This window comes from Arvicola amphibius, chromosome 14 (genome assembly GCF_903992535.2).
Source record: "Arvicola amphibius chromosome 14, mArvAmp1.2, whole genome shotgun sequence".
Classification (NCBI taxonomy): Eukaryota; Metazoa; Chordata; class Mammalia; order Rodentia; family Cricetidae; genus Arvicola; species Arvicola amphibius.
The window spans coordinates 30266517-30407932 of NC_052060.1; the positions used below are offsets into that span (position 1 = coordinate 30266517).

The following is a 141416-nucleotide window of genomic DNA, read 5'->3' on the forward strand; positions in this document are numbered from 1 at the left end:
CACTCAGAGTGGTCTACTTGACCCATGTTAGCTCTTGCAGCAATTCCCGAGCCCTTGGGCTTTTTTTTTTTTTTTTTTTTTTTTTTTTTTTTTTTTTTTTTTTTTTTTTTTGGTTTTTTTCGAGACAGGGTTTCTCTGTGGCTTTGGAGCCTGTCCTGGAACTAGCTCTTGTAGACCAGGCTGGTCTCGAACTCACAGAGATCCGCCTGCTTCTGCCTCCCGAGTGCTGGGATTAAAGGCGTGCGCCACCATCGCCCGGCTCCTTGGGCTTTTTCTATCAAAGTATGGCTGGCTCCTAGAAACCAAGACTATCTATACTTTCTTACTTTGATATTTACCTCAGGATTTTGCAATTACCCTTTAACTCAGTTCATTTCCTCCTAATCCAGGCGATGACCTAACTCACTGTGTCTTTCCTGTCTCCGCATGCTCCCAAAATGTATCTGATATCAACGCCACTGTACAATAGCCATTAAGAACTCTGCTGAGCTTCGGGCCTACATTTCTAGTATGCTGCTGTGTTTTCCCAGATCCACCACAGTAAAATATAAAATGCATTGCCTCTCTTCTCCATATTCTTCATTCCTCCACCCACATGCTACTCAGGTCCAACGCTGGTTAACTTCCAGGACCAGGTGAGATGGGACGCATTCAGGGAGGCATGGTGGACCAGATGAGATGGGGTGCATTCAGGGTGGCATGGTGGACCAGATGAGATGGGGTGCATTCAGGGTGGCATGGTGGACCAGATGAGATGGGGTGCATTCAGGGTGGCATGGTGGACCAGATGAGATGGGGTGCATTCAGGGTGGCATGGTGGACCAGATGAGATGGGGTGCATTCAGGGTGGCATGGTGGACCAGATGAGATGGGGTGCATTCAGGGTGACATGATAGTACACCATACTATTCATTCTCTAGCTTTCTCTGCTATGGAAGTCTCTGGTCATCCAACTAACTCAGGAACTTCAGTTGTTGGGGGTCCAGGGAGAGAGAGATGGCTGAGTGAGCCATGGCACCTGCTGTCAAGCCTGACAACCTCAGTTCGATCCCTGGGACACACGTGGTAAAAGGAGAGAAGTGAGTCCTGCAATTATCCTCTCACTAGTGTGTGCTAGTCTCAAGTTCACTACATAGTTGAGGATGACCTTGAAATTCTGATCTACCTGGCTCCACTACCGAGTGCTGGGATTACAGGCAGGTGCAACTACACCTGGTTTATGCGGTGCTGGGGATTGAACTCAGGGCTGGCTTGCATGAAATGCCTCATTCTTGCTCGGACCTCCCTCAACGCCACACCCTCCTATTCTTCTCACTTCTCAACTCAGCCTATCCAAATCCAGCTACCAGTCACTCCAATAAACCTCTTGTCTCCAAGGCTTCCCTCATGCTCTCTCCTTTAAAAAGGTCAGTAAGTTTACAAGTTGTTTTGCATGCACACATTTTATTTTTATGAGGAAACTGCTATCAGAGAGATACATGCTCAAAACCATATTTTTCAAACCATCTGTGACAAAATAGCTGAAATCTTATGAAAATAAATAAATACATACATAAACTCATACATACACAGCCCATTAGGACTGACAAGATAGGTCAGCAGGTAAGGGTGCTTACTGCTAAGACTGATAACCCGAGTTCAGTTCCTGGAACCCATAAGGTAGAAGGAAAAACTGACTCCTGAAAATTGGCCTCTGACCTTTACTGGTCAGACAATGCCAGTTTCTACACTTCTTACCAGCAGGGCAACTTTGAGTATGCTATGTTGACATCAGTTACTTTATCTGAAAAATAGTGATAATAGCTTGAATAATTATTAAACTAGATTCCATGAGGCTGAGACCTAACTTGAGTTTACTGTGAGTCAAATCATTGAACACCAATAGTTTCAGAAAGGAAGCCAGGTCTGGTAGTGCAGCCTCCCACCTGCTTGGGAGACAAAAACAGATGAATCACAAGGTCCAGGCTGTGCTACAGAATGAGTTCAAGACCACTCGGGCCACATTTGGAGATCCACTCTGAAAATAAAAAGCAAGTTGGGGCTGTAGCCCAGCTAGAGGGCATTTGCCCAGCGTGTGTGAGGTCTTAGGTTCAAGTTCATTTACCATGAAAGAGAAAGTGTAGAAGCAAGCTGTACTCCGTAAACATTGCCAAATCAAACTAATACAACTGTGTATGCAATCACTCAGTCCTGTGAGACTCATTGTTTTGTCTGTTCATTAGTTATCCAGTCAGCCAATCAGCCAACATGTTTTAAATACCAATTTATACTAGGTTGGGGTAGTTGAGCAATAGTGTCTGTACCCACAGAGTTCCAGGCTAACAGAGAAGAAGAGAACTTAGACAAAATGGCCAACTATGGATTAAATGCACAGAATGTTTATAGAAAAAGAGCTTGGAGAGATGGCTCATTGGTTACAAGGCTTGCTGAGCAAGCATAAGGACCCGAGTTTGGATCCCCAGCGCCCTCGGAAACACAAAGATGGGTGTGGCTCTGAAGGCCGAGCGAGAGAAGGGATTCCCAGAGCAAGTTAGGTTAGTTAGAAGTAATCTTATCAATAAACTGAGTGTAATTCCTAAACTTGCCTCAATGATTAAGATGTGCAATGACTGGGGAACACTCTGAACACCAACTTCAGGACGACAAACCAGTGCCCAAAGGAACCTACCACACACATGAAAAAAAAATAAGGAAAAACGTCACAAAGGAGTTTGTGTTGAACCTGAAAGGGTAACCAGAGCATCACTAAGGGAGAACAGTGTGCTCAAAATATGATACTAGAATAACGCATGTGGCTCTTATCTAATCGCACAGGAACTGAATAATGACTGTTTATCCTGATAATATACCAGGCAACACTAAAGCTTCAGAGTACCCTATTTTATAAATAAAAAGGCTTTAAAAAAATCACATGATTTACAGAAACCAAGCGTTTCCAGAGACTAAGTAGTGGGTGGGAAAGGCCCTGGTCTTTCTGTGTAACCTTTTCTAGGAAACAGATAGCCAGTTCCAATAGGAGAACCAAAACACGGAGAGGTTAGATCTCATGGGAGAGACTGGTTGGAACTTGGAATTTTAGTCCAAAGTCCAGGCCAATGTGAAGGAAGGAGTCTCCAGAAAGAGAAAGAACATGTCAATCCAAAGAAACAGGGAGGGAGTTGGAATGTCCCCCCAGAACCCCAAGAACCAGGAATATACAATATACACTTACAGAAACAGCCGCAGAAACTGAAGCCACTAAGGTCATGAAAGATTATGAAAAATAAATTATGCCACGCTAAATTATGTAGACTCTGCTCAGGAGATGAGGAGACAGGCGGAGGATTTCAAGCAGCAGAATGATCAAAGACTGAGAAAAAGGAGGCAATGCAACCTGCTATGAGGCAGAGCTTGCGTGACTGAGACGAAGACTGTCAGTCAGACACATTGACGTGGGCATGACATTAGGAAAGAGAACCCTTTGGGCTAAAGTCTCCTTATCAACATGTGACTACAATGATCAGATCTGTGATAGGGACTGAAGAACTTAGGTCAGCATCTGTGTTGTATTTCAGATCTAGTAGGCACTCAAAAAAAAATGGAGGTTATACTAATTTGTTATTGCCATTACTGCTGTGCTATAAATATATTGAAACCCAACTTTGGTCTTCTTGAAGGAAGGACATATTCAATAGACTTACTGGTGTTGTTTTACTGAGGCTGTTTAAAAAGTAAAAAATAAAATAAAAGGGGCTCTTTGATTTGTCCAGCCACTGTAGATCAATCTGTATCAAACAACAGAGTTTCAGGACTACAAAGTAGGTACCAGCAATGTCGTGATGTTACGAGTTCAGTTCACCAAATACATCTATCCTATCATATGTCTCACATTGCATTAAAGGCATGAACCACCATGCTTGGCCTTTCATTTACAACACACACTTATCCCTTAGTTGTTTACATTACAACTGTAATCTTGGTTCCTTTACCCTCATCTTATAGGAGTGGAGTCTCCATGATAAAGCTAAAATCGATGTCTGAATGATTGACAGAATGTTTTAAGAATCTTATAAGACCCCCTTTACAGAATTCCTCCTGTGCCTTCCCCAAAGCTAGCTAGCTACCATTATTTTCCTCCAAGTTATATTAAAAGTTCCTAAGCTCAACAAATATTCTTGTTTTTTTAAGGGGGTATCAAGGATTTACTAGGATACACTCATGGATACAGAACAAGGTAGATAGCTGCATGGCCCCCATTCTGCCTGGGGGAGAATGGAACCAGCAGTCCCATCTCCAACCACCACATGAGGGAGAGTGAGCAACTGTGCCCCACCCCTTTCCTTTTAAGACGTCAGGTAGGTAGACAAGAAGCACCACCTCTATTAGGCCATATAGCCCAAGGTTATGGGTGGAGTGAATACCCACTACATTTGCCCCTTTTGTCTAAATAAGAAGGTTCTAAACCTAATACAAAACTATATACAATATGAACAATTATCAAGTATTGTCAAGGAGAAAGAAAGGGTAATGACATACACAAAAATAGAACTACAACCAACAAGAGCAACATTAAGTAAGAAACACATAATAAATGTTCAGATAACAAGTGAATGGCAAATTACAGAGATTACTCTGAGAGCTGTCCTACCCTGCAGAATCTGAGTCTCATACCTGATATGCTCTTAGTTAAGATATGAGAGAATTGTAACTGTGACCATCTAGTCTTCAACCCCATCAAAGACCTGAGAAGGAAAATAATATTACCTGAGTAAGCAGGAAGTGCAAGCAAGGGACCTCCAAAAGGCACAAGAAACGACAGAAGCAAATCACTCAAAGACTCTGCAACATTTGGGGTACCAAACTTTGGCTATAGGTCTAGATATCTGAGAGACCATTTTCAGAAGCAGGACACATTAAAAGACTTGTTCTACCCTGTTGTGGCAAGGTTCAGCAGGCGCTTTTCCCTGTACCCTGCTTGTCCAGATTGAACAGCCTGCTTACTGTCCAATCCGTCCATCTGTCAGCAGTTGCGCCAAGGACAGTTCTTTGCCCATTATGCCAGTTTTGCCAAGAAGAAAACAAGCTCCATACAGAGTGTCTTCAGTGCCCATCATTCTCTTGGGAGTAGACTGGTGCTGCCAGGAGCAGTCATGTCTCACATCAAACAGAACTCTAATTTATTGAAACATTTAAATGCCATATTCTGTAGGTCTTTGAAGTGTTTGAAGATTACCTATCTATGTGGAGTACCTCTTTGTGCATCTAGAGAACCTAACTAACACTATGACAAACGTGGGTGACTATTAATATGTAATTCTTTTTTGTTTGCTTGTTTGTTTTGTTTTGGGTTTTTTGTTTCTCTTTATTTCTTATTGATTTTATTGAGCTATATTTTTTCTGTCCCCCTCCCTTCCTCTCCCCTGCCCTTCAACCCTCTCCCATGGTCCCCATGCTCCCAATTTTACTCAAGAGATCTTCAACAAATATTCTTAAAAGGACCAGATAGTATATAGTTCAGGGTTTGTGAGCCAGATGGTCAGTTACGAAGTTGGACACCTAAGACCTAAAAGACAATACAAATTAATGTGCACAGTTGCGAATAAAACTTTATTTACAATAACAGGTGGCAAGCCTTCTGACCTGCCCTCTGTTCTTCATATTGTAGTCAGGGAAAGCGATTTCTAAATGTCACTCCTCTGTTTAAATACTAAATGATTTCCCATTGAATGCCCTCAGGATAAAGATCAAATTTCTTAACTGGATTAAGAAATTACCTCCATTAGCCTCCTTTCTAACCACTTCCACGTTCTAACTCATTTTTCATCTATCTACTTTAAAACCCAACAGTTCCGAGTTTTCTCTTCCTTCTACACAACTGTAAAACGATGCTTTGGGAGCCTGTTTTGGGAGATTCTGTTCTCAGCAGCCACACTCCCCACCGCTCACCCTCAGCCCGCAGCTCAGTTGATGCCGCTCACCTATGTTACAGGTCCCACGTTACACACGGCTTCTCCCAGGAAGCCTTCAGTGACTCCCCTCAAGCTCTCAAAGTGCTGAGGTTTCTGGTTCGTGGGATGAATCTGCTATTAATCAGAATCTCTGGGAGACGACTGTGAACTCCCAAGCACTCAGAAAATAACTGGTGAACACAGAGGTGTGAGTGTGTTTGTTTAACTTAAGAGTAAGGGAGCAGTGTGCCAAAGGTGACAGTAGCAGGGGTTCGGGGAGGGGGCGGCTAAGTGGTAGACAATAAACTGGGATTGCTAGGTCTTTCTTTTGAAGTCGCTGGTAGAGCAGGTTCCGCTTGCTGTCATGGTTCCCACAGAGGCTTAGGAAGCATACATCCCAGGGTTTCCCAACACGGCCACCAACACAAAGCAAATTGGGTCATTTTCCTCTGAGTGACGTTGGCTTGCATTGCTAACCAACACTCACATTTCAATATGAGGTGGTAGGCATATTCTATGCTCCAAGGCTTCCTTTAGTCTTCATTCAACTCTCCCGCGAACACCACAGAGACTCTTTTTGTTACTCGCCCTTCGTAGTGTGACAAAGCTAATGCAGGAAGAAGCAACACGCAGAGGAACAGAACAAGCGTGGAGCTGGGATGTGAAGGAAGAGAAGCCCGACCGTCTCCAGGGCTCACTGCTACCGGTAGCTCAGCCCTTTGCAGGAAGCAGGACCATGTCCATTGTCACCTCTCTGGGTATAGGTCTTCTATGCCTCTGCTGCAAGTCTCATCCTGAATTTTATGGACAATGAGGTTGCATCCAGCCTAGTTATCCCATTTGTTCCACAAAGCATTGGCTAAGTATTGTTCAGGTGTCATAACAAGCAAGTTTCACAGACCTACATTTACAAAAAAAAAAAAAAAAAAAAAAAAAAAAAAAAAAAAAACCAAAAAACAAAAAAGGTTATCTCTGCTTTGCAGATGAGGAAATGCGGGCACAAAGAGACAAAGAGGCACAGGGATAGTCTCCAATGATACCCACCTGGAATTGCAGCACTCGAGAAGCTGAGGCGGGAGGATCGCAAGCTCGAGGCCTATATATCAAGGCCCTATCTCAGAATCAAAGAAAAGCTCATTTAAATGTGACCCAGTCCATACACAAAGGTACAAAGAATACAGGTGACAGGGAGAAGCAGCCCACCGTCCTCCTCAGATGGGTGGGAGTGTGTTGAAGCTGAACAACTCAGGCTTCAAGAATCTTTGACAGGAGATAAGGGAATATAGACTTATTGCTGCCAAATAAACTATCATAAACCTAATGATTTCAACATCCATTTATCAGCTAGCAATTCGGTGAGTCAGTATTGGCCTGGACTTGGAGATTTCTCCTGTTTTCAAATGGACTTAACTCTGTATTGACAGCTGGGAGCTCACTGGGGACTTGACGATCCAAGATGATCTTTCAGGTGATTGGAACCAGTTCACATTGATGTTCGGAGCCCTTCTCTGGAGAGTCAATGCTTGCTTTGCCTTTTCCTCTCAATAGATTTGGAACAAAGAATCCACTGGCCTGGGCAACTTACGCTGCCAGTTCATCTGGCTGCTGCTGCTGGTGTCGGCTGGACATCTTTCTCCATGTCCCCTCTCATTCCAGAAAGGTTCACCCAGGTTTCTTTCCATGATAACAGAAGAAGGAGAATAACGTCTCTGAAGGCCTAGCCCAGAATTACTATATTATTTTTGCTGCATTGCCCAGCCTCCCGGCAACTTAGATGCAAGGAGGCAGAAACCTGAATTCCACTTTTTGATAGGAAGAAAAACCAGATGAACAACAATGTCCCAAGCAAAGTCTGTTTCTCTGGCCTTCTTCATTTGTAAATAAAAGTAAATTACTAACCCTCTAAAACTGTCCACTGCCCTTTTCCCAGGAATAGAATATTTAAAGTGTCACGTTTCTTTTGGGGAGCCCCGAGATCACATTCTCACCCAACTGCCACAGCTGGCCCAAGATAAATGGTTTATTTCCTGGAGAATCAAGAGGATCCACACAGAGTGTAGAAACCAACAAAGACCAGGCCAAAAATACCTTAATGACAGGTATGAAGAAAAGCCCTACCCAAGTAGGGATGGTTAGCAAGTGGGTGAGTCTGAATGGAGAGAAAGCTAAGGTCAGCAACAGTCAATCTTGTGAAGGTCAGGCGGGCTTACCTGGACTCAGGGCTACCTGCTATCCAAAATTCCTAACAGAAGACACATTGACTCTAATTCTGAAACTTCATGCAAGGTTTTTTTTTTTTTTTTTTTTTTTTTCTCAAAGGGCAAAGAAAGGGCTGAAAGCAAATTAAGGACAATGGGTGACTCTGGGAAGAGTGGGAGAGGGGAGGTGTAATCAAAACACGGTGTGTGAAAATCTCAAAGAACAACGAAAAGGGTTAAGGTGGAGCTTCCCCGCCCCCCCCCTTGGATTCTTTGTTCTTACTTTTGGTTTTTGTTGTTGTTGTTGTGTTGTTTTGTTTCTGTTTTTGTTGCAAAGAAAGCAAGATCTCTTTTTAGTCTATGAAAAGCCCCAAACATCTTTTAAGGAGGGAGAAAAGCTCTCCTCCAGCAGAGCAAAAATGCCCAAAGACAAGAAGGCCAAGGGAAGGAAGTGGCCCTGGCCTTCAGCGTGGTAGAGAAGCAGGAAGCCAAAAGGTGGTGAGTCCTCTGTGAAGAAGAGACTAAGAACTTCTGCATTGGACGGGACGTCCAGTTCAAAAGAGACCTACCTCACTTGCTCTATCAGATGGCTGCGTCACCAAGAGCCACCTCTATAAGTGCCTCAAAGTACCTCCTACCATTAATCAGTTCACCTAGGCCCTGGACGGGCAATCAGCTACCTAGCTGTTTAACCTTGCCCACAAGGACAGGCCAGAGACAAAGCAGGAGAAGCAGAGGCGGCTGGCAATGGGGACATCCCAACCAAAAGACCACCTGCCCTTCGAGCAGGACAGTCATCACCTTGGTGAAGATCAAGAAGGCTCACCTCTTGGTGTTTGTCCATGACATAGACCCCACTGAGCTGTTGATCTTCCTGCTCGCTCTATGTCTTAAGATGGCAGTACTCCGCTGCTTCATTAAGAGAAAGACCAGGCTGGGGTGGCTGGTGCATAGGAAGACAAGCACCACCATGGCCTTCACACAGGTTAACTCAGTAGACAAGGGTTCTCTGGCTAAGCAGATGGAAGCTATCTGGACCAGTAACAATGACAGATACCAGGAGATCTGCTACCACTGGTGTGGGGTGGGGGGAAATATCCTGAGTCCTAAATCTATGGTTCAAATTGCCAAGCAGGAAAAAATCGGAGGCCAAAGAACACACTTCTGAACTGGGTTAAGTGTCCACTGTTAAGTTTTCTGTTCATAAAGATAAATAAAAAATTACCTTTAGAAAAGGAAAATATTTTTTAAAAACAGGAAAATATATTTTGTAGAGAAATAAGTAGATTTTGTTTTTACAGAAGCAAATGCTTCTTACTGCAATGTCTACCTCTGTTATAAGTAGAGCAGGACTGAGCCACTGTTTGAAGACTGGTCTTTTAACCTTATTTATAGGGTTTGACTGAATGTTCACTCAGTCTGAGTGATGACGTCTGAGGCATGATGATATGAAATGTGTAAAAGATGAAACCTTTGGTGGAAAATGGCTGTAGAAAAAAGATGAGTTCCCTACACTGAAAAGTTTAGAAAGAAGAAATAAAAGCCTGGAGAGAAAGCTTACAGGGAAGGACAGGGGATGCCTGTGAGCCCTTCCTCTGGAAGGTTTTTCTCTTGAGTGGAGTTATTAGCTCCTTTAGAAAGAACCCTGAGGGCTGAGGAGGGAAGGGCTGCCTGTCTATACTCTCATTCCTTATGGGGTTGAGGCAGAAGGATGGTGATGTCACCAGACTAGGACACACAGTGAGACACTGTATCAATCAATCAACCAATCCCTGGAGAACTGGATGACTCCATCTGATACACAACTCTGTGTTCAGCTTCCATCCCATGACATGACTGCATAAAAATAGACTTGGGAGTAGAAAAACACTCTATCCCAGGGAGAAAAGCTGGGAGTAAAGACTGTGGTGCCATTTTTAAGTGGTTGGGCTGGTGGAGGTTACAGAAGTCAATGAGCCAGGCTAACTGAGGGATGGCATTATTGATTTTGTCTTTATTTTTTAATGAGAGAGATTTGAGAGTGTTCTACTGGCTAAGAGTAAGAGCACAGTTGACAGTCACTGGGTCAAGATGAGGGAGAGGAAGGGAGGACCGCATTGGTGGAGGAAAGAGAATGGCTTCTTCCAAGCTTTTAGTTAAAATATAGGATCCATTAGCAGACATATGCCAAATAATACAAACTGTTAAACTGCTTTCTGAGGCTCATTTCTCTCGTGTTCAGCTTTCTCAAGGTAAACAAAGAGTAAAGAGTCCATCTGAGTCCTGGGGTAGAGGGAGAGACAATCTTCGTGGCAGGAAAATGCTAAGTCGTCTAAGTTTTATATATTTTTAAAATGTTAGTAAAGCCCGTTTTTATTAAAAATGAGAAGGAATTCAAAATGAACAGGGCACCTAATGTTGATAAATGATGAACAGCGTATTTAATATGTCATGGTTACACTGACAAGAATAACTCTAGAGGATAAGGGGCTGAGAAGTCAAAGACTGGAGTTCAGATCCCAGCACCCAAATGTTACATGTCTCACATGTCTATAACTCCAGTAAGAGGCAGAGCAGCCCCACAGGGACTTGTTTGCTCTCAGCCTGGCCAAAAACTGTGAGCTCCAGGTTCAGGAATAAGGCTAAGCAAGATGAAGAGGGTGTCCAACACCTTCTTCCTTCCTGTACATATGTACACACATATGTGCACACCATGCACATACAGACACCACACACACAATAAAAAAGTAATAAAACCTATTTAGTCATGTTGCTCAGTACATGCATTGATTACTTATACAAAAGTTCCAAGAGAAAATAACACTGAAAATTTCAGCACCTCTGAAAATTCTGGTTTTCTGATCCCTTTTGCTTTTCTGTATTAAGTACTGTCTTAGTCAGGATTCTCTAGAGTCATGGAACTTATGGAATGAATATCTCTCTCTCTTTCCCTCTCTCTCTCTCTCTATATATATATGTGTGTGTGTGTGTGTGTGTGTGTACACACACATATATATATATATATTAGATGGATAGATATAGAAATTAGATAGATAGATAGATAGATAGATAGATAGATAGATAGATAGATAGATAGCCTGCTGTCCAGCTAATCCATCAATTAGTCCAAGAATCTGGTAGATACTCAGTCCCACAAGGCTAAGAATAGAAAGCCCAAGAACCCAGTAGTTGCTCAGCCCCGTGAGACTGGGTGTCTCAGTTGGTCTATGTATCCTGAAATCCCTAGAAGTAGGCTCCAATGCCAGTGAAGAAAGGGATGTGCTAGCTAGGTAAGGGCAAGCTGGCAAAGACGGAAGCTCCCTTCTTCTACATCCTTCTATAGATTTCCAGCAGAAGGTATGACCCAGATTAAAGATCTGTCTTCCTGACTCAAGATTTGGATTAAAGGCGGATGTCTTCCCACCTCAAGATTCGAATCAGAAGTGTGTGTCTTCCTACAAAAAGGTCTGGACTAGAGGTGGATTCGCCCACCTGAAACCAAACAAAAATAATCTCTCCCATGTGTGCCCTCCATTTCTGTATTGTAGCTCATTCCAGACATAGTTAAATTGACCATTAAGAAGAACCAGCACAAGTACCTTCCCCAGCTATCACTGTACTCTGAAGCCGCTAGACTGCTATAACACAAACACAGGAAATCGAGATGCCATCTGTATTCATTACCATGGTAAGGCCTCCATTTCCTCACTTAGAAAATGGAGTAACAATATGGTTCACATTCATTAGATGGCGGCAGGAGGTCATTGAGGTGCCATGCACACAAATTTAACGGGAAGTTTACTGTGCTTTTTCTTTGCATTAAAGTTAAGGGTTAATAATTAGTCAAATAAACGGGAAGTTTACTGTGCTTTTTCTTTGCATTAAAGTTAAGGGTTAATAATTAGTCAAATAAAATTAAACACAGAATTTGTATTCCTATCAATGACAAAAAGCTCTGAGGCTTTAGAAGAAAAGAAAAGGGGATGTCAGCCAGGCGGTGGTGGCACACACCTTAAACCCCAACACTCGGAGGCAGAGGCAAGTGGATCTCTATGAGTTTGAGGCCAGCATGATCTACAGAGTGAGTTCCAGGACAATCAGGGCTACACAGAGAAACCCTGTCTCACAAAACCAAATAAGAAAAAAGGGGGAGTTCGAGGCCAGCCTGGTCTACAAGAGCTAGCTCCAGGACAGGCTCTAGAAACTACAGGGAAACCCTGTCTCGAAAAACAAAAAAAAAACAAAAAAAACCAAAAAAAAAAACCAAAAAAAAAAGGGGGGGGATGTTGGGGGCGGTATATATAAAAGGAGGGAGAGGACTCAGGGGTGATGCCAGGAGAAGTTTTGAGGAGAATGGAGGATTGGGAAGGTAAGAAAATTAACAAAGATAAGGGGTGGTTAATGAAGAAAACCTTTTTTAACCTTACTGATCAAAACCTATAAAGCCAACGACCTTGAAACTTAAAGTCATTGTGATTGTCACAACTAAAAAAAAAATGTCATGGTTTATTTCCCAGGATAGCCTAGGAATGTACTTGTGTGTTGTGTATTTGTTTTTCTGACTGATGTTGGTGGTGGCGTTTTAAAGTAGGCTCTTCTGTAGTCCAGGGTAGTCTTGAACCCCGATCTTTCTGATTCCACCTGTGTTGAGATTATAGGTTTGTGCCACCACACCTCTGTGGTATGCTTTTGTTGTTTTAAGACAGTCTCACTCTATAGTACTATACATTCTCCAACTCAGGATGGTCCTCTTCCATTAGCCTCCCGAGGGCCAGGATGTATATGCTACTATATGCTTGGCTTGAGAAAGCAATTCTTTGTTGGAATGTTAAAAGTATGCCTTTTTTTTGTATTTAAAACCTTTTATTAGGATGAGGATATAGCTCAGTTAATCAAATGGTTACCTAGCATGCACAAGGCCCTAGCCTGATCCCACCATTCAGCTGCAATCCCAACACTTGGTAGGCGGAAGCAAGAAGATAAGAAATTCAAGGCCAAGCTGGGCGGTGGTGGCGCACGCCTTTAATCCCAGCACTCGGGAGGCAGAGGAGGCAGGCGGATCTCTGTGAGTTCGAGGCCAGCCTGGTCTACAAGAGCTAGTTCCAGGACAGGCTTTTAAAAAGCTGCAGAGAAACCCTGTCTCGGAAAAAAAAAAAAAAAAAAAAAAAAAAGAAATTCAAGGCCATTCTCAGTTATGTAGTAAGAGTGAGGCCAGCCTGGGCTATGCGAGACCCTGCCTCAAAAAACAACCTATTCTTTTTCAATTCTATAAGTGAAAAGTCAGGTATTGTTTTTTTTTTTTTTAAGAAAAAAAGCATATTTCTATCTTGCTTTGTTTATAGCACAGTAGCTCATGTAAGTGACAATAGTTTTTCAATTATTTTATGTGTACATTTGTCTGTGTGAGGGTGGTGGATCCCCTGGAACTGGAGTTAGAGACAGTTTTAAGCTGCCATGTGGGTGCTGGGAATTGAACCTGGGTCCTCTGGAAGAACAACCAGGGCTATTAACTGTTGAGCCATCTCTCCAGAACCCAAGTTACAAAAGTTTTAATGATACTATATAGGTGACTTTAAAAATAAAGAATAAAGAATGAGACTGATGAGGAGTGAATCCAGATTTTACAGACTTTGTAACCCAGAGAAAATGACATGACCTTTTCTGTAACCCCATGTCCTCATTAGTAAAAGGGGGGTCCTAGTAGTATCTATCTCATAGTATTTTTATGGGAATTAAATTAGATAATTTATGTTCTAACTGCTTGGCATACAAGAAGCACGCACAAACAATGATTATGGTACTCATAATAAAGTATTATATAGTTGCTTCGTCTTCAAGGGTTAGCCCTCGAAGAGTCTTAGAGTAGTGGCTTCATGCAGGTAAATAGTAACGATTCAGGCAGATGTTAGCGTGGATAACTAGAAAAAGTTTCGTCTACAGGAGTCCCTGGATTGCCCTGGGATAGTATTTATCACCGACCTTCTGAAGACCTTTAGTGTAGGATGTACTACCACCGGTCACATGGCCCAGTTCTGTCTCCAACCCAGACAGAGGGCATCTTTCTTTATCCTACTGTTGGGAATTAACAGAGTTTCCCCATCATCTTACCTTGTCATAGAAGGCAAAATGCTGACCAAGGTGGTCTCCGTGGTTCTTACAGGAAATCTTCAGCCTTCTTGCCCATACTTGTCAGTCTTTCCGAGAACCGATAGATTCTCCGGTGGCAAGGGATCTAGGTGCCTGGGTTTCTACAAGTCTCCACACGCTGGCAGCCCATGGATTGGTGGCTCTTCTTTAGGAGACTCTGCCAAGAGGTTGGTGCTCCACATAATCAGGCTTATTGTTAAGTCACCCCTTGGGTGTCAACTGCTACTGCATTATCCCTATATCCCTAGCGTGTTGCCTTGGGGACACCACATAATAGGGGCTGGGAGATTGGGACTAAAAAAGGGAGCCTGGCCTTTCGCCGCCTGATGCCACCGTGGTCGCACGCGTGAGGCAGTCCGCAACAGCCGACATGCGCTACGTCGCCTCTTATTTGCTTGCCGCCCTTGGGAGCAACTCCTCTCCTAGCGCCAAAGACATTAAGAAGATACTAGACAGCGTGGGCATCGAGGCGGACGATGACCGGCTCAACAAGGTCATCAGTGAGCTGAATGGGAAAAACATTGAGGATGTCATCGCCCAGGGTGTTGGGAAACTTGCCAGTGTGCCTGCTGGTGGAGCTGTGGCTGTTTCTGCTGCCCCTGGCTCTGCAGCTCCTGCTGCTGGTTCTGCCCCGGCTATAGCAGAGGAGAAGAAAGAAGAGAAGAAGGAGGAGTCCGAAGAGTCGGATGATGACATGGGATTTGGCTTGTTTGATTAAATCTGTGCTCCCCTGCAAATAAAACCTTTTTATGTATCTTGAAAAAAATAAAATAAAAAGGGAGCCTGCTTATATTCCCAACTACTTCGAGTCCAGAAGCCTGCCATATCATCCATACCATTGAGTCTTGCCTTTCAAATTAAATTGAATATATTTTAAATCCCCCAGTCTGATTCAGCCGATTCCTCACCCTCTGAATCCTTCCCATCCCCTGCCTTTCTTAATATATGACTTGTGAATTTCTTGTCTTGGAACATCTTTCCTCCCTCACTGCTTAAGCCAAGGCCTCGCTCTCCCACATTTTCCTGGTATGTCTCTCAAATAGAGACCATGTTTCTCACACCCACCTAGGATGTGCGGAAGACACTTCTCTTGCTCCCTTTTCTGCTCCCTTCTAAAACTCTGGTTCCTCTGAAGTTCTTACCACACTGTAGTATGTGCTGACAATACATGCCTATTAGATTGATTTAAGCAGACTTTAAGATAAGACCAAAGCCAGGCAATGGTGGTAAATGCCTTCGATCCTAGTGCTCAGGAGGCAGAATCAGGCAGATCTCTGAGTTCGAGTCCAGCCTGGTCTGCAGAGTGAGTTCCAGGACAGCCAGAGCTACACAGAGAGCCCCTGTCCTGAAACAACAAAGAAAGAAAGGGAGGGAGGGAGGGAGGGAGGGAGGGGAGGGGAGGGGAGGGGAGGAAGAGGGGGAGGCAGGGAGGGAGGGAGGAAGGGAGGAAGGAAGGAAGGAAGGAAGGAAGGAAGGAAGGAAGGAAGGAAGGAAGGAAAGCATGAACAGGGTAGGGAAAACCCAAGGAGGAGGGGGTGCAGTAATCAAGGAGGATTGACATTGGACCTGGGCCAAATGGAATAACAGCAGAGAGCTAGGACTTCGAAGAGCTACACACAGGAAAAATCATGAAAAAGAGGAGCCATCTTAAGTTCAAGGACATAGTCTTCCCCTCCAGGGGCTAGACTCTAGCAGCTAGGTCCATATTGGCCACATCCAACCAGTACCAGAGCAAGGAAGTCTGCTGATTCTAGCCCCTATGTTTCGGATAACAAGACACAAGAGTTCTTGTGGGGCAGGAAGAAATCCAGCTTATACCTAAAGCTCTTCTGGGGCCTTCAACTCTCTTTTTAGATTTGAGCTCCTGGCTGAGTATTTTCCTCTTCTTCACTCAGTGACTTCAGTATGGGGGATGCTACTGACTGTTTTCATTCATGCTCACTACCATACCCTAACCCCCCCCCAAGTAAATACACACTGTTGCCTCTGCTTTCCACTGTGACAACTACTTGGATACTTCGTGGCAAGACTTACATCATTCAGTCTTAATCCCTTCCTTTTTACTTCTGAGACAGGATCTAATACATCCTGAGCAGGCCTAGTACTTGCTATGTAGTGATTACAGGCATGCACCAAACCCAGTGTTATGTGGCACTGGGGATTCAACCCAGGGCTTCATGAGATCATACCTCTTGTACAGCAGGTATGTTGTAAGAACACAGCCCCAGCCCAACCCTCCAACCTTCTAATCCACTCTTCCCACCCCTTCACTATGCATCCCCTCCTGCACCTCTGCCCCTTCTGTCTTCACTCCCCGCTCTGTCCGAAGAAAACTCCCCAGTCTCTGTGTGTTGTACCCACCTGTCAAAGCTGACTGCTTAGAGGCAATTAGCCGCCTTCTCCTGTGGGAAGGAAAATATGAAAGATATGTTGACTGTTCTCTCTCATGTTTGTTAGCACAGCTTTAACAGGCGTTTTGTTTGTGAGACACGGTCTCTGAGCCCTGAGCTGAGTCTCCTGCTTCCTCCTCTCCGGTGCTGTAATCACAGGCTTACCCCACTAACCCTGGCTTCCACAGCAATTTTAATTGCTTTGGTCCTGGTGAGGGTGCCAGTTACTCAAGATTGCTACCCTGTACCTTCTCTCACTCGGTAACACATACACGCAGCACACACATTTGCATGCACACATGTGCACACACACATTTGCATGTACACACGTACACACACATGCACACACACATTTGCATGCACTCACACATATACACACGTGCACCAGCGCACATACGCATGCGCGCATGCACACACACAGCACACACATTTGCACGCACACATGTGCACACACGCACACACACACACACACACGTCTTCATGCTCTCATCCACTCATCACCAGGTCTACAAACTTCCACGTACCTGCATCTCCACCCCAGCGCTCCAACGGGTTAATGGAGTAAGGCTCGCTCCTCTAAATGCCCACCTTCTTGACTTAGGTTCTAAATTCAAACCCATTTCATCTTCTGCAGAACTTCCCTCATATTGCCATACTCCTTTCTCTCCTCCACTGGAGCTCCTTAACAGCAAATATCCTGATTTCTCATTTTAAAACAAATTTCCTCGGGACTAAGGGCGCAGCTCTGGGCTAAGGGCTTACCTAACATTCTCAAGCCCTGTCTTTGATCCTCACAGAGTGTCAACCACAGAGGAAAATTACATTTCCTCAGCTCCAAATTCTCTGTCGTCTTTTATCCAAGCTGACCATTTTCCATTAAGGAAAAACTGGAAACGCCTAATGAGAAATCTGATTTCAGCCAGCAGAGGTGGTAGCACATACCTTTAATTCCAGCACTCGGGAGGCAGAGAGAGGTGGATCTCCGTGAGTCCGAGGTCAGCCTGGTCTATAGAGTGAGTTCCAGGACAGCCAAGGCTATTACCCAGTGAAAACCTGTCTTGAAAAACCAAGCAAATAAATAAATAAATAAATAAATAAATAAATAAATAAATAAATAAATGTGTGTGTGTGTGAGAGAGAGAGAGAGGGGGGAGAGAGGGGAAAAGGGAGAGAGAGAGAAATCTGATTTTCTTCATTTTTTAGTCTCTTTCCTGCTCATTCTCAACTGCTTTCCAGCATGTACTATGCTATAGATTCCCAGTGACTGACCTGTTCCAAGTACTTGACATACTTACCCATCAGCAACATGCATAGGGCTGATTGCACTCTGATCCTTAAATCATTTTCCTCTCTTGGTTCCTGTAGCCAACTGCATTTGTTACTTTTTTTTAAAAAAATATTTATTTATTGTGTACACAGTGTTCATCTGTTCAGTCTCCTTGTATGCCTACAGGCCAGAAGAGGGCACCAGATCTCATTATAGATGGTTGTGAGCCACCATGTGGTTGCTGGGAATTGAACTCAGGACCTCCGGAAGATCAGCCAGTGCTCTTAACCTCAGAGCCATCTCTCCAGCCCACACTTGTTACTTCCTACTTCTGTTACAGAACACCATGACCAAGTTGACTTACAGAGAGAAGGGTTTATTTGGCTTCCAGTTCTAAGTGGTAAGAGTTCCTCATGGCAGAAAGGAACGGCAACATTCAACAAGCATGGCTGCAGGAACAGGAGGAAGCCACGCGCTCACCCCTAGAACAGCAAGAGCAAAGCTGAGACAGCAAACTATAAGTAGAAGAGGCTTTCTTTTTTTTTTTTTTACCATTTTGTTTTGTTTTGTTTTGTTTTGTTTTTTGAGACAGGGTTTCTCTGTAGCTTTGGAGCCTCTGTCCTGGAACTCACTCTGCTGGCCTCGAGCTCATAGAGATTTGTCTGCCTCTTCCTCCCAAGTTCTGGGATTATCCTGTGCTATCCGATGCAGTATCCACTCGTGTTGTGATGAATATGGACTGTCAGCTTGACAACAGCACCTAGAATCCCCCAGGAGATGAGCTTCTAGGTGTGACTGTGATGCTAGTTAGGTTAGTTGAGATGGAAGGACTCACCCGAACTGGGGGTGCCACCATTTCATGGACTTACGCCCAGACTGGATGGACAAGAGAAAGCAGGATGAGGATGAGCAATCGTCTGTCTCTGGTTCTTGACTGCAAGTGCCACGTGCCTGGCAAGAGATCACCTGCCTCGCATGTCTGTTGCCACGCTTTCTTTTCCTACCATGACGGACTGTACCCTCAGACTGGGAGCCAGAATAAAATTTCTTCCTTCCTTAAATCGCATTTACCAGGTATTTTGTCACAGCCGTGGGGAGAATTAACACAACTAGGCATAGGTGTCTATTTAAGTTTAAAATACTAGAACACAATGAGACAAAATTAAAATCCAGTTCAGTTGCACTAGCCAGATTTCAAGTGCTCATTTTGGGTGCATGTAAACAGTGTACAAACACAGACACCGACACTTCCATCATCACAGACGGCAGTACTGGACAGGACTGTCTGAACTCGCTAGTGATCTCACCCAGCTCCATGGCTCATAACTCATCTGTATGCCAGCGAGCTCTAAATTTATACCTCCAATCTGACCCGAGCTTCAGATGCGAACATAAAACAGCCTGTTTCAATAGAACACTCTGTTTTCACTCTCTTTCACCTCCCTCCACCTACAAAAGCTTTCTTTTCCTCTGCTAGATGATACTAACTCACCAGGGGTTTAAAGATGCCGGTTTTGAAATGTCTTTGTGTGTTATTTGTTAGCATGCACACTTGTGTGCGGGTACTTGTGGCGGCCGGGAGAAGGCACCAGATCCCCCGAAGCCACAGCTACACAGACAGTTGTGAGCCGCCTGATGTAGGTGCTAGGAATAAAACTCCAGTCATCTGTGAGAGCAGCTAGTGCTCTTAACCACGGGGCCATCTCTGAAGCCTCCATTTCACCAATTTTGAAACCAAAAATCTGGTGTTATCCCGATTCCTCTTTCATCTTCAACATCCCATTAGTTTTACTGACTTCATACATAAAATATATTTATAATCTATCCTTAGCTACGCCCTCTGTTATCTTCTCTAGTCCAAGGTTCTTGCCTGGGTCACTGTCCTGCTCATATGACATATGACATGCCCTGCCCAACACGTGGGCAGCCCTTCTCAGATGCACAATAAATTTGCTGACTGAACTGACACGCGGAATCCTATGGAATACAAAAAAAAAAAAAACAAAAAAACAAAAAAAAAAACCCAACTTGGTAAAACTTCAAAAATATGTCTGAATATTAGATATTTACCATATAAACTTTAGGAAATAATTTCTTTCCATAGTTTTGAGAAACAGTTTCATGTAAACCACGTGGAACTTCCATATACTGCGTGGCAGAGAATGACTTTTAATTTATTATCCTCTTTTCCCACCTACCTCCCAAGTGCTGACGTTAAGAGTGTGAACTACTGCCGGGCGGTGGTGGCACACACCTTTAATCCCAGCACTCGGGAGGCAGAGATAGGCAGATCTCTGTGAGTTCGAGGCCAGCCTGGTCTACAAGAGTTAGTTCCAGGACAGGCTTCAAAACTACTGCAAAACCCTGTTTCAACTCCCCGCCCCCCATGAACTACCAAGTCTATCTCAAGAAATTCCAGTGAACAGATTTAAGAATAATCACTTCCCAGACAAACTTAATGATCGGTGTGAATCACGTCTTATTAATTTTGTCAACCATTCATATTTTCTTGTGTTTTACTGAAGGACCATGCATCTGTTATCAATGTGCCAGTCTGACTCACCTCCGAAAACTGTTTTGGTGGTACTTCTTCCAGCTCAGTCTAAACTTCTAATTACCCACTATAGTCTCCTGACCTCTCGATTATAGCCTATACATTCTGTCACAGCCAGGACTGCTTATTCAGTAGACATTTCTTTCTGTTCAGGAATCCTCCACTTGTTCTTGCCTCTTCCTATTTATCTCATCCTGGCAGGCTTTGACAGTTCAACAGTTCCTCTCCATAACTCGGAATATCTCAATCAATAACTCTGTATTTGATGTGGGATTCCTGTCTGTATGCTATGAATATGTTTTATTACCCTTGGTTAATAAAGAAGCTGCTTTGGCCTATGACAGGGCAGAATATAGGTAGGCAGCAAAACTAAACTGAATGCAAGGGGAAAGAAGGCAGGGTCCGGCAGATGCCATGTAGCTGCCCAAGAAGCAAGAGGTGACAAACCACAAGCCTCGTGATAAAATATAAAATAATAGAAATGGGTTCATTTAAGATGTAAGAGCTAGCCAGAAATACGCCTGAGTCATCAGCCAAACAGTGTTGTAATTAATATAGCTCCTGTGTGATTATTCAGGTCTGGACAGCTGGGAAACAAACGAGCAGTCTTCTGTTTACAAATGGCATCCAAACGTTTGGCAAGAATATCCACATAAAGTCTAAGAAAGCTTTTTTTTTTTAAAAGGACTTCTAGACCCACAAAAATGAGAGTCAATTTCAGCTTCTTGATAGCTGCAATTTTTTTCAGATAGGTTCTGTTTGCTGGTGGCAAGCAGAGGCATGGCTTCTTTAAGAGACAGCTTCCTGATTTGTGCTGAAGATTCAGGTGTATTCAGGAGTAATCTGTCCTGCCATAGGCCAAGAGAGCTTCTTTATTAACCAATGGTAATAAAACCTATCCCACCATCATAAATCCCACATCATTAGTTCCTTGTCCTGTTGCTGAGATAAGACAAAACAACGGCAGAAAGCATTAACTTTGGCTCACAGTCTCAGGGACTCTTCCAGCCCACGTCAGGGAAGCCACAGTTGCAGAAACATGAGGCAGCCGAGTGATGGACGCTGGCACCCAGATCCTTCTCTCCTTCTTATTCAGTCCAGGATCCCAGCCCACGCAATGCTGTGGCTCACAGTTATGGTGGGTCTTCCTGGTCTAGATTAGAATAGGCATGCCCAAGGGCTTGTCTCCTGGTCATTCTAGACAAGTAACATAAGCCATCTCGCACATCAAACATCGTCTCTATTGATTATCGGCATAACTGGTAGCCCCCAAATGCTCCCCTGTCCGTGTCTCCCAGTTACAGCCAAATTGAATTGTTTTCTACAGTTGGGGATGATGGGAATGAGGGGACAAGAGGGTAAGGTGATGGGAAGTATAATTGTATCCTTTCCATTACAAGTCTTCCTTAACACGGAGCGTGGGGCCTGAAGCCATGTAACGAGTACATGTCTGACCACAGCAGTGCATCTGTCCGTTCACCAACACGCATCTTCACAGCAACCCAGACACCACAACTGCCTATGACAACCACCCCCTCTCCTTCAGCTTCCGGGTCACACCCACCCTCCATACAACGGACATAAACCATAGCAGGATTTTACATCCCCCTCCATTCCTAGCTCCAGCAGCTGTGGGAGCTACTTCATTTTATGGATGGGTGATATAAATATAGCTCACCTTAGTGAAAGAAAGCCTCCCATGAGGGATTCTGGAAAGATATATTTCTCTTAACACAGACCAGATGACAACAGAAGTACTCTTAAGACTGTGGAAAGTGTCCTTTGTGGAGCGATTCCTGGATCACTAATAGCCCCTTTTTTTGTTTGCTTGTCTGTAGCTCTGCTTGGCCTGGACACCATCATGCTGATGGGACTGGCCTCACAGAGATCCTCCCTCCTCTGCCTCCTGAGCGCTGAGGTTTCAGGTATGCCCCACCATGCCTGGCCACTGATACCTTCTTTTCAATGTGAAGCCAGTCTTAGGTTGAAGCCACTTTGTAGAACAGCAGAGAAGGCGGTAGAAGAACTCGACCCTGTAACATTCTTGAGCCACTCTTTCTGCGGTGTGTGTTCCTGAGTGTACATATTTGCGAGTGCCCCTGTGTGTACAAGAGGAGGTCAGAGATAAACAGGGTCTTCCTCAATTGCTTCTCTGCCTTAGTTTGATGTTTAAGGATCTGTTTTTTATGAGTATGAGTGTTTCGCCTGAATTATTTCTGGGCACCATGTGTGTGCCTGCAGAGATTGGAAGAGGGAGTCAGGTCCCCTAAAACCAGAGTGGCAGATGATGGTGAGTCACCAATTGGGTGCTGGATGTTGAACCTGGGTCCTCTGACAGAGCAGCCAGTGCTCCTAACCACTAAGCTATCCCTTCAGTCTTTTTTTTTTCTTTTCTTTCTTTTTCTTTTTTTTTTTTTGAGACAGGTTCTTCCATTGACCCTGGAGTTCACTGATTGGTTCAAGTCCACAGAGCCTCCACCATGCCTGGCTTTTCTGCGTCGGGAATCGAAACTTGGGCCCTCATGATTACCCAGCTGGCACTTTACTACCGAACCATCTCCCAGCACCGGAGTGGTGTTGCCATGCTCACCCGAGGCCCTGCCTCTGGCTCCTCATGATGTCTAAATCTGCAGCCTTCTTATTGCATCCAAATTTGACAGACACCGACTTCTAAGTCAACAGCTATGGATTTTCATCACATAAGCAACTTCAGGCAAATTAATTTTTGTGTAATCTATTTCTCCATCTGTAATGCAAAGAATAACATCAACTCAGGACCTGGTTGTAAAGAATGAGGTCGAGAGGGATTGACGAAAGATTCCATAGGCAGAGTGCTGTGAGCTCTCCAGTCAGATAAAGCTACACAGTTCAGGAACTCTCCCGAGCCTGACTGCTGCTCAGGAACCAACACACCTAATTTTATGAGAGGATCTCAGGAGCTGTCCTGGAACTTATGAACCAGTATCACTTCCAAAAGCATTCGAGGCGCCAGGCAAATGTGATCACCAACCAAAACTGAGTTTACCAAAGAAGTATATGATGTAACATTCTTAAGCTGAGGGTTTGTGTTATGCCATTATTTCACAAAATATAGATAACAATTACAGGTAAAGTCTATTTCTTATAGAATTGCACATAGTATTCTATATGTCAAGATTACAATGTTACCATTCTAGGAGACAGAAGCAGAAACAATCCAACAAAACATTTATATTAAACTCAACACATTTGGTTCCAAAATTCACATTTTATTACAAAAGCAACTTTATTATTTAGAAAATAGGATATCATATATATTCCTTTGTAACACTGTATCTAATTTTATTTAAAGCATTAACCTTATACATTAAAAAAGACTCAGTAATTTAAGTAAGAACTTGTTTGATTTTTCTTGTAATTTGCAGAGTCAGAATTCTTATTTTTTTTATTTTTTTGAGACAGCTTTGACTGTCCTGGAACTTGCTCTGTAGACCAGGCTGGCCTCCAACTCACAAGAGATCCACCTGCCTCTGCCTCCCGAATGTTATGATAAAACGTGTGCATCACTACCACCAGGCCAGAGCCAGAATTCTAATACATATTGAGTCTAAATGCTATTAGCAAATGACAACAATAGAGATTCTGCATTTAACTTTTGATTTTTTTTTTCTTTACAGAGGGGCTCATGCAACCCAGGCTAGCCTCAAACTCATTTATGTAGCTGGGGATGACTTTGAACACTTGATCCTCCTGTCTCTATCTCCCAACTGTAGGATTATGCCTTCCTTCCTCCTCTTGCTCTCTGAAGTCGAGAAAGTTTCCACTCCTCTCAGGAATATGACATAGCTTGAAGTGATCACGACTCTGGTCATAGTTTGAGCTCTGTGAAATTGTCTAGAAAAAGTAAAAACATGAACATTGGGAAAGGGTGGATTTGAACGTTCTTCCCCTAAGGGTATGTCTCTGACTGGCACACATCTTCAGTTCTGCCTGTATGTGGGAACCCAAGCGTCTTGTAAGAAGGGAAGAAGGAAAGAAGTAAGGATGTATGCTGTGGCAAAAACTGGCAGAGCCAGTTACTAACCCGAGCCTTCGTGGTCCTGGCCCTTCTAGTGTACACGTAGCCTGACCTGGTCACTGGAGGAAATTAAACTTGTCCAGCAATTAACTTCCCATTTTCACATAGACCCGCACAACTGCAGCACAGTCTTTTTTTTTTTCTTCGAAACAGAGTTCTTTTGTGTTGCTTTGGAGCCTGTCCTGGAACTCAATCAGATTGGCCTCGAACTCACAGAGATCCGTCTTCTTGTGTATCTGCGTCATTACTACTCGGCTTTGTTGCAAAGTCTTAACCATTCTAAGAAGGAAGATTCCTGCTCTTGCGTTTAGCCCCGCCCATCACAGACAAGCCCCGCCCACCGAGACGCCAGCGACACGTCGCTCTGCGTTTTCCAATCAGAACTGCACTTCTGAACTTTGACCGCCCCAGTCATCAAGCTCTGCCCAGCGCCGACAAGCCCCGCCCACAAGGGGGACGCGCTTCGTTCCCGGCGTTTTTCATTTTCCGGACTTACTGGCAAACTTTGACCGCAGGCGCCGGAACTACTACGCATGCGTCGTCCCTTTGCATGGTGGGCTTTCTGATTCTCGCTGCCGCCGCGGGAGCAGTGGCGCTCTTGCTGGTCGTGAGACTATGTGTCGTGCTTCAGCTCCGTCACGTCACTCCCCGAGAGTCTGTCGGACTCCTGATAGTTGCTGGATCCGGTAAGTATTCGGGCGGTGGCGGACGTGCTTGTGTCCGGAACTACAAACCCCAGAGTGCATCGCGAGTCTCTTCACCCTTCTTAGCGTCTTCACGAGCGCTGCATCCTGAGATTTGTAGTTTTTCTGCATTTCCGGAACCGGTCAGCCCAGACAGGGAAAAAGGCTGGGTAACTCAACCGCCTTGTCATTAAGACAAGTAATTTACACTTGTCTGTAATTAAGTCTCTGCCGTGTACAACTTTCTAACAAATAATTAGCGACAGAGTACGCTGAAGCCTCTTGATGCTGATATACGTTGCCGTCTTTGTTGCCGTGCGTTATTAGTCTAGGTCTTTTGTATTTAGTTTAAGAAACGTGAACTTTACGTGTTACGAGTTGTCACACATAAATGTGCTAAGCCCTTGAGGATAAAAAGGTGGATATTCCATACTACAATACCTTCAGAGTGAATTTTTTTCATTTTCAAAGATTGAAATTAAATTTAAATTAATCTGAAATTAAAAAAAATAAACTTAGAAACTTAGAATTTTAGATGAACAGTTTTAACGGGTTTGTAGTTAAACATATTTTATACAGTCAAAGTGATACCCAGTCCTATACAACAGTGCTATCTGGACTACATATGAAATAGTCTATTGCTCCAGGGTCAGGAAAACAAAATTAAATCAAGCCTAATATAAAATGATGCAGTCAAAGAGACCCAGTAAATTTGAGGTGTTTAAGCCTGTCTCTGCAGCTGGACTTACAGTTTTACTGTAAACTTTTAAAAATAGAACCCCCTAATAAAAAGTTACATAAACTAGCAATGAAGTTGTATATTATCATTATAAAGTGTTATGTACTGTATATTAATAGTATATGTTGTGCTTTTTTATATGATAGGCAGCACAGTAAATTTGTTTATATAGCACTACAAACATACATTACCTTGGGCTAGTATGCTATGATGGTTCTCACAGGCAATAAGGATTGTTAAGTTCTCTTTTAATCTCATGTGACCACTGCCAAGTATACTATTATCAACTGAAACATTATGTGATGCATAACTACATACAAAAATAATATTTAAGATAGAAGCAAATGTACCAAACTTACATGCAATTATAATTTTTACTTATTTACTTAACACATTTTTGATCATGGGAAAGACCAGACACTCAACTGAGTTCTGAAATAAATAAAATAAAACAAATAATAGAATAAACCAAAACAAGTATCACTTGCCACAGAGTCACGTCTGTGTGCCAGGCACTAGGAGAAGGACAGAGATACAACAGTGAATGCACTAGAAAAGCGAACAGAAGATGAAGCAGAATCAGTAGCTTTCACACAGAGGACAAAAGTGTCTGTTAGTTGTAGAAATACAAGTTATTTCAAGTGAGATGCAAAGCCACTGGGGGGGCATTTGAGCAGAAGTAAAATATTTATTTTTTGTAGGAACACATTGAATGTAGTGTTGAAAATAGGCTCGAGAAGTAAAGGGAGAGGAAGTGGGGATATGATCTATGTAAAGCTGTATTTGTGATCTATGTGAGAGTGGCTTTGAGCGAGAGGGAAGCGAAGGAGGTGGTAAGAAGGGATTGGAGGGGCAGGAGAGTGGCTCAGCATTTAAGAGGACTTGTTCTTGCCGAGGACCAGAATTTGAGTCTCAGCCCCCACTGTGGTGGCTCACAACCATCTGTGGCTCCAGTTCCAAGGATCTCGTAGGGATATGGTGAAGTCCTGAGTGAATGTGTGTGGTGATGTAGCCCTGCCATACTGTGGTAGTTTGAATGAAAATGGCTCCATAGGCCCCTAAAGATTGGCACTATTGGGAGATGTGGCCTTGATGGAGCAGGTGGGGGTTACTGGAGGAAGTGTATCTATCCCTGGCAGTGACTTTGAGGTCTCAAGCTCAAGGTCGAGTGGCTCTTGCTGCCTGCAGATCCAGATACAAAACGCTCAGCTACCTCTCCAGCACCATGTCTGCCTGCATGCCACCATGCTTCCTACCATGACAATAGTGGACTAAACCTCTGAACTGTAAACCAGCCCCAATGAAATGTTTTCCTTTATGAGTCGATGTGGTCATGGTGTCTCTTCACAGCAATAAAACCGTAACTAACCCCTGTATCAAGGACCTCAGTGTCTCAGCCCCATGGTAGTGGCTAAGCCTAGGTGAGGTTCAGAGCCATTACATAGCCTTTCTCTGGTCCTAGTGGGAATGTTGATAGAGTATGCAGAAAATATCCACTGTAGTGCTCCCCACCACTAATGTGTGCAACCTGGAAACTGCTTGGCTTATAGAGACTGCTCCTTCAGAGCTAATCTTGCCTCCTTGTCTAGCTGTCTATGATAGACCTGTCTCCATCAGTATCACTATGTAATAAACCTTCCTTTCTGTTCAATGTATACAGTAAACACTGTGAGCTTCGGGGTCCTGCAGCTTCTTCTTCAGAGAGCCCGACCACCCCATTCCAGCTTTACTGTCTGTGGAGCTGCATGCCTGTTCTTTCCTCATTCCCTCACTACCCGGCTAGGTCAGTTGCAGGAGCTGTGCAGAGCATGGCAGGATCCTGTACTCTCTTCTAACTGCCATGGTCATCAGGTAGTTAGTGATGCAGACATATACATGTGAACAAACCTTCATACATATTAAATAGATTTCTAAAAGTTAGAAAATAAAGAAATGATTGGATGCTTGGTACGTATTAAAGTTATCAGTTCATATTTGTGAAGTATTTTTCCTTCAGACTGGTAAGCCTCTCCACCGACGCCATAATCCAAATTAAACCAAATCAGATCGAATTAGGAAAAGCCTAGGATTAATGGATGCCAACGCTCCCGGGTTGCCACCCCCCCTCGGGAAAACACGGAGAAGGGGGAAAGAAGAACTAGAATGACCATGTGTTCCTTCTCTGGGGGCAGTTTAAGTAGCCAATGAGAGTGGTCTTAACCCTCCCTGGGGAGGGGGTCACTGGCGGGCTTTCTTGGAGGTGGAGTTTGGACTGAGGCAACTCCCAAGGGAGGAAGCTTGAAATGGGGCTTTCCACCCAACATTCCAAAGTGGGTGCCAGGAGCTGGGATGTAGCCCCCCAGCTAAACATTCCAGGTTCTTTGGACAAAGGGGTGCCAGGGAGCTGAGGTGACACTTCCAACCAAACAATATTGGTTTTCAATAAGTCTCTTTTTTTAGATTTATTTTTATTTATGTGTATGTATTTGCATGTTTGTGTGGATGCCCATGTACTAAAGGGATTTTATCCCCCCCATTTTAAAACAGTACTTATTTTTTTTTATGTGCATGTATGAATTTGTGTGTGTGTGTGTGCGCGCACGTGTGCGTGCATATGCCTGCAGAAACCAGAAAAGGTTGTTGGATACCCTGGAGCTGGAGTTATGTATGGTTTTGGGTTGCCTAATGTGAGTACTGGAAATTAAACTGGGGTCCTCTGGAAGAGCATCAAGTGCTCTTAACCACTGAACCATCTTTTTGGCCCCCTCTCCTAATATAATAAGAGAGTAAAATACACCCCCAGTAACAAAGTCAGTCAGTCATTTTAATGACTTTATTTAGTAACAGAGCCAATGATGTTAAGTGACTTCACTTGGTAACCAGGTTAAAATTTCCCTGAGCGTTGCCTTTAAGTAACAGAAGGGAGGCTACTCCAGGAAGTCTTCCAAAGCTCCCATTTCATTGTGGATTTTAAGGTTTTACCATTAACTGTTCTGTCTGTGGAAAAAAACCAAAAAACTACTTGGCAAGCCGCAACACTTCTTCAAGGCCCATGATGGAAATACTAAAATGAGTATAAAGCAGGCATGTCAGTCACATGTCCCAGGGCAGAAACCATACAACAGGTCATAAAGTTAACATGTGATCCTAATTCCTGACATGCACACACGACAGCTACACCACACTCCTTTCTAATTCATTCTACAACCGGGAAAACTCAAATACCCGATGAGGGAAAACACATACCTTGTGTGCTTATCTTTCTGTGTTTTCGTCTTATTAAAAACTCATTCTTCGAACAACGAAGGGGATGGGGACGAAGGAGCTTTCTAAGTAAGAGGGGCAGCGTAACCAAAGGCAGGGAGGGTGTAACAGGATGAGTGTGGCGAATCCTAAAGAGGTTGATTGACTTGGCTCAACCGCAGAGCTTGTGAAATAAAAAGCCGGGACAGTTACATCTGATAGGGAATTTGATTGCACAGCTTAAATGGTTTGTGGCAGATGCTCTTCTACTGTAATCTTGATAGTTCTTGTTAAAGAAGCTACAGGGGACACGCCGTTGGCTCTCTTTCCCTGAGGTTTTGTATCCTCAGATCTAAAAAGACTTGAAAAAGAATGCGTTTATAATGAACATGTGCAAACTTTCCACTATTCCTTAAAAAACACAATGTACTCTTTAGGTAGCGTTTGCATTATATTAAGTAAGTAATCAAGGAATGCTTTTAAATATATAGGAGAAAATGTATAGGCTAAGTGTGTAGGTAAAAACAACAGACTTTATTTGTAAAGAACTTGAGCATATGAAGATTTGGGGTTCTGTGGGGGACCCAGAACCCTGTGCCCATAGTTACTGAGGGGATGACAGTAATTGATTTTCTAATAAAAGACTTTTTTTTCCCAATTAATGTGTATGTGTGTGTGGACTGTGGCCTGGGAGGTTAGAAGAGGGTGTCATATCTCCTGGAGCTGGAATTATAGGCAGTTGTGAGTCACTCCATGCGGTTCCGGGGAGCTGAATTCCAATCCGCTGCAAAAACAGGGAGAACCCTTCACTGCAAACCTTTTCTCCAGCCCACACTGTAATTAATTTTTAAAGTCATGATTTTTGTAAATAAAGTGTCAGTATTTTTTTAGATAGCAGAATTTAAGAAACTGAGTATAGACTCCGTTGGTGGAAGTAGTCACGCGCTGAAGACCTCAGTGTTCAGAGGCCTCTGCTGGAACCTGAGGTTAGAGAGGCCAGCAGTGCTCCTCGGGGAACCTTACACCCTGATGTCAGAGCATGGAGTCAGCTCTCCACACAGAAGCCTCTTTGTCTTGTTTTGGTCTTGCTTGCCTGACCTGACTCCACCTTTACCATTCTTCCCAGTGTTCCTGTTGCCCCATGAAAACAGCTCAGCTCTTACTCTCTCATGCTCTAACAATTCTGCTCCTGCCTGCCTGTTGTTTCTAGTTTCAAGTCTTCTTAGCTTTTTTTTCAGGGTCGTTCTTGTTTTGAGGAAATTGATTTGTTTTGTTATTCATAGCCCTTTGTGGCTTTCTTCTTGCCTTGTGTTCTCTTTATGTGTATGTGTGTGTCTTGCCTTTTCCCTGCCAGCTTTCTTGATTTCCTGAAAATTCAGGAAATTAAGAAAGTGTCTTATATGTGTAAGCACCATCCTTTTTTTTAATGCTAGTATTAATTTTTTTGTTTGTTTGTTTTTGTTTTTTGAGACAGCTTTGGAGCCTGTCCTGGAACTAGCTCTTGTAGATCAGGCTGGCCTCAAACTCACAGAGATCCACCTGCCTCTGCCTCTGCCTCCCGAGTGCTGGGATTAAAAGTGTGTGCTGCCACCACCTGGCTTGTAACATGAGGGCCTGCTAGTTGGGCTTTCTGTCCTGCTCATTTCCCACAGCCGATAAATCCCAAAGAAAATCACACAGAGAGTCTATTTTAATGATAAACTGATTGGCCCATTAGCTCAGTCATCGTATTAGCTCTGATAACTTATATTAACCCATTATTTTTATCTATGTTAGCCACATGGCTCAGTACCTTTTTCAGCGGGGCAGGCCACATCTTGCTTCTGCAGTGTCTGGAGAGGACTGCGGGAAGAGCTGCCTTCTTTCCAGAATACTGTTCTCATTGCCCCACCTCTACTTCTTTGTCTGGTTGCCCCGCCTATACTCCCTGCCTGGCTACTGGCCAGCCAACATTTATTTAAAACATAATTGACAGAATATAGACAATTCTCCCGCACCACTGGCTAGATAGTATCAATTTTTAAAATGCATTTATTGTCTTTTGTATAAAAGTAGTATTTATTCAAGGGCATAGATCGTATTTCTATGTTCATGTTCACATGTCTTTTGGGAAAAATGCAGTTACATTAGTTCCCCACCCCTGAAAAGCATGACACTGATATAATGTGGTGAAACGTTTCCATGTATCCGTGGTAGGTTCCTTTCTTAAATTAAGATTTTATTTTGAATTATGTGAATGTGTGTGTCTATGTAAGGAGTGTGTGTGTGTGTGTGAGTGTACAGGTGACCATGGAAGCATCAGGTGTCCTGAAGCTGGAATTGCCCAAAGTGGGGGCTCAGGACTTAACTTGGATCCTCTACAAGAGAAGAAAACTCACGCATTGAGCCATCTCAATGGAATCTCAATGTTCCCTGGAAATGGAGTGAAGGATGGGCACGAGACACAAGAGCATCAAGTGCTCTTGACCACTTAGCTACCTCTCCAATAATCCCTCTCATGGGGCATGGGTGTTTTCTGTTTTTTGTTTTGTTTTGTTTTTGTTTTTGAAGACAGGGTTTCTCTGTGTAGCTTTGCAGCCTGTCCTGGAACTCACTACATAGACCATAGTGACTATATCTCTGTGAACTCACAGAGATCTGCCTACCTCTGCCTCCCAAGTGCTGGGATAAAGGCATGGGCCACCACCGCCTGGCCCTACGGTGTTTCTTAATCTTAGACCATATTCCATTTGTTTCTAGGTGGACATACCACTGAGATCCTGAGGCTGGTTGGAAGCTTGTCCAGTGCTTACTCCCCCAGGGATTACGTCATTGCCGACTCTGATAAGATGAGTGCCAAGAAAATTATTTCTTTTGAAGATGCTCGAAAGAGAGACTCTGCTACTGAGGTGCGTGATCATTTCTATAAGTTGCAAGTTGTCCATCAAGATCAGTTGTCTCTGAAAAGAATTCCCTGGTATTTCAATGCCCTGCCCACAATAGGCAATAAAATGTGACTGGTGGAGAAATATGTATCCTTTACTACCAAGAGATGAAAATTTCTTTAAAATAAATCTTCAAATTAAAAGTAGTCTTAATCTTCAAATTAAAAGTAGTCTTATTGAATTTCAATTGTGAAAATTGTTTTGTTCTATAGCTATATATATATATATATATATATATATAGTATTCAGGATTATACTTAATGGGTCTTCATTAAAGTTCTTTATTGATGCGTTATATTTATTTTATATCTGTGATCACTTTGTTTTTAAATCACATTGGTATTCACCTTTAGAATTATTTACCTATCCCCTATTCGATTATTTTTATTTTAGCATTTTAATCAGTGATGCTGAAAAAAAAGGTGAAGCAAAATGAAAAATAAAGGTGAAATCACATCTTTATTGATGCAGAGTTGCTCCTTGTGTGGCCCTCGCCCCATCTTTCTCTGTAGAAAGGGCGTAGCAAAGGGCTGTTATCAGATGGCTCAGGCGAGGGCAGAGAATGAAACTTGGGCTGTCAGAGTCTGGGATTTTCATGCTTGCAGACCCAGAGAACGGAGTTCATCTCTCTGAGGCAAGCTCTGTACAAGATAAAACTGGGGAGCTCTTGGTTCATGTTCTCAACAGTAGAGAAAGCTTGTGTCTGCACAGAAGATTGAAGATGGCTTACGAGAGTCCAATGAGAAAGCAGGTGTGAGTCTTGTCTTCTGTGGCTCCGGGCTCTGCTGTGTCGTGTTGAGTTGGTTGGTTCTTGGTTGGAAATCAAGGTCCACTAAAGAGAGCTGCCCCCGCCGCTTTAGTCTCTGCCCCACCATGTACTCTCATACACATCAATTTTTTTTAAATAAATTGTTGTGACTTTTTACTCTTGTCCCAAGATAGCATGCTGTTAAAATGTAGTCTTGCAAACAATACATCAAGCAAGATCAGAATATGAACTTAGATACTTTCATTCAGCCCTATGAAAATGTGGGACACTTATCTTGTGTGCGGGACCAGCTGATGCTTCCAGTCCTGTTTTAGCGAGTGAGCCTGCACTAACTCCCAGGGCCTCTGTCACAGTAGTAAGATACCACAAACCAGGCAGCTCAAACACATGGGTTCTCGCATAGTTCTGCAGGCTGGAAGTCTTAAGTCAAGGGGTCACAGGGTCATGCCTCCTCAGAAGTCTTTCAGAAAGACACCCTCCTTGCCTTTTCTTGGCTGCCAGTGTTTTCTGGAAGCCCTCACCGTGCCTTAGCTTGTAGCTGCATCTTTCCAGTTTCTACTGCCGTAACCACTTGGCCTTTCTGTCTCCATCTGCCTGGCTTATGAGGACACCGGTTGATTTGAGCTGTTTTTAAACGGTGATATTTCTTATTGTCAAAGTTGGTACCACAGTAAGGAGCAATTCTATTGGACTCCTTTTGTCTGTCACTTCATTTCTTGCTAGAGCAACCCAACCCGTTAGGAACAGTGTTGTCCTGTTCTGAAGGAATCTCTTTTCTCAAATCCAGTACCGGAAAAAAGATGTACAAAAGAGTTGTCCTCTGTGCCGGATAGTGCCGAGTACCATTCTCCTGCACATTCTCTCTCCCTCCGCCCACCTTTCTGTCTGTCTGTGGGTTGGGCAGTAGAGGGGGTGGGAGAGGCCTGCAGACACAGTTGCCTTCCCATCAAGGCCTGCTGGCCTTATCCTGCAGTACACTAGGAGCTGTTGTCCCTGACAGCCATCTTTTCTCTCCTCAGAGCTTAGTAGGTCTAGGAGAAGGGAGGGTCAGGTGGAAGAACGCAGCAGCGACCACAAATTGGCTAGAAGAGCCCATCTGAGTCATGAATACAGAAGAAACTAGAACTAGACTATACAGTATAGTAACCATCTGCCACATGTGGCTTTTCACATCTCAATTTAAATTAACTAAAATAAATGAAATTGGAAAGTTTACTAGCCACATTTCTAATAATTGCTAGCCACCCGAGGCTGACACCCTGGGGAGAATAGAGCGTTTTCATTATTGCGGGAAGTCACATGATGCTGATCTAGACTTACGTTTATAATTATAAACGGAAAATGAAACACGATCAGACACTGTGACGAGAATCAGGAGGTTCAAATCTAAGTCTTCTGCCAAAATTTAATATAAAAGGATAGACTGTACTTTTTACTTCATGCTATCATTGAAATTCAGGGGAAAGTTCATTAATTAAACAGATAGAGCTTGCTTTGCAAAGAAACAATCTCAAAACAGGAAAGAGTCCACGGAAGGATTAACAAAAAGATTATCACAGTTAGATTTTCCAAGTTATTACTTACTAGGTTCATATCGCTGAAGATATTCATGGATCAGTAGTTGAACTTAAAGGAGTTCTCTGGGGGAAAGGCAAACCATGACGGGGGTGGAAGTCATGAAATGTTAAAAGTGGAGGAAAGGAAAAAGAGTCCAGAGTAGATTTTGCAAGGCAGGCACTCCTATCTGACTGTCTTTGTTTTCTGTAATCACATCTTGTGATGAGCTAGGAACATGGGTCAGTGATAAAGCGCTTGCCTGGCGCACTCAAGTCCCTGTGCTCAGTCCTCAGTGCTGGAGGCAGAAAAACTGACACAGGGGGACATCAGCAAAGTGTGAGCTCAGCCCATCCCTGTTTCTTGTATACTGAGCCCTTCTCCTTGGTTCTGGTACTTCCTTGAGTGTGTGTTTTAGGCAGGGTTATGTATCTTCTCTCATTTATTATGTTATACATATATTATGTTACACATATATAGCTGGTCTATGTAAATGAAAAGTTTCTATGTCTATAGCTCTATATGTTTCTTTCTGCTTGTTCTTTCACGGTTTCATGATGAGCAGAAGGTTTAGATTTTAGTGCTTATATTTTCCTTTCCTCTGAAATGATATTTACCTGTAGAACTTCAAAGTCAGAGGTGTAATCAGATGGTGTTCTCTAAAAGTTCCATGTTTTCTTTTCACTCCGTCTTTTATGGTTTGGATGAGAATGGCCCCCATAAGCTCATATGTTTGAATGCTTGGTCCCCGGCTGGTGGAACTGTTTGAAAAGGATTAGGAGGTGTGGCCTTATTGGAGGAGGTATGTCCCTGGGGGTGGGCTTTGAGACTTTCAAAAGCCCAGGTCAGGTCAGTCAGTCTTACGCTCGTGCTCTCTCTCTCTCTCTCCCTCTCTCCCTCTCTCCCTCTCTCCCTCTCTCCCTCTCTCCCTCTCTCCCTCTCTCCCTCTCCCTCTCTCCCTCCCCTCTCTCTCTCTCTCTCTCTCTCTCTCTCTCTCTCTCTCTCTCTTTGCATGCTGCTGGAGGATCAGGATGTAAAGCTACCAGCTTCCGTTCCAGTGCTATCCATGCCCGTCTGCTTCCCACCATAATTATGAACTTGTCCTCTGAAGCTGTAAGGAAGTCACCAATTAAATGCCTTTCTTTATAAGTTGCCTTGGTCATAGTGTTTCCTCACAGCAATAGAATAATAACTAAGATGCTATCTGCAATAGATTTTTCTGTGTAGTATTTGAAATGGATCTAATTTCTGTGTGATAAGACAGCAGCCCCAACCCAGTGGCATTCATTAAACAGTTCTTTCCCTCTGCTTCCATATATGCAGAAGATCACTGGCCTTTAATCCTAGCACTCGGTAGGCAGGACTAGACAGGTCTCTGTGAGTTTGCGGTCAGCCCGGTCTATATGGTGAGTTCCAGGACAGCCATGGCTACCTAGAGAGACCATGTCTCAAACAAAACAAATCAAGACCATGACGTCTGGCCCTTGGCTCTCTCTCTACTTACTGGCTAATCTGTCCATACGAAGCCAGTACTAAATCCCACTAGCTGTTTTATTTAGATGTTTAGTTTTTCTTCTTTTTTTCCATAGTTCTTTTTAAGATTGTTATTTTGTGTATTTATGTAGATTACTGTATTATCAGTAAAAACTCAGGAGTCAGAAATTGGGACAAAAGCTGATGAATCAAAGAGCAGATGAGAAAACAGTAACTGGCCCCACTCTCCATGTTTCCCAGATGGAAAACATCCAAGGATCTTTAAATCCCTCTCTGCTGCTTCCTGTGCATCTCTCTGTCCTGCTCACTGGGTCCTCCTCCATCATCTCTGTGGCTAATTCTGGCCAGCTTGATGTTGACTCTGTCCTCTAATTTAACTTCATTGGCTCTCTCAGACAGTCAATGTGAATGAATCTCCCGCAACAATTATTATCTCTGACATGATTATCAAGCCTGTGTTGGTAATTTTATTTGAATTAAATTGCACACGTCATTTGGGAAGTATTGAACATAGTTGGATTGATGGGTCAGAAGTTCAAGAGAGAGGTCTGGTCTGGTGATGTGTTTATCAATTATTCTATATCAATAATATACATCGGGAGTCAGATATCTGGGGTAAGAACTTGAATGATCAGAGAGGTGGTGGAGAAGGGACCAGTGATCTCATCTCTTCCGTTCCTCCATCCAATTTTATGTAGAAATGTATTGGACATAATCTATTGCAGTGAAAGTAATTTAAATTTGTCTTGCTTTGGCAGTTTTAATTTCCCTTAATTCTCCAAATGCTTCTCAACTCATTTACCTTGATTAATCACTTTAAAAACAGTACAATAGAACTGAAACTGTAAAAGCCGAGTGCCAAGGCCCTGACTCCGCTTTTCAAGCGTCTCCTTACACACATGGAAAATGCTTACTCGGTGCGTATTTCTTGTCTCCATTTAGACAGATGACACGCATTCTTGGTAATGCTGTCACTGGCTTCTTGCTGGCCCTGGCCATCACTTTCCCTGTGTCTTTGCTGTATTCAGAAGCCTAGCACCTTCGGGGTGTGAATCGTCTCCATGGGTAGGAGTAATGTTAGCAGGCGAAGTGAAGGAGAAGAGGCAGGGCGGAAGTGCAGCAGATCACAGCGTGCCTGTGGTGTAGACGGATGAGGAAACCAGCGCCGGAAAGCAGAGCAGCAGGCAGAGTCCTTCTGACTCCTTCCAGGATGCTTCCTGTGCCACCTCATGGCCTTCTGCGGCAGTGCCAGGCGTTGGAGTTCTTTATCTTTTACCGCCTCCTCCCCTCTTTAGAACTCTAATTGGTGGTCTATTCTATCCTATTCTATTCTATGACATTTGAAACCATCTAGACTTACCATTCAGATTGTCTTTATTTAAAGCTACATAACAGTGTAGGTATTTGCACATTAATTTTCACCAAAATTTCTGGAGTTAAAGTTTCCTGCCTGCAAATGTTGGAATGTCCAAATTTTCTGTGATAAATCAGATTGACTCCTAGGATAACTGGAAGGGATGGAAAGAGATGAAGGAGCCATCAAAGAGGATGAAGATGAGTTGGTGGCTCTTTCTTCCCATCCTAGGATTCTTTTTTTTTTTTTAAATATTTATTTATTTATTATGTATACAATATTCTGTCTGTGTGTATGTCTGCGGCCAGAAGAGGGCACCAGAACTCATTACAGATGGTTGTGAGCCACCATGTGGTTGCTGGGAATTGAACTCAGGACCTTTGGAAGAGCAGACAATGCTCTTAACCTCTGAGCCATCTCTCCAGCCCCCTCATCCTAGGATTCTTAATTGAACTCCTGTTAGTTTGAGGGTGTAGAGTAGGGAGCCAGGGTCCCAGCAGGTAGGCCAGTTGTCAGCCTTTTCATCTGTTTATAGAAGGGAGAGTTTTATTTTGCATTACCGTTCTGTCTGAAGCAAATTTAGAGTCAGGTTCTGTAGCATGAATAATAAAAAACCCAGAGACAGATATTGGGGTTCAACCTGAAGATCAGAGAAACAAAGCAGCCAAGCCACTAGCGAGCTCTTACCTCCATGTAATCTTCTGACTGAGAAAAAAGGGAGTGTCTGTCTCATCCCGCCTTACATTCCTCTCTGGTGCTGGGGTTAAAGGTGTGCACCACCACCATCTGACCTCTGTGGCTAACCGGTGTGGCTTGGGATTAAAGGTGTGTGCCACCACTGCCTGGCCTGTATGGCTGACTAATGTGGATGTTCTCTGTTCTTCAGGCAAGCTTTATTTATTAAAACACAAATGAAATGCCACTTCAAGGTTCTAACTGGAATCCTGATTTTGATGTGTGGTCTGTGCCTCCCCGCCCTGCCCCAGACCAGTTCATATAAACAGCGCGCCCTCCCTGGAGGAATTTTCCTCACCCCTTTTCCTGATAGAACTTTACCAAGTGCAGTCTCCTTGTTCTCACCAATGCTCCTGTGGCTGGAGGCCTTGAACTCTCTCTTTATAGTTGCATTTTTCAGTCTTAAGTGAGTTGGAAAATGTGTTCCATTTTGAAACACCCACAGTAATTACACTGTGTGCATGGTTGTACAGCCTTACCCATAACGCCACAAGCCCTTCAGTAATCAGAGGGCATCGAGTCACAGTTGGTGCTGGTGAGAAGCCCAAACCTACCTCCCTAATACAGGCTTGCTCTTGCACAAGGAAAGAACCTCCCAGAAACCCAAAGACACACCACTCGTTTCCGATCCTTAGAATTAGCTAAGTTATATTGGAATATTCTCTTTGGTTTATAACTTATTCTTATGTAGAATTTTTATGGTGCTGGACATAGAGAGTCACACCTATAATCCTATCACTTGGAAACTGAGGCAGGTGAATTGCTGTGAGTACAAGGCTAGCCTGGTATCTAGGGAGTTCAAGCCAACCTGGACTACAAAGTGAAACCCCGATTCAAAAGAAAAAAAATGAAGAAACTAAGTAAATAAAAATTTAAATAATAAAGTTCAGTGAATTTTTAAATGTTTTTTTTCAGTTTGTAGAAAAGTGCCATTACCAAGCTAGTTATGATAAATATGCAGCATACTTTGAGTTTTAACATTTTAAAATATAACTTTATTAATTGATAGAGGAAACTCTTTCAGGTTTCTCTTTATTCATATTATTTAGAGTGTAAGAAATAATTATTTTTGTGTTGTTGTGTGTATGCCTGTGTGTATGGGCATGTGTGTGTGCCTTAGGAGTTCAGTGCTGGGGATTGAGCCCACTTAGCCACCGAGCCATCTCTCCAATGATATTAAATTTTTAATGATATTAAATTTTAGATGCTTAGTCTACTGTGTTTATACCGCGGAAGTCAAGAACAGTAGCTCTTCCCGGTTTATCGTAAGGCTGGACTAGTCAACTTCAGTTTGGGGCACTTCGTTACCGTTTTGAGAAATGCTTTCCTTGACTAACAGCAGCCTCGACTCGAGAACTAACTAAAGCAATGAGCTAAGACCCCCTCACCACTCAGAAAGGAATATTTGCTTGTAGAATCATGTGCGTGAAAAAAAAATGTCCCGCCAGGGGGCGGTGGTGCACACCTTATCCCTTATCCCACAGTTCAAGGCCAGTTTGGTCTACAAAGCAAGTTCCAGGACAGCCAGGGCTACACACAGAAGAACCAAAGAAAAAAAAAATATGTCCCCAGACTTCTAAAGAACTGGGTTTAGTTCTGAAGAGTAACTAAAGAGACATCACTAAGGACAGTGAGTAGGAAAAGCAGTTCCTGGGACTGCAGGGAGTGATTCCCACTGGAGCCGGTGTCAGCTGGACTGCTCGTGCGCTCACATGCGCGCATGTATACACACACACACACACACACACACACACACACACACACACACACACACACAGCCAAGCCTGGAAGGAAAGAAGGAGGAGGCCCTGGAAGGAAAGGAGGCTCTGGTCCTACCACCGGCTTCAGTCCATCCTGTTATTTCCTCTGAACGGGAACCTTTGTTTTCCTAAGGGCCCCCCTTGACAAGCAGCCTTTCTCCTGGTAACTTGTGTCAGGTCCCGAGTTGGCCCCTTCAGATCATATGACTAAAGGGAAAAGCTCTGTGACACTGAAACAAAATACTTTTTAAACTACATTTGTAACCGCCGAAGGAAAAATTCACCCACGAAATAGGCAAAGTCCTTGAAAACGGATTTGACATGTTTAAAAAATGGAGCCAACCTTCATTACTTTGAGTTTTCCCTCTGGTCCTTAATTAGCCTTTGGGTGTTTGCCCAGGAAAGGGTGTTTTTTTTGTTCATTCATTTTGAAAATGGTGAGTGCTGATTCTAGACACAATGCTGCAATAAAGGGTGAAGCAGTACTTCATTGACTAGATCCTAGAATCAGCTCTGTTCTTCTTTGCTCTCCCAGTCTTTGCATACCTTATTCCTTTTTGTTTGTTCCTTCCTTTGAAATGTTTAGACAGCAAGGGTTGAACGTAAATCTGGGCATTCGTCAGCACTGTGGCAGCCTGCTCTAAAGGTAGCAGTGGGTGCTGGCTGGAGCAGGGTCCTACCAGTGCTGATTTCTTCCTATACGTGTGTGCAAATGACCAAGGATTAACACATATTCGTGGGATCACATAGACCATGTTGAGAGATTTTAGGAGTGGGTAGAGGGCTAGTTTATAAATCAGAAACTGCATATTATATTGCTTTTCCCCACTTAACTCTACATCTTGCTGGTTTTCCCTGTTGGCACACATATACTTGTACTTTGTACTGATTGCCTAGTAATCTGTAGTATTGGTGTACCATTCCCTCAGCTGTGCATGCACGTGCACACACACACACACACACACACACACACACACACACACTGTGTAGCCCTAACTGTCCTGGAACTCTCTCTGTAGACTAGGCTGGCCTCAAACTTGGAGATCCACCTGCCCCTACCTCCCGAGTGCCACCACTGTCTGACTGTAGTAAGCGTTTTATTGATACATATTCTGCCAGCATTCTTAAGCCTGTCCAAATATTCCGTGCTAATTACGGTGATTAGAGAAATGCTAAGTCGAACAACGTGGTGGCAAGAAATGGCCTGTCGACCCCTCCCTCCCGCTGCCTTCTGTCAGATTGTGGAAACCCCGTAGGGATTACGAAAGAGTACATGAGGGGCGGAGAGCAAGGTAGAGGATATCCCAAGTCATGTTGTTCTGTTCTCCGTGAAAACTGTGTCTCTGTTCATGACTTTGGGTAATCTACTTAAGCCAAGATGCAGAGAAAGCTCTGAGGCGCAAATCTCGCCCTTGCTGCAGTTACTTTGGGCTCCAGTCAGCTGTGTGTCAAGTTCATGTCTGTGGCTGTCCATCTTTAGCTTCCCAAAGCACTTCGTTGCCCCAGTCATTCACTAGCCTAACGTTCTCAGTGGTTTTCTTAGTATAGAAAAGTATAATTGGAACCAAAAGCCGATGTCCATTAGAGGCTCTGTTTAAAAGCAAAAGCAGGGTAAAAATATCTGCTGTTAGTCATACCACTGTTTGGTTTTTTGCCTTTCACCTAAAGTGAAATAATAAGTACTGAGAAGCAAAACAAAACCTTGTATTATATAAATAATTGTGTCTAGCAACAACAAATAGCTACAAAGCTTATCAAGTAGTTCAGGTTTTAAAAGGCTTTAGGCGGAAGCTGGACAACACAAGAACTCCAGCTGTTTCACATGCCGGCTTTAACTGGAGAGAAAGCAGTGAAAGAGGCCCTGGGAAGGGGCTTTAGTAAAAGGAAATAACACACGCACCATAGTGAACTCTTATCAGGATATATCAAATATGATAGAAACAAATGTAGGGTGTATTCTTGATGTTTAAAATGATATGTTTAGCTAGCCCCTTTCCAATTTAATACAAAAGCAGTCAATTTCTTTTTTGAGGCGGGGGTAGGGGATTTGAGAAAGGGCTTCTCTGTGTAACAGTTCTTGCTGACCTGGAACTCACTTTGTAGACCAGGCTGGCCTTGGACTTACTGACATCCGCCTGCCTCTGCCTCTCAAGTGCTAGGATTAAAGGTGTATGCCATCACTTCCAGCTGTTCTCAAAATTCTTGTGGGGTGTGTGTGTGTGTGTGTGTGTGTTGAGACAAGTTCTCTTTATTATGTAGCTCTGGCTGTCTTAGAACTCCTGTGACCAGGCTGACCTTGAACTCACAGAGATCTCCCGAGTCTGCCACCTCACCTGGAAAACCTCTTATTTTTGTTTTTTGAGGTTTTTTTTATGCTTTATTCAACTATAAATATTTGTCCCTCTTGATAGGTATTGTTAAGGTTGGTTCGGATCCATCAGTTAACAGAATCAGGCCAAGACCACTCTTGCTGTCATGGAACAGACACAACTGCTGTTGAGAGGATTCATACCAGACACAGTGGCTAGGCTAACTGTAAAACCCATCAGAAAGTGAGCAGCACAGTGGAGGTTACACCGGGATGGGCAGAAAAATGAGATCAGTTGCTTATTGGGCCTTGAAGACGAGGGGTCTGAGGAGAGGAGTGTTTCAGACACAGGGCACATAAAAAAAAAAAAGCCACAGGGTGTGGGATTCCTAGAAGCTGGTCCAGTGCAGATGGACAGAATATGTTGGGTAGGGGACAGACGACATGGCAAGAACTTCCTCTGTCAGGAAGATGGGAAGTCACTGGAAGCTTCTGCTCAGATGTGTGGTAGGGTGTGATGCGTGCATTACAGATTCTCAGTGTTGTCCTGCACAGCACAGGCAAAGCCAGGGGCTGGGGGCCCTTGCAGCCTCCCAGAGAGAACTGAACCGCACTGGCTCCCACTAGTCAGGGTATGAGGGGGGAAGGAAGCAGTTGGACTCCGTATAAGTTCTTGTAGGTTTATTTAGTTTTTTGTGTGTCTGAATGTTTTATATATGTATGTGCATATATGTATGTACGCCACATGCATGCCTGGTGCCCATGGAGGTAAAAAACAGAACCAGATCCCCTGGAACCGGAGTTACCAATGCCTGTGAACCACATGTGGGTGCTGAGCAGTGAATTCAGGTCCTCTGCAAGAGCAATCTCTCCAGTTCCTGTATCATTTTTCTGGAAGTCAAGTTAAGATAATTTCCTGGCAGCTTTGATAGGAATGTGAGGAGGAAAAAGTCAAGCATGACTTGGGAGCTATTAATCTAGGCAGTTTTAAGAACACTGTTGTTGGCCTGGAGAGAGGATGGCTCAGTGGGTGAGAGAACTCACTGCTCTTGCAGAGGGCCCAGATTCAGTTCCCAGCATCCACACGGTGTCTTAAAACTATCTGTTAACTCCCAAGTCCAGAGGATACTACCCCCACTCTGACCCTCATGGAATTAGGCATGAACATAGCCCATATACAGAGATGCAGGCAAAACATTGATACACATAAAACAAAATGAATAAGTCTTTAAAAAGACCCACATACAGAGATGCAGGCAAGACATTGATATACATAAAACAAAGTGAATAAATCTTTAAAAAAATAAACAACCATATATGCTTCTCTGTGTGTGATGTATGTGTGCATACATGTGTGTGGGGTGTGTGTGGGTTGTATGTGCTTGCATGTATATGGTATGTGCATGAGGTGTGTGTGCGGGTGCAGGTATGTGTGGTGCATGTGCACGTGTAGTGTGTGTGCGCACATGTAGTATGTGCATGTGTGTGTGCGGGTGCAGGTGTGTGGTGTGTGTACGCACACGTGCGCGCGTGTGCATAGTGCTGCCTTGTCACCACAGTCTGGGAAGTCTAAGAGGAGCTTTCCTGGCTCCCAGTGTCTTTATAGTGTCACCCAGACTTAGCCAGCAGCCGCCACTGAGGCTGGAAGACTGGGGAATGCCCTGGACTTCAGAGGTGTTTGCAGGTACTTCTTGCATTCAGGCAGAGCTTTCCCAAACCCTACACATTTGCTTGCTCTCTCCTTCTTACTCCCCTGGCCTCTGCTCACCTCTTTAATCCCTGTTCTCGTCCATCAACCCATTCGTTCCTTCTGTTTTCCTCTCCAAAAGGTCCTACCCTCTTGGAAACTGTTCCTGGCAAGTCTCCGGCTGTGGGTTGGTGAATTTTTATTATACTTTTCCTCTGCAGGTGAGCCTGCTGTGTTTGTTGTCATTCCCTGAACAGGCCACCAGGTGGCAGCACACTACAGAACATTGAGCTGTTGACCCTGCACTACCAGGAGACTTTCAGAATAGACTGGAGATAGAGACAAATTAGACAGATGAGAACATTGTGCACCTCTGTTAGATAGTATTGTCTTTCCTTCTTTTCAAAATTGACCTTTCTTGAGTTAGAAAACACGTCACGTAGCTCCGGAGTCACATTTCCACTTGCGGATGTTTGTATTCCAGACTGTTCATGGAACCAGGAGCATACGTGTTCAGGGGTAGCATTGCTTGTAGAGGATGCACAAGGGCTTGCATGTGGTCCGGAGTATCGTGGAACCCAAACACATTGCTTTAGTACTATTATGTTTATTTCAGTTTGTTTCAGGTGTTCTTTGTGTGTTTGGGGAATGCATGTGTGTGTGTGTGTGTGTGTGTGTGTGTGTGTGTGTGTGTGTGTAAACTTGTGAGTGAGAGGAGGACAGGTGTCCAACACTATCACTCTCTGCCTTATTCTTCTGAGGGCGGTTTTCTCCTCGAACTTGGAGTTCATTTTTTTTTTCCAGTTAAGCTTGCAGCCAGCAAGTTTCAGCAGTCCTCTGTCCCCACCCCCCACCATTGGGTACAGGTGCATGTGAGATCACAACCAGTATTTACACAGGTTGTAGGCAGCACTGCACTCTCTTCTCCTCTCCTCTCCTCTCCTCTCCTCTCCTCTCCTCTCCTCTCCTCTCCTCTCCTCTCCTCTTCTTCCCTCCCCTCCCCTCCTCTCCTCTTTTCTGTTCCCTCCCCTCCTCTCCTCTCTCATTTATTTATTTATTGTTTGTTTGTTTGTTTGTTGTTTGTTTCTCAAGGCAAGGATTTCTCTGTGTAACTTTGGAGCCTGTCCTGGAACTTGCTCTGTAGACCAGGCTGACCTTACAGAGATCCGCCTGCCTCTGCCTCCTGAGTACTGGGATTAAAGGCGGGCCACCATTACCTGGCTTTTTTTGCGGGGGAGGGCTCAGCAAGCTGCCTTAATCACCTCTAACCCCAAAATATGTCTTGAAAACTATGAAGTGGCTGCTGATGGAGCAGGTTTGTGAGGACTGTAAGGAAAGCAGGTGCCTCTGCCGGGGAAACCCTCAGTGCAGTGGGAGAGAGAAGTGTCCCAGTGGAAGCCCTAAGCATCAGCTGCTAATGGGGGTGGGGTTGACACTGTCTGTAGAGCGCCCACTGTGTAAGGCTTAGGACCTGCGTTTGGATCCCCAGCACATGCATGAAAAGCCGTGCAGCACACACCCGTAATCCTGGCTGGCTGTGGAGCTTGCTGGTCAGCCGCCTGGTCAAATTGGTGAGCTTCGGGTTCAGCGTGCGCACGTGTACACACACACACACACACACACACACACACACACACACACACACGCACGCAGCGGCTGTGCATGAAAGACGATGTCCGTCAGTGGCCCCTGAGGCCTGCACTGCCACACAACCTGGGCAAGGCCTTCATAGCAAGCAGCTGTGCTCACAGATGCCCCGAGTTAGCAGGCAGAGGACCAAGCCTCCGTCCTGAGCTGTGAAGGTGTTAGCCTTCATGCTACCCTGACAAACGGAGGGTGGGGTGAAATACTACTTTGGGAACAGGCTGCATAAGAACGAATACCTTCCCTGTCCCCTAATACCACTCAGGTCTCCTTTCTGCACCCATTCCCAGAGAACCCCGTTTATATCCTCCAGGTGAGGAATTAAAGATTAATTTTGAAGAAACGGATTTGCTCCACAGAACAAAACTACAAGCTCTAACACATGGTTCCTGTTTGTCTTTCACCCTTCAGTGCTCAAAGCAGCCCAGGCAGTGGCTACTGCCACCTCATTCGTTGGCATGAGCTAGGCATTCCCTCTGCCTCAGCTGTTGACAACGGGGCCATATAAATCTTTGTTATGGGAGGAGGATCTGTGTATTACAGGATGCTCACCAGCAACCCTGGCCTTTCCACCAGACGCGCTAGCCGGTACAGCTCTAACGTCTCCAGTCCTGTTCAGTGGCCTGGGGAGGGGTCTTTCCTCCTTTCTACCCGGAAGCCACTGATTTGAGCCGGTATCCACCGACTATCAGACGTACAAGGAGTGCCCATCACGGAAGAACCCAAACCAGCCATCAGCAGAAGGGATTTGGAGGAAAGGAGGATCTGGAAAGCTCAAGTGGTGTGGTTAAGTGTAACTGTAGCTATTGTTAGAGAGGTGATAGGCTACCATGCTGCTGAGAACAAAGGCTAATGTTTTGAAAACTCAGAAACGCCCTGATCAATTAACATTTTTATTGCAAGCATGGATATCAAATCTTCAAAACACGAGACAGTCATGTTGAAGATTCTGCCATAAACTCTAGGAAAAACGGGAAACCAAGGAGTAAGCGCTAGGTGACTAAAATAGAATATGGAAGGATATTTCCAGAAAAGGCAAGGAAACAGGAGGAAAGTTCCAAACAAAAGGATAGCCTAGGAGAGGTTCCCAGACCTAGAAGGACAGGACCTTCAAAGTAAAAGGACTGTAATGAGTCCAGGCAGACTGGAGCCACAGCAGGGTAAGTCATCTAAGGCTCCAGAACCAGTGACAAAGAGAGGATTCCAGAGGACAAAACAAGACCAAACGGGAAAGGAGTCAGCACAGATCCGTGTGCGCGCGCACGTGTGTGCTTGGGTATTTTATTAATGACTATGTTCTTTCTGTTGGATTCTTTTTTTTCTTTGCATTGTTTGGTCTGGATGTAACTCTGTCGAAGCTTGGTGGTTGCAAGATTCGCAGTGGGCGCCTCTAAAATGGACTTGGCACGCTTCCGCATACACCACCTCCCCATTCCACAAGGTGGGGTGCTGTCTTCATAGATGACTGGGACTGCCCGTCTCCTTGAGCCTTTGACTTTCAGGCATTTGGTGTTTGCTCCCAGCAGTATCCAAGCAGTTCTAAAAAAGAAAATCGTAAACAACGGGAGTGTAATTATGGGTTTCCCTTCAGGTGTAAGCTTTCCGTCGTCGCTGCTGATTCGGTGCAGTTCTGTTGCTGCTGCCGTCCTCCTCCTCATCTTCCTTCTTCGGTTTTAGTTTTTTGAGTCAGGGTTTCTCTGTGTAACAACCCTGGCTGTCCTGGAACTCTCTCTGTAGACCAAGCTGGCCTCGAACTCAGAGATTTAACTGCTTCTACCTCTCGACTGTTGAGATTAAAGGTGTGCACCACCATTGCCCGGCTGCTGTTCTTTTCTTATAGTGTAACTAATGTGTGTATGCACTTCTCCTCATCCTAATGAGTATTAACTATATCCAGTTCTATGTAAAAGTAAACTCCCTCAACCCAGAAACAGTCAAATGCCTCCACTCAGAGGAAAGTAAGATGAAATGAACAAAATATCTGAGTAAGAAACTATGTGTTTATTATCAAATGTTATTTACCACCACGCCCGGCCTTATAATTTCTTTTTTGTTGCAATAAATCAATATGTAGGTTACTGGGGGATTCCGTCTCCTTCCTTTGAACACTTGGATGCTCTTCCCATGGATATAGGCCCAGGAAATCCTTCTGAATCCTGGTAGTCACCGCTGCATGCTGGATTGCGTAATTCTCACAGCTCCAAGAGCAAGGCTGGCTGGTTATTCACACACAGTGCCTTTACCTTCTGAGCCATCTTGGCGGCCCAAAACTACCTATTTTCTAGCACTGGTAGAGACTGTGTTTGGAGAATTTCACTGGTTCACAAGATTATGCTCAAAACCAGACTACAGCTGGCCCTTGTGGCAAGGGCCTTGAATCTCAGCTACTTGGAAAGCTGAGGTAGATAGGTCAAGCTGTCTGTACAACAGAGAAAGTTCAAGGCCAGCCTGAGCTGTCTATGAGATTACGTCTCCAAAGAAGTAAAAAGGGAACAGGGGCTGGGGAAATCGCCTGGTGGGCAAAGCTTCCTGCTCTGCAGGCACTGGGATCCGAATTTGAATCCTCAGCACCTACAGGAATTGCTGAGCAGATTCTGCAGGGTTTGTAACTCCAGCCCTGGGGGCAGGGGTGGGGCAGGTGGATCCTGAAAGCTTGCTGGCCGGCCACCCTAGCCAAAACTGTGAGTGTCTGGTTAGGTTAGAGACTTTCTTAAGGCTATAAAAGCAGAGAGTGATCCGTGAAGGCACTGTCTGCTCTGGCGTCAGAGTGGGCATGTACACCCCCCCCCCCCACACACACACACGGCTCAGGAAACTGCTGAGGATAAAACTCAATAGTGTGGTCCTTGCCTGGTGTGCATGAAATTTTCCGTAATAAGTAAACAAGCGGACTGGGGGAGTACAGGTATGCCCGCAGCTGGTTTTCCCTGCCTGCATTCCCTCCTTGGGGGTGTGACAATACCATTGCTCCAGCTAGAAGCCCAAGAGTAGCCCCAAGCTGCCCATGGCCACGCCCCTCCTCACCGTTTGCCCTCTTCATCCCTCCCCCTTGACTGACAGCATCATTGCCCTGGTACGTGTGGACTGGCTCCTGGCTGTCCCTCCTCTGGTCCTTCTCAGGGCTGTTTTTCCTCCTGGTTGTCAGAGTGGTATTTCTTGAATGCAGATCTGATCAGAGACCCTTTGAACAACAGCCAGTGTCTCAAGTCTGCACTCACTAGCCTGGCTTCAAAAGCCTCATCTCCCTCTAACCCTGTGCCTCCTGCCTTTTATCTTGTTCCTTCTATGTCAAAATAGAGCTCCCCACATACTCCACGTTCTCACAGACCTCCTAGGTGAACGTGCCCAACCCTGCCTCAAGACCCTTTCCACTTTTCCTACATGCCCTAGATCTGTATCCATAGTGATTCAAATCGTGTATCTCCTGCAGGAAACCTGAGTTCTGAAATGTAGTTAATTGTTCCTTCCTTTCCTAATGAAAATTATCTCTCACATGTACTTGTCTTTTGGTTTGCATTTATTTCCGTGCCTTTCCCTTTGGGACTGTAGTGAGTTCCCTCTCAACATCTTATCCATCCTGGTTCTTTGTCACCTGGTAAGTGCTTATTGGGTATTCAATGAATGAGGGAATAAACCTACTCTTGTAATAAGTACAGTTCCCAAGTCCAGGTCAGAAACAGTTGCTTCTATAACAAAGACAATAAGAGGAACTTGTCAACTTACAAAACAGAAAACAAAGCAAAACTGATCTTGCCTCTGGCAGGACTCTGTGCCCAAGGATATCACTAATGATGGACAGTAAAATCTCTATGGGCCCTGTGTTTGGCAGTTGCTCGTGCTGCCTGAAGCCTGTTGTTAATGGAGCCAATACCTGGCTTCATAGTCTGTACCAGTTGTCTGAGGAGAGGGTAGGTCTCTCACAGCCTGTGGACTGTGAAACCTCTGTTTCCCAGAAGCCAGGGCTAACATCTGCCCCATGGTCTCCCGCTGGGTCATGTTCGTAACCATAGGAGCCAGGAGTGGCCACTCTTTTGTGCGGGAAATTATGGTCATTTTGATTTGGGGAGGATGGGTTAAACCATCTGACATACATTAGAAATACTACTCCGTGATGCTTAAACTATTCCAAGTCTATTGGGGGTTTTGGTTGGAGATAAATGCGATGGGGTGAATACCACCGAAACCAGCTGGAAGAGCGAGTTATCCAAAGGAAGACTGGATATCGTCCAAAGAACGAGCCCAAAAGGCAACTGTTCAGCGTAGAAGGCTTCAGAGTCTCTGAGTCATAATCCAAGTTGTTTCTGAAAAAATAAATTTTCCCCTAGACAGGAAGGGGCTTCTCGAGGGAAGGTGGAGCCCTTGCTTCATTTGTCTCTTACTACTCAGCCTGGATAAGCTGGGTGTGTTGGTGCCTGAAATCCCAGTGCTTGGGATGTATAGGCAGCCCAGTCGCTTCAAGTTCAAGGCTCGCCTTGTCTGCCCAGCACGTGCCAGGCCAGCCAGGACTGCATATGCGAACCAATAGTCAGCCCACCTGAGAAGCGAGGTCGTGGAGGTTAGCCGAAGAACCCCATTGAGAGTCGTGCACTCTTGAGTCATGGGGAGAGATTTAGGTCTCCACGGACTGGTTTGCTAGACTGGGTGGCAGCGGGCTCACGCCACCACAGCTCTCTCATTTACGTCTCTGTGACACATCGTCAGTTCCCACAGGTAGATCTCGTCAAGCATTTGAAGGACAAGACCCTCAAAGGTGTTCTGTGGTGAACCATGCTTATCTTCATTTTAAAATGATGGGTTTAGCCATCATGGGATGTGTGTGTGTGTGTGTGTGTGTGTGTGTGTGTGTGTGTGAGAGAGAGAGAGAGAGAGAGAGAGAGAGAGAGAGAGAGAGATTTATATATAGAGAGAGATGAATAAAATTTGGCCATTTTAGTGTTCATCTTGTTTCCAAGATTTTGCAAAAGTGTGGCATCCATTAAATAATAAGTGTGTTATACATTTCAATGTGTGGTAACAAGAAGAAATGACCTCATAGCCATTCGGTCTGCTCTGTTGTGGTTTATGATGCCTTCTGGATTCTTTGGTGGAATTATCTTCCATCTAAATCACTGTAAACTTCTGTTGGGTTTTCACGAATCCGAAGCCAGATCTGTTTGTGGTTTTTGGCAGTGACGTAATCCTGGGACACACTGTGACTCCTAAAAGTTGCCATATACCCTCAGGATTTAACTCAGCGTTTCACACAATTTCAGACAGGCTAGAAGCCTGAAACAAAAATCCACTTCTCCATTGGAGATTTTATACCTCAGTGTTTCCTGGCCACCTTGCCACTCACTTTTCCTCGTGTGTCAGGAGAAGCTCTGGAGAGCTCTGCCCCAAGAAAAGGAAACTGAACAGGACAGGTGTTTGCAGTACATTGGAACAACAGGAGGCTGAGAGTAACTCCACATGAAGGTGGTATAGTTTCTAAGGTACGAGGAAGGTGTTAAGGCACAGAGATCACACCCATCAAAGGACTGCTCCGCACCTATCAGCACACGTGGAAAGCCTGGGTCCAGGTCCTCACACCGTTCTCTGGGGAAATGTAGATCCCTGTAGTGTGAAGTGAGGCCTTTGGGTTTGTCGCTCTTTAGCCCTAAGATATGAGGAGCCCAAGTCTTTGCCTCACCGTCTTGAGCATAGACCACAGACTGAACATCTGGCAACCGTAATGCTAGCCTTCTGTATGTGTTGTCGAATGCTGTCCTCTGGGTACAGCGTGGCCACTGTCCTGAACTGTCAGCGTTGTGATTATCCACGGGAGGTCTGCACAGGATTGGGTCTGTTATCATCAGGTCCCGGAGGGGAGGAGAGCTTTCAAGGCCGCACACACTCAGTATGAGGCTCCCCTTCCCCCAGGTCATGGAGGAAGGTGGGGAGATGGTTTCATCAGTAGATAGATGTAGATCAGTAGTAGGTAGAGAGAGCCTCTCGCCTGGGCTACTGCTGTAAGTAGCTCAGTTAAACTCATCCGTTCACCAAACTAAACGTGGGTGGAATAGTTTCTTCAGTCTATCTGGCACTCTATCTGGGGCTGAAAACGTCTCCCCAGGAAAAGCTCATGCAATAATGTGACAAACGTTTGCCAAGTACTTAAAATATGGGAGATACCAGACTTGGCCCTTGTGTTACCACAGTGGAAAAAAGAAAATCCTCTCAAGTTGCATTCTGGTGAGAGAGGCAGAAAACCAAATGCATAAATCACCAGGTTAAGTTGGGGTACTAATAATTCGTGTGAAGACAATAAACCAGAGTCTTGGCGGGGGTGGGGGGGTTATTGTCTGTCCTCTGAACAACTGAGGACAGAGCTAACTGAGACTGTCTGGGGTCAGGGCTGGCAGGGTGACATGGAGCAGAAAGGGGCTTCCAGAAGGAAGTTTGATACTGAGAGAACAGACATTGAGCTAGCAAGGAGGAGTTAGAGAGAAACCAGTACCAGATTATATAGGAGCCTGGGAGCAACCGCAAGGAGCTCAGACTTTTTCTCACGTGCAGGAAACCTGTGGATGGTTACAAACAGGAAAAGGAAAGGATCTGCTTTACATTATCAAAGGATGAGTCGTGGTGAGTCTATAGAGAATAAATTATAGCAAGATAAAAGCAGGAAGGAGAGCAGCTCAAAGGCAGCTGGCAGTAGCAGCCAAGGTGAACGATGGCGATGACTGGAGCCGTGGAGTAGCAGAGACATTTGGAATCCGCAGATGGCTGTGGGAATACATACGGGGCTACCCCCTCCCTCCGTGCATCCCTGCCAATCCCAACATAAATCTTCATTTCTCTGCAGGCAACTCACGATAGGCTCCACTGTCCATGCTTTTTATTTCAGTCCAGAGAAGGGATCTGGGCGCCGGGTTATTACTTGATTTATTATTTGTTTTTCAATTAATAATTCTACCAGTGAGGCAAGTGCACGAGTTTCCTTCTTGGCTCATTGGCTACTGTCCCCTGCGCATGGATTCTGCCTTCTAAGAGTGAGGGCCTTATATAAGAACCGTGTGCACTATGGGCTCCACACCACTGACCCGCACTGTTGGTGAACTACATTCACGGTTTAGTACTACGGCCTCACACCCCAGGCCAAAGACAGCTGAAGACTTTAAATCTGCTCATGATTTCGAGGTGTGCTCATATGTACGCCTGTGCTTGTGGGCGCCAGAGGGCAACTTCGCAGTCTTTTCTCTCCTGCACTTTACATGGGTTCTGGGAATGGACTTAGAGTACCAAGGCTTGCATTAGCCACCGTCCAACGCCCAAAAGTTGGATCAAGGCATTCATACATTCATACAGGGGATGTCTATCTGCCTCTCTACCCCTCAACAACACTTGGTGTCTATAATTGCTGTTCACTAGTACTTGAGGAATTACTCTCTTTCCTTGTTAACTGCCTCTTCATGTCTGCTGGATTTGCAGTTCTTCCATGTGAAATTATCTGGCCATCTTCTTTGACTATCTTGATATGAGATTGCTTCGCCCATTGATTTATCAGGTCTCTTTGTATATATCAGCGTGTTATACTCTGTAATACATTTTATGGAAAATCTCTCCCAACACAGTGCCAAAACTGACTTTGCTTTTTAATTGCATTTAGGAACCTCTTTGTCATAATCCAGTAGTGTAAGGTCAGATGAAGCATAAAATAGACTTTGCAACTCTTACTTTTAAAGCAGTTAAGATGGAAATTAAAAATGAGTAAGAACACAGATGCTCGCTCTGTCTACCCAAGTATTACCAATTTGTTCATCTTGGTCTCTGCTGTTTCTTCTAGTGCACCCCGTACTGCCTTCACCGCATTCCAAGAAGCCGGGAGGTTCGGCAGGCCTGGCTCTCCTCGGTGTTCACCACCTTATACTCCACGTGGTTTTCCTTTCTCCTGGTTTGCCGAATAAAGCCAGATTTGGTATGTCAGCCTGTCCCACGGGACAGAGAAAGTTTAACTCTCTTATAGCTTGTCCACTGATAGTGAGATCGATTGTTTTATTCAACAGCTACCATTTCTAAGTGAGTCAGGGCTTTTTAGTGGTACATAAAATGTATAGTTTATATGCGCTTTGCTGAAAGAGGTGAGAAGGTGCCTTCCTAGCTACAGTTTGAAGTCAGAGTTTGTCCCGTCCTTTCTTTTATAATGGTAAATACCAACAGTGTCTTTAACGAATGCTTGTGTCAGCTCACTGTGGTTCTAACCAGTACCATGTGCGAGTCAGCCACCAAATAGTTGATTCTTTTTCAATAGCCTTCTTGGTATTTGCTAAGACTGACCAAATATGGTATGTGGCAGTCAGAATTTCATATATATTCAAGTTTTCGCAGGAAATAGAAAGACAAAAGCTAAATACATCCCTGCATCACCGCATTCCCTGTGTCTGTAGAAGTCTGGCAGGCTCTTGCAGTCTTTGTGGTAAAGTTGCAGGATTCATTGCAAATAAATGTGCAGCGGTAGATAGTGCGGATCAGGAGATGTGTATCACAGAGCTGTACATGGCTCTTAAATTATGCTTATTCTGTGGACGGCGGAATCCATTAACTGCTGTAGCCTAAAAGGAACTCTTTACTTGATTCCCAGATATAGGAGTCCTGGAAGTAGAGATTATTCTCAGGAATAATTGAGCCAAAGTGTGTTTAGCTGCAGTGGTTTAGAAGGTTCTCTATTAGTTACCCTTCATCAGCTAGGTTAAACTTCAAACCCTCATTTTGGAGGACAGTTTAAAACCTTTTATTTATTTTTTTACATGAATAGTTCTCTATGAGTTTTTTTAAATAGTATTTACATACCATAGAATGCACAGCTCTTAAGTGTATAGTTTGACCACGTCCCTAAGAAGACGTGGAAACTTTTCATGATCTCAGAGTGTTTTCCTTGACCTCCTCCAGCCAACCCAAGCCCCCAAGAAATCACTGTTTTCTCATTTATACCACCCTTGATTAGTTTTATACACACTTATCTTTTTTAAAGTTTATTTTATGTATATGGATGTTTGCCTGCATGTATGTTTGTATATCACGTGTATGCCTGGTGCCCTTGGAAGCCACAAGATTCATCAGATTCCAGGGACTAAAGTTACAGAGGGTTGTGAGCTTCCATGTGGGTGCTGGGAATTGAGCCCAGATCCTCTGGAAGGGCAGCCAGTACCCTTAACCACTGAGCCATCTTCCCAACCTCCTCAGATTTTTGTCCAAATAAGTTGAACTCACAGTTTACAACTACATTGTTTAGCATGTAGGAGTCAAATATCTTTCTTAAAGATTATTGTTGGCCTCAATATTGTTGGCTTGATATGATTGAAGGGGGGAAAGTTCATTTTATTTCACTTATTTTGAGATGTATTAAGTAGTCTTTATTTGATATTTACATAAACCACACTATAGTGCTTTTCAGTTAAAAGCAGCCTCATCAGATAACAGGGAATTCTAATTAAGTTGGCTTAGTCAAGAACAGTATAGACACCTGCTTCCTTGCCTTTAATCATCGCCTATAACAGGGTAGTGGGTAAAATTGAAACGGTGAGTCATGCTTTGTTCTGACAGCGAAGAGAATTTTTCCCAGTGTGAAAACATACTCGTATAACCAATTATGTAAATCTAAGTATAAAGCCAATCTTCAGAGCTGGAGAGGTGGTCCTGTGGTCAGAGCACTGCCTGCTTTCCAGAGGACCCGAGTTGTTTCCTGTGCCCACGAGGTGGCTTGCAGCCATCTGTAACACCAGATCCAGGCATAGGAAGCCATTCTCCTCTGACTTCTTCAGGCCCCAGCACACACACAGTGCACAGGCAGATGCAGGCAAAACACCCGTGTGCATAAAATGAAATTAAATTGAGTAGACTTCAAGGTGGCATTCCTTAACTTTGTGAAAAGCTGAACATTGCTAATTAGATCCAGTCATATCTTTATTTTCTTTATTTCATGTGTATGGGTGTTCTGTCTGCACGCCAGAAGGGTGCATCCAGGTGCCGTGGGACTACAGCTGGCTGGCTGTGAACCACCAAGTATGTGCTGGGAATTGAACTCAGGACCTCTGGAAGAGTAGCCAGTGCTCTTACCCACTGAGCCATCTCTCCAGCCTTCTGTCATATCTTTAAAAAGGAGGAAATAGTGACAATATTTAGTAAACCGAAATTGCTATTTAAAAAAAATCATATTGGGCTGTGCATTGTCCTGCATTCCTTTAGTCCCAGCACTTGGAAGAGGCAGGAGGATCTCTGTGAGTTCAAAACCAGCTGGTCTATATATCAAATCCTAGGACATCCAGGACCATATAGAGAGGCCCTGTTTCAAAAAAAAAAAAAAAAACCAATAAACGAAAAGATCATATTCACTTTGCTATAATCTAGTTTTACTTAAATCAGGACTAGCTTCCAACAAAAATATTCTGTTACTTTTCATAATCTGGATTCTGGTTCATGAGTTTGATCCTGGTTCATATTGAAAGCCACGAGACATTTGTTTTATAATAAATAGGGCGTGGCTATCACTGGTTAGCAGTCCCTTTAATAAAAGCTGTTAAATCTGCCCTTTCTCCCTCTTAGTTCCAGCGAAGATTACTTTTGTTCCAGGGATGTCCTTTTGGGGATTCTTCAAATATGTCGTCAGTGTATCCTTTCTCCAGCTGATGCCAATATCATTGGCATTTGTGGAAGAGAGTCCTGGTGTGTCTTCCTCCCAAACAGATTGCAGATTTGGTCTGATCTTCTGCTTGCCTGTGTTTTCCACAGTGTGGCACTGAATGCACTTTGGAACAAAACTCTCCACGCCTTTCTCAGTGTTGCCCATTGATAATTCACTCCTCCATTCCCTGGCCAGTGTGAGTGCAGCGACATCAGCACTCAGAAGGAAATGATAAAAAGATGGGTAATGTCTGCCGTGGATGCCAAAGAGCTCGGCGACTCCCTGGCCTGGGCTTTGTTTGGTGTTGCAGAGCTGGGGACTGAGCCCAGCTCCTCAGGAATGTAGGCCCGTGCTGTAGAACCAGCCCTAGGTTTCTGATACTCTAGTGCTATGCCTTGTGGGTGGTGGGTGGGACGCTTGGTCCCAGACCCGTTTGCCTCATACTTTATGGCATTCAGGCCTTATTCACCTTAAAATAAAAAAGGAGTGGGTCAGCTAGCCCCTCCGCGTCTTTCTTAGTCTAAAGTTTCACCGTGCTATAAAAATGCTTGTAAAAAGTGTGTGTGAGATATTCTCATGTTTGTGAGGAATAAGAGAGGAAGGGGGTGGAATACATGGAAAGACATCTTCTATTTTTAAATGACTGAGTTTTAAGAGTCGCATCAAACCTGAACATTGATTGACAGCTGCTTTGATCTAGTCCACTTCACCCGATGAGCCTGCACTTAAGGAAATAAATCCCCCTTTAAAGAGAACAAAGCTAGAGCCCCCTGCTACACTGAAAGAAAAGGACAATACAAAGATCTCGCCTATATTTATCCGCAGGCCGCTGAGTGTGTAAGTCTCTTCCCCACTTTAGACAATGTAGTACCCACAGAACTGGCTAGAAATGCCTGGTGTTCCCATGGGACCAAGTCGAGTTTTATAAAATCCTAGTGACTAGAGAGGAGAGCTGTGTGGTGGCTGTGACGGCACTGCATCGGATGGTCACTCATTTATTGTGACGCTAGAACCTGCACTAACATCGGGAACAACTAAAGTCACGTTGAGTGTGCCCTGACAGTTCTCAGAACAAAGCCAGCGAGGTCCATGTAGAGATATCCTGCCACCCACGTGCTAGCAGAGTGCATTTGTTTACTAAGAGGCCTGCTAAGCTAACAGCTCCACCCCTGTGCCTGCATTCCCAATTGCACCAGATACTGATGGCTGCAAGCGTCCTAGATTGTCAATACAATAAATTATACTAAACTTGTAATTCTCTGTTATTTAATGCCTGTAGTTAGCAAGTTTTTCATGTGTAGCGTGTTGCCAGACTCTAAAGTTAACTGCAAGGCAGACGATCTTCTCTTGCTCTGTGTAGGAATCGGAGTTGAAATGGTATGCTACCCCAGCGAACTGGACATTTTTACAAACTGAGTCGTGAACATCTATGCCATTTCACGGGTGCCTTTGCTCTGTCCTTTGGATTTGACTTTTTAAATTATAGCAAAGATAATGTATTTGTTGCTACAATTTAGAACTTCATTTGTAATCAATTTTGGAAGATTTTCCTAGGTATATATTTTGGAATAGTTTGAACAGTAGCCAGGTGGTCACCAAGTAAACTGTATGGCTTCAGAAGCTGGAAAGATGGCTCAGCAGTTAAGAGCATTGGTTTCTCTTCTTGAGGATGTGGGTTCCATCCCCAGCACCTACCTGATGGCTCACGAGCATCTGTAACTCCTCCCCTGGCCTCCTCAGACATGCAAGTGGTACACAGAGATCTGCAAGCCAAACACTCAGACACATAAAACCACATGTAAAAATGTTTTAAATTATATGACTTCAGCAGTGGTCCTCAACCTCCCTAATGCTGTGACCCTTTAATGCAGTTCTTCATGTTGTGGTGACCCTTAACTATAAAATTATTTTTGTTGCTACTTCATAACTGTAATTTTGCTCCTGTTGTGAATCGTGGTGTAGATATCTGTGTTTTCCAACAGTCTGAGGTGACCCCTGTGAAAGGGTCATTCAGCCCTCAAGAAGGTTGAGACCCACAGGTTGAGAATTGTTGGCTTCAGGGAATACCCACTCTTAGAAAGGAGAGCATGAGCTGGGTAGTAGTAGAGCACACCTTTAATCCCAGTACTCAGGAGACAGAGGCAGGTGCACCTCTGTGAGTTCAAGGCCAGCCTGGTCTACAGAGCGAGTCCAGAACAGCCAGGGCTGTGCAGAGAAACCCTATCTGGAAGGGGTGGGGGAGAGAAAGAAGGAAAAAGAAAGGGTGGCATGAGCCTTTGATTGCTGGAGTTGTTGAGACAGCTGAGTGCTTTTCTGCGTTCCTGGAACTGCACACCTGCGCCCATAAGTCCACCTGCTGGTCCATTCAGCTCTCTGTCTTCACTTCGTCATCTGTAACGTATAAATAGACCACCATGTCGGTGCAGAGTGAGTGCAGGATAATAGAGCTTTCTAACCGCGTTGAAAGGGCAATTCTCTCCGGGTCATAATTGCTAGCCTGTGTTGACCACGCATATGTGCTCCACCCGAGCACTTTGTATTGCTGCTCAGTGTGGTGTCATTGCTAGTTACACTTGGTGGGTGCAGGAACCCCTAGCTATGAAGTCATGTACCTCGAGTTTGCACCATTAAGAAGTAACTGGAACCCCGATCTTTCCGATTCTCACTGAATGTCAGGGCTTACTGATGGAGGGGCTGGGGAACTGCTCAGCTGGTAAAGGGTCTGTTGCAGCGGGGTGAGGACCTGGGCTTGGATCCCCAGCACTCACATAAAAGCCAGGTACAATTATCTAAAACCCTAGCACTGGACCAGGATAAACGGGGAGGCAGCATCGGGCAGATTGCTTTGACCTCTGACCTCCACATGCACACGTGAGCATGTATACACACACACACAAGAGAATTGTTAAGGAAGGATTATTACAGAATTCTACAAATGAAAATTGTTTTGGAAAATGAAACAAACTGAAAATTTCCAGTTTCTAATTATAAAAACAATTCTGAGAGGTACTATTCCAACTCTCTTCATTACATTTTGGGGAGGGGGTTCTGAGACAGGGTTTCTCTGTAGCCCTGGCTGTCCTGGAACTCGCTCTGTAGACCAGGCTGGCCTAGAACTTACAGAGATCCGCCTGCCTCTGCCTCCCGAGTGCTGGGATTAAAGGCGTGCGCCACCACCGCCCGACTCTAAAAACCATTATTTTTACATTAGCTTACAAGGTAATGAGTTTCAAGCTTACATTTACATACAACTATATTGTTCTTCCTTGCTCATATTCACTGCCCTGGTATTCTTGTACATCCTTCCTCCGCCTCAATCCCCTTTCTGCATTCATATCATATGTGTATATTTAGCTTCTGCATGAAAGGAAATGATAGATTTTCTTTCCCCCATTACTTTCTCTTGCTTCTCTCTCCACTCGGGGTCCTTTCTCCCCTCTCGTAGTATTCATCCACTTTCGTGTTTTTACATGTGTATGTGTGTGTGCATATATGTGCACATATAGATTTAATACATATTCCACATAATTCCAATATTTGTCTTTCTGTGGTTTATTTTGCTTAGCTTGATATTGACCAGTTCCATCCATTTCTTGAAAATGACAATTTCATTATTTTTTTTTTTTCCTAAGATGGTTTCTAAGATGGTCCATGGCGTAGGCCAGCCTCAAACCTTCTATGTAATGGAAAATAACCTTGAACTTCTGATCCTTCTGCCTCTGCCTCCTAAATGCTGGGGTTACAAGCATGGCCGTCCATATCTGGCTCCATCTAATTCTTTACTATAGAACAAACTCCATTGTATATATATATATATATATATATATATATATACTATATCACATTTTTCTTATCCATTCATCTGGCAAAGACCACGGTTGTCTGTCTTGTGAATAGTGCAGCAGTGAACGTGGATGAGCACCTCTTTCTGTGGCATTCTGACGTATATTTCTTTGCACAGACGCCCGGGAGTGGCGTTGCTGGATCCTGTGGTAGCTGTTTAGTGTCTGAGAACCCTCCAGATTGACTTCTTCTACATTGCCACCTGGTTTCTGCCCGCTCTTTCCCTATACCGTCTTTCTGATGTCTAGCTCCACTCCATCGTGGTCATGGAAATGCTCTGTTTTTACATTTATTGAGGTTTGCTATAGGATTCGACATGTCACCTGCATGCAGAGTCCACGGATGCTTGAAAAGGATGTGTGTCCTGTCCTGCTGTGGTTTGGGTTGTTCTTGGTTGCTGTGTGGTTGATGACGCCATTAAATTTTTCTACTGATTTTCGAACGGTTCTATTTATTACTGAAAGGGCCACACATACTTTATCTGCCTTCTAAAGAGCCCCTTAGCTCTTAGCCTTTTGTAAGGCCCTCTTCCTCATCTAGTGCAATGTACCTACTGATCCCATATTAAACTCTCTGTGAGTTTATTGTTTTGTATCCCAAAGTTCAGAGATTTCTTTTGCTGCTGTATCTTTGGTTTTTTGTTTTTCTTCCTGAAAGTAGGAATATCTGAGTCATGTTCTCTGGGAAATATACTTTTGAAGAGAGCTGGTTTGTTTCGAGCCCAGGCATGGAAAGGTCAGTGTGCAAGGTTGCTGGGGACGAGAGGAAAGGGTTGCTTGTGTTAGAGAGGGGGCAAGATCTGGGAGGCTCTTGAGGGCAAAGGGCAGGCGTTTTCAAGTTTCCCATGGTCTCCTCTTAGCAAGGCACTTTCATACTTGTGGGGTGACTTCAAATGAATGAAGGTTGGCTGGTGTGACTCAGTCCCCAAACAAAGACACCCACTCCCGCTGGTGCTTCTCAGGCCTGCCGCAGCTGGCAGTGTTTGGCCACTGGCTTCCCTCCAGCCTGACCATTGTCAAATGGAGCACTCAAGGAAAGAATTTTACATACAAAAATGAAACCTAATTTAACTTTTAATCAAGCAAAAAACTATTTTAGATTTTCAGTATGTGACAAATTAGGAAGAAATAGACCGTTTGAGCCTAATACTCTACCCCTTTGCCCGAACTGTCTTAATTTACCGTGATAATCTTAGATGCATGGATTAATCTACACTCATGTTTTGAATGAAAGAACACCATTATTTTACTTAGACATTTTGCCCCTGTTACAAACCCAGCTTGAGCTAAGAAAGTCTAAGTCTGTGGCCACAACACATTGCTGACATACACAGAGGGTTATTGTCCATAAATGGATGCTTTGATTTCTTTTCTTTAAGTTAGGTGTTTTGTGGGAAGAACCACAAGCTAAGTGGCATCAAGATTGTCACTGTCTGGGTAGCATATAAAAATATTATTGGCCTACTAATGAACATGTGTTTATACATTCTGAGGAATCGATGAACTTTCTGCTAAGATGTCGGAAGTCCTGGGCGAGCATTGCTTCTCTCCTTGGTGATCTGATCCTACTTGTTTAATGGCCTTCGTCTTTCATTATGTTTTAGTGATCACAAACCTTTTCTCATATTTAAAGGTATCTCACTAGGCCAGAAAAAGGCAGACTATCCCAGTGTTAGGAGTGGTCAGGATCTGGACACAGTATCTCCGGGTTCTTGGCCTCTTATCCAAAGAATCGAAAGCAAGGCCCTACAGCTTTCCAATGATAGCAAGGCAAACTTTATTCAAAAGCAAATCAGTAGAACTGATTAGAAGGAACTCACTGTCGAGATTGGCAGTGGGCCTCTTGAGCAAAGATACTCAAGGGCCCCAGTTACTGTTTGAGGCTTTTCTCTTATGGGGTTCAAACGAAGTGGGAATTTTGGTTACTAAGAGCGTAATGAGAGTGGTTCTCTGTTTTGATTGATAGATTAGATCATATAATCTTTTTTCCACTGCGCACATCTCTTCCCATAATGCTTCTGATTTTAAGCATATGTACACCCCATTACATGTAGGCATAAGATGGCAAATAGGGGATTCGCCTTCAGAGTCACTGAGATGCCATTTGCCTCACTGTTCATGCACTAAACCCTGTTTCTGTTTGCACTGGCTTTCCATCTTTTGTACTGGATACATTAGAAATGTGTTTGAACAGAAGCCGACAGCTGTTGGGGAGGATCGTAGGGTAGCAGGACGGAGGTGGCTGCTGTGGGTTGAGCAGTGCCTTGTCTAGACAGGAGTATGTGTGCATAGTACGTGCAGGTAAAGAGCCAGACTGTAGTATGCACTATTAGAAGGAGGGGCGTTCATAATCCAAACCAAGTAGAGTCCAAGTTCCTTAGTTATTCCCTTGTCTGCCTCGCCCGGTTGCCTGTCTACAAGTGAAGCTAAGAATAAGATTTTCCAAGCCTAATCTAAACACAAACAATTAGATCACACTGCTTTGTGTACAAGATGAATGAGATCATATCTGAGAACTATTTGTTTAGTTTTCTTCAGTTCCTATTCCTCTCCTGCCCAGTCCTCTGTAACGCCTTAAGGTAGTAACCGTGTTTCTCTTTCCCCTGCTCGCTTCCCTCCGTATGTGCACTGTAAGTTCAGCAGCCTTCCCACAGACATACATATGTTTCTACAGGTTCCATGATCCGGCTTCCCTGAAAGACGTGGCTGGATATGCAGATTTTCTCAACTATCTGCTTCCTTGGGACTGACAGACTCAGAGTGCAATCACCGGCTCCTCCCCCGACACTAGCTGGGCGACAGTCTGCAGTCACCTCTACCCACATATGAAGTTTTTCATTTAAGCTTACAGCTCAGAACAGAATCTGTGTCAAAGTTAGGCTGTTGCCGGCTAGTGATCGCTTTGAACTGTTGTTACTCCCTCTATTCAGGACCCTGGAGTCTGAAGATAATTTTTCTTTCTAAGATGATCCCTTTTCCACTTGGCAGGCATTGCATTTTTCCTCTGCAGAGTCCAGAGTGGCTGTCTACCATTTCTGCTCGCTCATCTGGCCTTCCTTGCATCACTCCGAGCTGTTGCTGTTCTAGCCCACCAGGCCACGTTGGATCTGGGCCAGGTGGGGCCTCTTGCTGGCAAGGGGAAAAGCTAGTGTGTTTTCTTAAGTGTAGTGGTATGGCTGCAGCGGAAATGAAAGTGGAAGAAAACTATTAATTTTAAAGGGATAAGAAAAAGGGAAGTGTGGGCTGGAGAGCTGTCCCAGTAGTTAAGACACTGACTTCCCTCCATACCAGGCAGCTCACAACCGCCCTCAACTGCAGCTCCAGGGGATCCAATGCCCCTTCTGGCCTCCAGAGGCACTGCACACACATGGTGCACATAAACTCACACAGGTATTGGTGTGCTAGTTCCTGTGCACATTCATGTGTGCATGTGTGTGCACACGCACGCACGCGCGCGCACACACACACACACACACACACAAATTTTTTTAAAAGAAGAAAGTGTGGTGGAAATGAAACTACTTTCAAAGAAGGAAAGCTCACAGTCAGAAACTGTGAGCTTGGGAGAGAGCTGGCCTTGTGGACAGGGAAGTGGGAAATGCCAGTGGCTATCGAGAGCACAGTGTGGCAAAGAGGGAGGACGTTTCTGAAAATGATCTTAAATACACAAGTAATTCTTAGAACCAGTCCAGGTTCGTAGAGTTTCAACTAAAAGGTCCTTGTGAGCTCTTAGCTCTATTCACACGTGGTTTAAACTCAGGAAGGTGATTCTTTTTCTAGAATTTTAAACATCTTGCTCTTAAAGAGAATGGGGGTATGAATGTATAACCGATGGCAGATGCAGTGGGGCTTCTGGTAGTGGGTAATGAGGAGGCGGGGGTCTTACAGACTGTAGCAGGTCTGATATAGAAGTGAAGAGGGGCTGGAGAGAGGGCTCCAAGGTTAAGAGCCCTGGTTGGTTGCTCTTCCAGAGATCCTGAGTTCAATTCCCAGCAACCACATGGTGGCTCACAGCCATCTGTCTGGTGCCCTCTTCTGGCAAACAGGCACACATGCAGGCAGAACACTGTGTACAAAATAAATGAATGAATCTTTGAAAACAGTGAAAGAGAAACTTGTACAGTTCCGACTACAGACCATGGCTCTTTAATAGGGGCACAGCAGCGCTCATCCTGGCTCCCTGAGTACCCTTTAGAGTGCTCAGATCTTGTTAGAGTTGGGCAAATACCAGAGGTGCAAAGTTGGATAGGAGGAGGGGATAGGACAGGGAAGTCGCCAGACACCTGTACTGCCAGTGAATGGTGGCTGCTTACAGTGGTAAGCGGGGCTAGAACAAATGGAAAACAGACTGTGTGAGCTCCTCGGCAAACTTCTGCTCTCTGCGTTAGTCCTTGGAGGTCATCCAAGGATTCTTTTTTTTATAACACATTTCTGATGCGGTGGATATTCTAATAGAGCAGTAAAAAGGAAAGACTAACTGAGCACTCACCTCTCATCCAATCAGTCTGGAGGCTGAAGCAGGAGGGCCATGAATTCCAGGTCAGCCTAGGCTCCCTAGTGAAGTTCTATCTTTTAAAAGATGTTTGAAAATGACACAGTGTTCTCCAGCAGCCCCTGGACATCAAAGACCCCTTTCTCTCCAGCCTTTGCAACTTCCGGTCTCACTGGGTAGAAGGATGGTTTTCATCTAAAGGTCCAGAGGAATCAGTAGCTCTATCCATATGTGCTTTAAAACCAAGAAAGGTGGAAGACAAAATCAGTGGGTAAAAGCCACCTTCTCAGATTAGCATCTGCCATTTGATAGCTTGCTACTTGCTGGCTTCTCTTTCTTTTCCTTCTGGACTTTCTGTATGATTTATTGTCATTTGTAGTATGAGTGCCATGAAGTTTCGTGGTGTGTGTGTGTGTGTGTGTGTGTGTGTGTGTGTGTGTGTGTGTAAACATATGTGAAATCAAATCAGCTGTGAAAGCATGCCACTTCTCAGGTTGGATGCAGTTTGAGACTACCTGCACCAGGCCAGCATTCTATTGGAATTGTGAGCCAAGCTGTTTCTTCTTTTTTTTAAAAAAAAAAATCATTATTTGATTTTAGAGTTATTTTATGTATATGAATCCACACCTGAGAGCCTGGAAGTGACAGATGGTTGCAAGCCACCGTAGGTGCTAGGAATTGAACCCGCAAGAACAAGCGTTTTTCTCCCCAGCCCCGCCAAGCTGTTTCTGACTTACCTTTGCAGTGACTGCCTACATGATCCAAAGAGAAACTTGATTTTCTCTAAGACACATGGGCAAATAATTACAGGAACACTCTTCAAAAGTGTCTTGCAGTCAGAGCTGAAGGAGTGCTTAGCCATAGCTTTGCTCGGAGAGATAAAAGTTCACAACATCTGAAACATCACGGCTCACAGGGAGAGATGCATTAGCCATTGTTGGTTATGGTGTAAAAGGGTTTGGCAAGTATCAGGTCAGAGGGCCGTAGCTGATGGTACAGTTTTGAGAGCAGGAAGAAGCTCCCTGTGGATCAGACCGTCATAAGAATGTGTTTTGACTGATCGTTTTTTAAGAAATGAGAGCACGCGATTTCTGAGCTTGTGTATCAACAGTCTCAATACCTCCGTACTCTGTCGCAGACGATGGGATCTCGCAACGGAATTCTCTGTAGAATTGCAAAGAACAGCAACTTCCATTTGTTAACCCAAGACCATTTTTGCCTCCTTGGTCTTCCCGAATTCCCATTTAAGCCCCTTAGACAAGACTTTGACACAAGAAGTTTTAAAAATGTGTTTATAGCTGGCAGGTTGTGAAAAGAGGCTTAGTTTTGCATTTGTGGGCTAAATAATCACTTTTCTCCAAAGACAGGTGGGTGCATTGCGCTTACATAGTTTTGTACACACCTTCGAAGCGCCAGGTGCTGTTTGCACAAAAATTGCTCGCACTATGTTTTACAGGAAGTTCTCGTCGGTGTGGGGGCTGCCTAGCTCGGGACCTGATGCCTAAGTCAGCTTTCCCTTCCCAGGTTCTTTGTCAGCTTACGTGGGGTGGGGACGGTGTTCCTCAGCAGTCACCCTGCTGGAGAACACGAGTGGGGTGGAGTGGGTGAGGGTATGCCCCCCTTAGTGGGGACCAAGGGGACTTACGTAACTCCTAGAATTCCTTCTCCTCACGGGCTTTGCTGATCATCCATCCTTGCATTTCCTTACAAGTGGCAGTTTTCCTTCCTCTGATTGATGCTCGTTCCGGTCCACTCTGGTAGAGGAGGGAAATGACATCGTGGGGCTCAGGGGCTTGTCTGGAATGAGTTGTTAGACGTTGGTGCTCTGTCTTACCTCTGCCTTTCCTCCCGTCACATGGGAACAAGTTACAGAAGGAGCACAGATGGCAGATGCACTGGCTCTAAAGCCACTCCGCTTCCTGCCAAAATGACGCAATGCCCTTGCACCTCCACATTTCTTAGCTATCGTAGATAATAATCAGGGTTTCTTCAGGGATGGCTAGAGTTGTTCTGCACATCTTCCTGGTTTACTTAAGGAGCACATTTGAGGGGTCGGTTGTCTTCCTGCCCTGTGCCACACTGGCTCAGTGGTCCTCTCTGCTGCCTCTTCATATGGGGCTACATTCTCTCCTCGTCCTTGCCTAATTCCTGTCTCTATCATCTCTTCCAGTTGGTGCTTACACCTTCCCATTGGAATGCATGCTATACGCCAAACCCTTTGGAATTACATTTTGTTTTTATTATTTTCTCCTCCATCAGACTCTCGGTTTCTTAGTGGTGTATGACAGTGTTCTTCTAGACCTTTCTAGGTGTTGACTGTGGGAAGCATGTAGATAGTGGTAAAAACTGTAAACATCATAGGCATAAGATATATAAGAGCCTGGTTCAAACGTGAGTTAGACGAGGCCTTTTCAGTGCCTTTTCTTCGTTACAATGAGCCCTTTTTTATTTCCAAAATGAACACTCATCAGGACTTCTTTCTCTCTTCCTAGCTCTGAAACAGATGACCTCTGGGCCGCATGACACAGGCCTGTTCTGTCTGGTTCATGTAGCTAGCTAGTATCTGGACCTCACAATTACTCTAGGTCTGCCTGTCTTTCTGTCTTTCTCTCTCTCTCTCTCTCTCTCTCTCTCTCTCTCTCTCTCTCTCTCTCTTCCTCTCTCTCTCCTCTCCTTCTCTCTCTCTTTCTTTCCTCCTTTAAATTTTCTGATTTTTTTCGAGACAGGTTTTTCTGTGTGGCCTTGGCTGTTCTGGAACTCACTCTGTAGACTAGGTCACCTCAAACAGAGAGATCCACCTGCCTCTGCCTCTGGAGTGGCAGGATTAAAGGCACGCCTTTACCTCACTACCACCTCACGAAACTCATCCTTTTCTTAAATTTTAAATACTAGGTGAAAAGTTTCTGTACCCTGATAAGCCTCTCTACCAACGCAGCAATCCAAGTCACCAAATCAAACCGAATTAGAAACAGCCCAGGTTTATTGGATATAACTCTTCTGGATGATTTCTCCAGCCCCCCCCCCAGAGAGGAGATGGAAAAAAGAGACTGAAAAACCACACATCTTTTGGGGGGGGCAGTTTGAATACCCTGTGGGAGTGGTCTTGAGCATCTCTGGGGGAGGGGTCATCACTTGGCAGGCTTTCTGATCTGCAGCAGGTTTTGGAGAGAGATGAGGAGAAAGCTTGGGGTAGAACTTCCATTAGAAGAGTAGGACCAAGAGAAGGTGTGTGCCTTGCTGAGAGTCTTAGAACTAAGCAAAACAGAGATCAAAAATCAGTTCTCTCTCCCACCTCCAAGCTCAGCCCATAACCAGATACAAACAGGTGATTGTCTCTGCCCTCTGCAAGGGCATCACATATGTCCTCTCTACATGGAGAAGAGAGGAAGTGGACTTGGACCATATGCACACCAGCATTCAAACTGTAGGTAGGTCCAACATTCTAATATTTAAGCAAGTTTAGGTGAACTAATCCATATCCACAGAATTCCTTTTCTATTTTCTAGTCTTTTCTGGTCATAACTATACATTGATGAGAAGCTGCCATGGAAGTTCCTAGATACCTTCTACTTCTTGGTCTTAGTCATTAGTTAGAAGTAAAAAAAATATTTCTTACCAAGGAATGTCTGCACAATGCCCTGAAGTGAATTTCATGATTTCATGGCACAGTGAGTCCCTTAGGCATGACAACGAACAAGAATTATTATTATTATTATTATTATTATTATTATTATTATTATTATTATTATTATTTATTTGCTTCTCTTCTTTCTTTCTTGACCTTGTGGTTGTATTTTCTTCACAGATTCCAACTCTTCCAAATGCATTGGGTCAGGATTTACCCATGAACCTTAGCTTTCTCCTGCTGGGCAGCCACTCAAGGCTGGCCTTTTGCACCTGCTCCTCTTGGGGCTCATCAGCCTGTGCTTGACCCACAGACTTTAGTTCCACAGTTCAGGTCCTTGTTTTCTTGAGGCATCTTCTAAAATGTGACCATCCCAATCTTTCCCTCTTGTGAGCACTTGACTTTATAGCTTAGCAGTTTACTGTTCTCTGATCCCTCCATGTGCACAGGCTGAGGTATTCTGATTCTATTCCTCTCCACCCACTACCATGGAACGTAACACTGTGCTCAGTGCTTAGAAAGTCTTTCACTCTGAGCATCTTCTTGACTGGGGACTCTTGTCGTCTACCTAGATGGGGATTCTGGGTAGACAAGCAAAAAGCAGAAGTCTTCAGTGCTGCTCTGTGGCAGCTTTTCTTTCCCTCGGTGCTTGGGAAGAGGCGGCTGAGCAGGCAGGTGGGAGCACCATCTGATGATGCTCTCTAGCTTGGCAGTGTTCCTAGGCCTTCAGTATCAGGACCGTTATTAGCTCCATGAGTTGAAGCTCTGGATGGTCCTAAGGAATTCAGAGTCTTTTCAGCCTTCGGTAGCAGCAAGTATTAACAGCTCTTGGCTCAGGGTCCGAGACCCTTGGCCCAGAAGATATAGCAGGTCTCTCTTACTCTTCTGGCAACTGGGACTGTAGTTTCTCTTCTCCAGCTTCATAAAGTTTTTATCTTCCTCCAGTGTCAGCTCTTTCCTTCTGTCGCTGCCCCTGACATCCAACACCCATCTTCCTCCACTGGCCACACTTGCCCTGTCCTGCTGCTTCTTCCAACAGCTGCTGGCCTTGTCCTTCCACAGCTTTGCCTGTTGACAGCCAAACTGCCATTGGTAGGTTACAGCTTCTGCTGCCACCCGACTGCCTCTTCTTTCTCCTGTTACCAGCTCAATAACCTAGTGAAGATCTTTCACCAAGGCACCACTCCCAGATGACTCTAGATCTCGGTCAGCAATTGCGATGAACAGTCACAGTGGTTTCCAGGACAGCAACATGGGAGGAGCCTAAAGAACTGGCAGCACAGCAGTGACGTGACACCTAACACCCGCCCAGTGCCCTGGAGGAGGTGGGTTCCTCTCCTCAGGCTTAGAACTACAGTGCACGTGACTGGTAACCACCCACCCACTCAGCCAGTCCCTCCTGGATCAGAGAGAGAGGTGCATGGCACTGGGGAGGGGCCGCTTCCTGAATCTCTTTCTCTGTTCTCACCTGTGGGTCGTGACCCCTTTGAGGTCGAACAACCTTTTCACAGAGGTCACATATCAGATCTCTTGCATATCAGATATTCACATTACGATTCATAACAGCAGCAAAATTACAGTTATGAAGTAGCAAGGAAAATAATATTATAGTTGGGGGGTCACCACAACCTGAGGAGCTGTATTAAAGTATGAAAGGAAGGTTGAGAACCACTGTGCAAGATGGATGAGCCCGGCCCTCTTCTTAGGCAAGAGTGGAGACTGCATTCGGTGTCATGGCAAATTTAAAATTATGTGGCGCTCTGTTGAGATTGAAAAGGATGAGAAAATATAACCATGGTCTCCCTCTGCCACCAAAATACCCACTTGATTTTTCAAATACTATTTATCAAATTATCTTTACTTCTTAAAGATGTCACGAAACTGTCAAGCAGAATTGCTTTCTAATCATAAAACCTAGATGTCAGAGTTATCTTGAAGTCGTTTCTAACTTACTTATAAATTTAAGCACATTACAAAGACTAAATGATTTTCAGATTTGTCTTTATTTTGTGTCGAGTCACTGCCATGAGCTAATCTCAAACTGGCTACAGTGAGAGATGGAGACAACAAGTATTTAGATTGAGGCGCATTTGTGCTCTGGGATGCCGGCAGGAACCCCACGTCTAGGGCTCTGAAGGAGGAGTGGTCTGGGTTGAACATGGGCTGACCTGCTCTGAAACTGGAGTATCCGCACGAGTCTTTGGGGTGTTTTCAGTCTCATCTCTTAGAGGTGAGAGCAGGTTAATGAGCTGCTGTCTGTCATCACAGGCTGAGGGGGTTATGCTGTAAACACTGTGACACGAGGACTTTAGGATGTGGGATAGAATACTCCAGGAGATACAGGGAGCAAATGCGCTTCTGAAGGCCTAGAACAGAGAGCCCTTTAGGTCAGTTTAGGTCAGTAAGAGTCGAGACACCAGAAGAGGAAGCCTGCTTCACAGCCAACCCCTGGACAGACAGCCCCCACCCAGATGGGCTCTGGGGACTAATCAGAACTTGCTCTATAACCATCCCTGTGATTTCTGCGGATGAGCTGACTACAGAAGGGTAAAGCTCAGAGGGTACCTGGAGACCATTGTGTCAGAGCGAAGCTCCAAAAGTAGGTGAGAATCATAAATTTGGAAAATTTGGAGGGGCTATGATTTAAAGACAGTGCTAATAAAATAAAAATAACCCATGACTAAAAATACATGTTAAAACAGTTTATCTCACCAAAGACCCAAGAACAGCACAATATCCAAGTTGGAGTCTAGTCCCTACCGGGCCAGTAAATCATTTTGGGGACTCTGAAGCAGTCGCTGACTTCCTTTGTCACCAGTGCAGATGTTGGGTGTTGTTTTAGTTGCTGGCAAAACACTGTAAATATCCAGATTCTGGTCATTGTATTTTTATTCTGAAAACCAGGAAACTTTTTTTTTTTTTTTTTTTTTTTTGGTTTTTCGAGACAGGGTTTCTCTGTAGCTTTGGAGCCTGTCCTGGAACTAGCTCTTGTAGACCAGGCTGGTCTCGAACTCACAGAGATCCGCCTGCCTCTGCCTCCCGAGTGCTGGGATTAAAGGCGTGCACCACCGCCGCCCTGCAGGAAACTTTTTTTTTAAATGGAGGCTTAGGTTAAATTGTGGATAAACAATAGCTTTTGGTCAGGTTTAAATATGGCTTGTCATGGAAAATTAAGACAATTCTATGTTTAGACATATAGAGTAATTCTGATATTTTTAACAACAAGAACATTCTTATGGACTTATTTTCTTTACTAACAGCAAATACAAGCAAGGCATGGAAACGGCTCATTAGATTAGAACTTTTGCTATTTGACCTTCGATCTTTAAGGCTCTTCCAGCTTTACAAAGTCTTTGATTCATTGATTCTAAAGTAACATGCTAGAAAATTCTGCCAAAGGAAGTCTATTTAGAACAAAGCTCTCCGATCATGGGGCACACATGTTTTCAGGGTGGAGCTCCCAAATATGAACCCAGAATGTGTGACTAAGCTGCAGGGCTGCCCGGTTAGGGGCTGTGTCCAAACCTGCCTTAATGCTGGCTCAGCCTTTGTCACTTTCATAGGTGGTATTTGTGTCTCTTGGGTACAAACAGAAGGAGGTAACTGGTACTCAGTGAGCCCCGAAAGTCTTGCCCGGTTCCAGTATGGTACCGTTGTGATAGCTCGCTTTAGGAAACCAAAATGAAGCGACTCTAAAGGAATTCTAGAAAGTTTGGTTCCAGCTCTGTTTCCTACAGCTGGATGCTATCTGTCGTTTCCTTAAGTGGGACTTCAGGTTACTGTGACGTCCATTCAAAGATCCAAGTTAAAGTCCATGTGACAATTTAATAATTAAATTTAATTAGATTTTGTTTTGTGGTGGTGGGCACCAAACTGGGCTTGTGGCCTAGTGAATATTAAAATACCTACCAACAGATTCAGTTTATAGATGTAAGGAGTAAGAAGGAGCTTAATCTGATTTTATATGGAAAGGCCCAAATCTCTTCAGGCTACGCTAGGATAATACCACAAACTGGCTGTTTACCAACAAAAATGTATTTCTCAAAGCTGTTGAGGCTAGGGAGTCCAAGGTGACAGCCATGGCCAGTTTGCTGTCGTTCCCTAGTATAGACAATTCTATCACTTCACATAGAGGGATGGCCAGGGGATTTCTGGGGCCTCTTTTGTGCAGGCCTTAGTCTCACCCCGAAGGCTCTGCTGTGGGGGTGTCTGCAGGAAGTGACTCGATGCTATAGCTTTCCTAAGCTACTCTGCGTCTCTCATCTCCCTTCTTCTATTCTTACCACAGTGTGACTGGGTTGGCACACTATTATAGAGACGTGGTCAGGACAATTCCTTCTGCCCTTATTTGGTGTCTTTGTTTATATAGGGAGAAGCTTTGCCTGTTTATTTCTGCTAGGCACTGTTGGAATTCGATATTTGGCTTCCAAATTTATAAAACTTTTTACTAAATATGGAGCGATATTCTGGTACTTTTTTGTCTTTCCAGTCAAGAACTCTCTCTCTTTTTTTTTTTTGTAGAATTTAAGAATGGCAAAAAGAACTAAGTCATCCCTGTGGTATTTTCCAAAATCACAAACAGCAATCACCCAGCTAATAGAAATACCAGATACAGTAGCTTGTGTCTCTTTTACGTTATGTAAAAAGGACATTTCTAACCACTGTAGATGCCCTGAGAACACATATAGACAATTTCTACAAACTTTTTTTTTCATTTTTGAGCCAAAATAGAACTTTATCCTTATACATAGTCGCTGTGACTCTCAACAATAAAGTTAACTGAACTTCACCTTCATACCGTAGTGAGAAGAGGTTGTGAACTTCATGCTGCAGTGTAGACCAAGATTCTGAGAGGTGGTTAAGTTCAAGTCTGAGCAGAGTTCTATGCCTAAAGGGTCCAGCAGGCCGATCTCCCTGGAATGGGTGCTGTCTCAGTATCTGTTAGGTTGACTTAGGACGTGGTCGGGACAGAGTCTGCGAAGGGAAGAACGCCTCAGCTAGAAACTGGTGTAGGACACTGATAGGAATTTCTACTTTCTGCTATCAGAAAATAAAAACAAGGAGTGGGAAGGTAACTCTGATCTGAGTTCGGTTCCTAGAACCCACATGGTGGGAGAGAAGTCACTGCCGCAGGTTGTTCTCTGACCTCCACACTGTGGAGTTGTGGCAAGTCTACACACCTCACACCCCAACACGAATGAATTCATAAATAAGTATATGTAAAAAGTTGTTATTTCCTAACCAGACCCACATTTTTCAATGTAATCCTTAAACCAAAACATGGGGAAAAATTCTTTGGGATCTGCAATCTAGTTCTAAGTATTAAGAATTAAAATGGAGGGGGCTGGAGAGATGGCTCAGAGGTTAAGAGCATTGCCTGCTCTTCCAAAGGTCCTGAGTTCAATTCCCAGCAACCACATGGTGGCTCTCAACCATCTGTAATGAGGTCTGGTGCCCTCTTCTGGCCAGCAGGCATACACACAGACAGAATATTGTATATATAATAAGTAAATAAAAAAAGAAATAACTAAAAATAAAAAAACTGTCATTTAAAAAAAAAGAATTAAAATGGAGGGCCCGAAAAATGGCTCAGCAGGTTAAGGCATGTGACACCCTGACTTCAGTCCTTAGCAAGGATAGAGCTATGTCCTGGAAGTTGTCCTCCCACTCCACATACACACAGTGGTACATGCTCACCCCCTCCCCCATACACACTACACAAGCACACTAAGTAAATAAGTGTAATACCTTTTCAAATTCAGCTGGGTAGTGAGGGCACACACCTTTAATCCCAGCACTCAGGAAGCAGAGGCAGGTGGGTCTCTATGAGTTTGAGACCAGCCTGGTCTATAGCAAGAATTCCAGGACAGCCAGGGCTATTCAGAGAAACTCTGTTTCCAAATAAATAAATAAGAATAAAAAATTAAAAATTAAAAAATTAAATTCAAGTGGAATTTGCTTAAACAAAAAGGAAATCTTTCAGTACTGAGATGCAAAGATTAAACAGCTTATCCCCCCCTGTGCCCCCTCCTTCCTGCCCTCCTGCTCTCTGTAAAGGAAGGAACGTTTTCCTTTAAGAGCACTAGGAAATGCAGTTATGCATTTCTGCTCTGGAAACCACATTTGTTTCTGGCACCACGCCTTTAAAAGACCATTGACAAACTGGAACTTGTTCAGTAAATCACCCAGATGGCAAAGGAACCTGAAACCAAGTCATATGAGAGACAGTTGGGGGAAGTCAGGAGACAGCCTGGCAGAGAGAACCAGAAAGCATCACAGCCATGGTGCTCATGCTGGGAGAGACTCCAGTCCCGGGATGCATCATGTTCTGTCCCTTAGTGCCTTCCATAACAAGGGCCTTGGCGGGGAGATGGAGCAAGGTTATCTAAAAGAACCTGAGACAAGTCAAGGTCATGCCAAAATGAAGTACATCATGGAGGACATGCGTTGTTCCCTGCGGTGTACATCTATGGGCCTCCCAAGCTCCTCTGTGTAACCACAGAAGAGTAACCTTTCTTCCTCGTTAGCCTTCTTAGGGTCTATGAAATTCCCTTATGTTGATGCAAAAGAAATCATGATTTTAGATCGTGTATCACTGTAAATAAAATCAAACAGATTTTTACTAAATGGAGCCATATTATAATCAGCTCCCCCATTTTTGGAGTCAGGGTCTCAACTGTGCATCCCTAGTTGGCCAGGAACTCAGAATGTAGACCAGCCTGGCCTCAAACTCAGAGGTGACTCACCCGGGATCAACCTGTTTTTGCCAATGAAAAATAAGTTTGTTTCTTCCTGTGGCATAAAACTCATGCTTTAGAATTCAGCAAGGTCTTGGCAAGAATCTTCTATGTCCTGCTGGTTATGGAAGCATTTTCTCTGCAAAAAATTCCCAAGATGCTTGAAGAAGCGGTACTCAGTTGGCAAGAGGTCAGATGAATATGGTGGGTCAAGCAAAACTCTCAGCCAGCAAAAGCACTCACCGCACAATTCTGAGGACCTGAGTCCATCCCCAGGACCCATAGTGGGAGAAGACAGCAGACTTTGAAAGTTGACCTCTGACCTCTGCATGCACACCCTTGCACATAACCCAAAGATGCAATGTCTACTCCATTATAAAGAAGAGGGAAAACAGAAAGTAAATTGCAATCAAAATGCATGTCTTGTAGTACACAAATCCCCCAGCAGGACCCCACAAGAATTATGGTCAGGTAGGTAAAGTCCACAGTCAGATCCATGGAGCTACAGATCCGACTGACAGCTCACAAACTGCACAGCTTTGATGCTGAGGATGGGATGGTATTAAATAGTGACAGACCTTAGTAAGGTTCCAACCAGAGCAAAGTATAATCCTTGTTTCTGTGAAGGCTCCGGGTGGGACAGGTCAGCTCTGTTTTACGTTCTGTGTAAAACAGAATCAGGTTTTAGGCTCAGACAGTTTTAGTGGATTATCACCCACATGGATGTCCAGGGGACTTTTATAGTCAAGAGGAACATAGGAGTGCTTTATCATCTTAGTCTGAAGCATTGCATCATGTTGTATCCCTGGCAACACCCATCAGCCCCTGTAAACCAGAGATGTCACAGTATGGTCCATGTCACCCGAGAACCAGCCTGAGATCTAGATAGGACCCGGTTCTTCCCTGCTTTAACATCCTTGCTGCTTGGCACCAGTGCCTGCCCCACTCCCCAGTCTCTTTATCTCTGTAGTTTCTATTCTTGAACTAGATAATTTAGAACCTTCTCCGCAAGTGTAGATTCGCGGACATCACCACCTCCAACAGGTCAGCAGACCACTTCAATCATGGCTTAGACACCCTCCCCACCCTGGCCTCGCTCTTGTCCCTGCTCTCACCTCCATTTTCACCTTCACCTGGGCTGACTTAACGTCACATCTCTCGGTTTCCCGGCTCTTTGTTTCTTTTACTCACCAAACTGACCATTTAGGGACGTGAACACGCACAGCTTTGCCTGGATGAACGGCTGCTCCTTCACCCCAAAGGGGCTTCCCTTCGTCGTGAAGACTCTGTCTCTGAGGCTGCCTGGGCCTGAATTATTCAGTGCGTCTGTTCGTGTCCTTGTCCTAGCATTTTTGTTAGTTTGTCTCTTTGTTTGCCTGTGATCTCAGACAGACTTTGGATTTCCTAACCAGAGGTTAATTACCCAGGCTCTGGAGTCGGTGCCTGGAGTTTAAATCCCGCATGATTTAATAGTCCTGTGGTCTTAAGTCTTTAATCTCTTCTGAAGTCCCAGTCTTCTTATCTGTAAAATGGGAATAATATTAACCACCTCATAAAGATACTGAAGATTAAACACAAAACTTCAAAGGTTTAAGGCAATGGCTTGAAACGTTACCCAGTGACATTAGCTGTATATGCGCCCAACACCCACAGTAGGCAGAACAGACGAAGTACTTACTGGCTGCTTAGGGTAGGACTGACTGATGGCTCACTGTCTGGTTTTGAGATCTCTCTCTCTCTCTCTCTCTCTCTCTCTCTCTCTCTCTCACACACACACACACACACACACAGAGAGAAGGGGGGGAATGCATGTGTTCATGTACAAAATGGATGTTATATTTAGAAGCTTTGATTTTGTCATAAATGTTTATCTGGAAAAAATATGCTTAAAGCAGGAGGGTGGGGGATCCATTTTCTTCTCTGACTTTTTGTGTACATTAGAAGTGCTCATTCTAGCTGGGCAGTGGCGGCGCATACCTTTAATCCCAGCACTCAGGAGGCAGAGGCAGGCAGAGCTCCGAGTTCGAGGCCAGCCTGGTCTACAGAGTGAGTTCCAGGGCAGACAGAGCAACATAGAGAAACCCTGCAACCCTGCCTGAAAAACATACAAGCCATCCCCTTCCAAAAAAAAAAAAAAAGTATTGGGGAATGGGGGCAGCTTGATTCTGCCTCAGGTTGGTATGCCAGACCTTGCTGAGAAAGAAAGGCCCTACCTGCTTTGAGAAATGGATGGGGAATGGGAAAGGGGTTGGTGGGGGAGAGGGAAGGGGAAAAACTAGGGTTGGTATATAAAATGAAAATAAAAATGTTTAATAAAAATATGAAAAAGTACTCATTCTTTTTATATATTTTATTTAATTTTATATATGAGTGTTCTGCAGGCTAGAAGAGGACATCAGATCCTATTACAGACGGTTGTGAGCAACCGTGTAGTTCCTGGTAATTAACTCAGGATCTCTGGAAGAGCAGCCAGTGCTCTTTAACACTGAGCCACCGTCTCCAGCTCCAAAGTATTCATTCTAAAAGAACGAATCAAAACAAAACAAAAAACCTTTAAAGTTGCCCAGTATGGGAAGAAATTCTGTTCCTTGAAGTATCTGTATTTTAGGTTTTGACTGACACTTGAGTAAGTGAAGAGTGGGGAAAGTCACCTCCCTCTGGATGTGCCAGTCAGGGACGTGGGACACCACCACACCACCCAGCGCACACGACTTCAGTAATAGTCCATACATCTCTATCCAGCCTGTCCCAATTACTTCCTTGCTTTTAAAGTCTTTCTTTTTGGTTTCTGAAGTGCTGTTTGCAATAGAAAACGAACCCTCCATTTTTAAAAAACTTCCATAGTGCCGGGCGGTGGTGGCGCACGCCTTTAATCCCAGCATTCGGGAGGCAGAGGCAGGCGGATCTCTGTGAGTTCGAGGCCAGCCTGGTCTACAAGAGCTAGTTCCAGGACAGGCTCTAAAAAAGCTGCAGAGAAACCCTGTCTCGAAAAACCAAAAAAAAAAAAAAAAAAAAACTTCATAGTTACTGCTCAGCTAAACATTGAAATCCTGACATTTAATCTCCGTGAACGGAGCGCTCTGATTTCACTGTTTTCAGCTAGTAAATGTCACGCGCAACATTGTTGCTTTCACTCACACTTAAGCGCTTTCATCTACGGTGGGCGCAGTGTGTCAGAGAATTCTTTGTGCACCGCTGGGTGGGGGGGGGGGGGGTGTGCAGCTAAGCCCCGCTTTTAAACCCGGGCAGAAAAACTGCTTGTAAGGCAAAGACAGCCCTGTTTTTAGATGGTGTTTGTGAATTCCCAGCCCCGAGTTCTACAAGATACTCTTCAAGCCACTGCTTTAGCTCAGGGAGTATGGGTCCTGCTGGGCTCAGAGATGATTGACAGCCGAACAGCCCCTTCTTTGCCAAGCCGGTTGGCGGCTGCTAGTGAAGGGGGTATCTTCAGTGTACCCTCAGATTTCCCCTTGCCTGCCGAAGGAATCTTGCCTGTTGCCTCCCCAAATTGTTTTCAACTAGCATGTTGGCACCCAGCCCACCTGTAACTCTTCATCTTTTTTGTGTATTTGTTTAGTTTTCATTTTGCTTTGCTTTGCCTTTTGAGACAGGAGCCCCCTATGTAGCCCAGGCTAGCCTAGCTCACTCAGCCTCTTGAGTGCTGGGATTAAAACCATAACATCGGACACTTTTTTTGGTTGAGGAGAAGGGTCACTTATCACCATTTTGTCATGAAATAGACCATCAGTTTGTGGCTGTTTTCCTTACAAGCAATTGACTTCTTGTATCTGGTTCCTCTTTAAATTCTCTCTCAGTGTGTTCGTGTCTGGGTCCATGTGCGTGTGTGCATGAATGCACGTGTGTGTGCAAGCATGCATGTGTATGTACGTGTGTGTGCGTGTGTGTGTGTACATGTGTTTGTGCACGTGTGTGTGCGTGTGTGTGTGTGTACATGTGTTTGTGCACGTGTGTTTTCTCTCTAGCCTTTCATGTCTTGGGATTTTCATGTTCCTTCTTCCTTCTGTTGCCTCCTCCCCACATCCCAGCCCAGACCCTTCTGGGCCTCTGCCTCCTCAGTGCTCAGGTCCCTTACCTCACCCCTTTTCTCTCTCATCTTCACACTCTGCCGCATCCCGCTCTCCTCTCCACCTGCTGTGCGCTGCTGCTCAGTCCCTTGACCACTTATGGACAGTTCTGGTCCCTCGTTTTCCTAGAGAGGTCAGTCAGTATTGGCCATGATGTGGCAGACAGCAGACAGCCATGCACACTCGTCCTTTGCCACTGTCATGGGTGCGGGTCCTCAGCAGAGGTCCTAGGCATGCGTGTGTTAAGCAGTTAATGCGTATGCCAGCCAGTGTTTCCAGTTTCCATTTGAAGCCCAGAAATAAAACTCATAGGAGAACCACTGGAGTAGAATTTTAGAAAACCACGGACTTTTCCATCGCACGTGGATCGAGTCCCTCCCTACTCTGTTATTTATTAGCCACAGACCTTGGGCAGATTCATTCATTTATTTAACAAATACTTAGTGAATGTGTATATTTGTGCCTTATGTTTAGCTCTTCAGGAGGCCCTCTGACTTACCCTCCTGTATTCACAAGTTTCAGAAATAAGATACCCCGGAGAGGTGTTGCTCAGTGGTAGGGCGCTTGCCTGACATACACAAGACCCTGGATTTGATCGCCAGTACTGAAAAGAAGAAAGAAAGGAGGGAGGGAGAGATGGAGGGAAGGAGGGAGGGAGGGAGGAAGGAAGGAAGGAAGGAAGGAAGGAAGGAAGGAAGGAAGGAAGAGAAAAAGAAAACCTACAGGAATAAGATGCAGAAATCAAAGTATTAGCTTTATCAGCTGACACAGAAAGCCTACGTGGAGGCCCCAGCTTTCATGTGTAGCTGCTCCAGGCTCACTGCTTCCAAATTAGACTGCAGAGCCGTGACTGGTCTCTAGTCAACACCCCAGTCAAGGGGAGAGGATGGAAGGATGGTTGTGTGCTAGGACAGACAGGCAAGCTCAGTTTTAAAAAATGCCAACACCCTTGTGGGCTGCCTAAGCTAAGCATCCTCCAAGCCCACCGATCAGGCAGGCTCCTCCCCCACTTCCATCCCCCCCCCCATCCCAGCGTGGGGAACAGAATGGGAAGCCCTAAGAAATGGCCCTATTAAATCTTCCCGAGAGCTGCGAATTCTTTCTGCTCTGCTGAAGCAGGGGCTGAGTTTTGTACTTGACCAATGGTTACCATAGTGAGCAGTGTGAGTGTTGCTTGTCTGTTCCTTCACCTGGAAAATGCAGGAGCACAGTCCTCCAGCCGTCAAAGTGAGGCACCATTTACAAGAGCATGCGTGTGAGAGAGACAGATGTGTCCTTCAATCAGAACCCATCTGAGCTAGAACCGCCGCTCCCTAGGTAGAGTGTTTATCTTTATTCTCATTCTGAATCCCTAATCTGGTCATTTTTCTCCTTCTCCTATTTTTATTTAAACTGGGAGTCCTGATACTAAAGCTTGTGATTTCCAGTAAGTCAGCTTGAATTCGTTCATCCTGGCCAAACCATTGCTGTGTGTTTGAAAACTCGCTAATTTGGACAAAGAAGGCACTGGGAACAGCCGAGTATACTTTAGAATTATGAAACTGGTTGTACCTGCGAAGTCAGCAGGTCACCGTCTATATAGTGCATGGCCACAGGCAGGCTTCATACAGGAGATTATATCTTTATTCATCGTGTTACCTGGAACAATACGGTGCGGTTTCTCTACTAAAAGAAAATTATCCAGGTGAGCCTTGAAACTGCAGTCGTTCAGAGCAGTAGGATACAGGTGAGCCTTGAAACTGCAATCTTGCAGAGCATTAGGATACAGGTGGGCCTTGAAACTACAATCATGCAGAGCAGTAGGGTACTGGTGAGCCTTGAAACTGCAATCATGCAGAGCAGTAGGGTACTGGTGAGCCTTGAAACTGCAATCATGCAGAGGAGCTCTCATACATTATGAGTTTTAGGAAAGGATTTTCATCCGGGGAGTTTAGACAGCCAGAAGGCACTAAACATAAAAGATGACCTGAGCAGATGCGCATTTGAGAGGTAAACGTGTATCAGAGAAATGAGAGATGGGTCAGGAGGACAGCTGATCGGAGACCTGTTTGAGTCAGGTGAGAAGGGAGACAGGCCGCATCAGGTAAGTGAGATTAGGAGACTTGCAGAGTGGACTAAGGAGGATTTCGGTCTAAAGGGGAGAAACAGACTTAAGCAGGACAACTATTAAGACACGATTTCAAGCCGGGAAGTGGAAGCTCACGCCTTTGAGCCCAGCACGTGGGAGGCAGAAGCAGGTGAATCTCGTGAGTTCAAGGCCAGCCTCGGCAGCAGAGTGAGTTCCAGGACAGCCAGGGCTACACAGAGAAACGAAACAAAAAAGGATTTCAAATGACTCGGCTGCCTGGGACCCTATTCCTGCAGGATTGGAGTCACTTTAGAGGATGTAGCCCAGGAGGAACCATGCAGCTGAAGAGATAGGGGCCACCAGAAGAGGTCCCCACAGGGTGCAGGATGAAGCTGCTCTTGTACCCCACACATGCTGGAGAGGCAGAATGTGGGGCATAATGAGAACAAGCCTTGTATTGGGAGTGCTTGGGGGGCCACATGCCTTCAAGAATACCAGCACTTAACAAAGTCCTGTCTCCCACATAATAACATCTAAATATTCAAATAAAGTGCATGAAGTCTCATTTAACTTTCTAAAAAGTTTAATAAAACCATATACCTCATAGGATGCTCAGCCAGACATTGTTTATATTGTGAACGTATGTCTATTTTATTTGCTTTGTTTAACAACCTCCTTTTGCTTTAAAAGTTGCCTGAGATGGAGGGGATTCAGTCTCTGGGATGGATTGTCCTGTGGTTTGTTTTTATAGGATGTTATTAGATGTTCAAGATTTTGAAAGAGCAGTCTAAAAGCAGTGATCAAGGAGAGGCTAATGGGTGCTGCTTCTTGCAGGGTGGAAAAAGGAGTCCATTTTGTGGCTTTAGAACGGCCAGTACTGTTCCCCTTTCACTCCTTCCTGTCTGCATGCGTAAACCATCAGGATCAGTGCTGTCCGTCCCTCTTAAGATCTTTCCTGCCTAGTGCTTAAAGGGTTTCTGCATCCGCCTGTCCATCGTGTGCTGCGCAAGCTGTCAGGGGTCCACTCATCCCCGCCTCCCGTTGCCAGTGCTAACTTGCAGGTGTGTGCTGCTGTGTTAGCTGTTTGTGTGGGTCTCGGGGATACAAACTCAGGCCCTCGCGCTTGGGAGGCAAACATTTCACCAAAGGAGCCGGGACACAGACTGCTTATATGAGTATCAGAAGTGGGACACAGACTGTTTAACACGTTTGTGAAGTTGCTCACTGTACAAAGCCTTTGCTTTTGCTGAGATCTTGTGATGTTGAGCTGGCGAGCACCTGCAGATGCATGTGCAGTCTCTCTGCAGGTCCCTTTGAAACTGTGCTGACCTGTTTTGTGCAAATGTGCTAGGATTGAATACATGCATACATACATACATACATACATATGTACATACATACATACATAACATACATAACATACCAACCTCATTTCTAGGTTGAGTTCCCTGAACGCTAACTCACCATCCCAAGCCCTAGTACCAGGAAAACTGCCAGATACCACTATGATGCTGTACACATTTTAATTCACGTAGTCTTCACAACCGTTCTATGAGTTAATTACCTGCCATTCTTACCCCCATTTTGTAAATTAGAAAGCTGGGGCACAGACAGAGTTTAACTTAGCCCAAGTTTGAGGGCTAGGTAGTGGAGGTAAGATACAAACCAGGTAGCCCAAGGCTGCAGCATCCAGATGGTGATCATTCAGCCACCATGAAGACATGGTAGAGAGAAGACAACCGAAAGTGATGGTAGTTAGGGTTACAACATGGATTTTGATTTAAAGTCTGCGTCTGTCACGCACATGAGTGCCTTGTGTCTGTCGCCTTTCACGCCTTCCCACTGCCATGGCTTCCTGTACCCAGGGGGAGCCTGTTTCTGTTTGAGAACCTCACGCCATGGTGAGCCGGCAGGGACGGCTGAATGGGGTTAGACATCCCTGGAGTAGGAGTCATGAGGCACCGTGAGCGAGCTGCATGGCACTCACTCTCCCCGAAAGGCTCTGTCACACTCCAGAAGTGTGATTTAATCCGGGATAAGATCATCCCATTTGACCCCCTAATGCACTGTCTAAATCTCGTCCTCTACGTCTTACCCTGAGGAATCCGACCAATAAACAGCCCTATGTAAATTGTTGGCTCTCTTAGCTGAACCACACAAAAATAGGGGTTCCTTTTTTTTAATGATTATTATTATCTCTACCTCTCTTTTCCCCCCGCAAACTGCTTAAAGAGAACCTGAGGGCTCACTGCCCAGTGGAAGCTGCCTGGACTGTGGCCCGGCAGTGCCCTTGGCTGGCCTGGAGGGAGGAGGGAAGACGGATTTAATCAAAAGCGGCCCTGTAGAGCTGGAAAGAACAGCAGCCGTGCATAGGCCACAGGGCGTCTCTTCCCGGAGCTCAAGGACCAGGCTTCTGGGAGTCACAACGATGAGAACCTTCAGGCTTTTCCTCACTTACTCTGCACCGTGACCCAATGGGAGAGGCTCTGCTCGACTCCTTATTTGACATGTGAGAAAACAGGCAGAGAAAACAGGCAGAGGTGAAATAACTGTCCCACGTCACGCAGCTGAGAAGTGACCACACCAGGCACTTAGGAGTGGGCTCCAGAGTGTTCCCAAGCCCTAGCGTATCAGCGCTTCCGATGCTCCCCGGCAGGAGTGTGTTTCACAAAAACAGGGCACTCCATATTTGAATTAGGCCCTCTAGAAGTATAGAATTCCCAGTGGAGCTGCCATGTGGATGCTGGGAACTGAACCCAGGTCCTCTGGAAGAGCAGTCAGTGCTCTTAACCACTAAGCCATCTCGCCAGCCCCCCACAGCAGTTCTTATAAAGGAAAACATTTAATTGGGGCTGGCTTTCAGAGGCTTAGTCCAGTATCATTATGGTGTGTGCATGGTGGCACGCAGGCAGACATGGTCCTAGAGAAGGAGCTGAGAGTTCTACATCTGGATCCACAGGCAGCAGACAGAGAACTGGCTTGCTTCTGAGACCTCAAATCCCAACTCTTAGCAACACACTTCCTTCAGCAAGGCCACACCCACTCCAACAGGCTGTGCTTCCCAATAGAATACTGTCCCTCGTAGCGTGAAGCAGTTGAATGAATGCTTGGTTCCAGTTGGTGGCACTGTTTGGGGGACGCTTAGGAAGTATGGCTTTTCGAGAGGTAGTATGTCCTTGGGTGCAGTTTTTGACCTTACATTTTGAGTTAGCTCTCCTGCTTCTCATTTGTGATTCAAGATGTAAACCCTCAGCTGTTCCTACTACATCTTCCACCTGCTGCCAAGGTTACCTGCCATGGTGGACTCTCTCCCTCTGGGTAAGTTGCCTTGGCCGCGTGTCTTACCACAGCAGTAGAATCGTGACTAACTCCCCACCTTACCTTCTCTTGCTACCCTCCCTGTAGCGCACACAGAGCCACTTTTCAAGTGAGTTCAGGCTTCAGGGCCTTGCCCGACAACCCGCGAGCCTGTAGTGTCTCTTTTGGTGGAGTAGAAATTCCAAGAGCGGACACGTACCCAATCCCCGGAGAGTGGCTGAAAGTGCAGACTCCAGAATTCCAATTCAGAAAGACTACATTGTAAATAAGATTCCCTGGATGAGTGTAGTTTGGAGAACTCAGAACCACGAGCGTAGAATTGCTCTTCTACTCGGTAGTTTCAGGGAAGCTGTCTCTGAGTGGTGCCGAAATCAGCCGATGAGTCCCTCTGATCCTGCCCGTGCTCCTGCTTCACGTCTGTAGTAGGGAAAAGTAACAGTACAGCCAGGCCGCAGCATCATTCAGACAAACCTGAAGTCAATAACATCATCAGAGACACAGTCGAGCTACCGGATATCAGTGCACCATCGCTGGATGCTGGAAAATGCACTGGCAAATTTGAGAAGAAAACGACTTCTTAGAACCAGAACACACAGAGAGTATAGCACCGTGGTCTTAGAGGACTGTAGCAGTTCATTCAAGGTGCGAAGCCTAAACTTGGCCCCAGAGTACCGGGTTGTTTAACATAAGGGCACAGTGTTGATGTAGCTCAGTTGGTCAGATTCCAACTCAGTTTCTTGGTCTCCAACTCTAACTCCAATATTTTCTCTCTCTCTCTCTCTCTCTCTCCCTCCCTCCTTCCCTCCCTCCCTCCCTCCCTCCCTCCGTCTCTCTCTCTCTCTCTCTCTCCTCTCCACCCCCCCAACACACATACATATACGACACACACACACATGAAAGAGACTCTTGGTGGTGGGGTCATCGGTGTTTTTCTGTTTCCTGTTGTCTTAGAATTAAGGCATCAGATAGTCTTCTATAAAAGCACTTATGCCTTCTTTAAAATATAGAATTAGTTTATATACAATATTTACGGAAAACTGCAGGCTGATTTTCAGTCCAGTGAGATAGAAACGTAATGCAAGGAAATTCAAGCAGAAGCTGCAGAAGGGTCACTAGAAGCTATCGCTTACCTGCTCACGAGAAGGCCTCGGCAGGAGCCAGAAGTTGTATAATTACTTTGAATTCAACCCAGTTCTTCTCATTTTGAAAGGTTATGCCCTTTTCTGTTTTAAAAGTGTTAACCCTTCCCTGTTTCCTCCGCAGAAAGGCTTTACTACTTGCCGTGGTTGAACTTGACTGTCAGCTTGCTTGGATTGGGAACTACCTGGGAGACGGTGCACAGCTAAACACCTCTGTATCTGTCTGTGAGCGTGTCTCCAGAGACCACTAAGAATGAGGACCCTGGGGCTGGAGAGACAGCTCTGCCATTAAAGGCTAGGTTTACAACCAAAAATACAGGAATGAGGACTCTGAGCCAGGTGGTGGTGGCGGCAGCGCCTTTAATCCCAGCAATCAGGAGGCAGAAGCAGGTGGATCTCTGTGAGTTCAAGGTCTATAGAGCTAGTTCCAGGACAGCCAGGGCTACACAGAGAAACTCTATCTCCAAAAAAAAAAAAAAAAAAAAAAAAAAAAAAAAAAGAATGAGGCCTCAGGCCTCTGATCTAATGAATGAATTAATACTCAATAGGTAATAATATGGTGGCTCTATTGGAATTAGTGGAAAGCGGGAGGGACCACCATTAGAGGAAGTAGGTCGCCGAGGAATGTGATGCTGTTCACCTTTCCTCTGCTGGTAGGAAGTCTTCCCTGCCGCTATGGCATGGACCCTTTGCAACCATGCGTAATAAATCCTCCCTCCTTCCAGTGGCTTCTGTCAGCTGTGCCTGGTCTGCGCTACTCCAGGAGCCTGCTCCAGGCCACCTCTGCTTTCCTGCTCAAAGTCCAGTGCGGTCATGACAGTCGCCCGGTTTCCACCTTTAATTAAACTTCCGCTGGCACTCTGCCCCGCACTCCCTTCCCTCCGTCCTCCGTCCAGCTACTGTGGGATTGGATTGACAGGCCTAAGGTATGCCAGTGTGAGGAGAGGCAAGGCCAGCCTAGGCTTCTGTGTCTCAGTGTGAGTGTGAGTCTCAGCTCACTCACTGATGAGCTATGTGATTGTGCACGTTAATAAATTTCTCTGTCCCGTTGGCTTTGATCTAAAATATGAGAGTAGCCTCACAGGGTTTTGAGACGGGGTTTTCTGTGTAATAGCCTTGACTGGCCTGGAACTCACTTTGTAGGCCAGGCTGGGCTGGAACTGACAGAGATCCACCTGCCGTTGCCTCCCGAGTGCTGGCATTAATGGTGTGCTCCGCTGTTTGGCCGACATTTAGGATTTAAATGAGATTCCCCCATCATCCACAGTTCCACTTTTGCAGTTTCAGTTACTCCTGGAGAGGTGCAATCTGAAAATAAATGGAAAACTCTAAAAGTACATAATTTATAAGGCTTAAATTTCTGTCTTGAGTAGCCTGGGAAATGCTGCCCTTTTTTCCTGTGCCCCTCCCAGCACGTGACTCTTTCCCTTGTCCAGCATTCCCATTCTGTGTATACAACCTACCTATTAGAAGCATGTTATCACAGTGATGGTTATGGGATCACTGTGCTTGTGGTTAATGGCCCTTATTTTATTTAGGAATGGCCCCAGAGCTCAAGAGTAGTCATGAGGAAGTTTTGGAGATGGCAAAGCAAGGCTATAAAGTGCTCTCTGTACGTGAAATGGTAAAAGTTCTTGATTTAAAGAAAGAAAAAATCATATACTGTGGTTGCTAAAATCTGCAGCATATTTTTATAGTTAGTCTATTTTATTATTAGTTATTGGTAATTCTGTATTATACCTTGTTTACAGATTAAGCTTTTTCATGGATATATACAGAGAAAACATAATATATATAGGGTTTGTTATTTATTCGTGGCATGAAGCAACTGCTAAGGATAGCTCATATCCCACAAGTAAAGAACTACTATATTATGCAAGATGCATAATTACATTAAATGCATAATTATATTAGGCTCTGCCTAGCAAAGAGTGGGTGCTCAGTATGGCCCCCTGGAGCTCTGACTGGCTGTGCATCAAAAGTCCTACCTAGTACAAGGTGTGAGGAGAACAGAAGGCAAACACTGGACCCCTAGGCTTTAAAGAACTTGTTGAAAACGTTTCAGTGGATTGAAAATACAATGAAAACTAAAAAGGCCAAGAATGCAGGAAGTTGACCCTTTGGTCCATTTGTGCAGAGAACAGGAAAGCTACAAGATTCTGTTTCCGCAGCCGATAGCAGAGGTAGTCAGGAGGCCCGGGAGCCATGCTCACTGGTGATGATGTGGCTGTGTTCGTCTGTCCGTCCTGAGCATCTTATTCACGTACTTGGCTTAGCCGTCGCGGAAATGTGGCCCTGACAGCCTCTCAGCTCCCTTCCTTCCTTTGTACTTATGTATGAAGAAGTGGCCTTCAGCAGTGGGAGGTGTCTCAGCACTGTAGCCTCAGGTCTGGTGGCTGGGATCATCCTTCCAGTCCCGTCTGTGTATCTTTTGATTTCTTGTCAGCTTTCTGGAGTATAACCTTTGTGGAAACAGGACTTCCATTCACTAATGCATGCATCCACAGCAGACCTGCCACATTACCTTTGCTTAATAAAATAGTTTTTGAATGGATGAATTTGTGAGTGAGAAAACTGAGACGTGGAGTAGGTAAGGACACTGCCCCAGGTCACAGTGCCATTCGGCAGCTAATCCAGGTTCGCACGATTGCCAGACTCTAGCCCTAAGCACCATATTATTTATTGTCTTCTTAAAACAATTAGCTATATGATGTTTTTTCTTATTTACATAATCTAATATGGTAACTTGATATACAGTGTCTAATGATCGTGTATTATAATTTTCATGGGCTGGAAGACGATACATCATCCTCTCCTGTAGTTATTTTGGAATACACAATTGCCGTCACCTGCCATTTTCCTTTTGCGCTCTTTTGCATTAGAAATATTTCCCTCCCCCCATGTTACCCACCCTACGCCTGCTCCCTTCTTTAGTGACCTCGAGTCTACTCTACTAACAGGCGATCACCATGACTGAGAACATGCAACATTTGTCTTTCTCTACCTGGTTTATTTTATTTAACGTGACATCTGCCAATTTCATCCATGTTGCCACAAACGAGAGGAGTTCCTCCTTTATTACGGCTGTCATTCACCCCTTGATGGACGGTGTGGACACTCGGTGAGCGGGGAGTTCTGGCTGAGCAGGAGTAATCAGTGATGGTTTGTCAGTTTAGGAACCTAACAACCGGACAAGCTCTCACAGGCCTGAAGCTTCCTGTTCTTTCCAGTCGCTCCGTTAAGTTGTGAACAGTGCTCTTCATTTGCCAACAAATGAAAGAAAGCAACTAACCGAGGAGCCAGCACTCTCTTCTTTTTTAAACATAATTCTTTATTGATTCCTTGGTATTTTCACATCATGCCCCCAATCACGCTCACCTCTCAGTCCTTCTCTGTCCGTCACCCCTGCACCATGTCCCTCCCAAAATATTAATTCAAAACAAACAAACAAAAAGAAAAACCCACACCTCCCTCCTCCGCCTCTCAGCCTCTCAGCACTCTTTGCTCATCCTAGTGGCGTCGAGAGCTTCAGTGTGCCGTGTGGTATACCCTCCTGTCCAATCAGCCCCAACCAAATAATGTTCATTGCACTGGGTCATTGGTCTGGTTCAAGGCCTCTGGCGCTGGACCCTCATCACTGGACTCTCCCCGAAACTCCTCTTGGATTTCCTGCTATTTCCTGAGTCGTGGAGACCCGTGGTTATCATTCTGCAGGACCAATCCCTCACATGCTCCAGAATGTCACAGATGGGGCAGATGTTAAGTGGGGTAGAGGCGGGTCTGTACGGTCTCGTCGGTCTGGGCCACTGGGACCATCCCTCTCAGATGAGGGGCAGAGATAGCTCTCTTATGCCCACGCCTTCGGGGCCAGCCATGTTGGTGTCCAAGGGCCACACTGAGGCTGGGACCGTACCAATCTGAGTGGCATATACTGCCACCTGGGGCAGTAGTGACATTTAAACCTGGCTCCTGCCGAGGACCATGTCTGGGTCCTACCATGGCTGAGTTCTGTGCAAAAGTCCAAATCCTGTGTTGCCACCAAAGGTTGCACAAACCCTACAGCCTGAGACATTGGTGGTGTCCAGGGGCCATGCCGCTGCCAGAACTATCCCACTCTGAGTGGTCAGGATGTCATCCTGGCCTAAGCTGCATCTGAGGGGCCATGTCTGGGTCTGTTGTTCAGTTGCAGCTGGGGTCTGTGTTGACATCTGTGGCCCATTTTATCTCAGGGGGCCATAGGAACCATGCGGGATGAAATCAGAGGTCTATCCTGAGCCATCCATGCCCTTTGCCGGCCCAGGGCAAGCTGGCCCTTCCTCTGAAGGCCACTGCAGCAAGAGAGCTGGCCCCAACCCTCATGGGAGAGCTGATCCCTGCTCTCAGGAGAGATGGCCCCACCCCTTACCACAGGTGAGGGAGAACAGACCCTGATGGCATGGACGTAGGGCAGCTGGCTCCACCCCCTCACTCGGGGCAGGTGACCCCAGTGGCCAGGAATGGCCATCTCAGCCACCACCCAGGCCCGCAGCTGGCCCTTGTTGACCCATCCTAATAGCCACCCCATCTAGGACCTGCTGGAGCCAGTGAAGGCACTGGTCCTGTGGAACAGTACCAGCAGGATCTCCATGACCCAGGGCTGCCTCGGGATATCCCAGAGGAGTTCGGTGAGGCTCCAGTGACCAGTGAGTACCAGAGACCAGAGGACTTGGACCAGTGATTCATGGCAATGAACACGTGCTAGTAAAGCTGATTAGACAGAAAGGGTATGCTATGTGACACATTGCTCCCAGTGCCATCAGGTGTTGGAGAGGTGGGAAAGAAGGAAAAATGAAGAGGTGGATTTTTAGGGTTTTTGTTTTGTTGTTTGGGGTCTTTTGTTTGTTTGTTTTGTTCTTGTTTTGTCTGTTTGCTTGCTTTGTTTTAGTTTAGTTTGATTTTTTAATTTCCTCGGGGGTGGCGCTGCAGGGATGAGGGGAAGGATATAGGGGGATGTGAGGTGAGTGGATCTAGGTGCATGATGTGAAATTCCCAAAGAATAAATAAAGAAATTATGTTAAAATATATGTATTTTTTAAAAAAAGAATGGCAGCTTTGCATGACTCCAGTTTTGGATCAACCTAACTGCATGTCTCTGGCCTATAACCAACACAGCACCTCAAGTGTCTCAACTCCAGGTTCAGGGCTGAGAGGGGATTACTGCCAAGCCAGGAGTTAAGCTCAGACTGACGAAGTTAAATCTGCCTTTTCATGCATCTAGGGATTATATTTCAGCCAGTGGAACTTGCCCTGTTTGACCCAAATATACAGAACAACAAACCTGTTATGACCATCCTTGGTCCTCGACTGGCACAGCTCCCCTCATGACTCCATATGTACAGTGACCTGACCTCTTCTATTTTCTACATCTCTGGCATGCATTACCTTTAGTGCATCTCTCAGGCTTCCTGCTTTCACAGTGTATTTATTGATTTGGTAATTCATCCAGCAGATACACATTGAACACCTGCTGTCTGACACTGCCAATAGTCAGAGGCTAGTTAGAAGTTAGACAAAATAAAGGATTATGCCAATTGGTATGCTTTTTTTCTTGCCAGTCACCGATATTTTGATTGGCACTGGCTTAAGCACAGATAGAACATATCCCCTCACATACCTGGCAAGCCTAGTTTTGGGAAGATCTGGTTTCCTTCAGCAGGCACAACTGGATTCATGGACCTTAAACCTGGTCTTCAAAGGGAATCTGGCCTGTCTTCATCTCTCAGCTCTGCTTGCCTTTGCAGCCAGTGGCTTTATTCTCGAGTTCCCCCCATGATAAGAAGTTAGATGTCAGGAGTCCTAAGTTCACACACATCTGGATTCCAGAGCAGTAGAAAAAGCCCTGCTCCACCCTGGCATATACTATAATCTCAGTACGGAGCAGGAGGATAACCCATAAATTTGAAGCTACTCTGAGCTATATAATAATTTCCAGGCTAGCCATCTAAAACTATGTAACACCCTGTCTCAGAAAGGTAAGGAAAGGAAAGGAAAGGAAAGGAAAGGAAAGGAAAGGAAAGGAAAGGAAAGGAAAGGAAAGGAAAGGAAAGGAAAGGAAAGGAAAAAGGGGGAAAGGAAAGGGGAAAGAAAGGAAAGGGGAAAGGAAAGGGGAAAAAGATACTTGCACTCAGCACTCAGCAGACCCTTTAGATGGCCCACCCTCTTGTGGTTTCTGCCTGTCTTGTGTGCTCTTCCTGAACCAGTGTCATTTGGCAGAAGAATCCAGGGCTCTGGTCAGACAGGACTTATGTGTCTCTTCCTTATAGCTGGATATAAAGTCATTCAAACACTTAAGTCAAGAGCAAAGGATATACTGGTTCTCCTGAGGAAAAGGTAATAGATGTTGGCTGTTGACCAACATAAAATGAACTCCGTGGTATTTTTATAGACCTTTTGCTTTGTTTTGGCTTTTAAAAAAATATTTATTTATTTATTTATTTGTTTATTTATTATGTATACAATATTCTGTCTGTGTGTATGCCTGCATGCCAGAAGAGGGCACCAGACCCCATTACAGATGGTTGTGAGCCACCATGTGGTTGCTGGGAATTGAACTCAGGACCTTTGGAAGAGCAGGCAGTGCTCTTAACCTCTGAGCCATCTCTCCAGCCCTGTTTTGGATTTTTAAAAAATCTTTTGCTTATTTGTTTTGAGTGTGTGTGTGTGTGTGTGTGTGTGTGTGTGTGTGTGTGTGTGTTGGAGGGTTGTTTCTTGCTTTTCCAATTTTTGTTTGTTAGAGAGAGAGAAAGAATAAAGTTGGGTAGGTAGGGAGATAGAGTATCCTGTTTTGGGGGAAGGGATAAACCTGATCAAAATATACTGAATCAAAAACAAGGAAAAACCTGTAGATGACCACCATTATGCTAGCCCGCCACATAAGTTATGATTAGGTATGGTGTGAGCGGCCAAGTAGAAATGGGCAATAACCAGAAGGGAGCCTTTGACTCCACATGTGCTGAACATAGAGTAGTCTCTCTTTCTTACCCCTTGTTCCCGCCTCCTCTCTTCCTTGTAAGCAACTTTGTTCTGTTGCAGACATAGATTTCCTCTGAAGTAAGTTATGGCAGTGCCGAGCTTGCAGGCTGGTGAGGAAGAGACGGCCAGGGCAGTGAATCAGCGCCCATTGAGAATTGGTGTTTTCAGTCATTACATTTAACACCAGGCTTCTTGGTGGCCTCCTTTTCCCCCAGTTCATGCAGTAAGTCTCTCTGATATGCTTCTTGGAATAATAAAATCATAATCCGCATGTAAATAAAAAATCTAGGAAAGTCAGAATTAAAATACGTGGTTAATTAAAAGTGGTTTTCTTTAAGATTAGTTTGCCTTTATTTATTTTTCTCCAATTCCCTTTCACCTCCTTTACCCTGGGCTAGAGGTGAAAGCCAGGACCTTGTACACACTGCATCGATAACCTTCTCCCGGCCAATATTGTGTTTCCCTCTGGCTTGTTGGTCTATGATTTTGTGGTTTTGCTGTGCCTGGGCCTTTTATATAAGGTGCCTCTGAGTATGGAGATACAGACTGGTGAGAAACAAACAAAATACCTTTGATTTTCACCTTCCCCAGCCTCTCCTTTTCATCCATGGTACGTTGTTTAGGCATCTCTCACCAACACCCAGTCATTTACACATGTATCCCTTGTATCCAGAGTCAGCTGGATGTTGAAGTGAACGCACATGGACATGTATTTAAAGAAATATATTCAAATGTATTGTGTCACTCAAGTTCCAACAAGTTTTAGTTTTGGCCCATGCTGCTTTAAAGATTACTATAAACCCAAGGATCAGGAAGTATTTTAATAGTTGTTGTCACCTGGAAAGATTTGGGGCAGTCCTTCAAGTCCTTCCTGGTTGTCTTGACGACAGAGACCAGGGATGCTGCTGAGCTCCCCGTGATGTGCAGGGCGGGCCCCACACCTGGGAGGGGGCATTCTAAAGCCTTGAGTATCAACCAAAGTAGAGGCAGACTGGCATCCTGGGACTGACAAGTAGCTCAGCCTGGTTTCCGCATTTTTAAGCTAGGAGGATAACGGAAGGAAAATGTAACCTGAAGCCACATCACCCTCCACCTCCTAAACCTGTGATCAAACAGATTGCCTTCTTATCTACCAGAAAAGGTAGTTTAGCCTCTCTCAAACGATTACTGTGAGTAACAATTTTATGTGCAAAGTGTTTGGTGTGGTCTGTGGCCATAGGGAGCTAATAGAGGTGGTGAGGGCTACTGATGTCGCCCAGACTTGGGTCCCTCAGCCCATGGATCTCGTCCACCCCACCTTGGGTCTGCATCTGTACGGTACTGCTTTGAGAGTCTGTGAATCTAAGGGGGATGAAAGGCCAGACTCTGGCCCCACTTAGTCGCTGCTAACCCAAGAGGCATCCTAAATGAGAAGTTCTCCGTTAAAAATATGTGTGTGTGTGTGTGTGTGTGTGTGTGTGTGTGTGTGTGTGTGTACATATATTCCCTCCTGAGAACAGGCAGAGAGAGTTCTGTGAATGGTGTCTAGGTGGTCCTGCTGGCAGGAAAGATGGAGCAAGATGACCCTTGCAACCCTAGCCATGTTCACCCAGAGGCAGGTTGTCCATCCGAGTGAGAGGCCCTGTTGGGCAAGGACATTCAGGCGTGTGTCTGAAGACCCATCCCCTGGAAGACTCTGATGTTTTGTGGATTTGGTTTTGGAAGGATCATGTAACATTCTGCACTGCATGATGCTAATAGGCATGTGGAGACAGCTACAAGCCTCCTGTTTCGTAGCTGCAAAGTCAAATGATTTATTAGGTTTTACTAATTCAGTCAATATGGGCATACGAGAAAGATACTCTACAAACCTTATTTCCTATCAAACAGTCATAAATTATCTTACTAATAAGTCTATGAAGTAAGATTCCTCTCATTTCTTCAAAGACCAATAAAACTTCTTTGTAGTTGTTCTGTAATTAGAATTGTTATTTCTTTTGTTAGATTAAATTTGTTTAAAATTGCCGGCTTTCTGTAGATATTAGCAGAATTCCAGAGATACTGGAGCTCGTCTGTGTAACAGGCACAGATTCAGCTTTTTTGAGGAGGAAAATGAGGGCTCCATTCATGTGGCAGTCCTCTTCTGAGTGTCCTATCTGTGGGGCTGGAACCCCAAGAGATACTACATCATAGTCACGGAGAGCATTTTCTTCTACATTAAAAATACATTGAAGAGTGGGAAAAGTGAGAATATGGGCAGAGAGCTCAAGACCATGATGGGTTCACCCACTGAAACAGTCTACCTGAGCTAACGGGAACTCACCAACTCCAGCTGGACAGGGAAGGAACCAGTATAGGACCAAGCTAGACCCACAGCTGTATGGCTGGGGAAGACTGAGGGGCCACTGGCAGTGGCACCAGGGTTTATCCCTACTGCATGTACTGGCTTTTTGGGACCCATTCTCTTTGGATGGATACCTTGCTCAGCCTAGATAGAGTAGGGAGGGCCTTGGACCTTCCCCAAAGCAATGTGCCTTACGCTCTCTGAGGAGTGGACAGGGATGGGAGGTGGGGAGGGAGTGGGCACTGGAATTGGTATGTAAGGTTAAAAAAGATAGTTCGTTTTCTTTTTTAAAAAAAATAAAATAAATATAAAAGAAAACATGTAAGTAGAAAAAAGAAAACTGAATGGATCATAATTGGGTTTTGTTTGTTTGTTTTCTCTGTATTGTGGGGTACTGACCATTTGTGAGGCTCCGATAAGACTAAATCCTCCATCCCATGAGTACCTGCCGCGCACTGCGCCCCCGTCTGCGCTCTATGCACTACAATACAGTTCGCGAGCTTCGGGCAAGGGGCTAGAGGTTGAAATACACAAACACACACAAACAGACAGACACACGGACGTCTAATCACTGGTAAGAAGCCCTTTATTCAATAGCACCATGGAGACTTATATACCCAGCAGTCAAGTGGGCCAGCAGGTGAAAACCTTATCCTCTGATCCTCAAGGCAAGGCACAGCGTTTAGTAACTCTAATCAGAAGGCTCTTGCAGGGAGCAGCTGAAGTCAAATGATCTGTGGGGCGGGGGAGACGGCTTGGTAGGTAAAGTACCTGCTGTGCAGCATGAGCATCTCAGCTCAGACCCCAGCACCTACCCAAAAGCCACGGGATTAATTAATTAACTAATTCAGTGAGAGACCCTGTCTCGAAAACCAAAGTGGAAAGCAATAAAAGGAGACTCCCCAGTGTTGGCCTCTGGCCTCTACCTGCACATGAATGAGTCTGTGTACACCACACACACACACACACACACACACACACAGAGAGAGAGAGAGAGACAGAGACAGAGACAGAGACAGAGACAGAGACAGAGAGAGACACAGAGAGGATGATGAAGTTAACCCAAGTGTCACAGCTAGAAAACAGGTAAGCCAAGACATCAAAGCTCCGCATGACCTCTGAGTGCATTGCCTTCAGTACACACCGTCACATCCGTGTTCCTTTTAAGGAAGACTTAACTGGATTAATAAATCCACCCCTCCTCCAAGACTAGGGTGTTTTTAAATTCAGAATGGTCCACTGAAGACAGGATTCTGTATTTTAAGTTGGTCTCGTTTGTTTGTTTGTTTGTTTTAAGGTGCTGTGTAATGGACCAGGAACATGTGTTCCCATCTGTATGTCTGCCCTGCTCCTTGGGATACTTGGAATAAAGAAAGTGATCATTGTCTACGTTGAGAGCATCTGCCGAGTGGAAACTTTATCCCTGTCTGGGAAGATTCTCTATCACCTCTGTGATTACTTCATTGTTCAGTGGCCGGCTCTTAAGGAGAAGTACCCCAAGTCTGTGTACCTTGGGCGAATTGTTTGACAAATGGCAACTTAATCTTTTTTTTTCCTTTTTTTTTAAAAAGATTTATTTATTTATTAAGTATACAGTGATCTGCCTGGCCTGCAGGCCAGAAGAGGGCACCAGATCTCATTACAGGTTGTTGTAAGCCACCATGTGGTTGCTGGGAATTGAACTCAGGACCTTTGGAAGAGCAGGCAGTGCTCTTAACCACTGAGCCATCTCTCCAGCACACAACTTAAGAATCTTGAGAATTAATACAATTACCAATAATGTTTACTATATCTATCTATCTCTATGTAAAGTTCTCCAAAAGCCCAAAGAATAATCAGGGGTGAAGGATTTAAAGTGTGCAACTAACTCAGTGAAGAAAGACAAATAGCTTTGTCTGCACATCAAAATAGTTTTCTAAATAAAAATGTATATATATAACACTACTTGCAGGTTTTCTTTTGACTCTTATAGCCATGGGGTTTGTGTGGGGGTGGGGGGCATTGACTTGGTTTTGGTTTGTTTTTCTCAACCTAAATATAGAGTTTGTATGTTTGGGAACATTTCCTGTTTTACAGCTTGAAATAAAATAAGAGGATCCTACATTATAAAAAGATAAGAGGAGGATAAGCCTGGCTTAGGGATAGGTGTTGTCATTCTAGTGTGTGGTTGTGCACTTGGGAGGTAGAGGGAGGAGGATCAGGAGTTCATGGGTCTCCTTGGCTAGCTAGCAAGTTTGAAGCTAGCCCGGACTCCATAGGAGCTGGGCATAGGAGAGGGAGGGAGGGAGAGAGGGAGAGAGAACAAGGTGTTCCTTTGGTTTTGTTCAGATATGTCAGGCTTGAATCCGTCTGTGGGAGCAGTGATGTCTCCAGTGAGTTATCACAGCCTAAAGGAAGCAGTTTGTTAAACTGGTTTCATGACAGCTTACACTCCACAGACTTCCAGATCTCTGGCCATAAGCAATGTCTTTCTTCATTCTTCAGTCTGTCTGTGTTGTTGGCCTCTATCCAGACAGTATTTCAAAATCTGTGTGGTTAAAATAAAAAGTGACCAGTGTTGTAGTAATAAAAGCATGTCCCGGGGCTGGAGAGAAGACTCAGTGGTTAAGAGCACTGGTTGCTTTTCCTGAAGTCCTGAGTTCATTTCCCAGCAACCACATACATGGTGGCTCATAATCATCTGTAATGAGATCTGGTGCCCTTTTCTGGCCTGCAGGCATACATGGAGACAGAACACTGTATACATAATAAATAAATAAAAATTATTTTAAAAAAGCATGTTCCTATTGATCAGGAATCTAAATTCTCAAACATTAGAATTAAATATATTTCCAATGTCGCAGCTATAATTGTCACTAGCCTTTTGAGATGTTTAAGCCTGCCTGGTAGAAGGTGTATTTATAAACATTTATGTAGTGCTTGCTGTATGCCAGGTATTTTAAACACTGTTCTGATAATACCTAATTCCAACCTGGAAGAACTCAGTGAGGTAGAGAATCTTACTATCTATCCCTGTATTATAGATGGCTCATACAGGTCACATGTCTAGGAAATGACAAAGCCAAACCCGAGCCTAGGTAGGTTCCACTTGAGAGTGGGACCAACTTCATGAGTGTGTGGCTTATGTAGTCCGAGTGTCACACTCAGGAGGGTGCCCACACTCTGCTTTCAATCTTTAATTTTTTTTCACATTGTATTATTTGTTGCTGCTGCTGCCGCCACCATTTTCTGGTGCTAGAGATTAAACCAAAGATCTGCCACCGTGTTAGATGAGTACTTGGCCTCTCAGCTCCACCCTCAAACATCTTCCTAATTTTAAACAAAAACTCACATTTGAGACCCCACGAATTATGCAGCGGGTACTGCTTGAGATATAACAGAACCATGTCTGTGACAGGAATTCCTGAATGGTCACATATGTTTGTCACCTGCCTTGTAAGGGCTGCTCCCTTAGCAAAGCCACAAAAAATGCTCCACGTATAGTACTTGAATTTAGGTTTGTTTTCAATCTTAAATATTCTGTTGTTTCAGTGTGATGTAAATCTAGTAAAGAAATGGGGGATGGGCCAGCGCGATGGCTGAGCAGGTAAAGATGCCTGCCATACAACTTAGGTCCAGTCCTCAGGACCCACATAGTAAAAGGAGAGGCCTGACTTTTGTGGGTCGTCCCCTGACCTCCATACAAGCACCGTGGCACTTGCAGGCTACACACAAGTGAGTCAGTAAAGGGAAGCTGATACAGATATCTGGTTGGATTAAAAAGAGGCGCGACCATCCAGGATGATGTGAAATTGATATGTAAGGCTGGCCAGACCTGTTGGTGCAAGCCTGTAATTGAAGCTATCCAGGAAGCTGAGACAAGAGGATGAGAAGTTCCGGGTCTACCCAGACTACAGAGTAAATCCAAGGCCAGCCTAGGTAACTTACTGATTCCTCTTTTCAAAATAAAGAAAACGCTCCTTCCTGATAGAGTGCTTGCCTGGCATAAGGTGAGTCCCTGAGCTCAATCCCTGAGTACTGAAAAAAAAATGCTGTGAACGGAGACTGCTTTTACTTCCCAGCTGCCCAGACCTGAATGATCATACAGAAACCACACTGCTTGGCATACGGCTCAGGTACATTCCTAGATATCTCCTATCTTAAATTAACCCATTACTGTTATTTTGTATTTTACCATGAGGCTCATAGTTTATTACCTCTTGCTTTTTGGACGACTACATGGTGTCTGACTCTGCCTTCTTTTCTTCTCTACCTCTGCTTGGATTTCCTGCCTTGCTATATTCTCCCCTGCCTTAAGCCAAAGTGGTTTCTTTATTAACCAATGGTAATAAAACATATTTATACAGAGGGGAATCCCCCATCACAATGCTAAGGCTAATGTAAGCTTTCTTATTCTTTTAGCAGACTCCCCCCACCCCTTAACCAAACAGGAGGCACATCTGACACGAATATGTTTTCTTTGACTTGGGGCTAGAGACCACTTGGTGGAAGACACCTCAGACATGTCTGAACTTACTGTCCGCCCTCAGTGGCCTTTGGGCAGGGCAGCCAACCCAAGACGTACTTGCTTTGAGTTTAGTCCTTGAATGCCAGACATTAGCTGTTTACACTGCCCTCTTGACCTAGACTATCAGGCAGCAGATTACCATAATTTACCCAGGATCAGAGATGAAGTGAGCTATTTTGCTAGAGAGAAACTAATACTCTTTGGTGGCAGCAGTGTGTACATCTGATCATATTAGACTCCTTCTCCCTGTGTATTTTGTTCCTAAGTGGCCTTTGGTAAAGTAGCTGTATTCAGTCCTCTTGATACCTATCAGTGCTGGACAGCAGCTCCCCTCAGCCCACAGGTAATCCTACTGCGAAAGGTCTCAGTCCAGGGAAAAGTATACAAAGGGTGCCTTACACCCCTCCCCCCCCCCCCCAGAACTGCATGCCCTGGATGTCTGCAGTGCCTACTTAGTGACTAGCCTGCAGCGTCAGGGAAAGAGTCTGTGCAGTGTGCCACTAAAAGCTGAAAATTAGTTCCCCAGGTTTGGTCTGCCGTGCACACTCAGAGCCAGGGAGAGACATTTGTTACCGTGTCTTCCTGCTTAGTTCTAGATTATCCGGTAAACAGGGAATGTCCTGCTGTGTGTTACTCACAGATCCAGCTTGTGCTGGCGGAGGTTATAGTAAGAGGCACAGTTTTTCCTTGCTGTGCCTTTTTATGCCGTTCAGAAAGAATGTTCTAGTTTCAACTTGAAATGACGATCAATAGGTAGCTTGTTCCTTTGTGTTTCTCTTGGAACACTCCGGAATGAACCTTTTTAGTATAAGACACCATTTCTGCCAAACGAACTGAACCAACCTTCAGATGAGAGGCAGGGAAACCACACATCCTGCCCACACCTACTTCCCTGTAGATTTTATCTGCTGTTCAACTATCCCGAAAAGTCTCAGCAGCCTTCCAGGTCAGAAGGTCTGTTTCGAAGAGGATGTCCAGAAGGCATGGCAGGAAGCTCACGCCTGGCACGGAGGGCCCTGGGTCTATGTCAACAAGAACACTGTAGCACTTTAAATTGAATAGCAAGAGGTCCTTGCTGCAAAGACCCAAGCTTCCTTTTACAAAGCAACTTAAATATATCACCTTCCCTTCTGAAGTACCACGGTGAGTTAAAATTGGTAAGCTTGTCCGATGTACTGTGTCTCAGATTGAGTCAGTATATTTCTTTACCTAAAGCCCTGTATGCTAAAGGGAGGGATGGCGGAGGTGTGGGGTAGGGGGAGGTAAATACCCCTGAGGATAGGTGTGGGTGGAGACCAGGGGTTGACATTGGGTCTCTACCTTTTTCTATTGAGACAGGGTTTTTCACTGGACTTAAAGCTCTCCCATCCGGCTAGGCCAGTGAACTCCACAAGGATACAGGGACATAGGGACACACTACCATGCCAGGCTTTATGTGTATTCTAGGGACTCTGAGTTCAGGTTCTCAGACTTGCACACAGGCATGTTACCCGCTGATCTGCCTCCCTAGCCCCAGCTAAAAGGGGCTTGATGGCATTGCAACATTAAGCACCTTCAGTTGCTGGTAGGAACCTCTCTTCAGTATTAAGGATCACGTCGTAGTGGTAGAGCAATTGTCTAGCATGTTTAGGCTTTGAGTTCAACCATAAAGCCAAGGCGGGGGCGGAGGGGGGGGGGAGAAGGAAATCAGTATTACCGGAACTTCCCCTTATCCTTTCTTCTTTTTTCTCTCTTTGATAGTGACCTTACTGCTTCTCTCATTTGCTGAATTCATCCATTGATTCTGCCGTGGACACGATACCTACCTTACACTGACCCATTCCTTTCAGTCTCGTGGTCTCCACACCCACACCTACCCCAGGAACTAGGTAAGTGCTCTCTGTAACTGAGTTACCTCCCCACCCTCCATGGCCACAACGTAAATGTAACTCAGCATAAATTCCTAGTTCGACTGACACATCTTATTAAGGAATCGAAGCACAGAGAGGCTAAATAACTTACTAAATGCAACAGAGCTTGGTCTTGACCCAGCTTTCTCTAGCATCCGCCAGACACTTTGCTTCTCCCTCCCAATACCTTCCCCACTTCAGTGCCGAGATTTGAATTCAGGGCTATCTGGCTACATTCCCAATCCCAGACTTACCTTCACACAGTACTAATAAGGAAATAAGCAGGGTACCATGAAGGGCCATGTCCTCGCCTTTCTTGAAAGAGAAAAGCCTCAAAAAAAGACATTTTAGGGGGCCAGAGAGATGGCTCAGTGGTTAAAAGCACTGGCTGTCTTCCAGAGGACCTGACTTCAATTCTCAGCACCCCCATGGCAGCTCACAACTGTCTACAACTCCAGTCTCAGGGAACCCAACACCCATGGCAAAATACCAATGTACATAAAATAGAAATAATACATTTTTAAAAAAAGACATTATAGCTGAGATTTGAAAGGCCATCCCTGAAATATCTGTCGTTCTCTGTCAAGCTTAAATTTCACCTCCACAGTCTTCCTGTTTCCTGGAGCCTAGTTTGGGTTGCATCTCCAAAGAACTCTGTGGCACAGGCATCAGCAAGCAGGGCTTACCACAGAGTCTGCTGCCTTTTGAGCGTGGCTGAGCCCTGAGCTCAAGAACACGGGTGGAAGGAGCAGATGAATGACGTCATTCACAGTGTTCGCTTTGCTTCAGGGACTATATGACACTCAAATTTGGTCTCCTTGTTCCATACTTGTCAATACTTACACCATAGTTCTGGACAAAATATTTGACATTAGTTAAACATGTAAGTTTATATACATCCAGACTTGACCCAGGCCTGCTTTGGTGATAGAGGCCCTGGAGCTTTTGAGTCTCACGTATTACTCCTTTAGAATTGCCGAGGACCCCAGTGAGATTCTGTACGTGAGCTTCGCTTGTCAGTATCTACCATGCAAGGACACAGCCCATTCACAGCAATGATGGCTTCATATACAGTAGCATCTGGAAACTCCTATGCAATCAGAAGATCGCCAACAACCAAGAAAGTGGAGACTCACATTCTGCCCACACAGGCCAAGTGCTCAGACCCAGGAGTTTGTCATTGTCATCGTCATCATCGTCATTGTCATTGTTACCTGTTTTGGTCTGAATGAGATGTCCCCTAAGTCTCAAGCATTAGAGACTTTGGGCTACAGTTAGTGACTGTTTGAGGACTGGGAGGCATGGCCTTGCCGGAAGATGCATGTCACAGAGGGGAGGCTGCAAGGTTACAAATGACCCATGATATCTCCAGTTAGTTCTCTGTTTCCTGCTTGTGGCTTGAGATATAAGTTCTCAGCTGTTGCTCCAGCTGCCACGCTTTCTTTCTGTGACGGTGACAGATTCTTCACCCTCTTGGAACCATATGTCCAAAATAAACCCTTTCTTCTTGCCTTAGGCGTGGTACTTAATCATAGTCCTGGAAAAGTACGTGATACACAAAACCTTTCGCCTGACCACCAAACTCCTGCATCCATATCCAAGGCCTTTTTTTTTTTTTAAGATTTATTTTTTGTTGTTGCGTGGACACACCTATCTTATCAGCTCTATTCTTGGTGTGTGAAATGATTTATTTACTTTGAAGTGTTTATATGTATAAGTGTTTAACTGCAAAGGTATATATGCACACGTACATTCCTGGTGTACTTACGAAAGAACATGGGATCTCCTAGAGCTGGGGGTACAGGCAGTGCGGGTGACCATATAGGTGCTGGGTACTGAGGCTGGGTCCTCGGCAAGAGCAGCAAGTACTTGTAACTGCAGAGCCGTCTCTCTCTGCTTTTAGAACTTGGAATTGTGGAAATGTTCACACCTAGTATGAACAGGAAAGACATGATGGCCTTCTGTGGTGATTCCCCGTGTGCTTGTCTGCCTCCCGACTGTTGCAGGGTGATGGGGCATGGTTAATCCTGTTCCAGCTATTCTCTGATGTGGGAAGTCCTTCTGTATATGTGCTGCTTTGATTGGTTAATGAATAAAGATATTTGGACCAGTAGTAAAGCCAGGCAGGAAATCTGAACAGAAATACAGAGTAGGCGGAGCCAAAAAGACACCATGTAGACTAAGCCTTCCCGGTAGGCCACAACCTTGTGTCAATACATAGTTGAATAGAAATGTGTTAATTCAAGATAGTTTTATGTTTTGCTTTGTTTATTTTTATTTTTGTTTTTCGAGACAGGGTTTCTCTGTAGTTTTGTCAAGATGTAAGAGCTAGCAAGGAATACGGCTAAGCTATTGACCAAATAGTATTGTAATCAATATAGTTTCTGTGTGATTATTCGAGTCTGGGCGGCCAGGAAATGAACAAACAGTCTTGGCTTACAAGTCTCTTTCTGTCCCTGTTCTGGTGACAGACCTGGGAGTGAGCCCCTTTCGTAATTTCACTCAGAGGTACTTGGGTTTCAGTACGATCGTGAGGAGAGCACTTTAGGCTAGCCTTCTGCCTGGCTTTTATAGGCTCAGCTTGTTTGCCTAGGTTGTCAGTGGGCCGTGGGACAGGCCCTTTACATGCTCTACATGGTTTTAGGTCCAGAGAATTCTGGGAAAACCAGTTTGAGAATTGAATCTCTTTTAATTCGCCTACTAGGCTGGAAGTGAATAAGGACTGGTTTGGACTTTTTTTCCATTCTGCGCCGTCTCCCTGCCAACTCTGTATATGGTATTTCTATTGGCGTCTTGTCTTCCCTTCTCTCTGAAGCTTCTGCCTTTCTCTTTTTGAGAAGAGACAAGAGCCTGCCGTTCCAGACTCTTCTATCCCTCCTGCTGTTGCCTGGCTTTTCTTCAGTTTTAGTCTAGCCATAGTTTGAGCTTGTACATTCTGAGGGTTGGCAGCCACACAGGGCCCCCCCAAATGGGGAGAGAGGCCCTCTTGGATATCATAGAAGATGACTGTTATTCAATCACGGGAGCCAAGCTGAAAACTTAAAGTTCTCTTTAAACATGAAATCAATATTTTAAAAGACTAAGGAGGCGAGGAGGGGCAGGGAGGGGTTGAGGGTTCCAAGTGAGACAGAAACGCTACTCGGTCCTTCCCTGCCAGGAATATTGTTTTTGCTTTCAGGCAAATAGCGTGGGTATTAATTAAGGTTTCACACTTCCCAGCTAGCTCGTTTTCCACATTCTTGCTGCTAATAGTCATGTAAGAGACACATGACTTCTGTTTCAAAGGCTCAAGTTCATTAGAGTGGAAAAAAAAAAATCTCCGCTCTACAGGAAAGGAAAAAAGATTAGGACTCAAGTCCAACAGTTTGCTTATTCGTCTGCATACAGTTAAAGGGTTTCCAAGTATCCGCTGGTTTCTGTTTCACTGCGACATGAGGCCCACGTGAGCAGGGGAAAAGAAAAACCCTGTTCCTTTCCTGGTGTAGGAATATATCTTCCTTTTGCCTCGAGGGCAAGAAACTGCTTCCTTTTTTAATAGTAAGCCAAGGTAGCCAAACTTGGGAGAAACTGGCTGCTTTCGATAGTTAATCTTCCAATTAGCTTTTTAATTTTATTTGCAGCACCAGGCTTGAAACCATGGCCTTGCACACATTAGGCAAATGTTCTGAGCTGTACTTCCAGCCCTAATTACCTATTGCATTGCATCAATTTACCTTACAAATTAGTAGTGGAAAACAGCCATCATTTAATGAAGCCCACAGACCGTGGATCAGCACCTCACAGGGGACAGAAAGAAAGACTTCGCTCTGCCTCTTGGTGTCTACGCTTCCATGGGGGGAGACTAGACAGGCTGAGAGAGGCTCAGCAGGTTCAGCTGGAAGATGCAAGGCTCAGAGCACTACTACTCAAGGTCTGTACTACAGTCTCCCAATGCAGTATCGACTGCACACAGCCTGCCCATCTATCCATGTGTGACTGGGTTCGTCCTTCAGAGAGCGAGGATGTCAGGGCTTTGAGTCCAGATGTCACTTCAGCTGTCCTCTAGGCGTTAAGGACTTCAGATGTGAGAAAAGACAGTTCAGAGGGAAGGGAGAAAGGGAGGTGCAGGCCAGTTCGCAAACTGTAAAGCCAAGCGTGGCACGTGCCTTTGATCACAGCACTTGGGAGACAGAGGCAGGAGAGCTCTGTGAGTTCGAGGCTAGCCAGAACTCACTGTGGTCTACATAGTGAGTTCCAGGTCAGCTAGAACTATGTTTGTGAAACCCTGTCCCGACAAAAAGAAGAAAGCTATAGTTCACCTCGGTCACAGTGGCTCAGGGGACAGAAAGGGCTATGCTGGTGTGACAAAGTGAGGCCACTTTGTCAAGATGCAGGAGCAAGCCATTTCACGCTAGCCATAGTGGCCATCCCTGGGATATAGTTCTCACACCATAAAATCCACCCACATGCGATCCGGTGGGTTTTAGCAGATTCACAGTTGTGCGGCCATCAGTATGAATTCCAGGTCATGTTTCATCTTCCCCAAGAGACACCTCGGGTGTGTAGGAGTTACTCTCCTCAACATCCTTCCACTGCCCCTGGACACCAACCCAGTTTCTGTCTACGGATTCATCGTTTTATGGATTTGTCATTTTATACGAAGGGAATCATCTGCTTTTGGTTTTTTGTAACTAGCTTCATTTACTTGGCATAGTAGTTTCAAGTTTCACCCATATTGTGTGTGTGTGTGTGTGTGTGTTGTGTTGTGTTGAACAGGGTGTGTACACATTCATGTGAACATGTGCATATAAATATTGAAGTCCTAGGTCTTTTTTGGTCACCCTCTAGCTTATTTTTGAGACAGGGTTTTCCACTGACTTTGGGGCTCAATGATTCAGCTTGACTGGCTGGCCAGTGAACTCTATGGATCAGCTTCTCTCCGCTGCCCCCAGCCCTGAACAAGAACAAGCTGTCATGCCTGGTTTATCACGTGTTGGGAATCTTATCTCCATCCTCATGCTTGCAAGCAGATTCGATTGAGTCACCTCCCAAGCCCCTACTTTATTCCTTTTATCAATTAAATACTATCCCATTGTATGGCTCTACCTGGGACATTTCATTTATCCATCTAACATTTGGGTTATTTCTGGGTTTGGTGTTATTAGATGTAATGGCTCGGTGAATATTTCTGTACAAGATTTTTCATGAAATACATTTGCAGTTCTCTGGGGATCTGTAGCTATGGGTGGAGCTGCCCATGAAGAATGGCTAACCCTCAAGACTGGGGAGATGGCTCAGTGGAATCACCTGTCATGCAAGCTTAAGGATGGGAGTTCAGAACCCCAGGATGCTCTTAAAACGGTGTAGGGTCCTGCCTGCAATCCCAGCCTTAGAGAGATGGAGACAGGAGTCCCCAGAGCTAGCTGGTTAGCTAGACTCGTGAGCCCTGGGTTCAGGGAGACACTCTGTTCCAACAGGTGGAGACTGGCTAAGGAAGACAGCTGATGCCAACATCTGGCTACCACATGCACAGGCGTACTCATGTACATGCACAAACACATGTGCTCATGGACACATGAACACCCATAAATGCAGATGCCAGACATCCACACAACCCCCCACATATGTCACAGAAGAAATGTTCAGATCCCCCAAATTAAAGAACATATGATTGTAGGCAAACTAAAACTCAAACTAGGTTTTAAAATGAGGCCAAGAGAGGCCATTTGAATACCGCTTTTCTTTTACGCTTAACTCACGAGGGGAAACATTTCAGCCTGCAAACCTGATCCAGGAGCCTGAATCCATTTTTCTAACCTGATATTCTTAGTCAACAGCCTGCTACCAAGCACAAAATGTCACCACGTCCTTTATCACCCTAAGGCCCATGCCTCTTGCTGCTCTGTAAATATTTGAGGCATTCCAGAGTCAGCCTGAACAGATGTTATGGAGGATTTTCACTCGCACCGAGGCTCCCTTTTCTCTAAGGACACGCTCCCTAACCTGGAGCAGAAGATGGTAATAGCTCAGGTCACCTCTCTGAGCCAAAAACATCGTAGTTCCCATTGACCTCAGAGTGTCCCTGCTTCTGTTGCCCTAACAACTGCATTCTGGAGCAGAGGGAAGGCAGGTGGCCTGTGGAGCCCTGTGTGTAGGTGCTGGCTTTCCCACCTACACAGCTTTAACCGTGGCTAATTTACATTTTCTAGTGTTTGGATTTCCTTATCACACAAAAAGGATTTGAGTGGCATCCATCATCTTTGAGATCCCTCAATGGCAGAAGGTGGTACCACCCCCCCCCCATCATTTATTGAGCACTAGCAATGGGCCAGGTGGTAGCTATACTGGGAAAATTCTGACTCTTACTTCTCAAAGCCAGGCAACTTAGGCTTTATACTTCAGAGATCCCCAGTTGTCTCCCCATGGGGACATAGGCTGTGTCCATACCTCTTGTTAAAGCTGAATTGCTTCTCTGGGACCCCAGAATCTTGTCTTGTGGTCCAGCCTACTTCTAGGACTTACATGGATCTTACATTGTCTATAGAATCCAAGTGAGCCATGCCTGGAACTCAGAGATGACAGAGTTGTTTGTAAAGGGGAAATGTGGATGGTGTTGGCCCTGTAGGTTACGGAATAGACACTGCACAAGCAAGTTCTCACTGCAGGAAGTGGGGCCAGGTAGGAAGAGAAGAGAGGTGGCTGAGATCAGGAGCATTTATTAATGTTCTTGCCTGGCTCTTGCACATGTCAGCAGTGGGCTAAATTATGGCTACCACTTCATTGTTTTTATCGGTTTTTTTTTTTGAGGGTCTCAAGCAACATGGGCTAGCCTCAGATCCACTGTGTAGCTAAGGCTAGCCTTGAACTCCTGATCCTCCTGCTCTGCCTCTGAAATGATGGGATTACAGGCATGGGCTACCATGCTTAGCCTACTGCCTCTTTTTGAAAAGTTATAGCAGGAATCTGAAGAACAAAACAAAACAAAAGAAGTTCTTAACTCTGTAAAGGAGAAACTCGAGTCATTTGCTTTGGGTACACAGCTGGTTGTTGGCACAGCCAGGGCTCAGACAGTTCTTACAATTCCACATTCTTTCCCACTGTGCTGCCAAAGGAGAAAACCACACTCCCTGCGGATCTCTGGTACTCCCCAGACCCTCCTGAAAAGCAGCTTCTACCCGGTAAATTGCTTTTTGACTGCGCCCCACCTTGTTGGTGCCAACTGAGCATGTGGCAGACAGACAGCAGTGGTGGCAAGGCCTCCAAATTACCATGGGAGGTTGACTCAACAGAGAAGCATTTGATTTGAGAGTATGACGGTTAATCCTGGGATTTCACTCTGTGTTCTGAACTTCTGACCTGTAGCCGCTGGCCCAACCACGGGCTCTCAGGGTGACTTAGTCAACCAAATGTGGGCAGAGACCCCCACTTTCCCTCCAAGGACATCCTGAGGTACAGAAATAAAATCTAGTCAAACGTAAGTTCAATCACAATGAAGCATTTGGCAAACTATGGTTAAGTTGAAAAAGCAAACGTCTGCACACAAAATTTATTACACTATTTTGAGGGGGCATCATTTGATTTGCTTAATAGCAAGCAGTCCATTTAATTCTGCTTTGGATACTAACCACAGATACCTACAGTTAGGAAGAATGGTTGCAGCAAGCTGAATTGAGTGTGGATTCCACGACAGGCACAGGTTTTGATCTTTCACAGACACACATTCACTGGATTCTCTTGATAGCATTAGGAATAGCATTGCTACTTCTTATTAACAAATGAGAAAACTCCAAGAAAAAGCCATCAGTTGGGGAGTAAGGCAGCACAGTAAAGCAACTATCTAAATGCCAGATAAAATAAAAACGAGAAAAAACCAAAAATGGTAAATACTTAATAAATTATTACATAGCCACATAATAATTATGTCACCATTAACAATTACATTATTGGGTTGCAATAATAATAATAATAATGGCTCTGCTAATAAGGTGCTCATTACATAAGCATGAGTACGGACTTGAACTTGGATCTCCAAAGCCCATGAGAAAACTGAGCATGGTAGTACTTGCTGCTAATTCTGACACTGGGAGGCAGAGGCAGGAGGGTCCATTGGCCGGCACATCGGCCAGCCAGCCTAACCAAAATGACGAGTTACAGGTTCAGGGAGAGACCTTGTCTCAAAAAGTAAAGTGGTGCCGGGTGTGGTGGCACACAGCTTTAATCCCAGCACTAGGGAAGCAGAGGCAAGGAGATCACAAAGAGTTTCAGGCCAGCCTGGTCTACAGAGTGAGTTCCAGGACAGCCAGAGCTACACAATAAGATTTTGTCTCAAATTAATTAATAAAGGTAAAGTGTCAAGTAATTGAAAAAAGCACATTAATCTCTGGTCCCCACACACATGTGTATATGTGCATGTGTACCTACATGTACCCTCTTAGACACACACACACACACACACACACATTCTTACAGGGTGTGGTGACCTACAATCCCAGCCATTAGGCAGGAAAACTATAAATTCAAAGTCAGCCTGGGCCACATAGTAAGTACCTTTCCAAAAAAGAAAGAAGGAAGTGTGTGTGGTGGTGGGGATTGAGGTATAGTTTTGTGGTGGTTTGTTCTTATGGAATTGAGGTATAGTTTCTTGACTATAGTCAAGATCCTGGGTTCGACTCCCAGCACCACAGAAGTCATTTTCTTAGCTGGACACCATGGTGCATAGCTATGGTCTCACCGCTCCTTGGGCAATAGCATCACTTGAGCCCAAGAGCTACAAGACTGGGCAACATGAGGAGATCCTATCTCAAAAGCAAAATCATCAGTCATGGTGGCACACACCTTTAATCCCAGCACTCGGGAGGCAGCCACTGGTGGATCTCTGTGAGTTCGAGGCCAGCATGGTCTACAGAGTAAGTTCCAGGATAGCCAGGACTATGTAGAGAGACCCTATCTCAAAGAAAAGAAAGAAAGAAAGAGAGAGAGAGAGAGAGAGAGAGAGAGAGAGAGAGAGAGAGAGAGAGAGAGAGAAAAGTACATTTCTGAAGAATATTTATTGCTATAAAAATTCTTAAGATTTTACACTGAGAGCTGGTGTGGCTGGAGCAATAGCACGGCAGTTAAGAGCACCCACTGCTCTTCCATAGGACCTTTGTTCCCATCACCCATGTCCGGCAGCTCACACCTGTCTGTGATCCCAGCTCGATAGGATCTGACCCTCTTCCGGCCTCCGTGGGCATCCACACATTCTCATACACAGACACATACATCTATACCAAAAATTAAAAATCGAAGAAGAAAATAATAATTAAGTTGGTTTGGTGATACACTCCAGCTACTCAGGATGGCTGAGGCAGGAGGATTAAAGTCTGAGATCAGTCTGGCCAACTTTTAGCAAGACTCTGCCTTGAAGCAGATTTTATGAAGGGTCAGGGATAGATAGTCCATTGACAGAGGTTTGCCTAGCATGCACACGGCCCTGGCTTCCATCCCAAATATTACAACATATGAATGAATAATTCTTTTAATTGTTAAGTACCTCTTTACTCTCCATGGAGGAGATGAGTGTGGAAGGGACCAGGGACACCCCATGTCTGTGAAATCAGAGAGTGGGGAGACCCGAGCCCCGGTATTGGTGCTCGTGAACTAGGTCTCTGGGCAGATCCATTGGCTTTCCTAGGTTCTTGTTTGTTCATCTGGATACAACACAAATATAATCAGGCTGCTGGAACCCAGTGCCTGACCTGGAGGTCAGTGGCCTTCATGGTCACATGCCAAAATCCACTGTGATTACGAATACTTTGAATAGCGATGATGATATCTTACCGAGGATTCCGCTGGAGGATGGAGCGCATTCCCAGCAAATGTCCAGAAAGGCTTTGAGGGGACCCTTCTCTCCCCCCCACTTCGTCTGCTATCTGCCCATACCCCCGCTCTTTTTTTTTTTTTTTTTTTTTTTTTTTTTTTTTTTTTTTTTTTTTTTTTTTTTTTTTTTTTTTTTTGGTTTTTCGAGACAGGGTTTCTCTGCAGCTTTTTTAGAGCCTGTCCTGAAACTAGCTCTTGTAGACCAGGCTGGCCTCGAACTTACAGAGATCCACCTGCCTCTGCCTCCCGAGTGCTGGGATTAAAGGCGTGCGCCACCACCGCCCGGCTTACCCCCGCTCTTTTGTGCATTTGTCGTGTGTACATACGTCCGTGGGAAATGAGCCCAAGGACTGGCACGCGCGAGGCGAGCATGCTACCTGAGATACACCTCCAGTTCAGCTTTTTAAAATTTGAATCCAGACCAAGGCAGGTTAGGGAGGCACATGGGTGCTCAAATTCCCAATACTCTTTTTTGAGACAAGCTCTCACGTGTCCGAGGCGCGTCCCAGCTTGCTATACAGGCTAAGACTGGCTTCATCTTCTCATATTCCCGCCACTCTACCCCACCGCAGGTATTGCCACCACACCTAATGTATTTGCTGCCAAGTATCCAACCCATGGCCTCCTTCCTGCCAAGAAGGCACTCTACCAAATGAGCTACATCCCCAGACTTTTGCTGTTGTTTTCATTTTTTGAGATAGGGTCTCACTATGTAGCCATAGCTGGCCCAGAACTCGCAATGTAGAATGAACAAATCTCCATCCTGTGGCAATGATTCTGCTTCCTCCTGAAAACTGATTACAGGCATGAGCCTCCATGAAAATGTTTTGAGTGTTACATGTAAAATGAGAGGTAAGCCTTCCTGCTCACACAAAGTCTCCTGATTCAGTAACTTCAAAGGAAGACGTTCTCTCTGTCTCTCTCTCTGTCTCTGTCTCTGTCTCTGTCTGTCTGTTTGTCTGTCTGTCCGTCCCTCCCTCCCTGCCTGAGTCCCATGAGTCCATCATTATGGAGTATAATTTATAATCTCATCAATGTGGTAAGGAGTAGGGGAGAAGGTGCCCACAGAAGTTAGGAGAAGAAAATGGGAATATACATAAATTCATCTGAGACACAACTGTGATTGTCTATCATTATGTCACGGATAATAATGAATTTAGGTGACAGAGCAGAGACTGAAACATTTATACAGAGAAGCTTATACTTGCTCACTGACTGGTGCCCGGAAAAGACAGATCTTGAGTTGAAGATAGGAACCAAATATTATTTTAAGATGTGATACATTTGTTTATGCTGAATATTTAATGATGCAAAGATGTATTGTGCTCTTTTATGTTGCATTTGTTTAACTCTGTGAGGCTGCATTACTTTGCTTCTAAAACACCTAATTGGTCTAATAAAGAGCTGAATGGCCAATAGCAAGGCAGGAGAAAGAATAGGTGGGGCTGCAGGCAGAGAAAATAAATAGGAGGAGAGAGGTCAAGGAGCGAGAAAGAGAAGGAGAGGAAGACTCCAAGGGCCAGCCACCCAGCTACATAGCAAGCCACAGAGTAAGAAGTAAAGGAAGGAATACAGAAATAGAAAAATATTAAAGCCCAGGGACAAAAGATTGACGGGATAAGTTAAGAAAAGCTGGCTATAAATAACCCAACCTAAGGCTGAGCATTTATAGGTAAGAATAAACTTCCATGTGATTTATTTGGGAGCTAGGCAGTGGGTCTCCTAAAGATCCAAGAATAAAAAGCAACCTATTACACCAAAGAATCAGAAATGCAAAAACAAGAACTTTTTAGCCTACATAGGTCTCCTGGTTTCCTATCCCTCCTGGTAGGTTTTCTGGATCCTGATAATAGGTTTCTCCACTGACACTGTAAGCCAGGTCGAGCAAAATTAAAAATAAAAGACCAGGTATATTTGAGCAAAGCACTGTGGAGTGACTTTGCAGTTTCCAGTGGTGAGGCTGAGGAAGGGGACAGGAGAGAAATCACATGGCCGCTCTGCAGGAGGCTTAAATACCCCATAGGCGTGAGGTAGGCAGGGTCTTGAGCAGCTAGCAGCCTCAGGGAAAGTAGCCACTGCCATCCCCACGAATGTGAAACTGGGCTTTTTTGGTGGTTCTCTGAGAGGGTGTGGAGTTTGGAGGGAAAGAACTGGGGCAGAACTGGAGATTCCAGCCGAACACCTCCCTTCGCCAGGTTCCTGTTGGCTTTCCCTAATATCAGTCCAGCCAGTGCTGGTGGGAACAGAATGGAGGCCCCCAGACAAACAACAGACAGAAATCATTATAGAAAACCGCAACAGGTCAAAATGCAGAGAAAAATGTACCACGTTCCCAGCCCCAGTAGATACATCTGCAATGCAACTCCTGCAGCTATGCCGGAAAGGACCAGAAAATCTGCTGTGAGACTGTGTCTCCTAGAAATGACTGCAAGCTTACCTCATGCTATCCCAAGAATACAGCTGCTTACACAGGACCTGAACAAGGGCATCTAGTGTAGAAGGGAAAAGTCATGTGGTCCTGCCCCTAGCCAAAGAGCTGTAGGCAACTAAGGGATGCTGACAGTGGGGTAAGTAGAGCTCCTCCAAGAAGAAGCCTCCAAGTTGGTCATCTAATACCAAGGGGTGAGACCTGAAATCATGGGCCTACAACACTGGATAGAGTCAGCAGGTTTGTATAAATATATGTACATTTATAAGCATATATGTGTATAAATATAAAAAGATAGATGATAGATAAGATAGATGGATGGATAGATAGATAGATAGATAGATAGATAGATAGATAGATAGATAACGTGTATGTGTTTAACAAGGAGAAAGAAGCCAGGAGTTTGGTTTGGGAGGGAGGGCATTGGGGAGGCAGGAGGCTGGAGTTGTAAAAACAAAAAGAAATGAAGGGAAATGTTATATTTTAATATATGTTAATTTTACAAAGTTAATCAAAAATAAAACAAATTAATTAATATTTTAGGAAAGCAAGACAGATTCTCAGTTCCATGACAGAAATGCCTTTTTCATTAGTTTAAGCAGAGGAAACAGGAACTGGTCATTTGGCAAAGCGTGTGTGCATGAGACTTAAGAAGGATGAGCCAAGAGAAAGAAAGAAAGAAAATTAACTTTAAAGGAAGCTCAAATATCCATGTTTTGCTGAATACGTTAAGTAAAAACAGAGCCTTTCTTCAGTGGAAAAAAGCTCCACTCATGACCTGGATAGACAAGGAACCTGGGCCTTCTGACAGGCTGTAGAGCTGTGGGCTTCATAATGTCCCTCAGAGTCCTAGCCTTGTTTCTGTTCGCCTGAACCTCCAGAGTGGTCTGCACAGTCCATGCTCCACATTGTTACCACAGCCTCCTGTTAGAAAAGTGGTAAACAAATCTTCCTTGAAGATTGGTCACCTGTATTGAGAATGCCTTAGAGGACTCTGAAAGAACCAGAATAGGTTTTATATTTTCCTTCCCAAATAGTAAGTGGCCACAAATCTGTAGTGAGCTGCCAACACATTCCTGCTCCCAATAAGGCTAGAGTGATCCAGTGGATAGTGGGTGAACGTCCTGACTTGGTATCAATGGAAACAATTCCCACTAGATTGTTCCTTCTGCTGCCTAACATTTTGTGGATGAACACTCACATAATTCAAGAATCTGAAGGCTGTTGCATGAGGCTGGGCTGTATAAGATCTGAAATGAATGGGTATGAATGCAAAGCAGCATTACACATCAGCTTCCTGGTCTGAAAAGGAAGTAAGTCTGTTCACAATGGAAGGATTTCCTTGCTGCCCCCCTCCTGCTCTGAAGAGGGGTGCAAATAGCCTGAAATCAATGTTTATTTAACGAAATGTGCATTCTAAATCCCCCCTCCTTGGCATAAAAGACAAAGGTTCCTTTTTGTTTGTTTCTTTGTTTTTGTAAGTGTTAAGATCTTGAATCCACAAGAAACTGAAATAAAGGGAGGTATCAAATATTTGTTGGGGAACACTCATGGACAACAAGGTAAAGAGCCACCACAGTCCTCTACTCTGTGGGCACTGGGAGCTGCAATCAGATCTCCAACAATCCAAGAGAGCTAGAGAGCAAGCCCCTCCTCTCTCTTAAAAGAAATCATGTATGCATTCAAAGACCACGCCCCTAGTACCCCCAAAAGCTATGGGCTGAATGAATTTCTACAACACTTCCCCCTTTCATCTAAATAAAAGGGTTTTAAATCTAGTACAAAACTATATACAATAAGGACAAATATCAAGTGTCATCCAGGAGAAAAAAAATGGTAATAACATACACAAATTAGAACTACAACCATCAAGCACAAAACACAAACACATACTAAATGTTCAGGCTATTGGTAAATAGACAACTAAGTGATTAATCCAATAGTTGTCCTATCCTGACAAGTCAAAGTCTTATATCTAAAATGTCTTAGCTAAGTTATGAAAGAATTTTAGCCATGACTGTCTAGGGTGTTGGTTATAAATGATTGATGGTCATAGTCAATCTCTTTCTAAAGAGAAAAGGGGTATATGATATAAAAATGAATACTTTACATTAGTATGGTTTATTGATACAAATTTAAGGTCAGTTTTGATATGCTGTATATATATTTCTACTCTTGTTTAAGGTATTATGTTAATGTAGCTCACTTAATCTATAGTTAAGAAATACAAATTAATAGTCATCTATGATAGTCAAACTTATAGACATGTTAATTAGGTTTTCTAGATATGCAGAAATTTATTTCAGATAGATAGATAGTCTTCAAACACTTCAAAGACCTACAGAATATGGCATTTAAAATGTTTTAATAACATACACTTAATTTTTTTGTGACGAGACATGTTTGTTTCTGGCAGCACCCATCTACTTCAAAGAAGAAGATGGGCATCAAAGAAACTCATTATGGAGTTTACTTTCATTGTGGCAAAAATTAGTCACTGGGCAAGAAAGTATTCTTGCCTCGACTGCTGCCAGTATGCTGTCCAAATGGGACAAGCAGGACCCAAAAGACAGGACTGCCAAAGTTTGCCAAGACAAGGTAGGACAGCCCTTCAGAAAACCCTGCTTCACAGAAACGTCTGTCAGATATGCTAAACCAGTAGGCTGAAGATGGATGTACCAACATTGCAGACAGACCCTGGGTGACTGTCCAGGAAACCAGCTATTTCTGTCATTTCTCACATTTTTGGGGAGTCTCTTGCTTGTACTTCCTGCTTACTCACTTAATATTATTTCCTTCTCGGTTCTTTGATGGAGTTGAAGACTAGATAGTTATAGTTTTCTTTAGTTATGTTAAAAGATAAATTAGATATAAAATTTTATATTCACAAAGATAGGATAGATGATGAAATGTTTTCTTTAATTTTGTCAAATACAAATAGACTGGATATTATAACTGATTATTACTTGGTAACTGTTTGTTGTATATAATTTTACTGTGTTAAAGCTAAAACCTTCCTTTTGAATTAGAAACAAAAGGGGAGGTGATGTGGGATGGCCTTCTGTGTACTGTGAATATGTATTCCTCCCATTGGTTAATAAAGAACCTGCTTTGGCCTATGGCAGGATAGAATATAACAAGGTGGGAAAGCCAATCAGAGATAAAGAAAGAAGGCAGGGTGAAGAGATGCCAGCCAGTCATCCATTGAGCAGAATACTAGAACACCCAAGGTAACACCATAGCCATGTGGCAATATAAATACTGTGAGAAATGGGTTAATTTACAAGTGAGTGCTAGCCAGTAATAGCCTAAGCCATTGGCCAAGCAATTATGTTAATATTAGCCTCTGGGTGATTGATTATCTATAAGCGGTTACAGGGACTGGTGAGTTGGAGAGAAGCTGGTCCAGTGACCCTGGGCAAGACTGAGAAAAGCCTCTGGCTAGAGGTTTCTCTGTGCAGTCCTGGATGTCCTGGAACTCGCTCTGTAGACCAGGCTGGCCTCAAACTCAGAGATCAGCCTGCTTCTGCCTCTCAAATTCTGGGATTAAAGGTGTGGACCACCACTGCCCAGTGAAGACAAAGATTCTTAAAACTGACCCCACAGAAATGTCTGTACAGTTTTGGGAACTTAATGTATATCTATGAATCTTCCAGAAAGATAAGACATACTTGTATTAGATTCTCTCTAAGCCTCTCCTCACCCCACTCCCACAAAAAGGTATGAAAGATGCAAAAAGGATTTTAAAGAGAATGCCTAGTTACTGTAAGATCTTTTCCCTTGCCCCACCCAAATCTGGGGCCTGAAGGGAGAGGAAAACCCACTTTCTCAAAAATGAATAGTAAATGAATGTTTGTGGTGTAGGAGGGAGGGTGTGCTCTCAATACGGTCCGCAGGTGATAGTCTAAGAGAAAAACAGGAAAGAAATAGCAACGTGCTTTAGAGAATCTACTTAAGACAAACAAATGACAGCAAGGAAAAACCAAAGCAAGAGCAGGTGTCTGGGGCTCTTGCAGAGGACCCAGGTCCCAGCATCCACACGGTGTCTACAACTACTGTGTCTCCAGGTCCGAGGCCTCTGACACCCTCTTCTGGCCTCCACTGCCACATGTGTGTAGTACATATAAACTCAGGCCAGCACACACGTACAAATAATAAATAAATCCTTTTTTAAGAAAGTATCTACCTTGAAGTCTCTCTCCCCTGCTTTCCCCTCTGCCCCTCTCCCCTCCCCTTTCTTCCCCTCCCTTCTCCCCTCTGTCTCTTGACTAGTGTTCATTGTTATTTAGTGTTCTTCACTGTGATTATTTTTTGCGGGTGGCTGTAAATTACTAGATTTCTTTTAACTAAAAGAGCCAGCGCAGCACATTCATGTTCTGTTATAAATTAAGTGATGCGATGACATATGCTTAGTGGTTGGACTGACACACAAAATAAATCAGATGTAATCACTGGACTAGAAGTTTGAGATATAAAATAAACCATTTTGGGGTCGAAACAAAAGACAGGCCCATCGAAGCAGCGTTTGCCAAAACACAAGCTAATTCTGTTTAGAGTCAGCGAGAGAAAAATCATCCCAATTGGGTATTTTTTTTTCCCCTCAAAAACAGTACCATGAATAGACGTAACTCAGATGCGAAAACACAGAATTCAGAGCAGGCACGGTGAGGACAGGGGACCAAAGGCACATCCAAACACAGTGTCTGATCACCAGAACACCAGAGCCTAATTCACATGCTCACTTTCTACTCCCTCCTACCCAAAGCAGCGGTAAGAACAGTGGCCTTGCAAATCGTTATAGAACGCTATTAAAGAATGCAGATAACCACCCACCCCCACGTGCCGTGCTCTTGCATGTGTGCATTCATGTTTGCACGTGTGATGGTACATGTGTGTGCTAGTGTGCATGTGTGTGAAGAGCAGAGGTTGATATTGGATGTCACCTCAATCACTATTTACTGAGGCAGGGTCTCTCACTGGATCGGGAGCTGTCCCAATCCCCAAGTTCAGCTTCGTCTGGCTAGCTAGCTTGCCCTGGCAATTCCCAGGCTCTGCCTCCCCAGCACTGGGCACCGGGATCACAAGCATGCAGACATCCTTACCCTGTTTTCACACGGGTTCTGGAGATCCAAACCCCCTTTCTCACCCTCATATCACAAATGCTTTGTCTATGTTATGTTTCCTTTTCTGTCTGTGTGCCTCGCTGTGGAAGAACGGAAACCAGAAAGATGATTAAAATAGGGCGTATACCTGGAAACCACACCTTAATACACCAGAGGAAGCAGGCTGTGTCAGGCTCAGGGACTTCCAGGCCTACTACAGATAAAAGCAGCGTGGCTTCTGCAAACCTCCGTCCTTGTGTTTACCCTGCAGAAACCCACCGACTGGAATTCCTACAGTGGGGCATTCCTGGGCGTGGCTCATCCCATTGGCTTTCCGTAGCTCCCACTGGGAATTAGCTCGTTCTCATCACCCTCCAGACATCTTTACAGACCCTATCTCAAAAATAAACAAGTCAAAAACAAACAAAAACAAAAACAAAAAGTTAGCTGGACCCCAAAGCGACACCTAAGACTCATCTCTAGCCTGAGGGTGGGAGTGGGGCCCATAGAAGTCAGGGCTGGAGGGATTGGGAGGGGGGGGGAAGCGCTATCAAACAGAATTATTTTTATTCACCTTTGTTTTCCAGCTGGATGATGACATGTTGCTACACAAAAAATTTGATTTTTAGGAGAGACTGGGCACATGACAGATTCAGTAAGAACAAAGCATGAAACCTTTTCAAAATGTTATTTTCAACATTTTTAGATACCTTTTGTTCAGTTCTCAGGGGATGCCGGAGCGTGGGAGGCCAACAAAACCAACAAAAACTAACATGCGACAAACCAGCGAACAATCAAGTCCTCTCCAGCCCAGAGACAGCCGACTGAGTGGTAGAACACCTGTGCCCTGGTGCCAGGCTGGCGAGGCTTTAAACCCTGTCTTGCATGTACCCTGGCCAAGCTACTGGGCTGCTCCTCTGCCTCGGCCATTTCATGTGGAAGGTGGGGATTGTGGTTGTAATGCCTTTATAGGGTTGTTTTGTAGAAGATGAAGAGCATTAATAGACACGAAGCGCATAGTCACACACAGTAAACACTCCATAAAAAGCTTTATGAACTTAAATACATTTCTTCACAGTCCTTGTTAAACCCGTACCACCTTTTTTTGGGGGGGGGGGGCGGCGGGGGCCGCCAGGAAGCATTTTCAAAAAGCCCTTAATACCATCCATCCCGAACTCCCATCACAGCACTCTTCCGGAGGTCCCTGGGTGCGGGCTGAGTTGACGGGCATTATTAATATGTCCTGGGCATCCTGAACTACAGGCTAAGGTTTTCCATGCAGCCTCGGGTCCTTGGACATGACAGCAGGAATTGAAATGACAGAAAACAAAGGGGGAAACAATAGAGCTAGAAAAGGTTTAGCTGTTTCCCATTTCATTGTGTATAAAAAGAAGATTAAGAGCAACTGAAAACCTATGACGTCCAGTGCATATTTTTTTCAGGGCTGTCTTTTCTGAAGGTCGGTTGAGTTCACAAATATTCATGTAGCAATCATCCGTTGATTATTTAGTATGGGCTGCCCTGATGCTATATGTGTGTGTGTGTGTGTGTGTGTGTGTGTGTGTGTGTGTCTGTTGGCCATCTACTCTGGATTTTCTAGAACAATCCTAACTTTAAATACCTTTGGTGTGTTTTCGTGGGAATACCTTAGCAAGGCAAGGAGATGAAAGCCTTCCTCAGACCTGCGAGCAGAGCTTTGCTCCGTGTATACTGTCGGCTTGCCCTGAGGTTAGGAGCCACCCACTAAAAAATACCTCCAGGTCCTGAAGGGCTGCAGAAGCCAGGACAGAGAAATTATAAGCAGGTCCCTCTGCGCTGCCTTTGCAGGGAGAGTGGAAAAAGAGAAACATAAAAACTTCACCCACAGTTGTGGTTGTTTCTATGAGGCGGCAATACTGAAAAGGAATTATATATTCTCATAACTTTTGCTCATTTCACTTTACAGGAAGATGCATTACAGTGACGAGAGAGAAAGAGAATATTTTTCTTCAGCATGGCTTGCTGCCACAAATAAAATAGACAGCTCTCTCTAAGCAAGAGTCATAAAGAATGAAAAGAAACTCCACACAGGATGAGGATGGGAGTCACACCAGCATTTCTCCTCCTGGCTTTCCAGAAGCATGCTCCAGAAACGTCTATCAAAGGTGTGAACAAAGGCCTTTTACATTTGCCCTAAAACACCTTTACTTTCCCAAATAGAAATATTGTAACTCATGCTAAACATGCCAGAAGGTAGCTGTGTGTGTATGTGTGTGTGTGTGTGTGTGTGTGTGTATAAAACCTGAATTTATATAGAAACTATGACTCACTTAATGAAGTATTTGTCAGGTTTCCTTGTACAGCACATCTCCAAAGGTTTAAAGGAGGTTTGATTCCCTTCACTTTCTTTATGAGACGATGAGGTAAAGCGTTCTGTGAAACTGAGAGCCCAAGATGTGAGTCCTGCCTCCTCTGCTTCCTCTTGAGTCCTTTTTTTTTTTTTTTTTAAAGCTGTGTCTCCGAGATCTCCGTAGTAAAACTAGAGCAATCCGTCTAATTACAGACACCCACTGAATCCCCTGACACAGTGCCAGGAGCACAGACAGAAACGTGAGCTGCTATAAGTGTTGTTTCCTAGCTAGCGCCTTTGGAAAACCTCGGGCATGAATTGGTGTGGTTAGAATGATAACCCCAACTCCCGAAATGCACCGCGCAGCTCAGACCCAGTGAGTATGAAAAAGCAAGCTTGTCACGCTCTATCCTAGCCAAGGGATTTAAACGCTTAGACTCACATCATTTCATGCTCAGAGTCCCGCGAGCACAGAGGCCTCCTTTGCTTCCTTGTTTATATAACATGGGAGGAAATCCCACCCTCCCCCATTCTAGCCTTTGAAGTTTCGCTAGGGGCGGGGAAAGAGAAATTTGGGAGGGAAGACTGCTAAGCTTGGATGTTGGGGTTGCAGCCTAGCCAGAAGAGTCTCTGAAGGTTCAACCCAACAACAACAACAAAAAGATCTCAGACTACAGTACAAACTTCCCAGCGTGATAAAGACCGAGAGCTATATCCTAGCATGAGGATGAAAAGTGTTCTCTGGAACTCTTTGAGGTGGAACAGATCCTGAGGGGTGGATGGGCTAGAGGCTCGACATAGCCGGACGTGGTTCAGACCACGTAAGCCAGAAAGCATCAGGAACAGTGGGGCGCCGGAGCACAGCAAACAGCTGTTTCCATTCCATCTCTGGGCTCTGCCTCCAGAAGGTCTAGCTACAGGGCACCAGCCAAGCCGGGGCTGCAGAGTTCCTCCGAGTTTCCCTGTGGTCAAGGCAATGGGCCTCCTCCCGTGACGTGCCTGGCCTGCCCTCCTCCTGGAGTCTGGGAGAGGTACCTGGGAACTGGACAATGGACACAGGCCACTGACCTGCTGGGTGATCCTGTCTCAAGAGCACAAATGAACTCTTATCCTCACATGTCTGCCACAGGTCCCCTCCTGAGTAATTATATAATTGTATTGCAATTTAAAGGAAAGGTGGATTGTGTTTGGGGTTGTTTTAATTTTTTTTTTTTTAAGAGTCAGAGGCTGTGTGGCCTTCAAGACTGAAGATCTTGTCTGGTAAGGTGGTGTGTGCTTGTAATCGCAGCATTTTGGATGCAGAGGCAGGGAGATTGCTGCAAGTCCAGGCCTATCTGAGCTATCTGGTATCAGGGCTACATAACAAGACCATGAGATGGGTCAGCTTCACCTAATCAGTTGAAAATCTGAAAACAACAGGAGTCCTCCCAAGCCCTGGGCCATGGGGAATTCCACCAGTCCTGCAGTATTTTGCTACAGGAAAGAGGACAAGAAGATATTCTCTTAAAAGATATTCCCTTTCTTGAGCTGATTTTTTTTCAGAAAGCTTACTCCATTTGCCCCTGATTCTTTCTTTGTGGGTGCTGGAACAAAACCCCGGATCCTCTGGAAGAGCAAGCAGTGCTCTTAACCACTGAGCCATCTCTCCAGTCTTGAGGCTGGACTCTCAATAAGAAGTATTAGGTTCTGTGGGGGTCTGTCTCCACAGATGGGCTTCGGTCATCATTGCAGAGATGGTTTGTGGTTGCTTCAGGCCACGCAGGAAGACCCTCTCCTGATGTCAGTACCAGCAGGGCAGGACAATCTCTTTCATACCCCTACCCCCATCCCCACCCCAAAGCCATGCAGGAAGGCTCTCTCCAGATGTCAGTACCAGCAGGGCAGGACAATCTCTTTCATACTCCCACCCCCATCCCCACCCCAAAGCCACGCAGGAAGGCTCTCTCCAGATGTCAGTACCAGCAGGGCAGGACAATCTCTTTCATACTCCTACCCCCATCCCCACCCCAAAGCCATGCAGGAAGGCTCTCTCCAGATGTCAGTACCAGCAGGGCAGGACAATCTCTTTCATACTCCCACCCCCATCCCCACCCCAAAGCCACGCAGGAAGGCTCTCTCCAGATGTCAGTACCAGCAGGGCAGGACAATCTCTTTCATACTCCCACCCCCATCCCCACCCCAAAGCCACGCAGGAAGGCTCTCTCCAGATGTCAGTACCAGCAGGGCAGGACAATCTCTTTCATACTCCTACCCCCATCCCCACCCCAAAGCCATGCAGGAAGGCTCTCTCCAGATGTCAGTACCAGCAGGGCAGGACAATCTCTTTCATACTCCCACCCCCATCCCCACCCCAAAGCCACGCAGGAAGGCTCTCTCCAGATGTCAGTACCACACTCACACACTCACGGCCTCCACATCTCCAGAACTACGAGTAAATAAATTCCTTTATTTTTTTCCTTTTTGTGATACTGGGGTTTGAGCCCAGAGGCTTGCGCATGTTAGTCAAGTGTTCCACCTCTGAGCCACACATCCCTACTTTTTATTTTATTTTATTTTATTTTATTTTAGAGACAATGGTCTCACAAAATTGCCCAGGCTACCCTTCAGCTTGTGGTCCTCCTGCCTCAGCCTCCTGAGTAGCTGAGATGTTAGGCATGTACCACCACACCCAACTAAATTTGTTTTCTCTGTAAGTTTCTTAGCCTGGGGTATTGCTATAGCAACATGCACATGTTAGAGCAAAGAAATACAGACTAATGCCTTCAGTGCCTGGCTTCCCATCATTAAACTTTCATAGACTTAAATGTTGGCAAGGATAGCAAAGTTAACAGAAAAAAATTTAAGTAATTACAGATGTTAACGTGTTCTTATGTGTGGAAAAAAAAAAAAAAAAAAACCCTCAGGATGTATGGTCCCGTATCGAAGTATTCCGAAAGAAAAGATCTCTGGAGTTGTTTTTTAGAAAACATTTATGGAAGTGTATGTGAATCGGGACTGTAAGCATGAGTGGGATTTCATGGGGGAGGGGGGAGGGGGAGGCCATTTCAAGGTGGGCAGAGAAGAAGAAAGAGCAGGAAAACAGAGAGCAACATTTATGGTTCAGTTAACAAACTTCCACAACTAGAGGGGACGCTAGAAAAACACTGTGTTTTTTTTTTTTTTAAAGAAGAATAAATGGATTTCATCCTAATCGGATTAAAATGCTATGTAAATAACAGAAGTCCTTAGAAGCTTTTCATATGACAAGAGAAGTGTTTGGAAGAATTCATGCTGGTGTGTTGCAGGGGTGACTACAAGGGACACCGAAAGCAAGAGGCTAGGATCTTCAGAACCTGCCATTTAGTTTAGTCTCATGGTTGATCTTGATTCATGAAAACTTTTCAAGAGAAGGAAACTCAACGGAAACTAAAGCAAAAAGACAATTCCTAGCGGGTCATGGTGGGGCTTGTCTAAGGATCACCCACAATCCAAGGTCATTTGGGCGACGTAGCCACTTGGAGGCCAGCGCGGGTTACACAGACAGATGCTGCCCTACTCCACAAAATAAATAAAAAGTCCCTGGTTTGTGCAAGAGGGAATCTGAGACTCATTCATTTTAGACATGGCTGGATCCAGGAACATACCTCTATAGAATGTCACCTTCCTGACAGCCTGGGTCTCTTAGGATGCGTTGGGCAGTGTGACAGGGGCACACAGGGGCACACAGGGGCACACAGGGACACACAGGGGCACACAGGGGCACACAGACAGCTCCAGTGTCACAACCCCATTAGCTTTCAAGTCCAGCAGGAAAAGACTGGCTTCCTAGACAGTGCCTAAAAGGACATGCTGGGGCAGACATCCACGAGCAGGTGTGTGCCTGTGAGCACATATGTGTGAGCACATGTGTGTGTATGAGCATGCATGTGTGTGCCTGAAGGGGAGTGCAGGGGGAGGAGTGTGTGTCTGTGTGCCTGACAGGGAGTGTAGGGAAAGATGCCCATGGGCAGGGGTGTATGTGAACACATATGTGTGAGCACGTGTGTGTGTGTGTGTGTGTGTGTATGAACATGCATGTGTGCATGTGTGTGTGCCTGAAAAGGAGTGCAGGGGGAGGAGTGTTTGTGTGTGTGTGTGTATGCACGTGCGAGCATGTACACAGCTTTGAACTCAGAAACTTCAGGAACATCTTGTGTTCATCCTTTCTCCAAAACCCCACACCTCTTCCCTGCTCCATGCCCTCTTGCCTGGCCTTCTCAAGCAAATGCCTCACTAGGCTGCCCACCTCTAAATTGACCTAACTTCTTATTATGCCATACTTCCAGAGTTCAAACCCTAAAAATAAAGCAGAGTTCTCAGATTGTGACAGGTCTTGACAGAACAAATTCCATAGTCCCAGTCCCAATATGGCAAAGTGACAGTTTTCTTGATGCCAATAAACCCCTCCTGTCCCCATTTGTCTGTTTGATATGTGTGTCTTTGCCAAGTGGCCTTACTGCTTCGCCATTGTACCGTGGAGTCTGTTTTTCTATATCTTTAAGTCTGTACTGATCTTGTAGTTTAACTTGGCAGATAAACCAAAGCTATGACCGGGCACGTAGTTCTGTTGCTACAGTGCTTGCTTAGCATGAACAGAATCTTAATATGGGTCCTCGATGTGTATAAACCACACATGGTTGCACAAAACTGTATCCTAGCACTTGGGAGGAAGAAGCAGAAGAATCAGAAGTTTGGGATCATCCTCAGCTACATAGCAAATTTGAGGCTACCCTGGGATAAATACGTTTAATTAATTAAATAAAAATAAATTGTAGTAGGTGTTACCTATGAGAACTGAAGCCGAGATTAAACAAACCTGGCAACTCCGGCCTTTGAGGATCTGGAAAGATGCCCTGAACATTTGGTACAAAGCAGCCAGTCTGGCCTACTGAAGGATGAGCCTCCACAGGGAGAACTGGGGCTCTCTGTGTTGACCCTGTGTCAGAGGCCAGGCAGAGGAGTGAAGCCATCTGGGCATCCCAACCCCACTGAAGCCTTGCTTGTTCAGGCACATGAACGAGCCCGGAAAAAACTGATAAACGAATGCTCAGCCAACCCGTAGAATTGTAAGAATGAGTTATTGGGGGTGGTTCCTTACCCAGCAATGGGAAACTGCAACACATAGATCAACCAGATCTATTGGAGAGAGAAACTAGGCACAGTGCTCCAGGCCTGTAATCCCAGGAAGATCGGGAGTGCAAGCTAGACTGGGCCACATAGTGAGTTCCTGACCAGCCTGGGTTATGTAGGAAAACTGTCTCAACAAACACAGGGGATGGGGGAGTGAAGGAGATGTGTATGAGGACTCCCATTGAGGGTGACAGGAATTGATAAGTTCAGATAAGGATGTGCTAGACATCTGGAGCCTTTGGGGGGTGTTCTTGTATGCCCAGTGGGCAGAAAAATACGGGCATTTGAGCCTGTCTACCTGGGGTCACACATTTGACCAGTTGAGGAGGGACTGACTTGTCCAGGACCACCCACAGAGATCAGAGGACAAGACCCAGGGAAACCTTAACGTTTAAGGATGGGCAGAGGAAAGAAAAGCAGCAGAAGAGACTACATTTTGCAACACATATAAAAAAGGGATATGACTTGATACCTGGGATGGGGTGGGTAATATGGGGAAATTGCATGGAGTCTACTCATCCATCTCACAAGAAAGCCTAGAAACTCTATGAGGCCAAGGTGAGATGCTGAACACACACTTCCAGGCCCTGGGCAAGCTCAGCTAAGAAGCATTGCAAGCTATGTGGGGAAAGCAGCCACCCCACACTGCTCCCACACTCCTGTCCCCAAGATGGCAATCTGGAGAAAACCCAAACAAATTCAGAGCTAAAAGAACAAAACAGCTGCTCTGATCAGTGCCAGAGGACACAGCAAGGAATTCAGTTACAGGAAGCAAAACACAAAGAACCTAGACATCAGCGAGGAAGACTACGGTGATCCGTGAGCAAGCACACGTGGGGCTGTGCTACCCCTTCTACAGACTCGTCTCTCTCGGTTCCAGCACTGTGGCTTTCTAGAACATTCCTGTGAGGAGGAATCTTGATTGCTCCTTCTGTGTTCCAGGACCGAAGCATGCAATCGCATACTTAAGCCAGCCTGATGCCGTGCATCCAGAAGCAACAGCAGCTTAAACGAACAGACCTGCTGACGCTGTTTACAATACAGCGTGAGTGTGCGTGCGTGCGCGTGCGCGCGTGTTAATCACAGTTTATCCCACATCAAAGCTCAGCTATCTTGGATCTACAGTCTCCTTGTTTGATGACAATGTTTTGCCTGTTTCTGACAATAAGCCTGCTGCACTGCTTCCAACCCTGCCTAACTGAAGACTTAGTTTTACAGGCACATACTGAGCACCCGCGCCAGGCAAGGCTCTGCAGAGCACACACAGACGACAGACAGGGCTACGCTGGCAAATGACGTGTCAGAAAAAGACAGGGCCTGATTTATGTATAGCATTTACCCATTTTAGGGGTGTACATGCTTCCTCCACAGCTGATTCCAAGCTGCTGGTGGTTTAACAACTGGCTAATAAAAATCTTTGGGACAAGGACTAGGGAATTGACTCCGTGTAAGAACACTGCCTGTGCCATCATGATGACCTGAGTTCAAATCTCTAGCACTCACATAAAAACCTGAATGTGGCTGCATGGGAAACCCAGAGCTGGTGGAGGGGGAGACAGGAAAGACTATTAGGGCTTGCTGGCCACTTGCTTAGCTCTAAGTTCAGCAAGAGACTGTTGGACAATCTTGATATATCAAGACACCAGATTTCTTCCTCTGACCTCGGTGCAAGCATGTGCTTGTACACACAACACACACACACACACACACACACACACACACACTCCTCAGTGAAAAGTTTCTACACCCCGATAAGCAGCAATCCAAATCAGACCAAATCAAACCAAACTAGAAAATGCCCAGGTATAATGGATAAAAACACTCCCAGATGATTTTCTAGCCCGCCCCCCCCAGGGAGGAGACAGGAAAGGAAGACCAGAAAACATGTGCCTGTTTTCTGGGGGCAGTTTAAATACCCTGTGGGAGTGGTCTTGAGCATCTGTGAGGGAGGGATCATCATTTGGTGGGCTTTCTGAGATACAACAATGTTTGGAGAGAGATGGGGAGAGGATTTGGGATGGAGCTTCCACCGGAACATTCTAGACTCTTTGGGTATATGAATGCCAGGGGCTTGGGGTGGAGCTTCCATCAGAACATCTGGCTTCCTCTAAGGGACAAGAGTCTGGAGAGATGGCTCAGTGGTTAAGAGGGAATACATGGGGGAAATCAACCAAAGAAATGTCCCAAGCAAATCAAGGAAGCAAGATTAACCTGTCTGAAGCCACTAAGTTTTGGGGGTAGTTTGTTATGTAGCAATTAACTGACTCAAACGCAGTAGCCAGGAAGCAAGAGCCTTCCAGCCCCGCCCCTGTGTTGTAGTCCAGTCCTGTCCACAGTTATCTGGGCACTTCTGCACCAAGATTTCCGGATCCCTGGAGCCAGCAATAAGCACTGATAACTTCTGTACTTTTGTCCTGTGGGTACTTCAGTAATCAGACTGGGGGCTGCACAAAGTAGAGGCTCGTTGAGCAGACAGGTATAAGGAAACATTTTATTGAAAACTAAAGCTGTGGATTTTATCAAATAAAGGGATTTAGAGCCATTGTAAGCCAAGCCACTCAAAAGCAGGCAACAGCGGGTTGGGATTTGGCTCAGTTGATAAAGTGTTTGCCTAGCACTCAAAAAGTCCTGAGTTCTGTCTCCGGTACTAAATAAGCCAGGATCGGAAGGTAGAGGCAGGAGAATTCGGAGTTTAACGTCATCTTTGATTACACAGCAAGTTGTGAGCTAGCCTGGGACACGTGAGACCATGAGCAGGCAACATTTAGTAGTACCTTCCTCTTCTACTTCAGTGTGTCAGATTTTGGACACAGATCATCCAATCCTTTCTTTCTTCCTTCCTTCCTTCCTTCCTTCCTTCCTTCCTTCCTTCCTTCCCTCCTCTTTCTTCTTTCCTTCCTTCCTCTAAAGTTTATGAATGTTTTGTCTGCATGTGTATGCAAAACCAAGAGAGAGACAAGAGTGTTGGATCCCTAGAAGTGGAGTTACAGATAATATGAACCGTGAGATTACTGGGAACCCAACCCAGGTCCTCTGTGAGAGGAGCCAGGGCTCTTAACTGCTGAGTCACTTTTCCAGCCACTGGATTGCAGACATTCTTATGTGTCCCCCATCAGAAACAGACTTTGGACAACTGTAACCGGTTTGTTAAATATTGACAGAGTGCAGGACCCTCGAGGACCCATTTCTTCCAGGACACCCCATTTTACAGTTAGTGCTTTGTGAGGGTGATATCCTCCTTTTCTAAGTATTGTGGTTAAGCCCTGGCTGGAAGTCACTAAAGTGTGTTATCTTCTCCCAAGGATTTCAAAAGAAATACTCCTTTCTTTTGCACGGTGTACCTTGACCATGTGTGGAATATCATCAAAGTGCTGGGAACAGGCTAAGAGCAAAATCTCCTTGAAAAACCAGTCTAGAGCAAGAAAATAATTATCAGAGGTGTCAAGACAGTGTTTCCTCCAGGGAGGAAAGAGTTAATGATTAAAGAGAGAACAAAGGAGGATTTTAACTCTTGCCTAGCTAATAGGATAACATGCTTTTGAGTCTACAGTGTTGTTAAGTATACATACTATTTTTATCAGTGTGTTTGTGTGTGTGTGTGTGTGTGTGTGTGTGTGTGTGTGTGTGTGCCTGTTCATATGTATGAGTACAGGTAGGAGAAGTCAAGGCACGTGCACAAAGGTCAGAGGAAAACCATGAGTGTTGGTCTTCTCCTTCCACCTTGCTTGGGACTTGATCTCTTGCTGTCTGCCACTGAAAATGCCAGGCTAGCTGGCTTATAAACTTCAGAGAATTCTCCCATCTGTACCCCCAACCTGAGAATAGGAGCAATATACTTCTGAAGGAAGTATATCACTGCGACTGGGCTTTGAGGGTATAAAGCCTCACCTGCTTCCAGTTCTGGGTGCTTGCAGTTGGGAAGTGATCTCTCCTCTTCCTTCTCCTGCCACCAGGCCTGCCACTTGCTGCCACTTCCTCCAGAGCGTCCCTGCCAGGAGGGACTCTTTTCCCTTTGGAAACTTAAGCCGAAATCAACTGTTTCTTCCATAAGTGCTTTTGGTTGGGGCGTTATATTACAGCAACCAAAAAGTAACTGATACATTACTTTACCTACCAAACATCAGCGCTTAACCTTGCCTGCCTTAAACATCCTCGGAACGAAATACCTAGATTAGCCCATTGGGCAAACTCATCTAAATCAACCTATCATACAATACAGCATATTCCATTTACCTTCTTACATGTTTCACCAAAAGTCAACGATACTTATGTGTGTTCCACATCATCATAAAGTCAAAGGAGCAGGTCCAACCCCTGGGAGGCAGGGACTGTCCATAATGCATTCTGCATTTAGCCTTCCTATCATATCACCCAGGCATTTGTTAGAAACGAAGCCTGGCTCCACTCTAGAGCTACTCCACCTGCTGATGCTAAAGATGGTTTGTCTGCACACTGAAGATTGTAAAGCACCACCCAAGACTAAAAGAGCACAAGCCAATTGGTCCTGAGATAAAAGAAAGTTACCTTATCTGGTGCTTCCGGTTCTATCTACAAAGTAGCCACAATCACACAGATCTGTCTTCCCTCCCAGGCTGTCTGTGAAGACAGTGTAAATCGATATAAACGTGTGTGTGTGTGTGTGTGTGTGTGTGTGTGTGTGTATGCGTGTGTGTGTGAAAACATTGCACAGGTGAGTTATCATCATTATCATCATCATCATCCCAGGATAGACCCTAGAGACAGTCAGTTACAAAGAAGAAACTATTCTCCCCCTCCAACTGAATTCCATACTTTGTAGAATCAACTCCAATTTCCTGGAGCCTCTTGCTTCTTGATTCTGCTCTGTCAAAACTCCTTTCTTCTCCCCTTTCCCAACCAGATGAGGGCTTCTCCATGCCCACCACGAAGTCTCTGAGGTAGATTGTGTTCTTCAGATGGCACTGGCATCTCCAGCCCACCTATCTGGCAGATCAAACCCATCTGTCTGGCTGTGTCTGCCTTATGACAACGCTGTCTAGGCTTGACTAAGGAAGAAGCTGAGCTTCAGAAGGATGAGAGAAATCCAGGCAGGCAGGTCTCAGACACATTCAATTACTCATGGCTCTTTTGCTTCTCTCTCTCTCTCTCTCTCTCTCTCTCTCTCTCTCTCTCTCTCTCTCTTGCTTTTTTAAAATGATATTTTTTAAGCACAAAGAGCTAGAATGGTTTCATTTGCTGAATTGCTGGTATGACATTGGTCTTGACTATCGACTCGGCTGCACTGAGAGATACATAAGACTCTTGCAATGCATACCTTTGGGTATACCTATGAAGGCATTTTCATAAAGAATTGGTATCCAATGGACTGGGAACCCATTTGGGATAAATGTGGAAGGAGATGAGGCCAGCCAGTATATGCACGCTCCATTCTGAGCCAGTGTGTCTGTTATGGCTGCCATCGTCCCAGATGTCAGACTTCAGCTTCTTCATCCTTTCAGTATAGACTCCCACCAACAAATCTCCAGGAAGCTTCTAAGCCTTCAGCTGTAGATTGGACCACATCGTTGTGCCCCCTGGTTCTGAGGCTTGTAGCCTCTCGAGACTGCACAGCCACCAGACTGTATATCTCGCTAGCCTGCAGGTGGCCACTGTGGGACTACTCAGTCCCCTATCACATAAGGCAAAATAAAGCCATTATCCTTCTGGCTTAGTTGTAAGGTATGGGAACCCTCGTTGGTGCCAATGGCATGGATAATCCATTCAGGACAGGTTCTCAGCCCAACTCAAGAAAGCCCATTTCAGGACAAGTATCAAAGCCAGCACCATGGTCAGAAGTTTGAGGGCGGCACCAACAGAGCTGCTGGTGACACATCCCTTACAAGAAAGCAGTATGGGATCATGTTCAAGGTGTCACCCTGGGCCCCCAGAGTCCCCGATGTATAGTTGCCACCTCCTTGTTCAGCCTCAAACACTGCCAATTAGTTGTGAGTTTTTTTCTTTTTTTAGATTCAATAATTTTATTATTGGTGTGCACGAGTGGTTTGCCTGCATGTTTATATGTGCCCTATGTATGGACCTGGTGCTGGAAGAGGCAAAGGAAGGTGTGGGACCCCCTAGGTTTGGAGTTCTAGACAATTGTGAGCCATTATCTGAGTACAGGGAATCAAACTCCAGTACTCTGCAAGAGCAATCAATGATCTTAGCCACTGAGTCATCTCTCCAGGCTCTCGCTGTGAGGTTAGGGTTTTGTTTTTGTATATTTGTTTGTTTTGGTTTGGTATGGCTTTTTTTGAGACAGGGTTTCTCTGTGTAACAGTTCTGGCTGGCCTGTAACTCGCTTTAAAGACCAGGCTGGTCTTGAATTCACAGAGATCTATCTGCTTCTACCTCCCAAGAAATGGGATTAAAGGCATGTGCTACCACATCCAGCTTCTAGTTGTGAAGTTTTAAACCAAGTTCCTTAACACTGCTAGCTGGATCTAAATATTCTCACCTGTAAAATGAGGAAAAGAACAAAGGATTTGTTTTCTTGGTTTATTGTCAAATTTGAATGATCTAAACAGTATCCTGACTTGGTAAAGGTTCCGTAAGTATTACTTACAATATAAGTAAAAAAGGGCCAGAGGGGGGAAACAAAAACATCAAAAGGTGACTGAAAACATAGCTCAATGATAGAATGCTTGCCTACTCTGCCCAAATACCTACTAAAAGAAAAATCCTTCACACTTGCTACTATTATTCTCATGATTACCTCTACTGATAGCGTGCATGCAGAAAGAAACTAGCAAAGTGGACCTGAACTCCTCCACATGGCAGGCCTGCTTGCAGGTTTGCCTCAACTGGTGCCTGGGAACTTGGATTTTGATAAGGTTCCCTCCCGCCCTTGGCGATAAGAGGCTGGCCTTGCCTAAACTATGCAAACAATATGGTTTATGCTGAACACCTGCTTTCCTCCAGGGAGTCTCAAATTGGCACCTGTGCCAAGCAGAGGCTGCCTGTGTGACTGGCCCCCTCTATAAAATCTTGGATGTTGAGTCTCTAATGAGTTCCCTGAGTGATAACATTTCAACCAGTTCTCACGTGGAAAAACCCTTGCTTGAGGTTTCATGTGTGTTTGACTCTCTTGGGACGGCAGCCCCCCCCCCCAAACCTGTGGCTGGGTTGGCCCAGAGTGCATTCTCTATTCTCTTTCTTATTGCTGAGTGTTGCAGACATCTGTTCCCTTGTTGTGAGTCCTCATCCTGACTAGGGTTGCATGGGTGTCCTCTTAAGAAGTTCCCAAACCTGGGAGTGTTTCAGGGGGCCCTCTCAAAGCAATGCTGAATCAGTTACCTCTAAAAGAATGTTTGAGGGTATACAGCACATTATCTAACTCAACGTAGATAAATGAACTCAAAAACATAGGGTCCGAAGACAAACATTCTTTAAAGTGGGAGAGTTGCTGGGGATCAGGGAATCAACCCCCACACCCCTTTCCACCTCTGCCACTTTATGCATGCTAGGCAAGCATTCTGTCACCCCTAACTCTTGGAAGAACTAGCCCTAAATGAATAAAGGACACTGTTTGGGTGGAAGTTCCACGATTTGGTCTGATTTGGATTATGGTGGCAGCGGAGAGGTTTATCAGGGTGCAGAAACTTTCCAGACACAGATGCCATCCAGCAGTGTTTTGCCATCGGTGGCCTTTCTCTAAATGATAAACACATCACGAGCCTCCGGGACTTTAGAATCTAACCGCCTTACACACACTGAAACAGAAAGCAGGACTATCATTTAAATCGTTTGGGTTATTATACACTAAAAGCTTTCTGGTTCTGCCCCACCCATGTGTGACTTTTTTTTCCCCTCCTCGATAGACTCTTGTAGGAGACAGGGTCTCACAGTGTAGCCCTGGCTGGCCTGGACATCCTGTGTAGATCACACTGGCTTCACATTCATAGGTAACCACCTGAGTTCCGGGCTTAGGGTTATGCACCACTACACCTGGTGGAAACAACCAACTTGTGTGCATTTTTTCTTTTATTCAGTTGTCACTCTATTAGGGATTGAACCTAGGACACCAGGCACGCTAGCCAAGGGTTCGTACCACTGGCCTCAACCCCCAGCTCCACCATGGGTAGACTTGGATGGCTTTTCTACATGCGTGAAGGGAAACGGCATATTTAATCACAAATCCTGTATGCTGTGGGAATTCCATGTCAATGTGCTGGATTAGGAATGTTCTATTGTTTCTGCGTCTGTTTAAAGTGTACTCAATCAACAAGAATTACTTGAATACCTCCTTCGTGCCAAGCAGACTTGTGAACTTCTTTGATTGAACATGAATGCCGCAGCTTAGAAACATCCTCATTAGGGAAGCCTCTGGGAAATTCCATTCTCTGTGGAAGAGAATCAATGAACCACATGGTTGGGGAATGTTGCGTTGGGCTTGGTATCCAGTGTGCTAGATACAGGTCTTGTTTTTAATCTCGTTTGATAGAACACAGCTTTCCGGCGGTGGGCAGGGAAATCAACCTTCCCTTTTTACAAAGGTTAATAAAATGGTACTTGTTTGAGAACTCAGCTATGGAGCTCAGACTGTCCTGCACCAGCCCGGGGATTATAGCCATGAGCTACCATGCCCAAAATGGTACTTCTCTCCAGCTGGTTAAATTTAAAACACTGGAAAAAATAAAATAAACAGTTTTGTGCAAGGCCCTTCAAATCCGGGCATGAGCATATTCTTCTGAGGGTGAGCTGATCATATTGGTATGTCACTCACAGGTCTGCAAGCATGTGTCTACCCTGGAGGGAACTGAGCCCTCCAGCCCTCCGTAGCCCTTCTGGTTCTCATAACAGTGTGGTTTGTATTACTGCTGCTGCTGCTGGCCCCTTCTCTCTGAGTGCTGACAGGTTTCAAGGAAGGGCTGGGCCAAAACTGTTACTATTTTCTTCTTCAAGCTCTGAACTGAGACATTCCCTGACATCCTGGTGACTGGTTTTCTGAGGCAATTTGAAGGCTCCGTTAGACAGCTGGCAGAAACGATGGAGATAGATAATGAGTTGCATCCAGCTGCAACAGGAAGCAACAGAGTAAGTCAAACCGGTGTTTCCCTGTGAGCAAGGGTGCTGCTGCCTAGCCTACACCTGGTGTCTGGGTTGAAAGAAGCAAGTGCAGCCCCAGGAGCACTCCTCTGCTCCTAGTTCTTTGGTGTCAAGGGACCTCAAGGGACAGAAGGCCACTGGGTTGGCTTAGGTGGGGTTACTGTAAACTGGGGAGGAAAGCTGCTGGGTCTCCATGACCACCTGAAGCCAAGAGCCTGGTGCCAGCAGGAGGCCGCGGGAGGCTGTGCTTGTCAGGAGGCTGCTTTTTCTCTGCTTGCTGATCACTCCTTGCTGACAGGGTGGCTCAACCTGGAGCTAGTTGAGTCTGCTGTGCCTGTGACATCACTTCTGCCGTCTCATAGAAGAGAGTTTCTGCTAGAGCTACGACCTCACGGCCAGTAAACACACTTCTGATGAAGTTCTGACCTGTGCAGTGTGGGCAGATATGATATGGACAACCTCTGGGTCATGCTCTTGGCGCTTTCTGTTTGTTTGTTGTAAAGACAGGTTCAATGGGAAGCAGCCTGGCCTCAGCCTTGGGATGTTCTCACCTTCGCCTTCTGAGTGCTTAGATTACAGCCTGCTTCTATTACTCTTTTAAACAGACACAGGTAAACTCTTCTCTCCTGTTCTCTCCCTGGTCTTGGTGTGGCTGAGAAGCAGCAGTTGAAGTCACTATCTTTGACCTAGAGAGACGGGAAGGGAAGGTTGACTGTGGCAACAGCAGCACAGATGTCTGGGCCTCGACTACACAGACCCAAGATGATTACTAACCCTGCTTCGACTGTTGGACTTCATTCACACTTTCCTATAAAAAGGAAACTGTTGTGCAAGATTAGTTAAAGATGTGTTACATTTGTTTTTGCTGTGGAACATTTGTTTAATGATGCAAAGATATTTTATACTCTTTTATGTTGCATGGGTTTAACTCTGTAAAGCTGTGTTACGTTGCCTGTTTAAATACCTGATTGGTCTAATAAAGAGCTGAACAGCCAATAACGAGGCAGAAGGAAGGATAGGCTGGGCTTGCAAGCAGAGAGAATAAATAGGAGAAGAAATCTAGAGCAAGGAACAAGGAACAAGAAAAGAGAGAAGGATGTTAGGGACCAGCCACCCAGCCACCCATGAAGTAAACAGGAAAGCAAGATATATAGAATAAAGAAAGACAAACCACAGTTAAAGAGAAACGGGATAATTTAAGTTAGAAAAGCTGACTAGAAACTGAAAAGTTTCTGTACCCCATAAGCCTCTCCATCAATGCAATAATCTGAGTCAGACCGAATTAGAAAAAGCCCAGGTTTAATGGTTACAAAAGCTCCCAGAAGGCTTTCCAACCCCAAGAGTGGAGATGAGAAAGGAAGACCAGAAAACCACGTGTTTGTTCCCTGGTGGGCAGTTAAAATCCCTGTGAGAGTGGTCTTGAGCATCTCTGGGGAGGGATCATTATTTGGCGGACTTTCTTGGGGGCAGAGTCTGGATTGAGGCAACTCCACGGGAGGAGGCTTGGGGTGGAGCCTCCACCCAAACATGCCAGACTCTGGGTATATGGATGCCGGGTGGAGTGAAGTTTCCACCCAAACCGAATCAAATCAAGCTAGGCTGGACATTCAGAGGAAAGAATAAGTTTCTGTGTATTTATTTGAGAGCTAGGTGGCAAATTAAAAAAAAAAAAAACCAAAAAAACCCCCCAAAACGACAACAAAGTTTCTGTCTTATCTGAGCTATTGTTATATTGAGCCTTTAAGACAGTCTAAAACCTGGCGGGATGGTGCAGTGGGTAAAGCACTTGTTTCATAAACCCAAGGGCCCGAGCTCAACACCTGTTTCCGATGGGAAGGTGGAAGGAAGGAACCCGCCCTTCACATATGTGCTTAGGCATGCCCCTTTCCCACATGCCATACAAAAAAAAAAAAAATAAGTAATGACCATTTTTTAAAAATCTAGAACCAAACTTGTAAATCTATTTTTTTCCCTGTTTTCTGATATGGAAAATGATCCCCTTGTCACGTGTAAATTTACCGGACCTCAGTTGAAGTGGCCATATGAGAATTTTCAGTTCTTCCACCCAGGAAAGTGACTGGTCCATCTTTTGTGATGGGAGAGTCAAGGAATGCAAGCCTAGTTACTGGGCATCCCCAGGGAAGGACATTCCCAGAGGAGGTCATCTACTTTCCTGACCCAGGCTTATGCTCTGAGTTCAACCAGGCCTAGAGGCTTATATGTGGCACCTCAGAAAGACATACATTATAGCATGGAAGTAGATTAGCAGGACGTCCATGGCCACCAGTTGCCAACTCCTGGACTCACTTCAGTGGCAATCCTTAAGTCCGAAGTCACATTTGAACACCATTTGAAATGACTATGGGTGAGATTCTAGGCACAGCCTGAGGTAAAATCCCTCTCCATCACCAGCGAACCTGTGAAACCCAGTTATCTTCACGCTCTCAGAACAAAATGGCTAGATTCTCCCTTTCTGAAAGGGAGACAGGGAAAAGGAAGAGATGACAGGCCCCAAGCAAGCCCCAAACCTAACAGAATAAGCACTCCACACATGGAAAGCTGAAGAATGACCTCTTCAGATGCCACTGTCTGTCCTTTCTTCTCTGCTAGGACAGTGGTCCTGCCTCTGTGACCAATTGGGGTACTATTCCAATCTTCTGGAGGGACTAAGCCTGGTGTTTTTCCACCACAGTCTTCAAGCTTTCAAACTTGGAGTTTTAATACGCAGCACTCAAACTCTGAGAAAAGCGCATTTTTACCTTCCAATAGCTCTACGATCTCATCAACAATAATCATAATTTTTAAAAAGGTCACAAAATTAGCTGGGCAGTGGTGGCACAGGACTTTAATCCCAGTACTCAGGAGGCATCTCTGTGAGTTCAAGGCCAGCCTACAGAGCTTCCAGGATAGGCTCCAAAACTATAGAGAAATCCTGCTTTAAAAGAAAAGAAAAAAATAAAAACAAATCAATCAATCAATAAATAAAAAAGGCCACAAAATTGACTTCTCCCTCTTCCTTCTCTCCAGCCTTCTTTCTTCTCCTTTTATTTGGTTTCTGAGACCAGGTCTTGCTAAGTAGTTCTTGTTGATCTAGAACTCACTAGGAAGACCATGCCCACAAAGGTGCAACAATTTTCTTGCCTCTGCCTCACAGGTTCTGGGATCAGAAATGTGTACTGCCATATCTGTCTTGAGACAGGGCTTATTATGTAACCCAGGATGACTTTGAACTAACCATCTTCTTACCTCAGCCTCCCAAGTACTAGGACTGCAGGAATTAACTACCGCACCCAGCATGGCGAGCGCACCTTACTCTGCTCCTCCTTCCCCCTCCCTCCCCACTGGTATCATCTGTTCAGTGCACAGCTGACCCTTACAACACCAACGTCCTTCTGGAACCTGGGCTGTGTCAGCCGGCCACACACTGAGGGAATGACCCCTTTGGAGCTTTCTCAGTTTTTCACAGGGCGGGTAGGGTGAGAATTTTCTAAATCTTTTACATTCCAGTTCCCTTTGCTTAACAATTCTGACTTCAAAAAAAAAGTTCTTTCTTCTCATGTTTTATTCCAGGACCCGAGGTTCTTCTCAACACTTGGCTTAGAAATCTATCCAGGTAAATGGCTAATTTTCCCTCCTCTCCACCTCCCCCACCCCAAACAAACAAACAAAACACACACACACACACACACAAAAAACGCTAGAGCATAAACTTGGGCTCTCTGCTCGGCAAGAACTATCTTTTCCTACCCTGTCTGTTGGAGTCCTGGTCACGATGGAGTCACCACCCACATGTTTACCAGGCAGGCTGGTTAAAACTCTCTAAGACACATTGCAGTTTTCTTCTTTCCTCTCGGAGTTCCCAGGAGACATGATTTTAAAGTTCCTTCTCGTCAATCTGGGCTGCTGGGCCAGTCTCGTCTAGGCCAATTCCAAACCTCCTTCCGCGTCACCAAGTGCGTATATAGAACCACCGCACTTCTCAGCACCAAGCAACATCTTCACACACACACACACACACACACACACACACACACACACACACACACACACGGGACGCAAGAGCAAAATACCCGTATGCTGAAAAGTTCTCACAAAGCTGCGAAGGCGCCAGCCCAGTGTCTGCTAAGGGTTCTCCTGTTTCTAGAATGCCAACCTCATAGCACAAAGAGAGCAAGCTGATACCATGCCAGGGTAGGTGCCGGAAGGAATCAAAGCTCCACACCCATGTTTACTGAGGCACCATTCACAACAGCCAAGATAAGAGTCAGCCACACAATGCAGTTTTATCCCACCATAAATACGAATGAAAGCATGCCGTTTCAGGGAAATGAATGAACAGGAGAACATCGTGTTAAGTAAAACAAGCCAGACTCAGAAAGACAAAATTACATGTTTTCTCTCATGAGTGATTTAGATTTAGCAACAACAAAAAGATAAGTAAACAGAAGGGGAGACCGACTTAGGAGGAGAAGGAAGCCGGTTAGAGGGGCATGGGGAGGCAAGCACAATCAGAGCATTACATGTGTATGAAATTGTTATAATGAAACACGGTATTCTGTAAAATTAATATAAACCATGTTGGAACACAGCCCAAGAATGAAGTTGTGTGAGAATTTTGTTTTGTTGTTGTTGTTTTTCTGTTTTTCAAGACAGGGTCTCTCTGTGTAGCTTTGGTGCCTGTCCTGGAACTTGCTCTAGTAGACCAGGCTGGCCTTGAACTCACAGAAATCCACCTGCCTCTGCCTCCCGAATACTAGCATTAAAAGTGTGAGCCACCACCACCCCAGCTGTTGTGTGAGAATTCTGAGTGCTTGTGAGAAAACGCCAAGAAAACAAGACAAGAGTCTTGGTCACTGCATGCCTTTCATCCCAGCACTCGGGAGACAGAGGCAGGCGAATCTTCTGTGAGTTCGAGACCAGCCTGGACTACAAAGTGAGTTCCAGGACAGCCAGGGCCACACAGAGAAACCATGTCTCGAAAAGCAAAACAAAACAAAACAAAACAAAAAAAACCAAACCAAAAAACAACAAAAAGAGTCAAAACACAGAATTGATGTTGGAACGTGTTTTCGTGCTCCTCCCCAGGTGTATCGGAAAGGAGTGAGCTTATTTCAGCTGTTGTTACTCACACGACTCTATAGAAAGACCTGCTTTTGCCATGTGTGGCTTGTCCTTGTGATTGTACTCCTTACTCGGGTGACTCTTAACCCACAGAGTATAAAGTGTGACGCACTGAATGAAGCTGGCTATTGCACGAGACCTTAGTTCGCCTCATTTTTAGGCCCTGCCCTCCCAGGTTCATTTGGCCAAGCAGATCCGTAAACACCCATGTATATGTACACACACACACACACACACACACACACTCACACAGAGGTGGGGAGGGAGAGGCAGAGACGGGGAGAAAGAACAAACTAGCACTCCAGCTTCATACAAGGACACTAATCCTATTCAGGAGCTCTGCCTTCCTGACCAGTCACCTACCAGAGGTGCCATCTTCTAAGGCCACCACCACATTGTGGTTGTGATTCCAACATGAATGTGGGGGGGACACTAACAGTCAGTCCCTAACAGACAGACTATTATAAGCTGCAGAGGGGCATGCTGGGGAATCTCCAGTCACAGTGTAACTGGAGAAAACAGTGGTGAACGGTTTAGTGAATGAGGGCAGGGGATTCTCTGGGCTCATCACTCTCCCCAGCCAAGCGGGGTTTGGAAATAAATGGACTCTGGAGCCCCCTTCCCAATAGTGATCCCATAAGTCACCCTCTCAGGGTCGCCCTTTCTCCACTTTTATATATTGAAAAAACAGAAGCACAGAGTTAAATTAGAATTCAGAAAACAAAATGGAAACAGTAAACGCTGTGCACCAGCCTTCACTAAAGTTAAGCTCTAGAGTAGGGTGTGCGAGCTCACCTGTATTCCCAGCACCTGAGGAGGCTGAGGCGGGAGGATCCTTGCAAATTTGAGGCCAGCCTGTGCTACAGAGCAAGACCGTGTCTTTAAAAAGTTATTTATATTTTATGTCTGAGTGTTCTGCACGTACACCTGCAGGCCAGAAGAGGGCATCAGATCCCATTATAGCCGGTTGTGAGCCACCCCGTGGGTGCTGGGAATTAAATTCAGGTCCTCTGGAAGAGCTGCCAGTGCTCTTAACCGCTGAGCCACCTCTCCGGCCCCAAGACTGCATCTTTAAAAAGCAAACAAAAAATTAAAGCTCTAATAATAATTATTATTATACTTTCAAGGACACATGCTTATTAAGCCCTTGATTACTGCCAGGAATAAAGGACCCTCTGAGTTAAATAATTTAGCAATCCCACAACTAATCATTCTCCTGGGCACAACTCTAAAAAGCAGGTCCTGGGAAGAATTATCTTCTTTCTCCCACCTCATCTCTCTATCTCTCTCTCTTTCTCCCTGTGTGTGCACGCGCGTGTGT

General features: G+C 44.9%; 2 protein-coding genes and 1 long non-coding RNA gene across 3 annotated transcripts; 2 read left to right on the top strand and 1 right to left on the bottom strand.

Annotated features, from left to right (window-relative positions):
* Nucleotides 1–14609: 14609 nt before the first annotated feature.
* LOC119801484 (60S acidic ribosomal protein P2-like) lies at nt 14610–14994 on the top strand. Its single transcript, XM_038312116.1, has one exon. The coding sequence runs from the start codon at nt 14622–14624 to the stop codon at nt 14967–14969; it is 348 nt and encodes a 115-aa protein (XP_038168044.1). The 5' UTR covers nt 14610–14621; the 3' UTR covers nt 14970–14994.
* A 6126-nt stretch (nt 14995–21120) lies between these two features.
* On the bottom strand, nt 21121–24885 carry LOC119801356. The gene is made up of 4 exons (XR_005283174.1): nt 24526–24885; nt 23053–23208; nt 22418–22561; nt 21121–21615 (listed from the first exon to the last, which is right to left on the bottom strand). It is a non-coding gene; the product is annotated as an uncharacterized LOC119801356 (long non-coding RNA).
* Nucleotides 24886–24977: 92 nt separating this feature from the next.
* Alg14 (ALG14 UDP-N-acetylglucosaminyltransferase subunit) lies at nt 24978–96615 on the top strand. Its single transcript, XM_038311908.1, has 4 exons — nt 24978–25205; nt 31903–32051; nt 53197–53328; nt 95969–96615. The coding sequence occupies exons 1-4, from the start codon at nt 25070–25072 to the stop codon at nt 96197–96199; spliced, it is 648 nt and encodes a 215-aa protein (XP_038167836.1). The 5' UTR covers nt 24978–25069; the 3' UTR covers nt 96200–96615.
* The last annotated feature ends 44801 nt before the right edge of the window (nt 96616–141416 follow it).

Bases quoted from the DNA above. Each gene is read 5' to 3' on its own strand.
- Alg14 (XM_038311908.1), top strand. From the start codon at position 25,070: ATGGTGGGCTTTCTGATTCTCGCTGCCGCCGCGGGAGCAGTGGCGCTC. The intron at 25,206-31,902 runs GTAAGTATTCGG...ATTTGTTTCTAG, and splicing joins CCTGATAGTTGCTGGATCCG to GTGGACATACCACTGAGATC. The intron at 53,329-95,968 runs GTATGTCAGCCT...GTTTGTTTTAAG, and splicing joins GCCGAATAAAGCCAGATTTG to GTGCTGTGTAATGGACCAGG.
- LOC119801484 (XM_038312116.1), top strand. From the start codon at position 14,622: ATGCGCTACGTCGCCTCTTATTTGCTTGCCGCCCTTGGGAGCAACTCC.